Source organism: Panthera onca, chromosome A1 (genome assembly GCF_046562875.1).
Source record: "Panthera onca isolate mPanOnc1 chromosome A1, mPanOnc1 haplotype 2, whole genome shotgun sequence".
NCBI classification, from domain to species: Eukaryota; Metazoa; Chordata; class Mammalia; order Carnivora; family Felidae; genus Panthera; species Panthera onca.
The window spans coordinates 52948183-53092361 of NC_138339.1; the positions used below are offsets into that span (position 1 = coordinate 52948183).

General features: G+C 35.6%; 1 protein-coding gene across 1 annotated transcript; it reads left to right on the forward strand.

Moving 5' to 3' along the window:
• The first annotated feature begins 7456 nt into the window (after positions 1-7456).
• Positions 7457-68653, forward strand: GABRA1 (gamma-aminobutyric acid type A receptor subunit alpha1). The gene is made up of 10 exons (XM_060634937.3): positions 7457-7927; positions 10255-10343; positions 13743-13855; positions 28297-28364; positions 35465-35685; positions 37912-37994; positions 44871-45014; positions 54282-54434; positions 59871-60073; positions 65764-68653. Exons 2-10 carry the CDS (start codon positions 10270-10272, stop codon positions 66073-66075), a joined length of 1371 nt encoding a protein of 456 aa, XP_060490920.1. The 5' UTR covers positions 7457-7927; positions 10255-10269; the 3' UTR covers positions 66076-68653.
• The last annotated feature ends 75526 nt before the right edge of the window (positions 68654-144179 follow it).

Here is a 144179-nt window from a genome sequence, read left to right on the forward strand (position 1 = left end):
TTAGCTACTAAATAGGAGATAATCTCTTTTATGGGGGGAGGGAGTGGCAACTTGGAGTCCATTCCCTCATCTCCTTAAGTGGAATTTAAGAATGGTCTTCTTTATGTTGAAATTCTAACACTGAAAGTGAATAGTGACAAACAGTGAGCCCACTCCATTGCTTTCAGAATCACACTTCACATCTTTTAAAGGCAATTATGTGCTGTCATCTTTATAAGCAGATGAAGTATGGAACAAGTAAATATATCTTCAGTTGTCATCTTGATCCTTTATGTTAAGTTGGTATTGGACTATATGGTTTCTGATATTGTATCTCTTTGCCCATCCAGAGCAATGCTTTCTGAGCTAAATCTCCAGTTCTCATGGGGGACAATCTACATTCCTGAGATTTGCATGGGCTGATTGTTTCACAAATGAAATTACTCAAGAGTAATTATCACTCACATTTAAAACCCTTTTGTTCCTCCCTACCCCTGCCCAAGATCATAGGTACATTTAAAATGGAAGTTGTGAAATTTCTTCCAAGAAAAACCATGGTGAATGCTATTGTAAGTGAAATTGGAAATGGGTTAGTTGACATTGTTTCATTGTAAATTATAGTAAAAAAAAAAAAAATTCTAATTGGTTCTATGTTCTACATTTAACGCAAGGCCAGTAGATAATTTGGGATATATTTGTGAACAATCATAATAAAAAATGCATCCATATCTACCAACTCATTTTTATTTCACTGCACAGAACACAATTATTGTAAACATCAAGAATTGGGAGTTACTGAACAGATGGGGCATTAGGGTCTTAATTCTTGATCTGTGTTCTAGTAAATCCTTCCATTTCATATCCTTTCCACAAATCCTGTGGCAATTCAGGGCATGATGAGTGATTTTTTTTTAAGGCTGCTTTAATGTTTATGTCACTTTTTGAGTTTTATGATTTCAAACAAATATGTGAATGCAACTGCCCAACAGGATAATGAAACCATATTAAAATCCTCAAATATTCTAAATTGGGTGTATCCTTACCATGTCAGAAGATCTTGCATAAACTAAATGCAGTTTCTTGGTACCAACAAGCTTATTTATTTATTTATTTTTATTATTTCTCACAAGTAATCTTTCTAAATTGATTCCCCAACTCAGATCTTTATTTTTCCTTTGTGCATGCTAAACCCTTAATAAATGATATTGATTAAATATCTATTCATTATGTTCACCTGAACAAAGAAAAATAAGGAAAAATAAGCATTCCGATGGGTTAAAGTTTACATGGAGATTATGTGTACATATACACACTTTAAGCTGATTATGTGTACATATACACACCCTGAATACCTTAATTTTACCATAAAAGTAGAGAATGCGTGTTTCCTCCATCAAGTCATCTATTTTAAAATATCTAATCTAGGGTGCCTGGGTGGTGCAGTCGGTTAAGCATCAGACACTTGGTTTTAGCTCAGGTCATGATCTCATGATTTGTGAATTTGAGCCCCAGGTCGAACTGTCAGTGCAGAGCCTGTTTGGGATTCTCTCTCTCCCTCTCTCTCTGCCCTTTCCCTGTGCGTGTGTTCCCACTCTCTCTCCTCTCAAAAATAAATAAACTTAAAGAAAATAACAATAAAATATCTAATCTAGAATTGTGACAACACTTTAATAGACTGTGCTCATGTTCTTACCCCCCTCCTGAATTACATTGCAATCTTCATGTGGCTAATGGAACCTGCAGAGTCTTCAAAGTTTTGAAAGTTATTGATATTTATTTGATATTTGAAAATAAATGATTTCTTTTAACTATCAGCTTATTATCATTCCTCTGAACCCTGAATAAATCTGCATTTTCCCACTTGGATTGATGGGTTTGACGTCTGTGAAAAGATTTTGAAAGAAAATGGGGGGATGAATCTGGGTTACACATGAGTTGCTGATAAACTGAAAACTGCCACAAAAGCAGATTGGATACTGTCCTGCTTATAAGACTCTTCAAAAGAGTCTGGTTTTTGTATCTATATTTTATTCCTAAAAGGTATTTGTTGGGTTTTTCTTAAATCTTATAGGACAGTGTTGTAAAATGTACCTTTGAAGGGGTCTATGGCTTAGTGTAGAAACTGTGATTGGCTCTATCTTGGAGCAGACTCTTCAAATCCTCCTGGTTTAGAGTATATGTAAAATATACAATGCCTAAGGCAGGTGCAGTGAGAAGCATTCTTTTTCTCAGAACACCCTAGAAATAAGAATATGGGCCTAAGGTTTAGCCTGGTGTGCAAGCTAGCTAGTCCATTAACTGGGAATTTTATGTTTCCATTAAGTCTAATGTGTAATGTAGGCAATATAATCATTATTGTGAGTTATGTGAATATGGTATACAGAATGTATAACAAGGGTAGAAAAGTAATGAATCTGTATTGGGGTGAAAGAGAAGGAAAGTGGCATTCATTGGATACCTACTAGGTGTTATGCAAGAGGACTATGTGAGTCACTTTTGTTTTCCTATATAATGCCTCAATCAACTAGTGAGGTAACATTACCTCATTTTAAAACTTCAGAAAATGAGGTTCAGAAAATTTCCACAATATACCAATGGTCACGTAGCTTTTAGATACCAGTGGCTTCAGATATCTATCCATGCGTGAGCAGTCACTGCCATGCTAACCTAAGTTCTACTTCTATAAAGATCACAGGAAGAATTACATAGTCTTTGTGACCTGTCAAACTGGTTGAGGCAAACAATCTTTAAATCCTTTTAGAGTGTTAAACAGTTGTGACTCAAATATGAGAAAATTTTTGTTTTGTTTTTATTATACGTACGTTGTCTCTCACTGTGTGGAGATGTCAAAGTAGCCTTCCAGCATGGGAGAAAGAATTTGTCTAAGTAACCCAGATGGTAAATGTATCTAGGTTAAGGTTCAAAAAGTGGTCTATTACTTAAATCACAGTTCTTCTTCCCACTGAGCTATTATTTCAATACCAATTATAAAAGAAGGTATAGTCCTCTAGGGGCTCCTGGGAGGATCAGTCAGTTAAGCACCAACTCTTGATTTCAGTTCAGGTCATGATCTCAAGTTTCGTGAGTTTGAGCCCTGCATCGGGCTCCACACCAACAGTGCAGAGCCTGCTTGGGATTTTATCTCTCCCTCTTATTCTGCCCCTCCCCTGCTTTCTCTCCCTCTCTAAAAAATAAGTAAACTTAAAAAAAAAAAAAGAAGTCATCGCTCTCTGAATGTGCTAGTATAGTTCATTAGCAAGATGGTCTGTATTATATACAGGGAAATTAGAAAAGGAGGACTAGCTTAGTGAGTGTAAAAATTTCATATGAATATCCGAGATTATATGCATAAATGCAGGTGTCATCATGTTTAACTGCAACCTGTACATTTACTGATACAGATTTATAACCATGCTTCATATATGTTACAGCATACTTTCAGTGTACATGTCTAAACCATGCAAAGACATTTAAAAAGACCACTTTATTCTAGATTGCAGTTGAAACTTATTTGATATTTCATTATTTTCACTTGTCTCTTCTTCTCCCTCGCCCCAAATTATTTTGTAAATGATAAAAAGCCACACTGAATTAATGAGAACACTCTTGCTATTTTTTTTTCTCATTTGGTTCACATTTAGTTGGAGAAAGTAAAAACATTTCTGTTGAAAAGAATCAGTACCACTTCTTCAATTAGGTCAGGGCTTCCTGCCATTTAAAATTGACAGAAAAAGCAAAATGTACCAGACTGCTACACTGGAAATAGAGCTATCAGGCCTCCCCAGGATCTGTGGTCCTAGGTTTGACCTCAAATCCCTTCGTCCCAGAACCAGTGACTGTTTGAGGGTCCCTTAAGGGAATGGCCTTGTAAGACAGAAGAGAAATATTAGGAACCTCTGAAACACTAAAGTAGGCTTGACGCTGTGTTGTAGTTTGATGCACTAGACCAGCAAAAGGAAGAATCTTGTCGTGAATAAATATTATTTTTTAAAGATTTATTTTTGAGAGAGAGTGTGTGTGCACACATGCAGGAGAGGCAGAGAGAGAGGCAGATAGAGGATCTGAAGTGGGCTCCGGGCTGACAGCAAAGAGCTTGATGTGGGGCTTGAATTCACATACTGTGAGATCACTTGAGCCCAAGTGGGATGCTTAGCTGACTGGGCCACCCAGGCGCACTGTGAATACATGTTTTTAAAAAATGTTCAAAGGAAGGTTTTATGTAACTGATAAGAAGATGGTTAAACATAGAGTAAGATGAATACAACAGATTTTAACATGAGCTTACAACCAGAGTAACAAAGGACATAAAGTACTGTGGAAGTGTGGTTAAGAAACTAAGCTTTGGAGTCAGAAGATCTGAAATGCATGAACATTCTCTACCCACATGACCTTTGGCAAATCTCTCACTCTCTCTAATCTATCATTTACTGAATGATTTGTAAAACAGGTGTATTAAAACTATCTCTCACAGACATGTTTTGGGAATAAGTTGTTAGGTTTATGCAAATTTGTTAGCACATTACTTGGCACCAAGTAAACCCTTTAAGAATATTAAATATCATGGTTATTACTATTTCAAGAATTTACTTCAATCAGGTGCATACACACTTTGAAGGGATTTATTCCCCTGGGTAGAAGAAAAAAAAAAAAAACAAGAGTGTCAACAATTATTTAAAATGTTCAAGGAACACCTGGGGTGGCTCAGTTAGTTGAGTGTCCTACTCTTAATTTTGGCTCAGGACATGATTCTAGGGTCTTGGGATCAAGCCCCCACAGGGGTGCTTCATGCTGAGCATAGAGCCTGCTTAAGATTCTCACTTTCCCTCTAACCCTCTCCCCTGCTCACACACTCTCCCTCTAGAATAAAAAAATAATAAATAAATAAAAGATCCAATATAACAGGACAATATAAAGTAAATTAATTCCTTACTATTGATTTCTTATATTCCTATATTTATTCCTTGGTTTTATGTTCATATGTTAAAGATATCTTGATGGGAAATAATAAACACTGATAATCTAGAGTTGCAATTGCTGTTTTTGGAGTAGTCAAATTTTCAACACTTAAATGGCTACAATTTATTTATTAAATTCATTTATTAAAAACATATATGCCCAAAAGCAAGTTATACAAATATCATCTAGTAAAAACTGCCCTGTGAATGTTGTATTTAAAAAAAAATTTAACATTTATTTATTATTGAGAGACAGAGAAACAGAGCATGGGCAGAGAGAGGGAAAGACACAGAATCTGAAGCAGGCTCCAGGTTCTGAGCTGTCAGCACAGAACCTGATGCGGGGCTTGAACTCACAAACTGCGAGATCATGACCTAAGCTGAAGTCAGACACTTAACTGACTGAGCCACCCAGGTGCCCCCATGTGAGTGTTGTATTTTAAATAGAAACTCATAGTATGGACATTTCCATTTCCATATGTGCTCTGTAATTTTAAGATAAACCCAATAATTACTTATAAATATTTATTTGTTTTAAAATGTATGGAAATGCTGCACAATTGTCACATAATACTTTCAGCCTGAAGAAAGATATCATTGGCATTGTTCTCAATGTGATTATTGTGCAAATGATAATGTTTCAGTAACTGTGCTTGAAAAAAAAACCATAAGCAGTAGAGTGATTGGTTGTGTGGCATTAGATATAGGATAGAAAGTCATTCCCATTTGCAAAACAGTGTAGAAGAGTAGAAGGAGCTGTGACAATTTTACCAGGAGGGGAAAAAAAAAAAGATGAAAAGATTACATTTCTGGGACTATCAGTCTTTGCTGAATCAAAACATAACCATGGAATTACATTATATATTGTCAGGTAAGAAAATAGTGTTTTCTAATTGTTAACCCAGGATTTCAAAATCTTAGTAAAGTGAGTTTTATTCTCACAACTGCTCAATCAATACATGATTAATGGATAAGCACATAAATAAATTTTAAAAAATTGAGTAATATCACATAGGGAAGCTATGATGAGCCTCAAAGGATATCTTTAAGAGTACATTGACCTTTGTTGTGTCTGAACAGAGGAGGCAACATAAAATGATCTTCAAATTTCTCTTCCTTAAAGATTTATTTCTAAAATCATTTCCCAGTAACATTTCCCGTTCAAAACTCAAGATAGCAAAGCCGGTTGCGGAAGGTGGTCTTCAATTTTATATTCCTGATCATCTCAATCACCTGTCTTAAGTTGTAACTATGTAAGCTGATTGTATTGCAGCACAGGGTCAAGGAACGTTTGTAGCATCATAAAGCCATGAGTGGTATAGACTGACCATTTAGGTTTTTTATTTCACTTGGCCAAGCTCCGCCCCTATCCAAAACGTCTCCCCTGCTAGAAGTCTTCTTGGACAAAATGATTAGGGAGCTCATCAAAGTTCAGACCTTACTCACCAGAAGCATTACATGGAGGCACCCCACCATTTCAGCACCTCCTACCTAGTTGTGTGCAAGTGCTGAAGGGACAGCTCCCAGAGTTTCAGATCATTTCAGAAAGCACTCCCAGGAAGACAGTACCCATCTCCTTTCTGCTACAAACACCCATTCACAAAATCCGAAGAGAGAACTACAGTCGCCCCTAGTTCCTTGAAGATTTAGTTAGACTGATGTTGGAACACACCCTCCTTCCCTAAGTGTATAATTACTCGTGGGTGGAGAGCCACCAGGGAGGGTAATAGAAGAGGGCAGAGGGAAAAAATTAATTAATTTTAAAAAAAAGTAGAAGACGGTTTTGTCCTGACTTCTGAAAATCTTGTTAATTTTCTCTCCTCCCCCTCTCCCATTTTCCCAATCCGGAGAATGATGGAGTTCGAGGCAAGGCAATGATTCCGGAAATGGAGATATGACTCTCAAACCTAGAAATGATCTGGGTGATTTATTTAAAGTTAAATACATCTCGCTCCGGGAACCCAGCACAATTCTTATTTAAAGGAGCTTGTGTTTTCTCCTACATAACGTAAACAGGCAAACAGTTGCCTCCAGAGGTTGAAAACCCGGTTCCGGAGCGCGTTTCTTGCTGTCTTCTAAGCTACAGACGAAGGTGGGGTGGACAGCGCTCACAACCTGTGAAAGTGCGAAAGCCTCGAGAAGCCCGGTGGCCAATTCCCTACTGGCCAGAACTCTTCCCCGCCATCCCTCATCATTCGTGACTCTGCAAGACACAGGGACTCAGACATGTGTGTGGGAGTGCGTGCGAGGGAGGCAGGCGAGAGGACAGCGGCTCTCCACATGTGCAACCCTGCAGCTAGCTCCCTGCACTCATTCATGTGCATGCAGTGGTTGAATCTTTGATCAAAGCTGGACTAGTTATACTTATCAGCTGTCTTTTTTTTTTTTTTTTTGATGGGCACACCTTAAAACAGTGTTCATGAATTGGAAGTGTGAAAAGGTACTGAGTGGAGTCCCTATGCCTCTCACCCTCGCTACCCTTTCCTCCCTCATCTCTACTCCCCACAAAAAAAGGGAAAGCTTGCAGCAGATTGTGGAAGGATTTGAGTCTGCAGCCAGAGAGAAGGGGATTAGGGCCAGAGCTATGCAAGTTAAATTGTGCTGCATATAAAAAATGGGCGGATTGGTCTCCAGATCCAGAGGCTGGTACCACCTTCCTTTCTAAAATAAAATCTCTCTGGCATGAAGTCACCGCCTATTTCACATCCGGTTTGCCCTGGGACGTATTACTACTGTCTTGGTAAAGAGAAATCTTTTGTTGTATAGCTGCAGATCGGATACTGGGAAGCAAATTTGGGTGTGAAATCTTCAGCAAAGGAGCACGCAGAGTCCATGATGGCTCAGACCGAGTGAGTGAGAGGCAGAGCGAGGACGCCCCTCCGCTCCCGGCGCGCCGGGACTCGCGGACTCGCGCTGGCTCCAGGTTCTCCGCGATTTTCTCTCGCACACTTTTCCCGGGTCTTGAGCGATCCTGTGCCCAGAGGGGGCCCGAGGTAAGTGCGGCTTCGGACCGCTACACGCACAGCCTTGAACGTGGCTTTTCCTAGCTGGAGAGACAGGAATGCTAGAGAAAAAAAAGAGAAAGAGGGAACAGGACAAGAGCCTGATCCCATAGCAGGTAGAAACAACGAATGTTTTTCTTTCAGGGTGAAAACCGCAGCGATATAGAAGCATTATTCCCCCCCCCCCCTCCCCGTACCTCTTGTCTTTCCTTCTTTTCTTAGGCAGATATGAATTTATTCCGCGGGGTGGGTGGTGACATGTTGTTTTGATTTTTTTTTTTTTTTTTTCAGGAGGGAGCTGGGATGAGGTGGGGAGGGGCTTTGGGGGGCATCGTTTAAAGTTAAGATGCTGGGACAGAAAACCTGTGTTAATGTTCCATCCTTGGGAAGGCACTTTCTCATTCTGGCTGCAAAAATGCCTCTTTTCTCCTTTCCAGTGGACGCTGCTAAAATGCCCTCTGGTGTAGGGGTCTCTCTGGTTCTGAACATAAAAAACTCAACTTATCATTTGATATGGGTGGTGCGGGATATAGGTGTTTGGAGGGTGTGTGTTTGGCAGGGGGGAGGTTGAAGGTGGAAAAGGGTAAGGAGGCAGCTTAGCATTTCTTTTCAACTATTATGTTTGTATTTGCAAGAAACTTTCTTACTCAACAACTCAAGTGCCATGATAGGTTTGTTTTTCTCTTTAAAATGCCAGAGGAGGACAAAAAGCTATGGTACCATGCCTTGGGATTTGTTTTGTTTCATTTACCCCTTCGGGAATCACCTTTTTTTTTTTTTTTTTTAATTTTACAAAGGCCAACAATTATTAATGGATAAGAGAAATTGTTTTTCCTTCATAACAAATGTTGAAGATTAATGCAAGAATGAATTATAACTGTGCAATTTAGATGCAATATTTTAACATAATGATATTTATCCAATAATTCTTGTCATCTGTGCCAAAATCAGTGACTAAATTAAGTAGAAACTATGAAGCTCACAGCTCTTATCTCTAGATCTAGACCATTTCACTCTAAACACATTAATTATGTTTCATTGCTTACATGCCTGTTTGTAATGGTTTTTACTGATATAAATGATCCCCAAGAGTGTGGGAAGCATTTGTGTAGATGTACTTAAAGGCATACCACATTAAACTATACAGTGCTTAATAAAAAACATGCTTTAAAAGACATGCAATGCATTAATCACTCACGGTACTAAGGAGTATAGATTCAGGGAAGGGCTAATAAATACCTCTAACATTTCTCATGTTATAGCTGCCATTAATTGTAGCAAATTAAATAAAGTGTTGCCACATCTGCTCTTACCCAGGTAGTACACTGATTTTTAAAAATCGTCTCCACAAATAGGTCCTAGTTTTTCAAAATTCTCTAAGCTTTCCATACTCCTCTTTTCCTCCAGCATCCCACTATCAAGTCTAAAATTCGACAATCAGATGGTGATTGATTGCACTTTACCTAAGAGGGAAAAAAAGATTCCCTTATTCATGCAAAGCAAAGCACTCTAGCTCCCATCTGTCTGAGATGAAACATTTTCTAGCAGCAACCTGGCAGAATTCAAGAGGGCTTAAAAGATATGTGTGGGCATGTTTGTATGCATTTATGTGAGTGTGGTTTGTGTGTATGAGAGAGATTAGCACATGGCTTGACTGTAAAGTGTGTCCTTTAGCCTCACAGAAGCATTAGTGAGCATACTTAACAAGGCAATCATAGGCAGAGAATATAAGCACGACTTCAGCATTCAACAGTGTGTTTCTTATGTTGTTGTTTTTTTTTAAGATAAATACAGTTGCTTCTGAAACCAAGGTAAATCCAGAATTCAAAGATGAAGTCAGTCATTGAAGCATATTAACCAACCCCATTCCAGCTCCTAAGCATGTTCTCCCCATTATAGACACCAGCTTACAAATTTCAATGCACAGTTCAGGCGTGGAAACTCAAATCAGAAAGGTCAATATTCTCAAATGATAAACAACAAGAAGAGAATAATTCAAGCTATATTAGAAATATAAAACCTGGAGGAAAAAAAAACTCACAGTTTTCATGTTGAGCAGTATTGTCACCTGAAAGGATTTCAACTTGTATTCTTTTACAGGAGAAATTAAGGCACTGATATATTTCTGAATGGAGAAATGGAAGGGAAAGTGGAGAATGGATGGTCCAGGTTTCCATTGCTTCCAATGAGGTGTCATATCCCAGTGAGGTCATTTCCTGACTTCAAAGCATTCATCTGAACTGCCTCAGTCAGCCCTAGTGGTTATAACCTGATGTTTCTTGCAAGAGACATTGATCTCTACTTGTTCTACTTTTCAGCTGCACAAGCCCGCGATGAAGAAAAGTCCGGGTCTCTCTGACTATCTTTGGGCCTGGACCCTCCTTCTGAGCACATTGACTGGAAGAAGGTGGGGGCACTTTATTTTAAATCTGCATGAGAATTTCTGTAACTTTTTGTTTATTCTTTCAGGGGGAAGAAAATTGTCCTTGGATGAATTCATGACTAAGGGAATCCAAAAAAACTTAACTGCAATAAAATTCCAACTAAGAATAAAGAAGAGCAGTATGAAAAAATAATCATCTTATTTGCGTGATAGTTAGAATACACTTAACACGCTTTTGTTAAAGGAATGTATTCATTCAACATTTAAAGCTTAAATTGAACTTTTTACTGTTCAGTTGTAACTGAACAAAATAAGTTGTTTCCTAATTCATAGAAAAAGTTACTCCAATTAATGTCTGTGTACTATGTGAGTTGATTTTCCAACAAGAAAATTTCTAGCCAGTTGTAAAGATCATAGAGTAACTTGTGACTATATGAAAGTGGGAAGTTTAAAATAATATTTGTAATTTGAAAGTCATACGTCTCTATAAATGCATGTGCATATTATTTTGAAACCATTATTTGTGTAATCGATTGAGGTAGAATATGCCAAACAACTATTTGAGAACATTAAGTAAAATTGAACTTTCCCATTTAAGCATAACTGCTATGGAGACGAGTTATGATAAAAATTTAATAATGTGCTTAACCATATTCAAAATATTTACTAGTGATCAAATCAAGCATATAAACACATTATAGAAGCAATGATATAAATGACCAAAGAACCAAGAAGAGCTAAAGATTTTTCTTTATCTGCTTTTGTATTTCTTGCGTAGTCTACTCCTATGGCCCATAAGAACGTTTTAGACGTATTATAAACACCTAAGGTTCTTCAAAATGTAATGGAAAGTGAACTCTCATGAATTAAGGCGGAGAGAAGCACTAGCTGGAAAGATATGAATTTAGGAGGATTTTTTGAGTTGGGAAGTTGTCTGTTTTTATTTTCTGCTATTGTGTATGGTAAATAATGACTTACCAGATAATAAAGAGATTCCCTATAACCAGATACTCTTAATCTGAGGAGTTAAATGTTATTCATTGCTTTTGAAAAATTATAAGAAGTGTTACTATTGTAATGACCTGTAGATGGAGTTAGTGCACAGCGTTTTATTATATAGTGGTTCATATGGAATCAAAATCAGGTACTGTAACTGACATTTCTTTTTGAATTATATTTTCAGTTTAGGAAACCTTACATTGGCATAAGTGTTTAAGAGCAATACATAATCTTGTTCTTTATCCTGGGGTTATTTTCTGACAATTACAACTGGACACGGTAAATTAGAAGTAGAGATAAAAGAATAACCTGATTAGAAAAATCCCATGAAATAAAGATTACTATTCCAGTTGGGATAGCAGAACTAGTTTTCTGGGAGGGAAGGAAAGTCTCTTTTGGCTTTTGTATGACAATGAATACAATTGCTGGAAATGGCATTTGTAAGATAAAACCAGAGATAAAAACATTTCCTGAATTTGATATAAGCTTAAACACAAAGAAAATGCAGGAAAAGGTAATAGACAACCGCATATTCTAGGAATCCTATCAACAATCTAATTGTGCTCTGTCACGTCACCCCATCTCATCTTTCCCCCTTCTTATTTCATGCTTTCTTCCTTAGACCCCTTGATCAGGCCTTCCTCACAACTTAAAGTGTACTAGCATTTCTTTTCCACCTTTATCAAGATGACCTTCCAATATCCTTGAAAGATGCATACATGGCAGTTCGTTTTGTGACGAGTTTTTATAAATAATTGCATTCAGACAACTATTTTTGCTTTATTGGTGTTATCTACTAATGAGACACCCTGGAAGACACAGAGCTCAGTAAAAATTTGATTTAAAAAACTAGTAAGATGTTTAATTTTGCCAAAGGAGAGTAAACTCTCAATCTATATGGTATAATGTTGAATTTAGGAGAATGAAAAATTGTTTCATAGAGGTACATTTCATATATTTAATATCATGAAGAGCTTTTAGTTTTAATAGCTTTATTAAATTCAAATTTTATCAGAAAAATGTCCATTGAATTTTGCCAATATAAAATTAAGTACCTTTTAAAAAATAGTCTTTGTTTTTGAAATGTTACTTTGATTATGTTTCTTGTTCTGGTCAAATAAGTGTATCCTGGTTTCAATTACTAATTTTTTACATTGAGCAGTAATATAAACAAACAAGAGTGAAGCCGAAAGCACATTAAGTTGAAAGTATGAAAGTGATATTTTTGTGGTGTTTCTTAGTTTACATTCTGAACTCGTTTTTCTTGTACTCAAGGTCAGAGCTATTATTGAAATATGTCAGTGAGTGTGATCCACCCTAAGATAGAAAACTCTTCTCTCAAAGGCTTTTGGAAGTGTCATCCTAATCATTACATAGAATATGAGTCAATGAGCAAAAATGATAATGTGATTAATATAAGAAATACACAATATTTGAACTGTGGTCACTATGTGGTTGAAACTCAAAGATTAATGATAAGGGGTAGGAACTATACTTGCAAATGAAAAGATTTAAATAGAAACAATTACTCCAGGATAGAAGAATAGAATTAAAGTTTTAGACTAAAAGTTGAAGAAAACTGAATTCGAGTTTAAGCTCTGCTCACAAATAGCTGTGTTTTCTTAAACAAAATCTAATCCCACGCTACAGTTTACTAAACCATAAATTAAGAATATTGGAACATGTCTTTTTCAAGGTATCTTTTATTTTTAAGACAGAAATGATACAAATTCAATTAGAGTTTTAAATAGACACGTCACAAAAATTGGTTCATAAACCTTAGGGGAATGGAAATTACACACTGACTTGAAACTATAATTATCCTAAGAAACAAGTTTTAACTATTTGTCTCATCTAAATACCCTGAGAGAATATCAGAAGGACAAATATATATATATATATATATATATAAATATATAAAGTGGATTGAAGGAAGGTTATGTTGGTAGGTGAAATCTTAGACTAATGCTGCATGTTAATTAAATGAAAACAAAACTATTAATTTGATAGCTCATAAATACATTTTTTTTTAATTTTAGAAGAGGTTTGCCAGATTTTTTTTCTCTCCCTAGCATGCATTAACATTCTTGCTTGCCCAGAGAAAACATGCATTATAGCATTGTATATGTGCTGAAATTTATACATGTAAAGAGACAAAACACATTTACTGTTATTTTGCTTACATAGAAGAAATAATAGAATAAAGAACTTACCATCTGTGAGAACAAATATGAGAAAATGGTAAAAATTAAAATCTTACTTTTTTTTTTTTTTTTTTTTTTTTTTACTTTACCAAAAGGAATTTTCAAATTAAGATTCAATAGAAAAGAAGGTAGGAATATCCAGGGAAGGGTTTATTTGGAAAAAGGTTTTAATAGAAATGTATAATTTAGATTAATACCTGAATTTATGCTTTTTTTTCAGCTATGGACAACCCTCATTACAAGATGAACTTAAAGACAATACTACAGTCTTCACCAGGATTTTGGACCGACTCCTCGATGGTTATGACAATCGTCTGCGACCAGGATTGGGAGGTGGGTCACATTATTGTGTTTTTATTTTAGAGAACAGTATTAAATATTTACTAATGAAACCTTGCTTTCCTTCTAAATGATAGAGTAATAAGAATGGCAGTATGTAGTTTAATGGACTAATCCTATTTTTAATAGATGGCTCATTGTTAACTCAATTTACTAAGGTAGTTCTGTGCACATACCTATATGTAGTAAAAGGCAGATACAAACTTCTCATAATTACATTAAAAATGTTACATTTGCTTGTCAATCATAATGTTTTCTGTGCAATGACTTGATTATCCAGGGGAAACATGAAGATAATTTTCTCCCTTCCAGCCCAAAGGCTACATCTACTTCATTTGGCATTGCTATGTTTGCATTGAATTCAAGTAGATTATCTCTGAGCCTAATGCTCTAAACATTTATTTTGGAATATTACATATTGATCCACTATTTTGCATTAGATTAGCACCAACTCTAGGATAAAAGGTGAATGTGATAGATGGTAATTTTTTTAACCATGCATTTGAACTTAAATCTCAATTTTCTGTAGTAAAAATATATTTTTCTTTCTTTACCAATTAATTGGTTACATTAATGAGTTTCTACTTAGGAAGAAAATAGCACTTAATAATACAATATTTATAAAAATAAGAGTAAATAGTGTTAGCTATTACACACTTTTTTTAATAACCTTTGAATAAGATAATTAACCAATCTTATTTAAACAACGACTAATGAAACAAAACAAAATATTGATCTAAGAGTAAAACAAGGGAAGCAAGGAAATAAATTATTGTTTAAAGTCACATAGGAAACGAAGGTGAGGATCTATGATTTCCAGCTATAGCTAATGCTACACTTTCTCTGAAGCATTTGTTAGCAACTATTTAACAGGAATATTTAAATTACAATTAAGTGGCAATATTAAGAAAGTCAGCTCTTCTTTACTTAGATAGCAAACATATACAAATAATAAGCTTAAGAATCCAAATTTTGATTTTAAAACTGAATGGTAGACTGCACTTACAGTCTATTTTTTTTTAATATTTTGAATAGTGTAATCACATAGATGGGGATCATGGGTCTGTTTTGAGGCTGCCAAATGCCCTTAGTGTCTCAGAGGTTTAAGAGGAACTGCTGTGTCAAAGACACAACTCAAATATATCTCAGAGGTCTTACCAGGTGTTTTTTCTTGTCAATTAAAACGTTCATTCTTACACATGCTGTACAAATTCCTTCAGGTGTGAATTCCACCTAGTTTTCCTTTTCTACATTCTTAGAAAAAAAATCTTAAGGAACAAATGTATTGTTAAGAAAATGGAGTGCATAACCGTGTATGTGATGTATTGCAGTAATGTTTGTGTATATCTAAACATCTCAATTGGCTTCAGGAAAATTGTCCTTAAATCATAAAATTTGAAATAAATTACAAAGACTGCAGGTAGGGGATGAATGTACAAAAAGAAAAACAGGATAGTGATATAACTTTTAGAAAAAAGACTTTCTAAAGTACTAATGGGCATGCATCTGATTCGTTTACTTCCTGCTCCATGACACCAGTCCTTACTAAATCAGCAGAATTTTATAATGCATCTAGAAAACGTTGTTTTCATTCTGGCTTAGGAAATCCCATGTAATACTTCAACATATGAATATGAGTATCCTCTGTCAGCTTGGTGTGCATAATTTTCAGTTTGTGAAAGGATTTTTAAATATATACACACACACCTTTAATGATCAGCTGTGTGGTTGTATAATACACACATACACACACACACACACACACACACACACACACACACACACCTTTAATGATCAGCTGTGTGGTTGTATTGTTGTTTGGAGTGTAAGTAATAGACCCTGACTGCTCATTGACATTTAATTATATATCTTAACTATTATAGACATGTGTATGTTAACTCTTTAATCAAATATAGTGTAAGCAGGAAGCATTTATCTACTTCTTATATGCATACCTGGGTCTTGGAGAGACACAGAACTCGAAGACATATAAGGTAGACTAAGAATAAGTTGAAAAGCTAATTTTCAAGAACTGAGATAATGGTAGATTTGTTAACAGAAACAACTACATTGATTCACACTGCAACATTACTACTTTGTTACAATTTACTTTTAATACTGATTTAATGCCTCCTAATAACAAAAATAGACATGTATTTAAAGAACAGGAATAGTAGTTAGCCAAATGTAGTCGAGGTATATTCTTTTTAATTGAAATGGATAAAATGTGCTATGATAATAGAGAATTCAAGGACTCAAGAAAATTTAAAAGAATGGATGTGCTTTAATATTTGCTAAGATGACTTTTCTGGTATTTATTATTCCTGGAAACAGTGATTTTAAGGATATGATAGACCAAACAATTTGAAAAGTGGCTCAAATTTTTGCTTCTGTTTCTATTTTATGTATCATCCTGGAATGTACTGTAATTAAATCTGATAAACTTGAGAGTTATGAGGAAACTTTAATACTGACTCACTTAATTTTTGTTAATTTTCTTGGAGTGCAGTTTTTAGCCATAAGTGATATACTGGTATGTGTTTATTACATGTATCTCCTGAGTCATCAATATTTTTAAGTACATTTTGAAAATGTCTGTCTTTAGAAAACTACACCTTAAAATATTAAACATAGTTTTTAGATATTTTCGAAGACACAATCAGCTACAGAATTAGAAAAACATTACCCCCATGATTTCTGGATGCTATAAGCTGAAATTATTGAATGCATTTTCTCTGTAGTTATTTTAATTTCATTTCTTTACCATAGATTTGTGCGAAGTATAACATAAATTCCAGTAGATCTCCATTGCAAAAGTGTACTTTTGTTGTTGTTATTGTCACATGATCCATTTGCTTCTTTATCTACCCATTTTCACTGATGAAAAGTCCATGTAGACGAAATACTTGAAAGATTATCATTAGCTTCTAAGAGAGTAAAAGCTTCCTCTTAATAGCTTTGTGATCACAATTGAGGTAATCTCTAGCAAGAGAAATGGGCCCACTCTCTTCTCTATTAGGACAAAAGTCTGGTTTTATAAGAAGAGTAACATATGCAGAAGGCAGGGATGTTTTATTCTGAGTATCTTCCAAAGGTATAGAAATGTAATAAACTGAGACTCGAGACAAATGTAAGAAACTCTTGTATGTGCAAATTCATCACGACCTGTTTTTCAGAAAAACACACTGCCATCCGAAGGTATAGCAATACTCTTTGGAGACACACACAGTGGATCTAATAACTAAGCAACAAAATATGAAGCTTGGTTCATCTAGATGATAGAAACCAGTTTGCAGATATTGTTACACTATTTAAAAAGTCTACCTTTTCAGAGCCCAGAGAGCAATCCTGGGAAAATGATAGGATCACATAAAGAAATATACCCTGGAAGGGATATTCATTCTTTCTTTCTTACTCTTTCTTTCTTATTCTTTCTTTCTTTCTTTCTTTCTTTCTTTCTTTCTTTCTTTCTTTCTTTCTTTTTGTAATAGAAGAAATAAAAAGGAATACAATGATACAATGTGTGGAATTCTAATGATAGAATGTACTTTAGTCAGGAACAAAAGAGAACAATAAGTTTGCCATGTTTATATTTTATTTTTTAAACAAATTTTTAACGTTTATTTATTTTTTGAGAGACAGAGACACAGCATGAGCAAGGGAGGGGCAGAGACAGAGGGAGACACAGAATCTGAAGCAGCCTCCAGGCTTCGAGCTGTTAGCACACAGCCCGACATGGAGTTCCAACCTAGGAACTGTGAGATCATGACCTTAGCCAGAAGTCTGATGCTCATCCTACTGAGCCACCCAGGCACCCTTGGCCATGTTCATATTTTAAATACAAAGTTAATGAAGAAACCTTTAAATAGACTCAATTTGAAATAATCAGTAGCCAGAAAATACAAAACAAAACTGTCAGAAATTGTGGGATTCATTCTTATTTACAAATCTCTTTTTTTGAGGGCAAGGTATAGAGGGCTGTTTCTTCTTTGAACTAGGGACTAAAGCATGTTTTGGAAAGGCTCTTGCCCAAAGCCTGGTCATTACAGAATACAATCGTTGGGGGAGGGGAGAAGGTAAAAGCCAGAAAGAATGGCAAGATGAGAAACAAAAGGTTAGATAAGAAAGGTGAGCAAATTGGGCATTGAAAATAAGGAGAGGAGGGGAGCCTGGGTGGCTCAGTCAGTTAAGCATCCCATGCTTGACTTCAGCTCAGGTCATGATCTCATGGTTGTGGGATGGAGCCCCACATAGGAGCTGAGCGTGGAGCCTACTTAAGATTTTCTTTCTTTCTCTCTCTCTCCTCTGCCCCTCCCTGCCTCTCATAAATAAATAAATAAATAAGTAAGTAAATAAAATGAAAATAAGAAGAGGGAAGTGAGAGGGATAGAGAAGGTAAAGGAGAAGAACACAGAGAAGATGGTAAAAGAGAGGAATCTGTGTTATGAAGATTGGTAGGCTCACATGTTCCTTGATTAATCGAGATTCCTCTTCTCTCTTTAAATCAGGACCAAACCAAACACATTCTGAGTTCACCTTCTGAAGGTTTCTCCTTATTGGCTATGATTAAAATATATTAATGAAACCTGAATTTTCTCCAGCTTCCTAAAGCGTTAAATGATGCAGCCCCTGAATTGCAACTGTCTGAGTTAACATTTGGCCACTATCACATTGGTTCCCCCCTGCACTCTTGGTGGGGGACAAAAACAACCCATAAACATAGATCCCAAACTCAATTCTGAAGGGAGGTTTCAGTGTTTAAGGATAGGTAATGCCCTTCCAGTGACATCCTTTCCTTTTGCACAGCCTTCTATATAGGCTACATTTTATCAATAATAGGACAAAATCCCAGGGTGAGCAGGGCTGATGTTTGCAGTTTATTGTCTGGAACATAACACCAGGCTGAGGGGCTGCCCTTCTTCCTGTTCACAGGCTTCTTAAGCATCTTGCTTACAAAAGACCTTTTCTTCTATAAACAATTTTATTTCACTCCTTGGAAAACTGATTAAGGTAAAACCGTTTCTTTAAGTTTATTTATTTATTTATTTTGAGAGAAAGAAAGCATAAGCACAAGCAGAGGAAGGTCAGAGTGAGAGGGGGAGAGAGAGAATCTCAAGCATGCTCTGTGCCGTCAGTGCAGAGCCAAAGCTCGGGGCTCCATCCCAAGAACCGTGAGATCATGACCTGAACTAAATAAACTCCAGAGCAGGCCCGCTTAAGTGCTCAACTGACTGAGCCATCCAGGTGCCCCAGGGTAAAACCATTTTTAATGGAACTCTAAAAGGATAGTGCCAAAGGAATGATATCTTTCTTGGTTGAAGCACATTTTGAAAGGATTACAGAACATTTTTGACTCTCTCCCTCCCTGTAACAGTAGTTTCTAGAAATAATATAATTTCTTAATTTTGCCTTAGGTTTAACCTCAATGAATAACATCTAGGGTGATGGATGCCTCTCAAAGACTTCATCATTAAGCCAAAAAGATGAAGATGGTAAAGGAAAGAGAGTGAATGCATACTCATCACGTGACAAACCTAGGTGGATGGGAGAAGTAGAGAGCTAGATGAGTAGATAATGTACTTTACTTATCCCTTCTACACCCTTAAGAGATATTTAGTTAAGATTTTCTCCTTTTTCCATAAGTCTTATAGATTTGGGGTTTTTATTTATTTACTTCTCTCATATTTTACTTGAATATATCATTTAGATGAATATTTGGAACTGGAATATAATTGGGGTTTTTCTCTCAAGGTAATCTTTTTTAAAAGTACTAACATAATATTTAACAACCAATCTTATGCTTCAAAGCAAACTTTCTCCTTAACTTTCTAATTTTCCCAATTTTGGATTTGTTATGCTATATAAGACCTTTTAGACTTCTTTTAGCCCAATTATTGCAAGAGATCTCAGCTTTAAGATGCAAACGTCTCCGACTAAGGAAGGTGACTGGCTTGGATATGTGCACAGCTGGCAAAATGGTGTTAACTCCTTGGAGAATTAGTTTAGGTTCTTTGGTTACGGTTCTTTCTACATCAAAATAAGTAAAGGTGGAAAACTAAGTGCTCCGGAAAAAAAGCAAATCGACTTTTGTGAAATTTTGTGTAACTTTGTAAAGTTTAGGTGATTGGGGGTAGAGAAAGCAGTATGGTTTACCTCTTTGTCAAAATTCAACTTTGTATTATTTGTATTATTATTTGTATCCTGTGTGATGATGATATCAGAAGCAACCATTTTATTCATGTTCAACAGAAGCTAACACATACATTTTATATTTATATTAAACAGCCAGAATTGCAAAAATTAAGAGGCTGAGATATTAAGAGGACAATGTGGTGGCTTTTGACAGAATAGAAAGATTCTAAGTTACTGACAATATCCAAAACAATTTAAAAGGTTAGATTCATCCAGTACTTTTTGTTGGTGGTAGTGGTGTTATATTTACGTTGCCAGATAATGGTCTTTGGTATTGTCTTTTGAAATTGGACTCTGGGATCCTTTTCTCTGAATTTGCTGTAGTTTTATCGGGTGCTTTTAATGTGAGGTATGAAACCGATGCTCAGACTTTGGCATAATGCAATCCATTTCCCCAGAAATACTGTATCCAGACATTCCATAATTCAGTTGAATTTTTGAGAAAAAGCAGTTACCAAAAACCCAAGAGGAATTGTTAAAATGAACAGAGAACACCTTTTAACCTTTCCTGGCTGAGATCTCCAGTCAGTTCCTGAAGCCAGCTTGTCTAATGAATCCAACCTAGATACCCAAAGGAATGTTGTAGCATGTTTAGAAACTTTCTACTCTCATCTTTTCCTATTGTATATAAATCATCTTCTGATCAGTGCCAAGAAGTTCCTGAGATGAAATGTAGCTACTGAGATTATGCTCAAGTTATAAAGATCAAGTTATTAGTGAACAGCTGCAGTTTATTTTTTGTGCAGTTACTTTTGAAATTTTTATAGTTTTTATTTCTCATCTTGATTCTACAACCAATGTAGAATATTTTTAAAAATGTTTTCTGTAGATGATTGTGCTTTTTTTCAGGTAGAATCTGAACTCGTTCTTTGAAAAATAATGTTGTAGTGTTTCTGAGATGAGAAACTCTGCCATTTTGGAAAATTTAAGAGAAAACAAAATCCTAAGTGGATGTCATATTCCTCCAAGAGTGCTATAGTTTCGTCTCATGTAACTAAAATGCTATCATGCGAACAGGAAGTATGATGCCTCAAAGCTATTACAGGTTATACAGTCTTGTTCAAGACTTAATATAGACCAAAAGAAACCCATTTCTCCAGCACAACCATCATATTCTTCTCTAAAGGTTACCCTCTCCCAGTAAAAACTGCCTATAATATAAGGAAGAAAGGAGGGAAATTCTCAATGGAAATGAGATTAATCCCTGCCACAATAAAATTTATTTATTTATTTATTTTTGTCCTGGAAGATACCTGTATCATTTGAGTACTTTGAATCTGAAAACACGAAAGGATTAGGGATTGATTAGATATCTTGAAATGTGAGTTTCTACCCCATATCCAGATATAGTGGCTGTAGGCAGCCACAATTAAGTAGCTCTACATATCAGCTAGGGAAAGTTGCCAACTATTCTAAAGAATTTAGGGAATGAAAATGAAGGATAGGGAGCAAAAATGTTGCCCCAGGCATATTGGCAAGGAGTTGAAACATTGTCCATTCCAAGAGTACACACTTATGTTTATGTAGGGAGCCCAGAATATTTTCAATTTCCAAACAGGACTATTTCCAAGTGGGGTTTTAAGATATACTTTATTATGATGACTAATGTTAGTCCATTTAGTCTCCATATAGTGACTGCCTCTCTGAATTAATAGACAAAAAGTAACTCAAAGGAGGAGGTAACTCATAAGTTATAAGTCCACAGAACAGGGCCTAGTGAATATTACTCTGAGTTCTTCAGCAGACAGCATTTCCAGGAAAAATATGGCCAGTACCATATTAAATAAATTATTGGGATAGGCATTCCTAATAAACCACCACCTGTAATTCTTCACTGTTGATTCCCTCTTCCATTTTCTTTATTACACTCTTATAATGCATTATTCACACAGCATCAGCTTTCTTCTTAAATTGCAAGTAACATCATTTCACCTCATTACCCAAAGGCTTCTTATTGAATTAGAATAAAGGTCAACTGCTTGGTAAAATGCACAAATCTCTTTAGGTGTGGCCCCACTTGCATCCAGAGTGTCATCTTTTACCATGACCATCAGCATCACCAGACTCCAGATATATTATTGGATTTTCTGTTTCTTAAACATCACACATTTATTCTCACCTTAGATCTTGTTCTTTCTGAAAACTCCTCCTTTAATTGTCTTTCCCTTTCTGCTCATCCTTGAATATTTCTCATTATTGAGGTCTCAGTTCAAAGTTATCTCTTCAAAAGTCATTCTTTCAGAGCATGTATAATGATCTGAAATTAATTAGTATAATTTGTGTATGTGTTTGTATATAACTACGATCTACCAATCTACATTTCTAATCTATCATCTATTTATCCCATCTATGTTTCTAATCTATCTAAAATGTTTTCCCCAAGACTAAAAGATAAACTACAGAATAGGAACACTTACACTTTTTTTTCATAATATTACTATAACTTGGGACAGTGCCTGCCTGACATTTAGAAAATGCTCAATAAACATTTTCTGGTTAAATTAATGTACCCAACAAACGCATCTCAAAGTGTTTTTGGCATCAAATATTATTCCACCCTTACTCCAGTGTGATATAGTCAACTGTACAGGTATTATTTCTTCACTGAAAAGGCAAGAAAACAGGCTCAGAGAGATTAAAGTATTGTACCTGCAATCACACAGCTTGTTCTCCAGGAGAATCAGAGTAAAAATCTGAGTGTTTTGACTTTTAATCCAATGTGCTTACTTCTTACTATACCACACTGCTTTTCTCATTTCTGCTTCAAGCACTAATCATCTTTTCGAATTATCACTTAAAAACATCTGTTATTTCAATACTTATCAGCAGGATATCAACATTGTAAGAAATCCCTGGTAAAAACAAATTTACTGCTGTCTAGCAGCTATAGAGTATATAATATAGTGTGTGTGTGTGTGTGTGTGTGTGTGTGTGTGTGTATGTGTATGTATATATATATTTCTGTGTGTGTGTGTATATATATATAAAGCATATAAATGTATATAAATCATATATATAAAGCACATAAAATATATATATGTATGTAAAGTGTATCTTTGAAGGTTATGCTTCTTTAAAGACTGATTTTGATTGGTTTACTTATCATTATAAATTTTATTTATGTTGATATACTATTTTAAGATATCCCCAGGGCACCTGGGTGGCTCAGTTGATGAAGCATCTGACTCTTTTTTTTAATTTTTACTTTTTTTTTAATGTTTATTTATTTTTGAGAGAGAGAGACAGAATGTGAGCAGGGGTTGGGGGGAGGGACAAAGAGATGGGGAGACACAGAACTTGAAGTGGGCTCTAGGCTCCATGCTGTCAGCACAGAGCCCAACGCGGGGCTTGATCTCAGGAACTGTAAGATCATGACCTGAGCCAAAGTTGGACACTTAACCGACTGAACCACCCTGGTGCCCCAACACCTGACTCTTGATTTCAGCTCTTGATTTCATGATTTCACATTCATGGTATCGAGCCCCGTGTCATGATTTCTCATTCATGAGATCGAGCCCCGTGTCAGGCTCTGCACTGACAGGGCTGAGCCTGCTTGGGATTCTCTGTCTCCCCCTCTCTCTGCCCCTCTCCTGCTCACAAGCACATGTTCTCTCTTTCTCTATCTTTCAAAATAAATAAACATTAAAAAAAGTATCCCCAACCACTGTATTCATCATCATCATCATCATCATCATCATCATCTCATTTTACATGATTCCACATTTATCCCTTTGACACTTGAACATACATATAAATTTACACAAATTTTAAAGACTGTTGATCTTTTTTTTTACAGTGGACAGAGATAGATTACTGTGAAGAATATACTTTAAAAAATTTATTTGCTAATTAATCTGCTCTTTGAACGTTTCCTCCAGCTGAGTTATTTTAATTGATTTCCATTTTCAGACAATTTCCTAGTTACATAAGGGGTCCATTCATGTTTAACTTTGGCTAGCTGTAAAATCATTCCAGCTGAACTTTATTAGAAGTTCCTGACTCATGTTGTGTGCTCTTAAGTAGAATATTGGAAACATAAAAATATCTTCACTTTTCCTCATGAGATCCATAGAAAGGCCTTGAGTATTTTCTAGATGTTTCTAATAATACTTTAAGAGTCCAGTGCAATGTCATATATATATATATATGTGTATGTATATATATATATATATATATACACATATATATATAAAACAGGCAAGTTAACCATGTCACTTTTTACAGTTTGGGTAAAGTACATTCATAACAGTCCTCATTCTTGAACCTTTGCACTCTGAATTATAAATCTTCTGTCTTAAAGAACAATGACTTCACTTATCACTAAGGAAATTGCTGGTGAGCTGGAGTGAAAGACATACTTTTGTTCAAAGGAACCTATTTCTTGTCACTGAAATTGTACTCAACTGAACGAGAATGTGGTTTGAGGATAATCATTAGGTATGTATTTGAAAAGGAAAAACGAAGGAAAGGAATACATAAGATGTTAGCAGTGGATTTATGTAAATGGTAGTATTCTAGGGAGTTTAATTTTTTTTATGTTTTTTTTGAAATTTCCAAACATACTATGAAGATTTAAAAAATTAAATAAACAACATGATGCATTCTATTGGCTTCATGTTTACCCAAAAGCTTTTGTAACATTTTAGAGCAGCATTCCTAGATAAGTTTGGGAAATACGGGGCTAAACAAGGTTGATCGCATTTATTTAAAACATGACATCTTAGAGACATTGGCACGCTAATATTCATAATGAATCTTCCAGAGGCATGCATAATAAACAGTGGAAACTGGACAATCACAAACAGCCAATGAGAAATCAAAGAAAACTGTTTGGGTATGCGGTAAGGAAAATATTTTAGAGGGGAAAATACAGAAGGTGTTGTTTCCTTTCTCTAGTTAATCTTATCCCAAGGTCCAGATGGCTTCCTGGATTTCACTGCTTTGTGCTTGGTGCCATCACCCACCTCTTCCATTCAGTAGTTGAGTGGTCCCTGCAGGCCCCTCCCCCACCCCCAGGCAACTTCAGTTTGGGGACTTGGAAATTTTGCTACCTTAACCTTAAGGTTTGTGACTATGTTTGGAGGAGAAACAGGATGAACAGAGAGCAAAAATCAGAAACTCTTTAAAGATATCTGTATGGTTAGAGTGCAGGGTGAGGTCATTTGAGGGATTCATGAGGTAAGGGCTCTTGGTCAGGGTACATACCTGGGAATATTACAGTGGTGACTTTTGGGAAATATCAGAGGGAGGTAGCTAGTGCAAAATAAGGTGAAGCACTTGAAGATGATGAACTGGTATGGTAAGTATACTTAGGGGTAGGGATAGATAAAAGATTAAAGAAATATACTTTCAAAGTGTGATTATAGTCATTTGTGTGAACTGCTTTGCATTTATGCCTAACCTCTATATGGCACACTAACAATTATGTGTGGCAATAAATGTATGTAAACTTAACCATGTTTTACATTCTATTTTATTGTTACAGTAATCTTTATAAATAGGCTGTTTGGTCTTTATAATTTGTTAGTTATATAGCATCGTCATTTACTAACAATCTAAAACAGCAAGGGGAAATGGCCCATATATTTAGAAAGTGGATATCTCACTTCTTTGCAGTGCTTTATCATGCTAGATTAAACAGATTGGTTGCTCCTAAAACATCTGCTAAGTCAATTTTTGTAAAGCTACTAGCTACCTTGGGGAGTTACCATGAAGTGCAGAAATTATGCCCTGCCTGCACCCAAGAAATAGATAATGGTGATAAAGGAGTTCAAAAAACTACCCCACACTGCCAAGCAGTTGCAAGTGTGCAGACAGGGATTCATATATATTTCCTAAATGAACATGCATTTAATAGTGGATCCCTGCCACAAAAATAAAAATGAAAGAATGGGCATCATTTTAATTCTGCAGATGTCTCTCAGATCTATAAGGTATTCACTGTAAGTCTTAAAGTTTATAATCTGCAGAGAATCAAAACTCAGCCTTAGAAACAAAATTAGGTTGAGCCATACAGTTAGAAAAATAAATAAAATAACAGGATGATCCAACTATTTCAAGACTTATGTAGAAAGAAAATACAGACATTAATTTTTTCTCTTATCACACAATTTGGAGTGCTTTTAATTGCAAGAAATTAATCTGTAAATAATAAAGAAAATTATTTCCTATAAGGAGCATACCTGGTATTCAAAGAATTAGGATGCAAATATGCCCAACTCTATATTATCTGTTGTCTTTCTTTTTGTATTGTTTTCATGACAGTAAGTGCATATTTTGTCATATCAAAGAAAGTCCAAGTGATGGTTCCTTTGCTTCAACTAGAAAGGAAAATGCTGAAAGAGAAAGGCCAAAAATGAGCTCAATTAATAAAATAAATTCTAGTTTTTGTGAATAGATAGCATACATTTTTCTTTTTATTATTGTTTTAATTCGAAGTCAGGCCATGACATTCTAATAAAGTATGAGCTCTAGATGGAGTCTTAAGAAATAGCAGATGTTTAGGCTAAGGAAAAGAATTAGTCTAGTAAAAAATACTTTTGGAGGGGCGCCTGAGTGGCTCAGTCGGTTAAGCGTCCGACTTTGGCTCAGGTCATCATCTCATGGTTCGTGAGTCCAAGCCCTGTGTGGGGCTCTGGGCTGACAGCTCAGAGCCTGGAACCCGCTTCAGATTCTGTGTCTCCTTCTGTCTGCCCCTCCACCGATTGCAGTCTGTATCTCGCATTGTCTCAAAATAAATAAACATTTAAAAAAAATTAAGAAAAAAATACTTATGGAAAGAGAGTGCAATAAAAAGAAAGAGGTGTGCACTGGGAAAATAACTGCAGAAGGGGAGAGGATGGGGGCAGGTAGAAGAGGCAAATGGTTATTGCAGCTTAGACGTTGCTGATGGCTGTGAAGGAACAGTGAAGGACAAGTGAAACACTTGCTGTAGAATGTTAACACTGATGTTGGAAATAAGTTCTAAATACATAGCTCTATTTTCTTTGTCTCAAACTATGTCCTCCATTTTGAAGTTTTTAAAGGGTAAATCCCAGATAATTCTTACATCAAGGGGTTCATTTAAGCATTTTGGAGCCAACGAAATTGTTAGCCAAAAAAAAAAAAAAAAAAAAAAAAAGAATAGAAAGGAAAAAAAAAAAAGAAATATTGGATTGGTTGTTGAAGGGATTATCTGTACCTCCAATTTAGATTATAATTTGTGGTACACATTATGTGTAGTATATAATAAGACCTTCTTGAGAGAAATTTATACTGAAAGTATTTACTGTTTGCAAGTGACTTGCTCAAAGATAAAATTCTTGATTTTCAAAAGAATTCATTATTGCATATATCAGATCACCTTCTTAATGTGCTACCTTTGAGATATAAATGTCCTGATAAATAAAATGAGTAGCTTAAGATACTGGGCCATTAGTTCTCAGAGCTACAGTTGAAAATGACAAAGCCACCCTTTTCATTCTCACCTCAAACAAATTGTGTCCTTATATGAAAGCAACATTTTTCAATTTTTGGAGGGAGGGGGTACTATTTCCTTCAAAATTTCTGTGTTGAGTTGTCACCTAACTACAATAAATATGTTTTGTTGGTTGATATATATGCCTCAGAGATTAATAAAATAAAACCACATTGAACTTGAAATGGAATCTATTAAAGGAACTTTTTCTGTGCCAATATATGTCCTTCTTATCCTCAAAATTGAAAATATTTGTATAGGTTGTCAGATTTTTCCCAGGGAGTAATTTGGATAGTTCAGTTATGATTTAGTGCCAGCAAGCAGTCATTTGTAAAACATACCCTTGAGTCTTTAAAGAGTTAATAAAGTTTGCTGCAGTATACTATATACTTCCCAAGAGTATCCTAAATACCTGGAGGATCTGGTGAGCTCTAAGAATGTTTAAGCTGAAATCATACCCATATGCTAATGTTGTTATGACAATGTGAAATGGCTTGGTATCATTTAGGAAAGTGTGTCCATTATTGAAGAATTCATTAAGCAGCCACTGACTCCTCCATGGAGTCTGCCTCCCAAAGTGGCATATTTGGGCTGCATTCTCCATTGAAAAATATTAACTGTGAAATTTCATGTGTAAGCAGCAAATTATCAGGACTACACAGTGGACCAATTTTAGAAATAGCTAATCAAAGCCAATAAATTTCCCATTTGGGTGTGAGTATGTGGTGGTGAGATCTAATAAGGACTATTGATGGACATTCACTGTCCTCATTTCCTGCTTCATCAGAGCGTGTAACTGAAGTGAAGACTGACATCTTCGTCACCAGTTTCGGCCCTGTTTCAGACCATGATATGGTAAGTGACACTACATTTTTGGTTTTCTTGGTATATTTTCTAAATTTAACTTTGGAAAGAAAAGTACAGACCAAGTATGTCGAAAATAACTTCAAATAGCTTGGCTGTATCTTTGTGTCTTTCCATAAGTGTAATATGTAATATATACTTACATATAATGTATAATATTAGCATAATAGGAATATATTAGACAGAGAAATAATTAAAATAAAACACACTGGAGGGAAATGTTTAGCTTCACTGCAAAAGACATTCATTAAATTATTACCAAGAAGGAAAATAAAACTAATACATACCTGTTCTTTCTTTTCCCAACCCAATAAATTAACATGGATATCTCTTCTGTCTGATGGGAATTGGTAAATCAGTAGAGCTCTCAGGATGTTATGTAATATTTGTGAACTATAGAAGCCAAAAAAATCATAAAGAAGTCATGAAGACATATTGTTATGAATTTTTCAAAGATCTATTTGTTGAATATCATTTTTGAAATGCCTTTTTGTTGACACCATCTTTACATAAGAGTTCTCTCATTTCAGAGTAGTTCAGATGATTCAGAATAAAAATTACAGAAAGTATCAATTTATTCAGAATAAAAATTACAGAAAGTATCAATTTAGACCAGCATTTCCCAAAGTGTGGAAGCTCACAGTTTGGCAGGGTAAAAGCTCTGATAAATCCCGAGGTAAGGAAACCTGTTTAACTACATTTAAGCTAGTGTTTTTCCAATCATATTTGCCTGAAACCTTTTATATGATACCTGTTGACATTCTGTAGACCTAGTATTCTGTGAGTCAAACACTGGGGAGTGCTGGCTCAGGATAATTACATATGTTAGATCTTAACACAGGTTGAGAAATGTACCAACTATGGCAATTAGAGTCAGCAGAACATAAGAGAGACAGCGGAGTAGTAGATAAGAATACAGATTTCTGAACCAGAACGCTGCCTGGGTTTATAATTCCAGCTTCTGCACTTATATTTTATATTGTTGTATTCTTGGAAGTTCCTTAATATCTCTTTGCCTCAGTTTCTTTACATGTAAGATGGTAGTAATGATAATACCTCATGGGGTTATCACAAATATTAAATGAATTCATACATGACAAGCACTTAAAAAAATCTTGCCTATAGGAAGCACTCAACAAATGTCAGCCATTATTACTATGCAAGAAATAGAGATATAAAAGTATCCAAAATTGTGGATTTATTCCTTTGGCAACTTATTACAGTGGTTGGTTTGTAGACCACTTTATTGAAATGTTGTGTTCTACAATAGTTTTTTGCTAGACTGATCACTCTCTGAGAACGTCTTGTGATTCTCCCATGTTGGAATTCTGTCTTACAACACTATTCTCTTATGCTACTACTCTAATTAAGAACATGTAAAAGATCCCAGTCAGATTTAAGGTCAGATTTAAACTTCCCTGCCTGTATTTCATACAGTCCATAGATGATGCTACTACTCATCCTCACTTGTTCCTAATGTTGACTATTTACTTTAGTTATTTGCTTACATACTACTTTCTGTGAGGCAACACCACAGGGGGGTGAGTGAACTTGCCTAGGATTCAGGCTGGCTGAATTCAAATCTTACCACTACCAATATAACCTTGGTAAGTGAGTAAGCCTCAAAGTACTAAAATGGGTATACTATTGTAATTGCCCATCCTTATAAGATAGTTAGGAATTTTAAATGACCTATATAAAGTGTTCATAGACAGTGCTCAATAAATAATAGTTACTATTTTTGCCTCTGAACTCCTTATCATGCCATGTACCCTTCATGGAAATTCCCTCTATTTTGTACCCATCTAAATCCTATGTTTCTATAAAGGCCCAAATCAAAACCTAAAAGATTAATGAAAACTTTTTTTTACCAATCCAATAATGGATTAAGTTTCCCTTTCTGCATTCTAGTCACATTTACTGATGGTAAAATAACAACTTAGCTCTTGGTCTCATTTATAACAATACTTTGTAAAGTTATTTCTCTTATATAAATGTCTTATTTTCTTCAAGTGATGCCAAGAAATATAAAGACACATTTGTTTCATATCCCTCACAGTATCAGTGCATCGCTGGGCTGCAGTATGTGTTGACTTACTACTTATTTAGTGATAGGTTTAGGAGTCTATATTGTCTTTAAAAAAATACAGTCTTATGGGACTCAATAAATAATGCCCTCTTTCCTATGTGAGTTCTGAGCCTTTTTAGAAATAAGGTAATAGAGTAAGGGGTTTGGAAAATGAGAATACCATCTTTATTACTAATGATGGTGGTACTGCAGGAGTGGCTTATAACTGCAGAAAAGTAGGTTTGCAGATAGTAAACAACAGAATCAGCTAGATTACCACCTAGTTAACAGGCAACACTTTGGCCTCCCTCTGTTAAGGCATAGACTGTCTATGTAAAACTTCTAGCATAGAGAAACAGCCGAATTTATGAGTCTTATGGACAGCGCAGAGCAGGAAGAGGCTGAGATAGACAAGATTGATTTCTCCTTCCAAATTTACCCATCAAATTAAATTATTCTTCCTCCTCCCCTCCCTAAATAGAAGGGTATGAGGGAATGGGGAGCATTCAGAAGATTTTGCACTGCTGAAGCTCTCTTCTCATCAGTGGAAACATTGAGAGGGGATGAAGCATTACAAACATCACACACTAATAATGATATTATTCCTCCTCCTCCTCTTCATTATTATCATTATCATCATCATAATGAAAAATGAATATTCTCTATCTCTGGCATCTTTCATAATGCCTCACATAGAGTAGATGCCCAATAGGAGTTGTTAAGGGACAGTGTTCAAGTAAAGGTATATGCAATCAAAAACTTCTCTTGAAAATATTTGATATACTTTTGAGTCATCGGTTTAGATTGTGATTTAAGGAACCACAGTTGTTTGTTCGTTTGTTTGTTTGCCTGTTTGTTTTTGTCTTGGACTAAAGGTGCATGCATTAACCCTATGATTATCATGAGTTACTTTTCATACATGGCCTTTGTCATATATCAGATAGGAAGAAGGAACAGAGTGTCTAAGCCAGTTATACTTCTTATTGCCTAAAATTCCAGAACCAGACGATGTTTGAATTGTTCTGTCAAAGGACAAAATTAGTCAGGTCTACAACTGATATGCTAAGTGGCTAGTGGAAATTATACCTGGCCAATTCATTTGGGAAGATTACTTATTTAAACCACATTATGGGAGGGGCGCCTTGGTGGCTCAGTCAGTTAAGCGTGACTCTTGACTTCGGCTCAGGTCATGATAACACAGTTCAGTTCGTGGGATCGAGCCCCGAACTGGGCTCTGCACTGATAGTGCTGAGCCTACTTGGGATTCTCTCTCTCTCTTCTCTCTCTGCCCCTCTTTTGCTCTCTCTCTCTCTCTTTCAAAATAATTAAATAGACAAACAAACAAACAAAACTTTAAACCACATTATGGGTGAATTATGCATAAAGAGCAGTAAAGTATGATTTAGAGGCTATTACTATTAGAAGGCCAAATGAAAAGGCTATTTTTCAAGACCAGAAAACTTCATAGTTTTTAAAATGAGAATTACTAAAATATGTAATTAATAATAAACACTATTGAATGTTTATAATATGTGAGGCACCATGCTAACAGTTTTATAGATCATATTTCATCTAGTAACTCATACTGTGTATTTTACCTACGTATTATTATTATTATTATCCACATTTTCCAGAGGAGGAAAGTGACCTATCTAGGTAGCAACTTGAACCCAGGCTCTGTGTCCCTAGAGAATCTGCTGCTCCCAAGGCATCTGACTTCATCTGGAATAGAAAACAAAATTAGGACAACTCCTTAGCTTTATTTTAAAAACCATTAATTGGCAATCAAACAGCACATTCCCAGGGCACTAGGTTCTGACAGAAATATCTAGGCAGCACAATCACAGAGCCCTGTTTTCCATGGTGCTTAAAATGTACGAAGTCAGAGCACACACAGATGGTAATAGCTGGTGTGAGTGGGAACACTTCCACACAATATTTATTTAGAAACATATCGGATGTTTTATCCCAGTCTTCAGAATAAGACTCAAATTCTACAGGGACCACTGTATTGGACAGGGTCACTTGGAGAGACTTTTCACTTGGATGGTGGGGGCTGGAACACCGGACCTTGAACAGATTCTTCACCAGAGCTTCCTCTTTGTTCAGACAGTCTTCTCTAGAGTCTTTTCTTGTGCCTTCTGATTTTTCTTTGCTTAGTTATGACCACCTCACTTTCCTCAGGTTTCCTATCCTGCTACCTGTCCAAACAAATAGCACTTTTTCATTCCCAGTGACATTGAACTCTAGTCTAAATCTGTGTTGATTAGAAACAAACAAAAAAAAATTGGGAGACAAATAACTTCTAATGTTTACTGAGAACTTCCTATGTTTCAGACATTCTTGCAAGCTATTCACTTGCATTAACTCGCTTCTCACAATAGGCCAGTGAAATCAGTACTGCCATGATCCCCACTTTCTAGGTCAAAAACTGGAGTTTAGAAAGACAAGAAATGACCTAAAGTCATATATCTGGAAGACAGACAATTCAGTTCTAATTAGCAAGTTTGGAACTTATATCCATAACCATCATGCTATGTAGGGGTCTATTTCCTCTCTCTTGTTTCAGCTTCCTGAAGAAAGCGCTGGCCCATCCTGGCCTAATGAACTCTGACCCTGAGGGTTAGGTCATGCCAAGAGCCACCTGCCGCTCCCATGGCAACATTGCAGGGCCTTTCATAGAAAATGAGAAACCAAATATTTACACTCTTGATTAGATGGGTTTTGATCACTATCAAGTGCTTTTATTTCAGTTTTCATTTCTACTTCGAACTGAAGGGAACGTGGGAATCAAAGCTTATCCAGTTAATTTTCTGTGTGTGTGTGCCTGTTTGTGCCACCAGTACGGTATTTGAAGGGAGAATTTCATAAATGAATTTGGGCATTTCAATGTCTGCCATTAGCACAGGTAAGTAAAGCTGGTTGTAAACATGACAAATATGTAAAAAAAGCAATTTGGCAAGTTTTGACATAATTTTTTGGAATCATTGGCTTTGGGATAGAGCTTGTTAAAGATTTGATAATAAATACATTTTAAGGTTTTTAAAATATTTAACATTTCATTTTCAAAGATCTCCTTGGAGTGAGTAAACAAGCAAAGTTGTTGGATTCATGGGAATATGGTCAGTCTAGGCATCCTTGAAATCTTGATTTACAAGTGACTATTCCCTCTACTGTTTGACAGGGTAAAGTAGTTCAGTTGGACAGAAAATAGAGCTTATGTGGCTGATTCCTGAGTAATAGAAATATCATCATTATCATATCCCTATCTCATAAGCCTGTCTGTTGTCCAGAGAAGAGAACAAACACAGCTCAGGGTAAATCCTTCCATTTGCTTTCAGGGTAAGCACTGCTACTCTGTATCACTTCCCCACGTAGCCCATAGGCTCCCTCCCCATTTCTCTCCTCATGGAAAATGCCTTTCCAAGCCCATCGCACTACATGAGTTTCCCTTACAGCATCCAAATCTAAACAGCTTCTCCCTCTGCTAAATTAAAAGATGCTTAACAAATGTTTCTTGGTGAGTAAATTCCTATGTCATGTATCTCAGTGCTTTTTCACCTCACACTTCCGGACACAGGAAAACCTAAGCAAAAATCAAGGTATTTTCTCTTGCCCACAAAAATAAACTGGCATTATGTCACACTTCCTTGTCGCTGTCTCAATCAGCATTTAACACTATGCCTGACGTACTGTAAACTATGCAGTAATAATTGTTAGCTACTTGATCAGTAAGAGCTCAGCAATGCCAAACATGTGGCCGAAGCATAAACCTTTACTCAGTCTTTACCCAATCTTACTTAAACCCTGAGAAAGAGACAGGTGGTTAAATTCATGCACAAAATGTCTATACACAGACATTATATATTCTGCATGTTTTAAGATTATATGTATAAGATTAAAAACAACAACAACAACAACAACAGCTTTCTGATGCATTGAGGTTTAGGGGATTAAGAAAATGTACCATGATGTTTTCAAGTTAGTCTTTCTTCCAGTTTGGAGCAAGCTAAGATTAATGGAGAATGTGGTAATCTTTATTTCAAACCATTAAGTTCGAAATTTAGTGTCAGTGTAGCAAGTGCTGCAAGGAAGATGGATATTACCCTTTTCAATTTTAGGAGCTGGTAAGTCACATTGCTTGTTTTCAGATTAGCAGATGTTTGTCTCTGGGTATTGCCATAAGGAATGCTGTGTTTATTCAAATAAATAGATTCCCTGGCTGTGAATGATGATGAGCTTCACACATTTCTCATGTGTCTTATACACACATAATCTCACAAACACACACTCACACACACCCGCATATTCTGTATTTTTTTTTTTTTTGGCAAAGATCCCAATTAACAGTGAAACAGATTCTTTATTCTCATAATGTTCTTTGTTGTGGAGAATTGAAAGTCTCTGCACATTATATGTGAAAAAGAAAAAATTTTACTTAGCCAAAAAGGATATGGGATTCTCACACTCTTATTAGAAGCCGGAACAAGAGAGAGGAAAACACAGCCATAGAAGCCACAGTGGATGATTTGAGATTGACTGAGATTTTCAGAAACTATGGAAGCACCGCCCCCACCCCCCCCACCCCCACCCCCACTCCAAATACTATGCTGGGTCTTCATAACTGGAATTAACCTAATTTAAATATTTTCCTGTATGTAGTAAGCTCTAACATGAATTTTATTTTTTATGTGTACTGTGTTCTGTTTTTTTTGAGTGCTGGTGTGGTGGAGCTGTAGGGAGTAGGACATGATTTTCCTCTCACATATCTCAGGAAATAATCAGTGGAAATTTTTTGACCAAGAAATATTTCAGGCATTTTAAGTGTTTTAAAAAATGATTATGCCAGCCAATGATTCACCTGCCACCAATATGTACAGGCTACCACAAGTTTACTTCTGGAAACATCACCTAGCTCATATTTTGCTTCTAAAGTTACAGAAATTATGCATGGTCTGTGTAAGCTATTTGCATTGCAAAATATAGCTCAGTGTACTCTTTGCCATTTTCCAAAATTACCTAGGAATATACAATAGATGTATTTTTCCGTCAAAGCTGGAAGGATGAAAGATTAAAATTTAAAGGACCCATGACAGTTCTCCGGTTAAATAACCTAATGGCAAGTAAGATCTGGACTCCAGATACCTTTTTTCACAATGGAAAGAAGTCAGTGGCACACAACATGACCATGCCCAACAAACTCCTGAGGATCACAGAGGATGGTACCTTGTTGTATACCATGAGGTAAGGATGACTGTGTTCTGTTTGGGTCTCTTTCTGAACTTTCTCTTCCATATATATGTGATCATGAAGCCAGTGGGCCATGGTAGAGTGTCTCGTTTCCTGTCTGCCCTATTCTACAACTTTAATAAATACTCTGTTGTGAGAAATAAATTGACTGAAATATTATGCAAGTATTGAGGTGTTAAGTAAAATGATTAGATAAAATGGGAAAAAATTTATAATGTGTACTAAGTGATATATCTCTCCAACATACTCTAATTCAGTATAAGGAAATTCTTCTCCTACTATTAACCCCATATATTCCTGCATCCCAGTAAAGTCTAGATTAAATTCTAGAAGCTATCTCAAAATATATATCTGAAAGTTTTTCTACTTAAAAAAAGAGCGGGGGGGGGGAGGGAATAAAAGGAAGGGGAAAAATTAGGACAGCACAAGGGCCTTAAAAACTATAGATTCATGTGAAGGTATACATTTAGAAGAATTTATAATGATACTATTAGTTATATATATTTCTGCTTTGTAAACATTTCCCTCATTTTGAGATTACTGAAAATCCAGCAGCTGGATACCATTCATTCATTCATGATTGAATGAAGGAAACATGAATCAAAAAAGTTGTGAATATTTTTAAAGAAAAAATATTTAGAATACTGCTAATTCATGAGAAATTAAAAATTGTCCAGAACTCATTCTTAAGGGAAGCAGTGATTTCATACCCAAGTGACTTGTTAGAATGTTGTTTTTGTATATCTGAACAGTACTTGGTAACTCAGACTGTCCAATTATTCCTTTGTCATGAAAAGGTAATGGAGGCAAAATCCTGGACTTGATGGAGTTTGTTTAGCATGGGAATAGAGTGATATTTTGCTTTTGAAGAAAGCTGCCAGAATTCCTACCTTTTTATACAAAAATATCCAAATGGAAAAGAAAGAAAAATAAAATGCTTCAAGAGCCATTTTAGATGTTGGATTCAACTAGTAAACGTATAATAGGACTTAAAGAATGAAAAAAAAATCTCACAAAAAAAAAAAAAAAGAAAAGAAAAGAAAAGAAAGAAAGAAAATAGAAGATCAGTGGACAGATGTGTTGAGACCTTTCCAGATCATCCGATAGGATCTATTTATAATTGAAACTTGAAATATTCTCCCCTTGTAAAATATCTTGTTTTTGAGCCTAAGTTCAGTATTTATTCCTCCAAGTTGGCACTCTTTTAGGGCAGGACTTGCATATCTGATAAGTTTACCAATTAATGCTTTCTGATGTATTCAGTGTTCTTCATCAATAACTAGACTGTATCTCCCATCTCATAAATTTCTCACCACCTTTGCTAATATGTTATCACTTTCCTTAATATTTTATTTTTAAAATGTGAGTTTAATCATTAATTTACCCATTTCATATTTGCTTCAGTCAGTATTATAATCACTTAATGAGTTTACTGGCTATAAAGCCATCCTGACCACATTTCTTGAGCTACTTAATAATATGGGTAAATATATTTTATAAAAACCATAAATCCCTTCATAATTCCCACCAAACAAGATCAAACATATTTCAGTGAAATTTTTTCTTTACCCTTTTTCAAACATAAATAGAACTCATATTCTCTGAAGATAGGAACTAAAGAGAAGCACAGCAGAGTCCTGGCTTCCATTAGTCAGTAGATTTGTAAAGAAAATGAAATGGTTAGAATATAGTGAGATCACATGCAAAATCTCAAGGAGACTCTATGTTATTGTCAATCTCACAAAGCCTGCAGACATTTCCTCCTTTACCTACGCCTTTGTTGGTTTATGCATTTGGTGCTTTTTTGGGAAGGAGATGGAAGGAGATAGGGAGAGCTGCACTGAGGAGAGAAAGCATTCTCTTCTCTTCCTCACCACCCATGTCTTCTCCACCAAGTCTTATACCAGCATTTATTTGCTTACATTTAATTTTAGTCTCCAAATATTTGCTGGGTTTAATGGATGAGGTGATGATCCTTGTCTTGGGAAACAGTAACAATTCTTGCTCATCATACAAAATCCGGTGTCATCCAGTCATTGTTGTAAATAATTCCTTTTAGATCTTTTGATTAATAGCTCAGAATAGTGCTGCAGTTTGTGTGGGCCTCTCTTGCTTTGTTAATATATTTGCTATAGTTAGTAACACACCATTTGTACTTATCAGAAAGTATCTAATCTATAGGGCTCTTGTTTATTTCTGCTGTTTTCTTTAATTGATAAGGCTGACAGTGAGAGCTGAGTGTCCAATGCATTTAGAGGACTTCCCTATGGATGCCCATGCCTGCCCACTAAAATTTGGAAGCTGTGAGTAAATTTCTTTTAATTTTTCTTTATTCTTATGAGAGACCTACATCCTTAGTAAAGAAAGCTGCGGTTAATAATGTCTGTTAGAAATGTAAAGAGCATGAAGAAAGTTTAAATAGCTATTTGCTGCAAGTACTTTCTATAAGTAATAATCTTTTATTTCATTTTTAATGTTATTTCAGGAAGACATTATTCCCTATCTCCTCAATGAGAAAGAATGGATTTAATTAATTAGAAAAATTCTACTTTTGTTAAAGTTGTATTAATAGAAAAACAAGTGGAGTATGGATGTTTTTACCCCATATATAATATCTTCTTTCCAATAAATGGAGAGCATTATGTTTATTTTGCATCATTGATGACATTTGTTTAACCTTAGGAATATTGCAAGTTGTGGGGCACCTGGGTGGCTCAGTTCGTTAAGCGTTCGACTTCAGCTTGGGTCATGATCTCACAGTTTGTGAGTTTGAGCCCTGCATTGGGTTCCGTGCTGACAGTTCAGAGCCTGGAGACTGCTTTGGATTCTGTGTCTCTATGTCTCTGCCCCTCCTCTGCTTGCTCGGTCTCTCTCTCTCTCTCTCAAAAATAAACATTAAAAAATTTTAAAAAGAATATTGCACATTGTTTATCAGATAGAAATATTGGTAGGTGGCAGCAACAGATGGTACTCTTTTCTTAATAATGAAGCCTACACCAAAAAAAATATATATTGCCAGAAAAGAACTTACCCTAATCATAGTCTTTAGAAGACTTCTAGGTCTGTTTGGATATACCATGAAATCCATGTGTCTATTAATGCTTTTGGAGGTATCCTAGATACCTTTATGATAATTGTCTGGGCTTCTGCTATTTGAAAATATGCAGGCACACATCAGAGGAGCCAAGAGAACCTTGGCCAATGGAATCAGGTTCTCTGGTCCTCCTTTATCCTTCTGCTTTGAATAGCACACACGCAGAAAGTGAGTGAGACCAGTGTATTCCTGGTTTCCTGCAGGAGAGTTACTTACAAATACTGAGTCAACTGCTGGACTACCTAACCAGCTTTCTGTTCCCACTAGACAGACAGTCTAAGCAACTATTTTGGTGAAGATATGATTCATAGAAAAAAAAAATAGGGGTAGTGTAGGAAGACAGCAAGCAAAGAAAATAGCAAAGGGCCTTCAGGCTCCTAGCAGCACTCCTCATGGAGAGACAAGTGTCTCTATTTATAAATCTAATTCCCTACTGAAACCCAAGGACAAACTACTTAAAAAATTGCCAGCCAAACAGGCCTTTGGTGGTAACTTTCCCCTCCCCACTCTTTCCCCAATTTAATGTATATTCTATGTTATGGACTAATATGTTTTCTCTTGGTTACCACTTTCATTTTTAACAATAATATGATGTATTATGTGTTACTTGTATCTCAGGTAGTATATTAAACATTTGAATATGTATCAGTTCATCTAATCCACAAAATAATCTTATAGTTAGGAAAATCATTCATTATAGTTTGCCTGGGACTATACTTATTTTATGCCTAATATCATGGCATAACTACTAATAGTGCCCCCTTTTACCTTCAGAAATACCTTGTCTTGGACAACAAATTACTTGTTTAGTATATTAGTCAGGAATGTTTTCAAGCAGTTTCAAGTATAGCTGAAAAAAAATAGCTTATATTTTTATATGAGATGAATTAAGGTAAATGATTGTTGGTTGATTATTGGTTAGTCAGCATCTCAACAAGGATGATGTTTTAAGATGCCCTTAGACGTTCTTCCTGATCACAAAATGGCTGCTGCAACTCTAGTCATTGCATCTGCTTTAAAAACAAAGAACAGTAGACAAAGAAGAAAGAACTAGCACCTGTATCAAAAAGATAAAAGCTTTCCCTAAAATCTTAGCAGGCATTTACTCACATCTCATTAATCAAAGATGTGTCCCATTGCCCATGCTAACTGCAAATTAGGCTGGGAAGAAATATTCTTAAGTAGGCACATTGTCAGCCTACTTAAGAAGAAAATAGGAGGTATTTTAGGAAGGGGGAAATGGATAGTGAGTAGAAAACAAATAGTGTCTTGTGTAAGAAAAATAAAAATCTGTTTTCCACCTCAGAGCATTTTTACATACTCTTTTCTCTATTTGGGTTACTCTTCCCTTGGTTCTTAATGGGACTGGCTTCTTTTATTTTTCCACTTCTCAGTATAAATGACATTTCCTAGGGCCTTCCCTAATGACCTTATCTAAATTTACATACAGTCCTGCCAGTCTTCTTGATTACAATACATGTTTAATTTAGATGTATTACAGCAATAATTATTAGTTTTATTTATTGGTTGACATTTTTATTGTCTGGGGACTGTAAACTCCATGAGAGCACAGTCTATTTTTTTTCAGCATTTCCTAGCACAGAGCCTGATATAATGGAGACATTCAGTAAATATTTATTGAATGGATAAAAATTATAACAATCAGGTTTAAAATGCCCCTTCAATGTTTAAGTCTCAGAAAAGATAGCCAATTTAAGGCCTGTGGGGAATTAAAGAAACAGAAAAGACTTGACACTGAAAGGTAAGCATTGGAGCTCAGTGGGAGAGCACCATGACTAATTACCGTTGCCTGCCATTGGCTTGAGAAGCCGCAGTGGTTGATTTATTGTATGGTTAGTTCTCTGACCTGGCCTAGTCAGCACACTTCTGAAATGAAGAAACTGAGGCAAAAGTGTGCTAAAATTCCTTTGACCCAGTTTTTGAAGCAAATGTCTTGCCAAAATGTCAGAGAAGAGAATAAGCAAGAGATAAGATAGAGGATTTTGTAATAATTTAGTAGAACACTAAGTAATCTATGTTTATGAAGCATCCAGGGCAACCTCATCCATATGTTGATAAGAACTAAACTCAGAAAAGCAGATGTTTTTCCTTACCACTCTCCATTAGACCCTGATTGTCAGTGTTACATCACATTTTTTTCTTATTGGGGATAGAGCCCTCTTCATAAGGCCAGATAACCAGAAGACAACAGGCATGCTCCAGCTGACGTCTTTTAACTGCATTTTGAGGAAAATACAAAAGGGGCTTTGATACTAAAAGAAGAGATTCAGGGGTGGCTGGGTGGCTTAGTCGGTTGAGCTTCTGACTTCAGCTCAGGTCATGATCTCATGGTTGATGAGCTCGAGCCCCACGTCAGGCTTTGCATTGTCAGCTCAGAGCCCAGTTTGGATCCTCTGCCCCCGCCCCCCCCCCGCCCTTCCACTGCTTGCACTCTCTCTCTCAAATATAAATAAACCTTTAAAAAATTAAAATAAGAGATTCAGGTTATATTCTGAAAAGAATATCTAAGCAAGTGCTAGATCTAGAAAGGACTTGATAAGTGATGGTTCCCTGACTATCAAGCACAGTGCTTTGTAAATAAGGAGAGAGGGATAAGTAGAAATGTAAGTGAATTCTGAACAATAAATAACTTTAGAAATTATTCAGTGCACCTGCTTCATACAAATGGAGAGATGAAGGCTCCTAAATGTAAAGTGATAGTGTCTATAAGTAGCTGCTCTTCTGATACCAAGTCTATGCTTCCAGTGCTGTAGCCCCAGAAAGTTCTTTCATAGCCCCAACCAAAACTTTTTGTCGTATATTTTAAATTTTTCTTAGGTAATCTGCTCATTTATTTGAAATTGGAGCTTAACATTTTGACTAAATAGCTGAAGGTTCTCTTTAAGCTTCTTTTCTCTTTGCTGAATAGTCTCAAAGGAAGGAAGTTTTCATAGACCTACTTTCTACTAGATACTGAAATGAAGAAATAAGGTACATTACCTATTATGATGCCTTGTGTATATCTGTCTTTTACATCTTAAAATGCCATTTTTTAAATTTTTATTTAAATTCCAGTTAGTTAGCATACAGTGTAATGTATTCAGGTGTACAATATAGTCATTCCACACTTCCATAAAACACTCGGTGCTCCTCACAGTGGCCTCCTTAATCCCCATCACCCATTTCACCATGTGGATCTACTCTGCATTTTGGGAGATTTCCACTGAGAGACATGAACAATACGTAATCTCCACTTTCACAACAATGTCATGTTTATTGTAGATTTTGTGCACAATGGAGTTTCTAAGAAGTTGCAAGAATCAGACATGGAATTATATGACATGAGAAGTCAATGGTAACAGATCTTTTCCTCTAAAATTATATTAGCAGACCATTGGCAACACATCATGAGGTACAAAAAAATAGGGAGTCCAGGCACTGTTGCTAATGCTAGTGTAATACGGTAGCAAGAGTTTTGTTTTGTTTTTTTTTATTAGTTATGAAATGACACAAAGTGTAGAATTGGTTTCATCCCTAATTACTTGACCAACAAGTATCCTTACTTGGATTTTAAGCATCTAATATACAGTTTTTGCCTAGAAAATCTTTATCAATAGCACTGGAGTAGAATGGATGTCATCCTATGCTCTTACTTCGGTTTTCCCACTATACAGCTATGCACCCTTAAACAAGTCATTCACAGTTTCTGTGCTTCGGTCTATCATCTATAAAATGAGATAAGCTATATCACCTCTAAAGTCCTTCCATATTAACAATCAATGATTCTTTGTTATCATAAACTTGATATGTCTTCTTAGATAAGGCCCATTAAAAAATTTTATCACGATCAGAAAAATATTTTACTGAATATAGGTACCTACAAATTGTAAGCAATATGGTTCTCAAACTAATGTGCTCTGCACTCTTTGAGGGATTTTATAAAAATAAATCATGTTTCAGATGCTATTAACAAATGCAATCCTCCTCTCTAACAAATGCAATGCTAAAATGATTCAAAACATTTTTAAGTCAATGAGATGTGTTAACTCATTGGTAGGAATTATTTCACAATGCATATGTATATCAAATCCTCATGTTGTACACTTTAAATGTCTTACATTTTTGTCAATTATACCTTAATAAAGCTGTGAATAAATACACACACACATATATACATACATACATACATACATACATACAAGACTAGTGCCATGAAAAAAGTCAATGAGGACAGCCACAATTAAAAAAGAAAAATCAGAACAAATTCCAAAACTATTCATTTATCAGTCTTACATATTTATGAAAGAAGCAATAACCACTAAATTAATTTCTAGTATATTCTCTCAAACTCCTGGAAAATTTGATAAAAAATATACTTGAACTTGACTATCAATCTGTCCAGAAGTAATGCTGGAGCAGATGGGGTACCCATGTAAAATTAGGAGAATACTAATACTAATATTGACTGCACCTTCTGCAAAACTCATCCCAGAGACAGAAAAAAGCTTTTGTTCAGAGAATGAGGGGCACGGCTCACATCTTTTTTATGGCAGCTTCACGTGTGTGTAAAAATGCAATGATCACTTCATATCTCATAATATTTGAGTTTGGACAAATAAAGATTTGAAAAAAAACACACCCAAGTTTGGTTACCTTGGGATGGGAGGGGATGGGTAAAGCAGGGATGCATTATGACTTTTATGGGCTCTGGGCACTTTTGCCTTTTTTGAACAATTCCTCAAAAAATGTATATTAAAACTATACTTTGATTTATAATTTTATATTTTTAACTTTTATAATTGAGGACTATATTTGTATAAAGATTAATAAAACCCAAATGGGATCACTTTTTTTCTGATTTTAAAAGAAATTAAAACATTATTTGTCCACCTAAAGGTATTGTGGACCCTGGGCATTTTGTCTACCGTGCCTAATGCAGAAATTGGGTAAGGGATAAAGCTTTTACAGTAAAGCCAACTTTTGCCAACATATCTGCCTCTCAATCACCCTGGAAACTTTGCTTTTGCTAATCTAATAGTCTTTTAACTTTTAATATCACTCTGCATCTCAAGAGAGGAAAGTGTGTACTATCTTTCCACCCTATGTATAGTGGGTGTCCTGTGACCACCAGAAAAACTATGGAATCTCTTCTTCTTCTCACTTATTTTGTACAATTCTTCCCCCACATTTCCTGAGTAATGAATCAGGATTTTGACCTAGTTTCTCATATAGAAGGATGACTAGGTTAAAACTGATATGGTAAATGAAAACAATTAAGAAGTGTAATGAGCTAAATGGTGTCACTCATCAACATCATCATTGTCATAGTAAATATCTATTAAAAGGAGAATTAATTAAAAAAGAAGTAAAATCAGACTTCCTTTAGAAACAGATGTTCCGTAAAATTTCCAGTGTTACTTTTTACATTTATTATGACCTTCTGCTGGCCAGACATAATCTGGACCCAGGCTACTACCTCTAGCCTTATGTCATCTCTTATGGACTTCAGTTCTGCCCATATTGGTATTCCTGTTCTTATTCAAATATATCACACTTTTACCTGCACCAGAGGGAAAAAAAATTTGTTCATTTATCTATCAAACTCTTCCCCAAGACTTATATAGCCTACTCTCATTTCTGTCATGCATATAATTGTCATTTCCACAATGACCCTCTCTGAGTCTTTCACCTAAAATAAGTGCATTCTCTACCCTCTTACCCATTGTGAATGGTTTTATTGCATTTAACACTACTTGAAGTTATATGTTTATTAGCTTATCTGTTTTTGTCCCCATTACTGTCACAGCGGTAGGGAACCTTGTTAGTTATGTTCAGTAGCATATTTTCAGTAAGGCACTTTGTCTTTTGTAGATGCTTAATAACCATTTGTTGTAAGAGTGAACAGATGACTGAACAAATCGGAAAATGTGTTTTAGTGTTCTAAACTATGGGATATGGGCTCTCCTTTCCTGGCCTGCCCTCTGCAACCATGCAATAGAAAATATGAAACTGATAGGACTCACCAAATAATTAGGAGAATGAAAGTAGCATAACACATGGGCCATGTACCCTTCTTTCCTTTCAGATGCCTATACCAGAGCAGAAGTTGTTTATGAGTGGACCAGAGAGCCAGCACGCTCAGTGGTTGTAGCAGAAGATGGATCACGCCTAAATCAGTATGACCTTCTTGGGCAAACAGTAGATTCTGGAATTGTTCAATCTAGTACAGGTAAGTGCCATTTGATTAATTTGATTATTCCAGATATTTCAGAAGAAATATAAGCAGTTTTTGTGAGAATGTGAGAATTCAGTAAGGTCTTCAATAACACATATGGAAACAAGAAATTCTGCTAAACCAGGACCAATTAAGCGAGTTTATAGTATACACTCTACAGAGTTTTGCCCTTGGATTCAGCATTTAACGTCTTTTGGCCTCTGTTTCTTTGTTGGCAAAATAAGGTACTGGTTCTATGTGATCAGGGTAGCAGAGTATTTAGGAATGTGAACTTCTGGGGAAGAATGTATGGATTAAATTCTTACTCCTACCTTACCTGATGATTGTGGAAGAAATAAATTAAATCCATAAAGAGTGCTTATGATATTTTCTGGCACATAAAAAAATCTTTTTTTTAAATTTTTTTAATGTTTACTTATTTTTTGAGAGACAGAGAGAGACAGAGCATGAGTGGGGGAGGGGCAGAAAGAGAGGGAGACCCAGAATCTGAAGCAGGCTCCAGACCCTGAGCTGTCAGCACATAGCCCGATACGGGGCTCAAACTCACAAACCACAAGATCATGACCTGAGCTGACGTCAGACTCTTAACCAACTGAGCCACCCAGGTGCCCCATGAAAAAATTCTTAATAAATGTTAGCTATTAATATCATCTAGGCCTAATTTATTGCCATGATTCAATGAATCTCGGTGCATTTGTAGCAGTGACCTCTACACATATGATACCAAAAATCAATTTCTTCAACATAAACCTATCCATTCATGTCTCCAGCGATGGATCTTCCACAGCTAAATTCCACAGAAACATAATTACATTACTGACCACTTCACTTTGGAATTAAAAGTAGGTGAGGTACCATTCTTCTTAGTGTTGTAACTGCTTTACCAACAGAATACTGAGAACTAGATCGGATAACTATTAAGCAGCTGGACCCAAAACTTTAAACTTTTAAAGTTGCTTCAAGAAATTAAGAGTTTAGTTATATAAATATCCATTTTATGACTAAATGTAATGTGATCATCAGGCTGGAAAATTATAAAGTTTGGATTTTAACCCTCCCTCAATCCTAATACTTTTAGTTATGCTCAACTATTGAAGACTTAACAAGTTTATAGTTGTCTTTAAAATTTTAAATTAGTTCATTCACTTTGATTTGTAATTTCTAAAAAATGCGATTTGGTAATACGTAAGGGTAGAAGTGCTGATTTTCTAAGAAAAATTTCTTCCTTATGTTTCAGGCTTTATATTAGGACCCTGATAATTCTAACATGTTCATGTAATAGGTCAATATATCTTATTCTGGTTATTGGAAAATTCCTCCTTAATGGTATCTGCCTTTTGCTTACTTTATAGAAACCATGGCTAATCTGTAAATTCAAATGTTTATGTTTCTTGTTTTGAAAAATGGAGAAAATTGCTCCTCAGTTTTGCCAACATTAAAAATACATGTGGCATAGTATAAAGTTTTCAACTTTGCAGTGAGAAATATGTAGACTCAAATCTTGGTCCTGCCACATAGAAGCCTGGTGACTTTGGGAAAGTCCTGTATCCAATTAGAAACTCTGGTGTCTTCTAAGAAGTGGTGATTCTATAATTTTGCATTAAAGATGAGATAATATAAAACATTGAACAGAGTGTTACATATAGTAAATACTCAAAATGGTATGTAGCAGTTATCGCTATAGTCTTGAAGATATTCAATAACATGGAAAATAGTGAAAATGTTTTTTTCTTCACAAGTGAGAAAACATATTAAAATGAGCAGTGTTTACTTTTAAAAATCGAATGCTATTTGGATATTGTGGCAGGCACTGGAGAGTCGATGACAGACAAGGCAGAGATCTTGCTGTCATGGAATGTGAAATCTAAAGGAAGACAAACATATAAACTATAATTATCAAAATGGGTGGTAAGTGCTGTGATTAACATTTTGTGAGGGCAGGGACCATATCTGTCTTCTGTATCCCTATTATTTACTATAGTAACTAAAACAGAGGAGACACTAAATATTTTGAATTAATGAATAAAAAAAGAAATGTATCCAGCCTAGAATAATCAAGGAAGAGTAACTGCAGGGGTTGACTTTCATGTTGTTAATTTGTATTTATTGGAAACCAAATAATCAGTATTTTAAGCCCAGAACATTGAAAATAATAATCATAGGACTTTCCCTCTAGAAATTCTCCATCTAATATCAGTAGAATGGAGGATGAGGGATGTGAATGAAACAATAATTCAAATTCAGTGGCATGCAGGTATTCAATAGTAAAAGTATACACAAGCCATGAGGATTACTCACGGGAAGGTGTGCCTCCACTCTACTTCTAGTGCTAGTGACCTTGACATGTCTCTGCATTCCCTCTTTATGACCAGTTTCCATGTCTTCAAAGTGAGAGGCTTAGTCTGATGAACTCGGAGACTTCTCTGGCCTCATCAGGCTTTAGCCTATATACGTTCTAGTTATTCAGAAATAATACACAGGCACAAATTGGGGCTAGGGGATGAGAGGCAGTGGCCTAATCTACCACCACCATGCTGGCTGGACCTCATAAGTTGAGTACATTAAAAGTACTCATCTGTGCTAGAACAGCAAGTTTATCTGTACAAATAAAAGTTTTTTCTTACCATTCCCGTAATGGATATTGTTTGGGGGATGGGAGAAAGGGAGGCGAGGAAAATAGTGAGCAAATTCTCCAATGTAGGAGCTCAGTTTGGTGTACATTTTCATCTCCACGATAAGACACTGAACTATACTTCTTCTGGGTCCCCTTTAGCTCATCAAAAACCCACCCTTATAGATTTCTGTGGGGGAAGAAACAAAGATCTTTTCTAAGGTCTTCCATCCCATATTTCAAATATCCTTGTGGAGCCCTAAAAACAGTAAGTTAAAATGGCACTGAGTGCTGTTACCTCCCTTTTTCTGCCAGAAGACTAGGAATGATAGCAAGAAGGAGCACACACATTGAGAATGATTAGATAAAAACCATCTTCTACCTTAAATTTCTCTGTGGGGAGAGAAGCAATATAGATCACCTCTTAGAAGGGGTTGCCCTACTTGCCTGAGCCAACTCACATGTGAACACCAGTGGTCTTTTTCAGTGGTCTTTTTCTGTGACCTAGGAGGGGGGAAATAAGAGGTTCAGTTCAATCCCTGGATTTTTAAATTCAGTACAAACCCACTAAAGCACAATCTTTTTTTCTGGAGTCTGCCATAAAATTTTGGAGAAGTAAGTAAGTTGGAGATTTAGTTTGAAGTACAGCTAGTCACCTGGCAGAGAAAAACCTTAAAGGCACACTAAATGATGAGACCAGTCAGCTCTCAAATCTAATACAATCCTATGTTATTAATTTATTTATTAACTAATTCCTTCAGCCATTTGCTCACTTACTGTGTTTGACATTGTAATTGGGCCTGGAAAAGATAGATGAAGGACACATAATTCCTGCCTTCAAGAAGCTCATAGTTGATTGATACAAGTAGCTAACCTGCACTTGGCATTGTTCAAATCATCACAACAATCCTGGGATATAGGTATTATTCTTACTATAACCATTATACAGATGGGACATAATTGAATCCAGGGAGATTTAACTATTCTTCTTAGGTCATACAGCAAGGCATTGGCAGAGCTGGGATTTGAACCTGGGTAGTCTAGCTGCAGAGTGCTCTCAACCACATGACTAGAAACAGGAAATGTAGACATGTGTGAAATCCTATAATGTGGTGCATCATGGATTTAAGAGTGTGGGCTCTGGAATTATGCTGTGAAGTTTTGAATGCTGGTTTTACCACTTATTAACTTCCTGACCTTTGGCAAGACATTTCTCTGTTCATTTTTCTCTTGTGCTATTTGGAGATAATAAGAGGATCTACTTCATGAGCTACTGTGAGATTGAAATGAGAAAATGCACGTGACCTCCTTAGCAGAGCACCTGACATGTAAAAACGATGTAATAAATATTAGATATTACTATCAATAATAGTGATAGAGTTAGTGCAAGAGAGCCACATGGCAAGAAGAAGAGGCCATTTCTGCTTGACATATCAGAGAAAGCAGTTTGGAACTAGACCACAGACATGGCCCCCATCTCATTCTACTATACCACATTATGTTTCCTAAATAATTCTTTAAGGAGAGCCCATGCAAAAATCATAGTAGTCATTAAGAGGCATGGAAATATGACTTATACAGGGAAGTATAATAATTAAATAAGTATAATAATTAGTCATTAGGTGTAATGAAAATATGGCCAGAAAACAATAACAAAATAATATGTAATACATTTTTTAAGTACACAGTGATGACTAAAGCCTTCATATTTACCTAAGTTACTAGATGGATTTGATCAGAGGAAATTTAGGTGAGCTTTGCTGAGTATGAATATTTCTTCTTTGTGAATGACTATCTTTTATCCTTAGAACATCAGACCAAAAGAAATTGTGACATCCTTAAAATCTTCTCTGGATGACTTTATTTAAGGATGACCCTGCAGGGTCAAAATGAATGAGGAAACAACCATTTTCCCAGACCGGAGGCAGCAGTGTTGTTAAACATTCATCCAAGGAGCCTCAAGTCTCTCATTTATGAAACCTAGTACATGATCTCCAGAGAAATCATTGTAGCCATAAAATGTAAAGCCTGGCAGTTGGGGGTGGGGAGAAAAGACTCTATAGTCATCTGATCAACCTATTCTTATCTCAGATGAAGAGATGGGTCTAGAGAGGCTAAGTGGCCTAGAACTCTAACCATTTTTTTTCTTATTTCTATTTCATAACCCTTTGAGCAGATATTAAAATATGAATTCTTCCCTCGATATTTTTCATTCCTCGTTCCCATTAAAAAGGTATCATAGAAACTTAGGAAACACATAACTTAGAAAACACAAATTTCAGAGTACTTGGAAGGAAAAGATCAACTTTATACGGACCTAATGTTCACTACAACTTTGTTGAAGTGAATGGTTGCTTTCTAGATATGGAAAGAATACCTTTCTATCCTTTTGTCTACACGCTATAAATATGCATGTGACTCAATTTTTTTTAATAACTTCCATATCTACCATTTCATTTTATCCTCACAGCATCCGAGGAAATAATTAAGTAAAGCACTATCATTTTAATTGAACAAATGAGGAAACTGAAGTCAAATAAAGTTAAGCAAGGAATTTGCTCTTCAAGTAAATGGAAGCCAGTTCTAAACAAACCCTCAAAGCTGCTTTCTGACTTAGATCCCTGTTTCTTTTCCTTCCTTCTCCTTAATTTTGTATGGTAATGTATCAGAAATATTGTCACATCTAATTTACAAGCTTCCCTGAGGGTTACATGATATGCAAGGATATTTGAATTACAATTCTTCTAGATTATTGAATTAGAGGAAAAGAATTTGACATGCTTAGTGCATAAGCACTTGATGTCTAGAGATATTCTTTAGGAATATCTCTATTCAATTTAGGAGACTGATTTTTTTTGTTGTGTTTTTCTTTTATTTTTAAACTATTACAACATGATTCTGATTTTGCTGCCTTTTCTTTTCCTTACTTAAATGTTTTGTGCCAAAGCTTCTTAGATTTTGTTTAATTTAAGAAAATGATTTCAGAAGATTTGAAATCCTCTTTTCTCTATTTTGTTAGTGACAAAATGGTTTATATAACAAATATGTTGAATAATAGTTCCTCCAAAATAATATCATTTTCAGAACCTTCCTAAAATGTTCATTGTGAACAACAGAAGATGATAATGGAATATGTATAGATATTCATCTTTCTGACATTCTGGAATTTTTTCTTTGGGCTGGTAAAATTTTGTAAACCTCAGTTGAATGAATGGTTAGAATAATAATGCGTACTCCTGAGAGGATAAAATGTAACATGGCCATGTCCATAAGATGACATTTTAGTAGCCCGGGGAAAATTGTTTTTTTGCATCTTTCTCAAATTTGAATCATTTAATTCTTTTGGGTGACCTTGGAGGTCACCTAATGTATCTATAGAAAATTAAAAGAAATTAGTAAGCATATTTCCCTCCCAAAGAGAGATTCTGATGGATGTTGATTTGAGTGAGTGCCCTTAAATCTCAGTGTGTCCCTTTTCACCATACACAGATATTTGAATACTTAAAATATGTAAAACCATGCTATATTCAAAGAACTATCCTTTTCCAATTAATTTTAAGTTTGATGAGAGGGATATAAGCATATAAATTAGATAAACTAAAAAGTATAAGATATTATTATAAATGTAAACAAGCTATAAATAAATTTGAAATTACTTACAAGGGATCAGTAAATCATTACTGATAACAATTAAAACAACTAACATTACTGATAACAATTAAAATTGTTATCATTATTAACAATTATCAGTGAAAGCTTATTTGCACTTGTGAATTATTTCCTACTGTGAAGAATAAATGCATTTATTTTACTAATACTTTTACCAATTCTGATTGGAGGGAACAGATAAGAAAATGGGAAAAGGAACTAAAATTTATTTTAAAACTCTTACACAACATGATTTAAATAGACTCCCTATTCTTCATTCTCCCCACAATATACTTCTCACTATTTTATAGATTAGGAAACAGAGGATCAGAGACTGAGTTGCCCAAGGCTAACAGTAAGAATATAAGATGTCTAAGTTTTGAGCTCAAATCCATTTGCTTCCAAAGCTAATAAACTTTCCTTTACGGTACATTTCCTCCTATTCTGCTATGGATTCATCCCAACCCATAGGTGAACAAAATATTCAGCAGTAATAGGTGTCATGTAGAGAATTTTGTATCAGTATCTCAATATACCGAGTTGTGAGAATGAGTGCTGAGCTATGAGACGTAATGCTAAAATGCATTTTTAGAGCTGTGACAGAGAGAGTCTTAAATACAGCTTAGGGAGTTTGCTTGTCACTATGTAACACTGGAGACAATGTTGATTGTGACACTGGGGAAGAGTGGAGTATTTGCTAGTGGCATCTAGTGGGTACAGGTCAGGCTGAATATACAGCAACATATAGGACAGCCCTCACAATAAATAATTATCTGTTCAGAAATGTCAATAGTGCTGAGGTTGAGAAACCTTAATGTAGACAATGGGAATCCATTAAGGTATTTTAAGATTTTACATATCCTTTTTTTATTATTATTTTAGAGAGAGAGAGAGAGAGAGAACAAGGAGGAGAGGAGGCAGAGGGAAAGAGAGAATCTTAAGCAGGCTCCATGTTCAGCGCAGAGCCTGACGCGGGGCTTGATGCCACAACTATGAGATCATGACCTGAGCTGGAATCAAGAGTAGGATGCTCAACTAACTGAGCCACCCAGGTGCACCTACATATGCTTTAAAAAGATTACTCTGCATCAAAGTTTAGGGAAAACTGGAGAGAGGGAGTGGCTAGAGATGAGCAAGACAATTAACGGATCTACAAAGGCATTAAGAGCAGTGACCACCAGATGAACGATAGACTGGGAGATACTGCACAGGAGAAATTAAAATTGTGATGATCAACTTATTCCTTTCTTTCTCCCTCTGAAGCCCTACTTCACATCCGTGGATCAATTCCAGGGTTTTAGCCTGAGTGAGTAGAAAGATGAGAGTACCATGAATTTAAAGATGGACTCTAAGTGGAAATTCAACACAGCTGTATGCTGGTCATTATTTTTTATGGGAAAGGTTAACTAATGTCTGTTTTTGAATGTATTTGGTTGGTGATGTCAATAAAAAATCAGAATGTCTGAGATGTCTTGTAGATATTTGGGAATACAGGTTGATTTTAAAAACGATGTTACTTAGAGCTCTAGATTTGGCAGCCCTCTAGGTACAAATGACACTAGGGTCAGGGGTGAGAAAGGAAATCCTGGCTAGAGTCAAGAAAAAAAGGGGAAGAAAGCTGAAAGCCAAACTACACTCAGAACCTCTATAATTATTTTCCAGAAAGATGAAGTTTAGGATACTAAGAGATCATGAACAGTTTTAGCCTCATTAAGGGCTGAAGCTGGATGGCCACAGACTGAAACATATATAACAGGTTGCATAGGAGGAAGTTTGGAGTTGAAGGGAAGGAGAAAGATGGAGAAATGTGAAAACCAAAGGAAGTGATAGTGTAAGAATACACCTAGTTCTCTTCTACCCACTGACAGATAGCTTAGTATATATATATTCAGAATGGATTCTAAAGGTTTATAATTGAGAAAATATAACATCAATTAAAAAAATAAACTCCTACAATTTGGTTTGTATGTCTATCACTTTCGACCTCTAAATGAAATCAGATTTTGATACATACCAAAACCATGAATTGTGCCTACCTAGTCTACTATTTCCTAGCCTAGGCTAGGAATTGGGACAAGTTCAAAAGTTGTATTGGAATGGATTTTCCTGGGCCTCCCTGAAGAATGGTTTGTGGCGGCACCTGGGTGGCTCAGTCGGTAAGTGTCCGACTTTGGCTCAGGTCATAATCTCACAGTTCATGGGTTTGAGCCCCACTTCGGGCTCTGTACTGACAGCTCAGAGCCCGGAGCCTGCTTTGGATTCTGTGTTCCTCTCTCTCTGCTCCTTCCCGACTTGTGCTCTGTCTCTCTCTCTCTTTAAAAAATAAACATTAAAAAAAATTTTTTTTTTTTTAAAGAATCGTTTGTGTATCTAGGTAGGACCTGAAGAACTGAATGTCAAAACATTTCCAGGTGATTCTGATGAATGTATTCCTCAAAATAAATTTTGAGAAACCCTGGGAATAGAACCCAGGGGATAGTTCACTCTCCTATTTCAAAGATCAGGCTTAAGCTAAATAACTTACTGAAGGTGACAGAGCTGCTGAAAGGAATTGTTGGTGTTGCGAGGAACTCCCCCAAGTTGGACACCAAAGCTTCTTCATTAGACAGCCTGAATGTCTTCCATAGTGGTAAACTGGGGATCTGATCTGTTCTAACCCATTAGTATGTGTCATCGGGGACTCACACATTGCCTTCATGGTCATTAAAGCCAATCTGTAAATAGATGCTCAGATATGTCTGAAATGTGTGATGTACCATGATAAGGTTCTGACAATATCTATGACATTTCTGGCACCCCAGTCTCATCCTCAGACCCGTCTTGGTGTGTTTTTGTAATATCTCTTTCCTTTCCTGGATAAAAGCTTTTCTCTTTGGGAACCAAATGTCACCTGGAGACAGGATAGGTCTAAAGAACAGGCTTTTGCTGCTGCTGGAAAAATTTAAAGATAACTTCTTTTCAAGGTCAAATTGTTTCACCTTACTGTCTGTTTTACCCTCTAGGAGAATATGTTGTAATGACCACTCATTTCCACCTGAAGAGAAAGATTGGCTATTTCGTTATTCAAACATACCTGCCATGCATAATGACGGTTATTCTCTCCCAAGTCTCTTTCTGGCTCAACAGAGAGTCTGTACCAGCAAGGACTGTCTTTGGTGAGTGCCGATTAACATTTGCATGCCGATTAACATGGAGGGCAAGTTATATCATATTGGTGACGTTGCTGATGGAATGAAAAAGTAATTATACATTAAAATCTGAAGTTAGCACAACAGAAAGGTTCAAAGAGTTACCATTCTCATTATGGTATGATTTTTAAAAACTTTTTTTTTTTTTCAACTTTTTTTTTTTTTTTTTTAATTTATTTTTGGGACAGAGAGAGACAGAGCATGAACGGGGGAGGGGCAGAGAGAGAGGGAGACACAGAATCAGAAACAGGCTTCAGGCTCCGAGCCATCAGCCCAGAGCCCGACGCGGGGCTCGAACTCAGGGACCGCGAGATCGTGACCTGGCTGAAGTCGGACGCTTAACCGACTGCGCCACCCAGGCGCCCCAAAAACTTTTTATCTACATAGCAAAAGTTGTTTCTAGTGCATGTAGTTAGATGGAACTAACGAACATTTGATGTGATGTTTTGGGAGAGTTGAGGAATGAAGCAAACATAAAATACATGGTGATAGATGAAAAACAAATATTAATATTGAAATCATATATTTAGAATGTATAATCATGTATCAGTGTATTTTTGGAGAATCTGAGAAAATATCAGCAGAATTACTTCCTTACATATATGAAGGCAAGGATTCTTTAGGTAGGGAGAGCTCATGAATGACCATCATCAGTATATGAATACCTCATTTTACCTCATGTGTGTGCTTCTGAAGACTTCCAAATACACTTTTGTTTTTTCCTATCAAGATGTTTTAAATGTTCTATATGTTATGAGTTAAGGAAATCTAATTGCAATATTGTTTAAATTGTAACAAACTTTTTACTTATTGGAAAAATCACCCCCTAACTTATAATTTTAGAAGCTTGTATTTCATATAAAGAGGGATTTCCTGCCTGTATTGTAGTACACTATATTAATTTTACTTTTAAGACTGATGAAAACAAAATATTCCATTACAAAAAATGAATTCATTGATTGATTCATACATTGATTCAGCGAACATTTCTTTGAAACCTACTGTGAGCTCCTACTATGTTGTAGGCATAGAATGCTACAGTGAACCAAACATAAACCGCTCCCCTTATGAAGATTATATTCTGGAGCTTAAAATTTGAGTCACATTGAAAATCATAGATAATATTTATTGAATGTTCTTATATCAGGTTATATTATATAAACCTATATTCTCTTATTTAATGCTAAAAAATTCTATGTACTGTTATTATCCCTGTGTTATAGAAGAGAAAGCTAAAGAATAAGAAATTGGGTAACCTGCCCAAGAATAGCACCTTCTGAAGCTATTAGGTGAAGGTGTCTGTAGTAAGACCCAGACTCTCTCTTCGCTGTAGAGTTGGTGCCCTTAATGACCATTCCAAACCAAAATCAATATGCTATATAGATGCAATGATGAGACATGAAATCAGGTGGTTGTGGGATTCATTTGGAAATAACAATCACATATTTATTGGTGAAATGTGAAATTATCAAGGTTTATTCTAAAACATCAACTAGGCACATGCTATATTTAAGCCTCTTCACCAGAGAATAAAAAACCTTAAGAAGCTTATAATCTAAATTGAGGATTATTCATGTGCCGAGATCCCTATGGCATCAATCTTCAATAACAGGCAAGGCATGAAAAATCTGTTATCTCATAAAAAAACAAGACTTTGCTACGAGTGCCCAGGAAAGAGTCTTTTCTTTTGAACTTAGCAAAGTGCTTCCAGGTTGGAAATGACCAAATCTTTGCTCTGAGTGTAGTCTAGGAACATAGCTGTATTAAGGTCTGGGATGGGGGCGCCTGGGTGGTTCAGTTGGTTGAGCATCTGACTCTTCGTTTCAGCTCAAGTCGTAATCTTGAAGTTTGTGGGCTCGAGCCCGGCGCCCCCACGTCGGGCTCTGTGTTGACAGTGCAGAGCCTGCTTAGGGTTCTCTCTCTCCCCCTTTTGCCACCTGCCCCCACATCTCTAAAAATAAATAAATAAACATTAAAAAAGATCCCAGATGATTCAAGCTACAGAGCACAAAAGTAGCTCATTTCAAATTCTTTCTTTAATTACCATTTGTTAATATTAACTAGTGTTGAAGCCACTTACTAGAACTGAGGATTGAACTCTTGTCAAGGTGCTTACTTCTATATGTATATTTAATTTGAGCCCTTTATTCACTGGAAATTGAAAAAAAGAGGGAGTAGAGAAAATATTTTAATATTTGTGTTTATTTTTGTAGAATGAACCCAGAAGTGCAGTGAAAAGTTATTTTTATTTATTTATTTATTTTTTTAATGCTCACTCTCCCTCCTTCTCACCCTAATAAATTCTATCCTCCTTTTTGGACATTCTCTAAAGCATTTTGGAATCTTTTATAAGTCAAAACCCTTGCTCTTCACATTTCCAACAATGTGATATCTCAGCCAACTCATGCCCTTCTGGTGAACATAACTACGTATTTGTAAACTCAGCTGTGGCAAGTATTTCTGTGTATCAAGTCATATATTTGTAACATTTTAAGTTCAATACAATCACTAGTACAATTTCTCAAGACCTTTAGCCTTTTAACATTTACTTAGTACACATGTTTCCATTGTTTTTAGTCTCAATTCAGCACATTCCTCTGTGCTGTGTCAGATGCCTGACAGGGTCACGGATATTTAAAGAAAAAATATACAAAGGAAAAAGAAAAAAAAAAGTTGTTCTTTCTAACAGGTTAGTATAAGGTTGAAGAATGCAGCAAAGCCAAAAAGCCTGTTTCATGCCTTAAGACATCATTTTGATGGTCCATGCTGTCATTTAGAGGCAGTGTGGTCCTGTAATTTTGTTGCCACATAGATCCAAGTTTTAGATCCAATCTTCATTTTTCAAAGATTCAGTTGCCTGTAAAATGAGAGTACAATTAATGTAAAATAGTGCTTTTTAAAATATTGAGAAAAATAAAATATATGCATTGTCAGATTGAGTTCTTGGAACTTTTAATAGGTGCTCAACACAGTTTTTTTTCCTTTCTCTGCCCCTGTAGCAAGTGTTGGAAGACCACACACACACACACACACACACACACACCTCTGTTTATGCTAGTCTTCACTCTTAATTTACCGATACATTTAGTTTAAGAACACCCATTCCCAAATTATTTCTGACAGTTGTCTACATGAACCAAAATTAAAAAAAAAAAAAAATGAAATTCACTGCAGCAGAGATTTACTAACAAGGACCAAAGTTGTCAATAATAATAGTCATTGGGGCACCTGGGTGGCTCAGTCGGTTAAGGATCTGGCTTCAGCTCAAGTCATGATCTAGCGGTTCATGAGTTCAAGTCCCATGTCAGGCTCTGTGCTGACAGCTCAGAGCCTGGAGCATGCTTTGGATTCTGTGTCTCCCTCTCTTGGCCCTCCCTCTACTCATGCTTTCTGTCTCTCAAAAATAAATAAGCATTAAAATTAAAAAAAAAAAAAAGTTCAGGATTGTGAGGCAGTTTTCCCAAGGTCATTCAACAATTACAGAGTTGGGATTTGAACTGGGTTGTTCAGTTCCTCAAATACTGACATTTAATTCCTTTGCTTTTAGCTCAAGTTAATATTGATATGTAAATTTAAGAACTGTTTACCGGCCAATATTTCTTAAACCATTTGTTGGTTATATAATACAGATAATTCCCCAGAACTTTCTGTAACACCTCCAAAATTTAGAGTAAGTCTACTCACTATATCTGTGACCATGTATCAAAAAAATATGATTTAATAAAAGTCTCAATGTTTCTTTTTAATCTTATCACTCCCTAACATAGTTACAAAGATCATCTACCTTAAAATTCATGGAAAACTAGGAAATATTGGATGGCTTTAAGCAGCTTAGAAAAATTAGTCACCTACCAGCTGTGTGACACTGCTGATTCTCTAAATATTAATCCAAAAGGGTAATCATAGATATGAGTTTTAGACATGAGATGACAGTATCTTCCATGGAAATAATTTACCATCTTTAAAATTCTTTTACCCATTATTACATTTAATCCTCAAGTAATCTTGTGGAAAATTGTACAGAAGTTTCTCTGATAATTTTACAATTATAGATAGTTGAGAGAATGAAATCTAAATCACCCCTTTTACAGATGTGGAGACTGAGGTCCCTACAAGTAAATTTGCCTACTTGAGGCCATAGAGCTAGTAAGTGGTAAGGTTGGGACTAGTCACTGGAAGAGGTTAGAAGTCTTTCCATCCCATGCAGCCTGAGCCACCTCTATGGGACTACTGTGAGTTTTTTAATACATTTTCAAATGGCTTAAGAGGTACGTTACAATGCTTCTGTTATAGGGTTTTGCATATAGTAGGTTGATTGTATCAATTTATTAAATGAACATTGATGGATATCATTCACATACCAACTCATAATTGTCTAAATAAGCTAAAAACAACTGGCTTGAAAACTGCTTTGAATATAGGTAGCATTAATCACTAGGAATGGATTCACAGAATCAGGCAAATGAGGCAGCATTAACAAAAAAAGGGGAAAGATTGTGGACATTTGAATCAGACAAACTTGTGTTCGTATTTTTGTCTTGCCACTTCTGAGCTGTATAACCTCAAGCAAATGACATACAACTTATTTCAGGAATTTCTTCAAAAGAGGAGCTGTTTTATTTTATTATATTAATGTTTATTTATTTATTTTTGAGAGAGTGAGTGGGGAAGGGGCAGAGAGAAAGGGAGACAGAGAATCCCAAGTAGATTCCACACTGTAAGCACAGAGCCCAATGCAGAGCTTGAAATCACGAACTGTTTGATCATGACCTGAACCAAAATCAAGAGTAGGAGGCTCAACCAACTGAGCTACCCAGGTGCCCCAAAGAGGAGCTATTTTAGAATTAGGGGGAAAATAGTATAAAAGCAGAAAAGTTAACAATGTAGCAAAATATTATCCTAAAATAATTCAATTATCTATCAATTATTGATTAACAAGAAGCTACTAGCTTCTTGGTTTATACATTTAGGATATGCAGATAGAATATTAAACAGAGATGAGGATACAACAATTTCTTGTGGATCAGAGACAATGAAGATCTATGCTTTCTGTTTGAAAGCGTTGGGGACAGTGAGACAGTATTGTTTCCTTCCCTGCCAGGACACCTTGTTCAAGGTGCCCGTTTAAGGGAATTCATGATTTTATTAACAGCTTCTCAGTAGCAGAGCAGTTTATCTCTCCAAGAGATCCCCCTCAATACTGCCATACCATGAACTATACACTACACTGGGGTTGTATTAAAACTCATTTATCCCAAACCAACATGGGATGATTAAAAAACAACAACAACAACCCACTGTATCTATGGCACTGTTGGTTACCTTTTGCACAAGTAGGTTGGCCTCCAGTGATCAAATTTTGCAGTATGAACCTACAAATTCACTTAATTTGTCTCTTTACAGGGGTAACAACTGTGCTCACCATGACAACTTTGAGTATCAGTGCCAGAAATTCTCTTCCGAAGGTGGCTTATGCAACTGCTATGGATTGGTTCATTGCAGTGTGCTATGCCTTTGTGTTCTCAGCTCTGATCGAGTTTGCCACAGTAAATTATTTCACCAAGAGAGGTTATGCATGGGATGGCAAAAGTGTGGTTCCAGAAAAGGTAAATGCTTTAAGATCCTGTGTAATGCATCACTGGTATGTCTTCTTAGCCCTGTGAGATGGCATGTTCAGACTTTGGGAAATGGCTGAAGAATGCAGAGACAGGGTGATGAGGATTCTTTGTTTCTTATATCATCAATGACTATGTGCTATGGTAATTTTGGTAGTGCTAAAGAGAGGGGTTGTTTGAGTGGGCAGATGGGCAGAGCAGAGTAGAGTAAGGAGATCATAGAGAGATGAAGGAGAACATTTCTACTCAAGTATGCTTTCCTGTGCCTTCCATCGATTTGAGAACAGCTTTAATCAACCTGACATTAGGAGCAAATAAAGCTATGCCATTATAATTTTTAGAATTTGAAAATCATAGCCTTTTGGTCGTTTTCTGAGCCTAATCACCTTGGTCATAAATATTATGACTATAATGCCTCAGTGGAATTGAGTTTGTGAGATGCATTATCTCTAATTTTCAGTAAAGCAAGGGGCAATAAATATATTTCTTTCCCCAAATTAGAGTTTTGCTTTAAGGATCATAGACAGAAATCACAGAAAAATTCTTCTTTGTAGAAAATTATCAAGTACAGCTCATTACTGTTTTTCTAAATTAGAACCTATTCTAGAGTGTATTTTAAAGCACATGAAAGGAGGATATTTCTACTTCTGTGGCTTGAAAGTAAAGTATGTCAAAATGCAGGTGAACCTTCAGATGGTAGAAAGAAGGTCAAAGTCAGAGACACAGAGATTGTAAGACATCTAGAAGTAATTTAGAAGAATTCACTCTATAGTAGTTTTCCCAAAATTCTGTTCCTCAGAGTACTAATCTCATGAGATAGTCCCTAAAAATAAAGTTGTGTGGTTGAATATACTTATATAATGGTGTATACTATATCACAGAGTCAGAATAAATTCAAGAATCTGAAAGGGTCTATAGTAAAGAAATTAATGGTGTTTTCCTCATAGCTCTACAGGTGTACTAGAAAAAGGAATGCTTTGTGGTGGAAACATCTACCGTATTTAAATGAATTTATAGTGTTACTGATTATAAGATGAGTCATTAATATATGCATATGAAAGAAAATATACCGCCAAGTAAAAGCCCTTTTAGATCTACCCCAGATGAATCAGCTGAACACCCCCATGCTCTCCTACACAGGTAAAAGCGAAGGAAGGCTCTGTGTAGAATGCATTGTGGCAGCCAACAGTACCTGAACCACACCCTCAAAATTTGCCTTCCCTTGAAACATGCTTGGCAAGTATTAAAAAAAAAATCTCTGAATTTTCAAACCAAGAACCTTGGCTCGGGTTCAGTAGAGAGAGGAGATAAGACAAAGGGATTGTGTTTACTAGTTGGAGAGAGGAATGAAAAGAGTAAAGACAGAGTAATTGTCAAATACTTTAGCCACTGATGGCTTCCATTTGTCCTAGAAAAGAAGAGCAGCCCAAAGGAGAGAGAGCCAAACATAGAGATGGGTAATCATAAGACACTACCAGTCATAAGACATAGCCCAGAGTCATAGATGTGAACAATTTTTATTTTTTATTTTATTTTTTTTTTTTTAATTTTTTTTAATGTTTATTTATTTTTGAGACAGAGAGAGTCAGAGCATGAATGGGGGAGGGGCAGAGAGAGAGGGAGACACAGAATCGGAAGCAGGCTCCAGGCTCTGAGCCATCAGCCCAGAGCCTGACGCGGGGCTCGAACTCACGAACCGTGAGATCGTGACCTGAGCTGAAGTCGGACGCTCAACCGACCGAGCCACCCAGGCGCCCCGATGTGAACAATTTTTAAATGCACATCTTAGAATCACTGGAATAGTCTACTAAAGTTCTTCAGAATTAATGATATGCAAACGTGGGTGATATGCAACTGAAGTGATGTGCAAACATTGGAAAAAATTGCTTTTCTGTCTTAATACTTTGCTGCATGAGAGCAGTGTCTTTCTGATTCTGGCTCATCAGTATTGGTTGTTAGTGATTTGTTACATGAATTTGGTCTGGAAAACATAGAATTTAGGTTGCAGCATTGGTTGAGCTCACAGGTAAGTTTATATTTATCTCTGTCTGATGCTGTATTAGGTTTCCAAGTCCTGTGTCTTAATGAAAATATTCTAATCTCTATCAGTCTATAGTCTATGTTATTCAGTATACAAATGTAGATATAGGTATAGTCATTTCTTACCTATATATATATACACAGATATATATTTATCAGCGAGTCATCTATATCTATCATCCTAAGAAGAAAGACAATATTTTCTGTAAATTATCTATGCCTCTGTAAAAATCTTCCCCAGGGATTTGACAGTTTGATTTGCTTATTATAGGGAGTGTGATCACAATGTGACCCAGGTCTCATTTTGACATTCAGAGAGGATGAATAAAATATTTTTTATATGACCAGATGAGTGTATTCTATGATCAGGAGAGTTAAATTTCAGTCTCTAACATGATATAACTTGAAAATAAAAAGAAAATTTCCATTAAGTCATCACATTATCAAGTCAACATTCAGTAGCCGGCTTAAGATCCATTCTCATATACTAAATTGCTGAAAGAAACACCAGCTTCTTAGAGAATATGGGGAGCTTAACGTTCTTAAAAATTAAAAAAAAAAATGTTAAGTGCTCTTTCCTGATAAGCCAACCAGATATTTCTCAATATGTTATTCAACTTGATGTTGCAAATAAAAGCACTTAACTTGATAAATTTTAGTATTCTAGTGCTGGAGTACTATAATAATTTGGCACTGGGAGAAATGAAATCTATTAATAATATAAACTCTCCTCCAAGAATTATTCTTGTTGCTGATTACCCATTTCAGCTTATCTAATAGGGTGTCTGTCATTCAACAAATTTTGGTTAGATTGGAACCCATTGACTCTCTTCAACATCAGAGTACATATACATTTTATCTAAAGGACATGCATGCTTGTATTCTGTAATATTAGAATTCTTATTTTTTAAGAAATGGACTATTACAAGTTCAGTTTGGCTGTTTAACTGTGTTGAAACAAACCATATCTTTTTTTTATTCTAGTACAGTGACAAAAAATGTTACATTACTTCAGGCCTACGACATAGTGATTCAGCAACTCTACACCTTAATGCTATGCTCACCACATGTGTAGCTACCATGTCACCATACAATGCCATTATCATACCATTCACTATATTCCCTATGCTGTGCGTTTATTCTCATGACTCATTCCATAACTAGAAGCCTGTATCTCCCACTCCCCTTTCCCCATTTTGCCTTCCCCCCTCTGTATTTGCCTACCCTGCTCTGTATTTGTGGGTCTGTTTCTGCTTTGTGTTTATTTATTCATTTGTTTTGGTTTTTTGGATTCCACATATAAGTGAAATCATGTGGTATTTGTCTTTCTCTGTGTAACTTACTAAACCATATCTATTTTTGACCTGTAGTCATTTTGACAGTGAAAGAGAGAATTACTTTTACTTGCCTCAGTTTTGTACAAATAATTATGGAACTTTCTGTCATTCTTCATAAAGCTTAACCAAATCTGTCTTCACTATAAAATAGGAGTACAGTTAGAGTGAGTGGCCTTACTTTTTATGATGTAATACTAGAAAAAAACAATTTCTGGGCTTTCTGTTGTTGTCTTAATGTAATGTTTACAGATTTGAAGGAGGGGAAAAGGTAGCAGAGACATCACAGGGCTGGATAATAAAGAAATTAACCTGTTAACATTAACTAGTATTTCTTGCGAAGAGCATCAGGTCTTTTGGTAGTAAAATTTTATTCTGATTCAATAATAAAAATGTGGATTATTCAGAGAACATTGAGTCTGGTTGGCTAAGTTTAGCTGTTCATCAGTATTCTCTATACCTTTTTGGAACATCAGTAACCAGACTCCACTTCTGGTTTTCTGATTCAAAATATGAGATTGTGCCCAAGATATTTGCCTTTTAAAAATGTTTAACTAGTGATTTAGTGTGCACAAAAGAATGAGAACTACTCTTCTTAACTACTGCTATCCAACAGAAACATGTGAGCCACAAATGTGAATGATGTATATAATTTAAAATTTTCTATTAGCTTTTTTCAAAAGTACAAATCAGGGAAATTAATTTTTTTTTGTTTTCTTTTTCAAGTTTTGATTTAATTTCCAGTTAGTTAACATATAGTGTAATATTAGTTTTAGGTGCAGAATTTAGTGATTTAGTAATATGCTTTTACCAATATATCCAAAATAGCATCTTTATAATGTGTAAACAATAAAAATCATTATTAAAGAGATATATTGCATTCTTTTCCTTTTTTATACTAGGCCTTCAAAATCCTGTGCGCATTTTTATACTTATACACATCTCAGAGTAGCGATGTTTCTTTTTTTTTTTTTTTAACGTTTATTTATTTTTGAGACAGAGAGAGACAGAGCATGAACGGGGGAGGGGCAGAGAGAGAGGGAGACACAGAATCTGAAACAGGCTCCAGGCTCTGAGCTGTCAGCACAGAGACCGACGCAGGGCTCGAACTCACGGAGTGCAAGATCATGACCTGAGCCGAAGTCAGCTGCTCAACCGACTGAGCCACCCAGGCGCCCCCAGAGTAGCGATGTTTCAAGTGTTCAATAGTCACAAGTGGCTAATGACAGTATATCAGACCACATAGCTGTGAACAATGATCCACTTCATTTTTTGGAAATGTCTATATGATAGAAACCCCAAGAAATGCTGCAGTTGTGCAGGTAACATTGACAAGCCGCTGACATTGAACAAGAAATTGGCTTCAAGATACCATGAATAACTGTTTTATCATTTGCCCACTTGCAACCTGGGGAGAAGGAGCAAATAGTTGTCTCAGCAACTCATCGCTGCAAAACAAACCACTTCAAAACTTAGTGACCTACAGCAACCTCCAGGCATGTGGGGCTGGGAGCAACCTGGTGGTACTTCTATTAGGATATGGGCTCACCAACATGGTTGCAGTAAACTGGAGACTCCATCAGGAGCAGAGGATCCACAATGGCCTCTCACTCGTCTGGAGCCTGACACTGGGACTGGGCTTCTCACTGTACATGGTCTCTGGTCACTCAGTTTTCTAGTCCAAGCTAATTCATGAGGCAGTAATGTTTTCAGAGGGTAAATGCTGAGGCTGCAAAGCTTCTTGAGGATAGGCTCCTAACATGGCATCACATCACTCTACCTCTTGATAGGGAAGCCTGGAAAATACTGTGTCTGCATTTTTCCCCCAGCTTTATTGAGATATGTGACACATGATATTGTGTAAGTTTGAGGTATACCATGTAGTTGATATGATTGATGATACATTCATATATTATGAAGTCATTACTACCCTACCCTACCCTACTACTGTCTCCATCCCATCACAAAGTTACCATTTCTTTTTTCTTTTTTTTTTTTGTAGTGAGAACATTTAAGACTTAGCCTTAGCAACATTCAAGTATATGATATGTATTTAGTATATCACAGTATATGATATGTATAAGTATATGTATGTCTCTAGGTATAGTCACCATCCTGTACAGTAGATGCCCAAACTTGTCAATCTTATAACTGGGCATTTGTGTCTGCATTTTTAATTTGTCTCAATAAAGCAGGTATACATTCCATTTCTTACATGTTAATCAAAGTATAGATTTTGCTCAGCAACTTATAAACTTCCTTCCCACAGTTTACTGAACAAAATGCTTTTACTCTTTCCTTCGACAGCCAAAGAAAGTGAAGGATCCTCTCATTAAGAAAAACAACACTTATGCTCCAACAGCAACCAGCTATACCCCGAATTTGGCCAGGGGTGACCCCGGCTTAGCCACGATTGCTAAAAGTGCAACCATAGAACCCAAAGAAGTCAAGCCGGAAACAAAACCACCAGAACCCAAGAAAACCTTTAACAGTGTCAGCAAAATTGACCGACTGTCAAGAATAGCCTTCCCGCTGCTATTCGGAATCTTTAACTTGGTCTACTGGGCTACATATTTAAACAGAGAGCCTCAGCTGAAAGCCCCCACCCCACATCAATAAGTCCTTCTATTCACATTCCGTTGTTCAGTCTTCTGCACTGGGAATTGCTTTCTGTTCTCAACGCGGTGATTCCCATCTGCTTTCTTGCCTCTGTCTTAAAGAATTTGAAGGTTTCCTTATTTCCATAATTCATACGAGAACAACAGACCCCTGTCCAGCAGTCCAGAGCAAAGCAGAACATACAGCTGAGAGACAGGATTCTGAGAGAGGAAGCGAGAGAGAAAAATCACGACAGAAGGAGACAGAATGAAACAGAGAGGAAAGGTGGGGAAGGAGGTCCAAGCTATGAGGGAAAGTAGAAGGAAAATAAAACTTAAGTCTGTAACTCCAGGTCATTTGTAGATATTTATTTCCAAATATTCTAAAAAAAAGATACTGTATATGTCAAAAATATTTTTATGTGGAGGTGTTTCAAAGAATACATTATAAATGTTTAATGACAACAATTTTAAAAATCTATGTCTTTATTGCACAAACTACAGTGTGCTTACATTTTGTTTTGTTTTTTGAACGGATGTATAGCTTTAACACTTTGTTTCCAAAGCTAAAGATCCCAATTTTTTTCCTCCTTTTAAAAATGGCTAGTGCATTATATTGCTGTTAAATGCTATTTTAGAATCCATGGAGATTGCATAAGCAAACGTACAGTTCCTTAAGCATTTAATCCAAAAAAGAGAAATGCTTTAAATAGGCTACTTCATCATCATCTGAGCTTTTACCACTTGCTTCGATGAGAAATCATTTTAACAGAGACATACACTCAATAAAAACTAAAAAAAAAATATTAATAAAAATGAAATAAAACAATTAAAAATATTCCCTTTGCCACCTTGTCTATATCCAGATAGCACATGGGTCCAATAATCACTTGATACTCATTATGAAGATGTTTTTAGAGAGGCAAACCTATTTTGCAAGCTCTAGAATTGTTGAATGTATTATTTTATATAACAGTACATTAAAAGCTTTAGATTGAAATTTATGATTAGTAAACAAATATAGACTATATAAACAAATTATATATGTAAATATACAGCATGAGATTGTACATTTTTTACTTTTTTAAAGTTGTGTTCTTAAAATATTGTGTAGGACTCACCGCTCTTAGCTGTTAGAATGTTGTTAAGTGCTATATGGAAATACCTTTAGAGCCTGCATTAAAAACAGAACAGCCTGTGGGAATCAGATGGAATTTAAAATATAAAGTCTACTTATGTAGAGAAAGCTTGTAATTTCGAACTATTATCTGGGATACAGTAGTAAATCAGCTGCTATCTGCTCAAGTCATGCCACATTTCCCTATTTTAGGCTCTTATAAAATAGAAAGAAAATGGAAAAGCATTAGTTGGAGCTAGAAGATCAACTGTATATTATCACTATATTTGCTGATACCAATTATTTCAATAAGTGTTGTACCATATGTAGCATTAAATATAAAAATACATGAAAGAATGTACAGGAAATAGCTTTTATTGAGTAACATTATTACATTTCATTTATACTGTAGCAATATATTTGTAGGTATACTATGTAAGGGCTTTAACTATAGGAGGTCCATTAATACTCCCTATAAAAATTCTGGTCTGTTTCATTACTTCCCAGAAGTTTTAGAGATGAATATTTATGCAGAAGGTATTTTTGAAGTCTCCTTTTGTCTAACAGAATTTCAGAGATGTTTAAAATTAGCATCCAGAATCCACAGGTCATAGTCTAACCACACTTAAAATGCTACGACATATAAACCTATCAGCATAATTGCCAAATAAGTCCATTGGGATCCATATCCAACTTTTGAGCAATGTTTCTTTCAAAAAGCTGCTATCCAATGATGTAGGAAAAAACACAGTTTGTGTTTTCCTAAGCAAACTCTGGTTTTCTTTTTAAATGTGCTTTATTGTTTGATTTGGTCCTGCCGAAATTCAATGAGCTAGGCCAATAAAGACTGAACCAAGGACGTTTCATCCTCTGGTATCATGTGTAGATATCATGTATAGAAAATAAAAAATATATATATATATATATATATGGCTCTAACATCCGTGTTGCTGTTTATATCTGTTATTTTTCGGCGTTAATGTGTTTATTAAGAGCATTTTATCTTCCAGACTCCTCACGCCTAACATTTGGTCTGTATTTTACTCATTAGATGTGAATATTTCTTATTAGTCTGCTTTCTGCTATGCAATGATTGCATTTCTATCATTTCTTAGTTTGTTAGTGTGTGTGGATAGTATTCTATTGTATAAATTGACTGCACAATTTATCAAAGATAAATTATTCTATGTAGCTTTTCTACAGTGCTTTGCTAAACCATGTAATACTAGTTAAGTCTTCCTTGAAAATAAAGATACACTCTTATAGAGGACAGTTCCTGTTTATTCCCAGGAACATTTTTTAAAAGATGACGCTGAATGTTTATTGCACCTCAGTGCAGTGAAGTGGCAATAAAACCTAACATGAATCGAGGTTGTTTATGGCAGATGCATGTATTGCTTTACAGAGTTTAGCAAAAGCTCTTAATTTTATGTCATACTGTATTCTATTATAACAATAAAGCTAACATTATTCAATAACAAAATGGAATGCTTGACTCTCTTTTCATATTATCAATAGGACCTACCAATGACTCGTTTTAAACATTTTCACATAGGACACCTAAAAGTGCCAAGTGCTAGCAAGAATCTCGGGTACAGAGAAGAATTTTGAACATGTATAAATAGTATGACTCTAAACTGTGGTTTTAATTGAATCACTTTTACAAAGAGGAGTTATGAAACACCCGGTATCTGATGCTGCCAGTAGCACGTCAACTTAAAATTTATAAAACATAAATAGAACAGAATCAAAACGCTGAACTGATAATGCAGTATCGACTGTCAATACAGCACATTTGTTTTCTGATCTACTTCGTAGAGACTGGTTTCATTTTTGGAGGGAGGAATCTGAGCACTGTATTTTAAGTCTCCCCTGGAGCTATAACATTCCTCAATGTTTCTATAACCACAAAGTCAGATTAAAGTACAAAATACTTATAACTACTTGAAAGACAATAGAAAAATTATTTCAGTGTAAGGCATAAAACTGTGCTTGGCTTCCACAGATAAGACTGTGTGAGGCACAATCTTTCTGTGTCAGATGGTGGCCAGGCAAAAACAAAATAAATTGTATTTTTACAAATAATCTTCCTATAAAATGATTCAGGGTTTAGCAAAATTAATCATTTAAAAATCCTCCAAATTACTTATTCAATCCAAATATACTAGGAAAATTATTACATTCATTGATTTATTGGCTCTCACAAAAATGAATGTAGTGAATGATGATAATTTTGGCTATCAAAATATATGCATGTCAGGGCTCACCATAATAATTATCTAAGGTATCAAAATAAGAATGAATTTGGCATGGTAGTTGGCCATCTGTTTGAATTTCATTATATCTGTTTGTTAATACCTTCTGTTGGAGTTTTCTAAAATCTATCCAACTCTGATGACCAACAAGAACAATCATCTGACTCATTACATTATAACCACATTTCAGTCAAATAAACTCCAAATATTAATTTAATTAAACTAAGTTCTCTAACATTTGCTGCATCTCTAACCTGTGTTAAGTATTGTGCTACATGATAGGATGGAGACATCAATATTTCATGGCCTTTTTCCTTTAGGAAATCGAAATTATGATAGGGGAGGAAGAGAATCAGGCGAAAATAATAATATAAATACTGTAAGAAAAGTAGAGGAAGCTAAGAGACAAACGGCAGGGCTAATTTGGCACTCTTCATAAGGTACATAGTTTTATCTAGAGGAACTAATAATATCCAAGATAAAACTTAAAATGTCAGAGGAATTGAAGTGGTCCTGGACAGTTTGTCAGTGGACTGGGGGTATAATGCCAACACTATGCGTTGTTAGCCATTTAACCACCATCTAACATTTGAGACCTCTTACAAACCTTCAGAAACTGTGGTAGGTACTGAGATTACAGAAATGAAGATGACTGTGTGATCTTGGAAAGTTCATAATTCATAGAGAATCCAAGGGAACCCAAAGTTACAACACTTTAAACAAGATGTACATCTACCAATAAATGTACAAGGTATGGGGCATTTATACTCAGGAAATGGTATGAGGGAAGGCTTCAAATAAATGTGTTAGCTGAGCTAGTTTTTAAAAGATGATTCAATATTTATCAGGTGCTCTATTGCTGAGGATGGCCGATGGTGATGAGGGGCAGGCCTTTCATTCAAAGATGGTAGTAACACATTAAAACTTAACTCAGAGAGTTACAAAGTCTATTGCCAGGGAACTAACACATATGAGTGAAGTAGACCAAATATGACACTAAAGGAAGCACCAGGTACCGTGAGAAACAGACCCCATTCCCAGTGTATTTAGCCTCAGCCCCAGTTATTTTGTGCCATGTGGAGAAAGAGTCCATGTATTGTAACATTACTCCAATGTTACAAAAAAACATTCAGTACTGAAATTCTTTTTAACTCTAATTTTGAAACTACTACATTTATTAAATATATGAGCCAGTTGAATTTGGCTAATTCAACTGATCTCTGTTTTTCAGAAAATCTATGCAGATTCATGCATTCATTTGGTGGTCATTAATTGAACAGCCTATACTATGTTTGGTGTGAGAATTATTTCACAAAGGGCAGGTGATCCTCCTCATTATTAGTGAGCAAGCTTTAAAACTATATTTGAAAGAATACTAACTACCTACATCTTCTGAAGTCATATTGTTTTTCAACAAAATATTTGTGGTGTAAAGAGAAATCGATATCTTCATGGGGCTGAAAAACAGTAAGGTTCTTTTTGGTTTTCGTTGGTAATTTACCTTTCTCTATAATGTAGCAAATTTTATTATGGAAGGTATGATTTCTTCATTAATAGTTCATCAAAGTATAATCCTGGATATTATTTTCTTTGATTCTTACCATAAACAGTGTAGTTATAAAAAAAGAAATTCATACAGGTCTGTTGATTTGCCTAAAACACTGTGTAAGTAATATTGCCTTCATTATAAAGCTGATACTTTCAAAACTCATCTTTTAAAAACACATTTACACTGGATCTCCTTGACTAAAGGTCTGTTTGAAAAATTAATATCTTATAATATATTACAAACACCATGAATAGTCATTTCATATCAAAAGGAAAGGTAATTTTAGGTAAGCTAGATATGATTAGGGTGGCTCATATTGGACACTTTGGAATCCATCATGGCATAAAGAGCCATTGAAATTAGAGACCTCACGTTAAAGATTGACATGGCCCATTGGGCAGTTCCTGCTGAGCCTTATTTATGCAAGAAACAAGAATAATAATAATTAATGTGAACATTGCTAGAATAGCTGAGGAAGGACCCAAGCAAATCAACTTTCCCAAGACAAATGAAACTTGCCAGGTTTTCTAAAACAATAATTTCAGAATTCTAGACATCAACCAAAGTCACACAACAAAGTAAGGAATATTTAATCAAGACATAAACAAAAGCATAATAGGGCTGAAACTTTTTTAAGAGCGTGTATAATGCCATGTTTTAACCCAGAATTATACTCATGATCTCTTTGTCTACATTTCTGCAATAATGCTACCAGAGAAGGACAAGCTGGTTAATAAACACCTTCCCACCTGCAGAGGTTCTCACTTAATATAGGGCAAAGCATGCAAAAGTTCTAAACCCATGGATACTGTTAAAAACAGTAGCAATATTATAAGCAAATGGGTAAGAAGACTAATACTGAAGGTAGCCAGAAGTTACAATCCTGGTTAAAGAAAACAAAAGACTGGAAGAAGAACCAGAAATGGAAATTTAATGGGAAGATGAGGATAATAAGGCATCCACAGTGAGCTGACTTCAAAGCAATATAATCAGTGTGTTTGAAGAATAAAAAGCTATGTTCATGTAATAAAATTGTTACGAAAATGATACATTACGTAGAGAATCTCAATGAAGAGATGGAAATCATTAAAAAGGTAAATCTAAAAGGAAAATCTAGACTTGGAAATAGGAATAGCGGGAGTGGTACAGTTACCAGAGGAGCTCAAAAACAAATCTGAGCTATTATTTTATTATTTGCATGTGGTACCCATATTATAGCCTGTGTTTATGGGTTCATTGGTTTTAGTCCAGAAACTAAAGTACTAGACTAGTTTCTGTTACTCCAGAAACTAAAGTAACAATACCTGGGGGTAAGGAAGGAGGAAACACTGAGCATTTAAACAATAAAGCATAGGTTTACCAGGGAAAGAATATACATTTTACTGTAAATGAGAAGGACTTCAAAATTTTATTGAAATAAATCTTAGAGATTTTTGTCTCAGGTGTAAAACTGCTAACTATAATAAATTCCACCTATACATGGAAAAGTCAGTACAAGTAAAATGAAGAAATAAAATTCAATGAACCTGTTAAAATAAAGGGTTTTTTTCTCAATAATAAAATTCAAGTATTTTTGAAAATTAAATTACTTTGTCCTTTAAAGAGAAAACTCAATTTCAGACATTATAAATGAGATGATATTATCTTCTCTTCGTTGTAGTACAGCTGTTTGTAGATCATTCAGTAACATTTGCTCCTGCTGTTTGTAGCTGTCTCCACTTCCCCATTAGCTATAGTTTTCAACTAAGAGCAGGGAAATGTCTGTGGCTATTATAATTACTATAAATTTTTATAATCTTGAAAGATGAAGTATAATTTACCCTCAGAATGATCTAGTTTTAGAGGGTGGCAAATGTGCACACAACGACACACTGCCTAGATATTCCCAACACTCAAGTTTGTGAAACCACATTGCTGAATATAATTAGAAATTTCTGGCATCACAATAATCTCAGGGTGAGGGGTTGAATGAGGGTCTCTTCAAAATATTGTTGAGCACTTCTCTTTAAAAAAATTTATTCAAGTACTTGGGGCATGTGGGTGGCTCAGTTGGTTAAGCATCAGACTCTTGACTTCAGCTCAAGTCATGATCTCCCTGTTGGTGACATTGAGCCCTGAATCGGGCTCTGTGCTGACAGTGTGGAACCTGCTTAGGACTCTCTCCTTCTCTCTCTCTCTCTCTCTTTCTCTCTCTGTCCCTCCCCCCATTCTTTCTCTACCAAAATAGATAAATAAACATTAAAAAAAGTTACTCAAGTACTAAAAGGTTAAACATTTGAATTTGGTTTTATTAAAATTGGTCACTCTCTGTTCTTCAGCAGTCCTATTTCTGCACAGATTACCACTGGGAGTTGATGAGTTGACATGTGGAAACTGAATCCACATATTTGGAGGTCAGCTGTCCACATAAGTTCTGCTTCTTCCCTTCATAGCCACTGCAAAAATAGAAGAAACAGAAATAATATACCAAAACTGTTTTTAAATTCAAGCATTAGGTAGTAGCCAGTAAAGAAGTACTCTCAGGAGCATGCTTTATTCAAAAACAATTTCCTTGAGTAAGGGGGATTATTTAAAGGTAAGATTAAAGTGCTATGTGGCCCAAAGAAGAGATACTTTCTTTTCAACAAGTTTTGGCCAGTGCCCCAAGTAAAAGTTAAATCTTGATGTTTGATCATATCTGTATATTCATCTTTGAGAGACAGAGAGAGAGAGAGTTTGAATGGGTAAAGGGCAGAGAGAGAGGGAGACACAGAATCTGAAGTAGGCTCCAGATTCTGAGCTGTCAGCACAGAGCCCAATGTGGGGCTTGAACCCATGAACTGTGAGATCATGACCTGAGCCGAAGTTGGATGCTTAACTGACTGAGCCACCCAGGCACTGCCAAAATATGGAGGTCTTAATGAATAAGCTCCCTATTGAAGGCAGATTCAAGACTAGAGTACGCATTTCTTTTTGTTTGTTTGTTTGTTTACTTTTCTTTAATGTTTATTTTTGAGAGAGAGAGAGACAGAGCATGATCAGGGGAGGGGCAGAGAGAGAGGAAGACACAGAATCTGAAGTAGGCTCCAGATTCTGAGCTGTCAACACAGAGCCCAAGGTGGGGCTCGAACCCATGAACTGTGAGATCATGACCTGAGCCGAAGTTGGATGCTCAACCAACTGAACCACCAAAGTGCCCCTACATTTCTTGAATTCTAATAAGAAAACAAAAATATAAACTTGTTCTTCTGTGTTGGACTTTCCACTGCACTACTGTCTTAATCTTTACCTATTACACTTTAAGAGAAGAGAGATATTTAACTGAAATCATACCAAAAGAATGTTTAGTCCAATCAAGATTTTGAATGCTATGGGTATTCAGAGAAACTCATCATTAAGCAGGTACGTGTCTGGAGTTGTTATGTGACAGGAACTGCTCTCTTTACACACTGGGTCACAAGTGTTCCCCCAGAACACTTCTGCTTTAACAGAAGTGCATGGCATGCACAGTAATAGAGTAAAGAGGATTTTATATGAACATATATGAGGGGAACTGTAATGAGTTGAATGATGAACTCAAAAAAGATATAGCTACGTCCTAATCCCTGGAACCTGTGAGTATGACCTTATTTGGAAAAAGGATTTTTGCAGATGTAATTAAGTTAAGGATCTCAAGATGAGGTCATTCTGGATTATCTGGTCCTAGATTCAATTATTTATAGTCTTAATTTTTTTATTGTTTATTTATTTTTGAGAGAGAGATAGAGAACGAGCAGGGAGGGACAGAGAGAGAGGGAGATACAGAATCTGAAGCAGGATCCAGGCTTGAGCTGTCAGTACAGAGCCTGATGTCGGTCTCGAACTCGCAAACTGGGAGATCATGACCTGAGTCAGTCAGATGCTTAACCTATTGAGCCACCCAGGAGACCCAAAGGAACATCTTTTTAAATATTTAATTTATTTTTTTATTTTACATTCAAGTTAGTTAGCATATAGTGCAAAAATGATTTCAGGAGTAGATTCCTTAATGCCCCTTACCCATTTAGCCCATCCCCCCTTCCAGAACTCCTCCTGTGACCCTCTGTTTGTTCTCCATATTTAAGAGTCCCTTATGTTTTTGTACACCTCCCTGTTTTTATATTATTTTTGCTTCCCTTCCCTTATGTTCAACTGTTTTGTATCTTAAAGTCCTCATACGAGTGAAGTCATGATATTTATCTTTCTTTGACTGACTAAATTTGCTTAGCATAATTAACCCTCTAGTTCCATCCACATAGTTGCAAATGGCAAGATTTCATTCTTTTTGGATTGCCAAGTAATACTCCATTGTATATATATATCACATCTTCTTTATCTATTCATCCATTGATGGACATTTGGGCTCTTTCCATTCTTTGGCTATTGTTGATAGTGCTGCTATAAACATTGGGGTGCATGTGCCCCTTTGAAACAGCATACCTGTATCCCTTGGATAAATACCTAGTAGTGCAATTGCTGGGTTGTAGGATAGTTCTATTTTTAATTTTTTGGGGAACTTCCATACTGTTTTCCAGAGTGGCTGCAGCAGCTTGCATTTCTACCAGCAGTGCAAAAGAGATCCTCTTTCTTCCTTCTTGCTGATTTGGATGCATTTTATTTCTTTGTGTTGTCTGATTGCTGAGGCTAGGATTTCTAATACTGTGTTGAATAACAGTGGCAGGAATGGACATCTCTGTCATGTTTGTGACTTTAGGGGGAAAGCTCTCAGTTTTTCTCTGTTGAGGAAGATAATATCATTGGTTCTTTCATATATGGCTTTTATGATATCGAGGTATGATCCTTCTATTCCTACTTTCTTTTTTTAAATTTTTTAAAACATTTATTTATTTTTAAGAAGAGAGAGACAGAGCAGGGGGTGGGGGAGGAGAGAGAAAGAGGGAGACACAGAATCTGAAACAGACTCCAGGTTCTGAGCTGTCAGCACAGAGCCCGACACGGGGCTCAAACTCATGGACCGTGAGATCATGACCTGAGCCGAAGTCGGATGCTTAACCGACTGAGCCACCCAGGCGCCCCTATTCCTACTTTCTTGATTGAGGGTTTTTACCAAGAGAGGATGCTATATTTTGTCAAATGCTTTCTCTGCATCTGTTGAGAGGATCATGTGGTTTTTGTCTTTTTTTTTATTGATGTGATTAATCACATTAATTATTTGTGGGTATTGAACCAGGCCTGCATACCAGATATAAATCCCACTTGGTCGTGGTGAATAATTGTTTTAATGTATTATTGCATCTGTTTGGCTAACATCTTGTTGAGGATTTTTGCATCCATGTTCATCAGGGAATTTGGTCTATAGTTCTTTTCAGTGGGGTCTTTGTCTGGTTTGGAATCAAGGTAATGCTGGCTTCATAGACAGAGTTTGGAAGTTTTCCTTCCATTTCTATTTTTTGGAACACCTTCAAGAGAATAGGTGTTTACTCTTCCTTAAATGTTTGGTAGAATTTCCCTGGAAAGCCATCTGGCCCTGGACTCTTGTTTTTTGAGAGATTTTCAATTCCTTTGATTTCTTTACTGGTTATGGGTCTGTTCAAATTTTCTGTTTCTTCCTGTTTCAGTTTTGGTAGTTTATATGTTTCTAGGAATTTGTCCATTTCTTCCAGATTGCAATTGGCATATAATTGCTCATAATATTCTCTTATTATTTTGTATTAGTTTGTATTTCTGCTGTGTTGTTTGTGATCTCTCCTCTTTCTTGATTTTAGTTATTTGGGTCCTTTCCTTTTTCTTTTTGATCAAACTTGCTAGGGGTTTATCAATTTTGTTAATTCTTTCAAAGAACTATCTTCTGGTTTCATTGATCTGTTCTACTGTTTTGTTTTGTTTTGGTTTGGTTTGGTTTGGTTTGGTTTGGTTTGGTTTGGTTTTGATAGCATTGATTTCTGCTCTATTATTTCCTGTCTTCTGCTGGTTTTAGGTTTTATTTGCTGCTCTTTTCCCAGATCTTAAAGGTGTAAGGTTAGGTTGTATATCTGAGACCTTTCTTCCTTCTATAGAAAGGCCTTGATTGCTATATACTTCCCTCTTATGACCACCTTTGCTCCGTCCCAGAGGTTTTGGGCCATGGTGTTATTTTCATTGGCTTTCATGTAGTTTTTAATTTCCTCTTTAACTTCTTGGTTAGACCATTCATTCTTTAGTAGGATGTTCTTTGGTCTCCAAGTATTTGTTACCTTTCCAAAATTTTTCTTGTGGTTGATTTTGAGTTTCATAGCATTCTGTTTTGAAAATATGCATGGTATGATCTCAATCTTTTTATACTTGTTGAGGGCTGATTTGTGTCCCACTGGAGAAGAATGTATATTCTGCTGCTTAAGGATGAAATGTTCTGAATATATCTGTTAAGTCCATCTGGTCCAGTGTCATTCAAAGCCAGTGTTTCCCTATTGATTTTCTGTTTAGATGATCTGTCCATTGTTGTAAGTGGGGTGTTGAAGTCCCCTACTATATGGTATTATTATCAATGTGTCTCTTTATGTTTGTGATTAATTGATTTATATATTTGGGTGCTTTCACATTTACAGCATAAATGTTTACAATTGTTAGGTCTTCTTGGTGGATAGACCCCTTGATTATGATATAATGCCCTACTTCATCTCTTGGTTACAGTCTTTATTTTAAAGTCTAGATTGTCTGATGTAAGTATGGCTACTCTGGCTTTCTTTTGTCGACCATTAGCATGATAGATGGTACCCCATCCTCTTACTTTCAATCCAAAGGTGTCTTTAGGTCTAAAGTGGGCTCCAGCATGTAGATGGATCTCGCTTTCTTATCCGTTCTGTTATCCTATGTCGTTTGATTGGAGCATTTAGTCCATTGAAGTTTAGAGTGAGTACTGAAAGATATGAGTTTATTGCCATTATGTTTCTTGTAGAGTTGGAGTTTCTGGCGGTGTTCTCTGGTCCTTTCTAGTCTTTATTGCTTTTGGTCTTTTTTTTTCTTTCATCTTTTCTTCCCTCAGAGAGTCCCCCTTAAAATTTCTTGCAGGGCTGGTTTAGTGGTCATGAACTCCTTTAATTTTTGTTTGTCTGGGAAACTTTTAATCTCTCCTTCTATTTTGAATGACAGCCTTGCTGGATAAAGAATTCTTGGCTGCATATTTTTTTGATTCAGCACATTGAATATATCCTGCCACTCCTTTCTGTACTGCCAAGTTTCTGTGGATAGGTCTGCTGCAAACATGATCTGTCTTCCCTTGTAGGTTAAGGACTTTTTTTTCCCTTGCTGGTTTCATGATTCTTTCCTTGCCTGAGTGTTTTGTGCATTTAACTATGATATGCCTTGTTGATGGTTGGTTTTTGTTGAACCTTATGGGAATCCTCTGTCCTTCCTGGATTTTGATGTCTGTGTCTTTCCCCAGGTTAGGAAAGTTTTCTGCTATGATTTGCTCACATAACCCTTTTACCCCTTTTTCTCTCTCTTCATCTTCTGGGACCCCTATGATACTGATGTTGTTCTTTTTTAATGAGTCACTGATTTCTCTAATTCTGAAATCATGCTCTTTTGCCTTAGTCTCCCTCTTTTTTCTCGCTTCATTATTCTCCATAAGTTTGTCCTCTCCATTGATTCGCTGCTCTGCCTCATCCATCCTTGTCACCATGGCATCCTTTTGAGATTGCCGCTCACTTATAGCATTTTTAATTTCATCCTGACTAGCTTTTACTTCTTTTATCTCTGCAGAGAGGGATTCTAATATATTTTTGACCCCAGCTAGTGTTCTTATTATTGTGATTCTAAATTCTGGTTCAGACATCTTGCTTGTATCTGTGTTGATTAAGTCCCTGGCTGTCATTTTTTCTGCTCTTTCTTTTGGGGTGAATTCCTTTGTTTCATCATTTCAAAAGAAGAAAAGGAATTAATGAGGTAAAAAAATAAAAAATTAAAAATTAAAAACAACACACACACACACACACACAAATCAAACAAATGATGCTAGATCCTAGGTGTGTTTTGGTCTGGTTATTGAAATGAGCTTGATAGATTAGAGAAAAAAAGAGGGAAAAAAAGGAAAAACAAGAAAAACAAGAGGGAAACATTTGAAAATTTGAGAAATTAAATACAATGAAATAGAAAAAATAAATGATGGAAGTAAAATAGTATTGGAAAAATGTACAAAAAAGTAAAAAATATAGTAGAAAAAATAAAGAAAAATATTTTTAATAAAAATGGAAAATAAAAATAAATTTTTTTCACTTTCTGTATTCAAGAAAAAGACAAGAAATGAAAGAGAAAAAAAAGAAAATTGAAGAGATGGACTAGTGAACATACTGAAATATGACTGAAATTGCATTGTTTTCCCCTAGAAGTCAAACTATGAACCACTTTATAGTCCATAAACTAAGCAGGCAGAGAGATTTGCCGTGTTCCTGAAGAACGAAGTGGGCCCAGTTGGGTGGGGCTTAGTGTAACAGCTCCGTTCTCCACTAGATGGCACTGCTTGGCCTACTGGGGTGGCTTTTGTGGCACTTGTAGATGTGTATGTGCATGTGTGGAAGAGGTGAAAATGGCATCACCCAGCTGCCCAGTCTCTAGTATTGGAACTCTGTGCTCTCCGTGACCAAGAATGGTGCACCCAACCTTTGTCTCCGGGGATTTGACACCGTCTGTGACCAAGCCGTCAGGTTTCCAGGTAACACCTCCTTCCTGAGTTTTTTCTCAGATGTGGCTGTGTTTCCAGACCCCTCACTTCTGAGGGACTGTGGCTTTGACCTGCTCAAATCATCTGGGGGAGGATCTCACTGAGCAATTGCCGGCCACACCCAGGAACATTTGCCAGACAATGCTGCTGCTGCCAATGCCTAGAGGCTGCGGCTGGGTGCCAGCCCAACCCAGAAAAAATTCACGTGATTGTGTAGCAGCAGTGTTTCAGGGATTATGGAAAATCACAACACACATCTGGCACCAGGCTTCACCCTTAACAAACTTGTTCCAGCACCAGCGAATATGGTTGTTTTCTGGGGTCTGCTGGGATCTGGTGGCTGCACAGCCTCTACCAAATGTCCTTCCAGCAGTGAAACCACTTCTGCCCATGTGGCCAAGGACCTTCTGGACCCCACTCTTCTCCTGGGGATTCTCCCTTCCCACCAGAGCACCGCCAGGTATTGAGCTGCTGAGTTTCAGACTCTGTGCTCCCCCTGTTTATAGAGTCTTAATGGAATTTAAACCCTCTCCTTTCTCCTTTCTTCCTTTTTAGTTCAGTCCCTGTGGCTGTTTCCACTTTCCCACTTTCTCTCCAGCTGCTTTTGGTGGGGGTGCTTTTCCCATACTCTCCTCCCATCTTCATCCTCTCTCCACAAGGAAAAACAGCTCCCTGCCCTCCACAGCTTTTCTCTCCCTCAGTTCACCTCTCCACACCAGATAACTGCTGAGTTCTGTGGTTCAGGTGGTGTAGAATGTTGTGTTAATCCTAAAATCAGTTTTCTAGGTGTGCAGGATGGTTTAGTGTTGAGCTGGCTGTATTTCATGGACACGAGACACTAATAAAACTTCCATGCTGTTCCGCCATCTTGGCTCCTCCCACTAAGCAACATTTTTAAAAACAGATTTGTCATTAAGCTCCTTTTCATGTGTTGGTGATCTAAATAGTGAACAGACAGAGAGCTTCCTTATATCAAGCAAGAGTCAATGCTTCCAATATAAGAAATTTTCCCAGTTATCTATGATACAAAGGAATGAATTTTTTTTTTAAGTTCATTTATTTTGAGAGAGACAGAGCATGGTGGGAGGTGGGGAGGAGACAGAGACAGAAAGGGAGAATCTTAAGGAGACACCTTGCAGACAGGGCAGAGCCTGACATGGGGCTTGAACTCGCAAAACCATGAGACCATGACCTGAGTCTAAATTAAGAGTCAGATGCTCAGCCAACTGAGCTACCTATGAGCTGCAGGATGGAGTCTTGACGTTTGACTACTGTTGACTATGACTCATAGCATATTTCTAAGATTTTATCACAGTAATATACAAGGGTTTAATGATCTATTTAATGGTGTATAGTAGCTCTTCCATATGCCACCATTTGAAGTCAAATAATTATTTCTCATATATCCAAAAGCACACAAGCAAGTATTATTTACCCCCACATCAGGCTCACTGCTGTCACCTGTCAGTGCAGAGCCCACGTAGGATCCCCTGTACCCTCTCTCTACCCCTCCCCTGCTTGTGCTCTCTCAAAAATAAATAAACATTTTAAAATTTCCAATATACAGAAGTACCATTAAGTTGTAAGAAAAAAATGAAGAAAAAAAGCCCCAAAAGATTATAAATAAACTTGAATGGGTTATTTTTAAACACTTAAATACCAGAAATTAGATCCACTTACTTTAAGAATGAAAATTTAGTATGTGAAACTTGAAAGCTACATCCTGGCCAATAGCCTTATTTCATAGACAAAGTCACTAAAACATAGAGACATGAACTACCCAATTTGCACAGTTTATAGCAGGCATGGTATCAGAAATGTTAGTTCAACTCCCTAGCCAATACTATTTCCAAGATGCCCTATTTTCATGTTCCTATCTAAACAATTGCAGTATCAATGTTACTTAGACAACTGAAAGTTTATTGCAGGCATTGGTTTAGGGAGAAGAAGTTAGAGAAGTGTCAACAAATTTCATTTAATTACAACAAAATTCACATGTGAATAGTGGCCCAAATTATATTTAGTAATCATGGATATCTGGAAATTATTTTGATGGGTTAGAAAATAATATGGTGTCTTAATAAGCAGTATTTTCTAATAGATGGCATTAGGATATTGCTAATTCTCTTACTGACCCGTTGAAAGCACACAGAAGGGTTTCTAGTCAACACAGGTCTTATCTCATAATGCCTACCAGGCTATTATGGGAGTATTTATTTGAACTACACATCCTTGTCAAGTCATATAGAGGTTTATGATTCTTTTATACATTCTGTCAAAAGTAAGTTACAATGCTAGCAATATCCTTAACAAGAAATAATTACTCAGACTATACTTGTAAGAACATAAATACTACATTCATTAGTAAAAACTACTATGCCATTTTACTTGTGAAAAGTCAGTCTACTAGAGCAGAGGGCAGGATGGATCAAAAAAATAATTTATTTTCTTTTAGAAAAGGTGATGGTCTAGGTAAGCTTCTGAAACAGCCTTGCAAATAGTTAAGTTTTATGTAACCACAACCAAACTTCCTCTCTTTTTTACAAACAAAACAAAACAAAACAAACAAACAAAAAACCCTAACTGGAGATTTACACACAAAATAATGAAATCATTTATGGCATTGAGTGTGGAGATGATTTAACAGGTATATACTTATCTCCAAACTCATCAAGTTGTATACATTAAACATGCACAGCATTTTGTATGTCAATCATACCTTGATAAAGTGAAATCATTAAGATAATAAATACAATGAAGAACATAAACCTACAGAGATAACACCTTGGTTGATCTCTGTGAGAGGTCAACATATGTTCTGAGACATAAGTGACAAGAAGCCAGAAACTGATCATCTACCGAAGCCAAACAGAAAGCTGTATGGCTGGGATACACTGGTAAAAATTCTAGAGGATAAATAAAGTATACATGCTGAAGTGTTATGGGTAAGAGTTGTAGGAGATGTTGGACAGGTATGCAGGGACCATACCTTGGAGGGTGTTGTAGACCATTAATAAGAGGTTGGAGTTAATTTTAAGTTTATGAGAAGCTATTGTAGTTATTCAAATGATAGCGGTCAGTCTGCTTTGTCTGAATTAAAAATTCATGTCCTTTCAACTATAACAATATTATACCTCCACATCTTTTTCTTAAGACTGCCAGAGAAAAAGCATATAGAGTTGATTAGATAGAGATAGCATATAGAGTTGATGTAGAGATCAGGTCAAAATCTCGTGGTTCCATGAGCTGGAGCCCTGCATCGGACTCTGCGTTAACAGTGTGAAGCCCACTTTGGATCCTCTGTCTCCCTTTGTCTGCCCTTCCCCTGCTTGCATATGCATTCCCTTTCTTTGAAAAACAAATGTACATTAAAAAATTAAAAAAAAAGAAATAGATAAGAATTGCTTCAGGAAAAAAAATCATTATCACACACCACATAGATTTTAGGGGAAAAAAGATTAAAAAAGGAAAGAAAGAAAAGAAACCATGTTTCTCCAGATGAGAAGTTTAGAAAACCGAGCAATGAGATTATTAGGCCTTTATATTGTTTACAGATTTAAAGAGTATGTCTTCTGCTTGGGTATGTATTAATATGTGCATTTTATTTATGTTTTTATTGATCAAGTAAGAAAGGAAATATGAAAAATAGTAGGTACAGGTTGGAATTTGTTGTAAAGTTAGACATGTAAAGAAAGCCTGCTACTAGTAAATGAGAAAGGGCCAGTTGAATAATGAGCAGTAGATGAAGCTGAGGTTTGGATGGAAGAATTAGACATCTACAATTATTTTTAAGAATTTAAAAAATTAGAGGGTGCCTGGGTGGCTCAGTTTGTTAAGTATCCAACTTTGGCTCAGGTCATGATCTCATGGTTTGTGAGTTCGAGCCTCACGTTGGACTCACTGCTGTCAGTGCAGAGCCTGCTTTGGATACTCTGCCCCCTCTCTTTGCCCTTCTCCCACTTGTGCTCTCTCTCTGTCTCTCTCTCTCTCAAAAATAAACAAATATAAAATATAAAAGAATTAAAAAAAAGTTTTTGTATATACATTTTTCCAGTTTTAAGGAGATATTAAAATCTGCCAATAGTAGACCTGCATCCTAAAAGGAAGCAATGGACTAAAGGTGTCTGTGCCCCTTCCAGATTGGGCATGGACCTTCCAGTTCTTTATAATCTCACCACCCTCTACTATGCTGTGTCTAACCAGCATGCACACCTGACTTCACTCATTGATATTATTCTCAATGTTGTAGGCATTTGGAGACTCCTAGTCTATAATATTGTGAAATCTCAGTGGAAAGTGAGCTGTCAGACTCTCTGATGCAGTGTGTGTGTGTGTGTGTGTGTGTGTGTAATGTGTGTATCTGTTTGTACCTCTCTCTCAGTAGATAGATAAATAAAGAAAGAAAAGGATCTAACAATATACACACATATATACATACATAGTTGTTATCTCTTCACATATTTCCTCCTATTTGCAGAATCTGATATAAAGAATGTGTAATGCATAACACAGATGATGACCACATTTTTTTTTTTTGGTCTAGAATTATAACAAGGTTTAAAACAACCTTCTCAAGAGCTAATGACTTCTTACAGTGCCAATGACACCTACATTTTTTAAAATAAAGAAAGGGCAAATTCTCTATATTGGCATCTCTGGCTTTCAGGTACCTGTTTGCTTTTGTTGTTGCCAAAGGTTATTGGGACAAAGCAGAAATGACAGATTGTCTGGAGACCATAAGGCTGGTAGCAGCCCACGGCAGTCCAGACAGCACCAGGGAGCAAACCTTCAACAGACTGCCAGGCCCTGTGCTCATTCTTTCATCAGGACTGCTGAAGGATGCAGGTGGCCTGGAGATCAGGACACCCTCATATAATGCAGGAGAAATAGTGGATATTTCCTTCCACCTGTTCCATTTGGCTCTTCTTCATTTGATACAAATATCCTCAGGAGCAAAAAGGACCTGCTTTTAAGGAGAGGTCAAATATCCTCCCTTTTTATCCATAAGAATAAAAAAATAAAGGCAAACCTACGGAAAAAAAAAACTGTAACAATGAAAATAGCTTATTTGGCAGAAAAGGGCAGGGATAACCACAAGGTCAAAGATTTCTACTGATAGAATGTGTCATTTTAACCTTTCCCTGCTCTCAAGAGGAATATCTCCTGCATGGGCTTGGTCAATTTCCTGGACCAAAAATATAACCTCCCTGGGAATATTTGCCCTACAGTATATATCTCAACCCCTCCAAAGTCTTCTCCAACCTCTGTGGTGGAACTTTTGTTTTAGATCGATTTCTAAATCTTATTTACTCCCATTGAATGGCAGGTTTTCCCTTCCTTATTCTCCTTATTCTCTTCACTGGCAACCCAGCCTCCATTTGACTTGCCCAGCACTTGCAGCCTCAGGCTCTGTCTGACCCTGGGACTTACTGGCCAAGTGACCCTCAATGGAAGCATCCAACGTGTAAAGTCAGCATTTATCCAAAGGTGAAACTACCGTGCTGTTGAATCACCCACAAACTTAGCCCCGATTGACTCCAAAGCCTGTGCTCTTCACTTCAGCAGAATTTCACTAAAACCGCATGAAAAATAATGAATGAATGGGAGCGACAAAATGCACTGTGAGTTCGGAGGTGAGTGTATCAGTTTGAGTTCAGAAAATTAGGGAAGAATGTAACTTCAACCACCCCAAATGGATAGTGTCTGAATAAACAGACTGGAGGTAGGGGACATCACAAGAGGGGTAATACAAGACAAAGGTGTCAATCCAGCAACATCTGAGGCATGTTATAAGAGCAATGAGAAAACGAGCTGTTTAAGCCTTTTTCTTTTTTAAAAATTTTATTTATTTATTTATTTTAGTTTTGAGAGAGAGAGCAAGACAGAGCGTGATGGGGGGAGGGCCAGTGAGAGGGAGACACAGAATTGGAAGCAGGCTCCAGGCTCTGAGCTGTCAGCACAGAGCCCAATGCGGAGCTTGAACCACGAACCCTGACAACATGACCTGAGCTGAAGTCGGACACCCAACTGACTAAGCCACCCAGGAGCCCCTAAGCTATTTTCTTTTTAAATGGGAGAACAATAATGGAAGCTTGTATTGTAAGACCATGTTCTCAAATCACGTGTCTTGATGTTTGATTTATTTTCATTCATGAAGGGATCTAATAAAGTGCAGTGCTTATGAGTATAGATTCTACTTTAGAAAGATCAAAATTCATATTTCCTCTGGCACTCTCTGTGTGAACAAGGGTAAATTCCATATCCTCTCTAGGCCTTATTTTTGTGATTTATAGTGAGAATAATATTATTTAGCTACCAGTTGACTAGAAAAATCAAATGAGATGATGCAAAGAAAAACTAAGTACAATGCCTAGCACATAGATTTTTTCAGGAATTATAGTAATATATATTATATTAATAATACATATTATATTAATTATTCAATCATCCAATACCCTTTTTGGAGCATCTATTAGGCTTCATTTGCTGTACTGGGCACTAAGTGTAGAAGGATGAGTGAAATTGATTTTCTGTTCTCACTTTATTATCTATGGAAGAAGGTGGGAATTTAACCAATAGTTTCAATACCATAGCATACATGTGATTAAGTTAAGTACAAAACCCTGGGTCTCCTGCCGAGGAGTAAGCAGCCACTTGGTCTGATTCTTACCTGATTCACACTTGGGAGGTCAGGTAAGATTTCCAAGATTTAGAAGTGATGAGCTAATAAGATCCAGGAAGGATCTTCCAAGCTGAGGCAACAGCAGGTGCAGAGGCCTCACAGAGTTCAGAGAAGCCCCACCAAACAGTTCACCTGGAGCATACCCAGCCAGGACAGATGGGGCTGGAGGGTTTCCCAAGGATCTGACTTTTTTTTTTTAATTTGAGAGAGAGAGAGAGAGAGAGAGAGAGCACAAGCAGGGGAGAGGGGCAAAGGGAGAGAGAGAATTTTAAGCAGGCCCCATGCTCAGTGTGGATCCCAATGCGGGCTTGATCCCACAACCCTGAGGTCATGACCCGAGCTGAAATCGAGTTGGGCCCTCAATAGACTGAGCTACCCAGACGTCCCGCAAGGCTCTGCCTTTTATTCACACTAATGCAAGTGCAGATGGTGGAGGATGTTACCTCCCGCGTGAAAATCACAAAGAGAAAGAGGAGGGAGGTGAGTGTTTCATTTAGTTTGCTATAACAGCTAAAGGCATGGACTTTAGAAATACTGAGGTTTTGGGGAGCCTGGGTGGCTCAGTCAGTTAAATGTCCAACTTCAGCTCAGGTCATGATCTCAGGTCTCCTGGATTCAAGCCCCTTGTCGGGCTCTGTGCTGACAGCTCAGAGCCTGGAGCCTGCTTCAAATTCTGTGTCTCCCTGTCTATCTCTATCCCTCCCCTACTTGTGTTCTGTCTCTCTCTATGAAAAGTAAATAAACATTAAAAGCAATAGAAATACTGAGGTTTTGTATTTTTGTACTTGGCTGTTACTGTTGTTAACTCTGGGCACCTACTGCTGCAAACCTCATTTTCCTTATCCATAAGATGGGGACAATTCTCGTAGAGTTACTATTGGTGATTAACTGAGGTATTGTGTGTAAGCAATTAGCTCAGCGGCTAGCATATAACAAAGACTCTGTGTTTGCTAGCTCTGCTGATCACTGATTATTTTATTAATGGTAATAACTTTGAGTTAAGAGTGTTGGGCACAGTTCCAAAGCCGTGCCTGCTGCTGTCACCACCTCTGCTTGTGTAAATAAAATATAATAATTCATAAAATTTATTTTGAAAAAAGAAGAACTTAACCTTAAAAATAGAACACCAGATTGCAAAAGAGATGGAATTATAGACAACCTTGCTTAAAAGATCATGCATAAGTCTTTGGTTTCTCTTCCATGTTTCCTTCTTCTCTAGACCTCTATCACCCAGTTCTCCTCTCCACTTTCTTCCATGATCCATGTCCTGCCCACAATTCTCTAGACTGTCTTCATCCCTATACTGTATGAAGTAGAGGAAAAGGTCATATAAAGAAGTCACAATGATGGTGGGGAGCACCTGGGTGGCTCAGTCTGTTAAGCGTCTGACTCTTAATTTCAGCTCAGGTCATGATCTCACAGTTCCTGAGATTGAGTCTTGCATCAGTATCCATGCTGACAGTGTGGAGTCTGATTGAGATTCTCTCTCTCCCTCTCTCTCTCTCTCTCTCTCTCTCCCCCATTAGCTCACTCCTTCTGTCTCAAAATAAGTAAATAAACTTAAAAAAAGAAGTCACAATGGAATGGGTAGCTCTTTATGACAAGGGACCCTACTCCCTTAAACAGCTAATTTTATCAAAGCTTGAAAACTGACACAAAGTTTCTTTAAGAAATTTGGAAGTTGAGTGATTTAAATGTTATGTTTGAACTAAAATATCACAATAGAAATATCAGATCACACTTAATTTCTTACTATGGGACAAGTATTGTCTAACAACTTTGCATACAGCATGATGTGATTCAACCATTAACTCTGTTTTACTTAAAAATGGAGGCACTAAAGTAAATTGGGGAACTCATCACAACTAATAAATGACTTTTATTAATTCGGAGTCTTTGATAACAAACAACTCTTAAATTCAATTATGTAAACTGAAACCTCCAAACCAGAAAATAGAAAAAAATAAGTTTTTTGCTAATCAGTGGGTAGGCATTCTTGGGCAAGCCCTCTTCTCTCTACTGATTAACTTCCAAATCTGTAATGTGAATATATACATTTGAGACATCTTAACAATTTTATGTTTCTATAATTTTATATGAGCCCTCAATAGATTCCTCAAACTGACATTTTCTACATCTCCCTGAGAAATTCCTGGAACCATTTAATTCTAAAGGGCAAGTAGAGAATAATGGATTATACCAGCCTATGAATGGAAAATACCTATCACTCCTGTTCAAACTTTCTCATTCCTCTTCCCAAGGCAGATATTGCTAATCAATCACCGTACTCATTCATGACAAGCAAGACTAGATGAGGCCTCATTATCCCACTAAAAATCAGACTGATATGTGAGATAAAACTTATCTGTCAACATATCTACATTGCGCTGAAATGCTACCTTACAGAAAGCTGTAGATTTCACAAGCACCATTTTCAATGCAGGGTCACAATGCTAGGGCCAAAATGTTCTTCCCATGTCCTTCTCACATCCTTCCCCAGGAACCTGACCTAGTACAGAAATTCTCTCTCTCTCTCTCTCTCTCTCTCTCTCTCTCTCTCTCTCTCTCTCTCTCTCTCTCTCTCTCTCTCTCTCTCCAGTCAGAAAACTTGCTGCCTGGACCTTGATTATATTCAGTTAGAAGCATGATAATAAGTTTTTCTTATGTTCATCCATTCACTCATTATTCAACAAATATTTACTAATTTGTTTTTATGTACTACACACTCATCTAGGCACTATGAATAAAATATGAAGAAGATAGACACAGATTCTCCACTTATTGGAAACTTCCTCTTTCACAACAGATAATCAACAACTGAAAAGCATAATAAATGGGTTCCAGAAGCATAGAGTAGAAACATCTAGGATATAAAAGAAGTCTTGCTGGACAAAATGCAAGTTGAGTTCCAGAGGATATGTAGGAATTAGATTAGTACAGATAAGAGGAATTGAGTTTCCACAAAACAAAAGGGGAGGCCTGGGGAGCAACTATCTAGAGTCAGATGAAAAACAACTGGAGCACTTTGTAAAAACAATGGGAAAATGGGAATAAGTTTCAGATGCAAGGTGGAACATTGTAAGAGATGGGGTTGAAGGTCTATGAAGGGTCTATTAATAAATGCTCTTGAAAGCAATCAAAACCAACAGTGGATAACTTTTTAGAAAGTAAGGGAACTCATTGAACTGGTTAAATCACATAATTGTTGGAGGAGCTGTTTAGCTAGATCTCAAGAAGTACAGGAATTAAGAGATTCCCAGGGAACTCAGTGGCAGGAACTCATGGAATTTTCTTTAAGGCACAGCCACTGCATTAACTCAGCTCCAACCACCTCAGGTCCTTTCATGCACTCAACTGTGAATTCAGTTCTTGGGAGATTTTGATTGGTCTAGCCTGGGTCATGTACTTACTCCTTAAAGAGACACTTTAGTTGGCAGTTCTAACAGAATACTGTGCAGTGGGAGGTGGTGTCTTCCAAAACAAGTATGCATGGTTGGGTGGTACCATGCTGGCAAAAGGAGCTGTAATGGATAAAAGGCAACAAACTCAAGAGATGCCTTCTATACTAGGATGCACACTGTATCAAGTATGAATGCTAAACTGAGGACAAGGGGGTGACACTGAAGAGTTAATACAGGAGAATAATATGAGCAGGACTGTATTCAAGGACAAGCATAAAGAAGAATGGAGTAGGGGTTGACCATCCTGGGGGCTACAGGCACCTGGGTATGAGATGATGTATGGATATTTGTACAAAGAAAGAGGTGGGAAGGACAGAGAGAAGAAATTTAGTTTAAGAGACATTAATCCTGTAGAACGAAAAGGGCGAGAGGATATAATATGTATCAGCAGCTAGCATATTTCCAGGAACAAAGCAGGAGCTTAGAAAATATCTACTGATGCAACTTCAATGCAGAACTCTGTGGCTTAGGAGGTGCTTAGTAAATTTGTGCATTTGTACACATTCTATGCATCACAATATCTACATTTTCCCAACATATTCTTAATTTCTCACATCACTTACAATAATTATTTTTAATCCTACTATTTTATAGTTTTGCTGCCTAATGATAAGTAAATACACACTTGTTCATGGGGAGAATGCAATCATCTCATTTGAATGAGAATCTCATCTGGGAAGAAAAAGGAACATATAGGAAAAAATAGTGTTCCTAACCTGCAGGCATTGCTTAAAATGCAAGAAAGTAGAAAGCCGTAGTAAGAGGACATGTAAGACTAATTGTGATAAATATCCTAGAAATTTAGATTCGTTAATGGTGATGGCTTTTAAAAAGCTCTAATTTCAGCTTTTCTCTCTTCCACAACTATAACAAACACAGCAACATTCTTTACCCATTTCTAAGAAAACAGAAATAACAGACTCTGCACGTGGAATTTAACAGCAATTAATTGGAAGATATGGATGTTAATGTTTTGATATAATCTTATATGAATTCATTAAATAATTTTACTTGTTAAATTGGTATAATGGCATCCCAAATTGCAGATAATTTTGTTTCTCGAACAGAGAGAGATGAGCAAGGGAAAAAGAAAATCACCAAAGTTCCAAAACAAAACAATAGAAAACCATTCTAGACAGAAGTTGCTGTAGCAAACTGACTCCGGTAGGGATTTGGGAGTTACTGATGAAAATCTATACTCATCACTCTATGCACCACTGTCACAAAAAGAGGAAAATGAGAAAGCAGAACCAAGGCTCAAGAGAGTTAGAATTGAAATATAAATTAAATGTAATCATTCCATGTATTACCACCTCTGCTCTTGCACAGCTCAAAAACCCATTTCGGTATAAACACAGTGCCATGCGGTTCCATCTGTAACAAGTTGACCTCAAAGGGGAAAAAATGATCTGTTCTCACAACTGAGGCTTACTCTTGATTAAGGGAATATGATTGTAAGGGCAGTTTGGGCACACTGTTGCAATTCAAATGAACACTTCAAGTTTAAAAGAATCTCATTGATCAGTCTGCCAGTAAACCTCTCCTTTTCTTCCTTAGTCTCTCCTCTTCTCTTTTTTTTTTATTATTGAGCTATATGTTATAATATATTATAAAATGCTACCATTCTGTGCTCTGCTCTCAATCTACTGAGTATTGAGGCTAACAAAATGATTAAAACCTAAGAAAAAGATAAGACAGCTATCAGCAGAAATAAATACAAGAAGGCAGGAAACTATTATTCCCTGCAAAAGGCTGAAAAAAATACTGACAGACTAGAATTTAGTGTGCACCTAAATTATCATTTTGAAGTGAGAGAAAAATTAAAGACATTCAGACTTATAAAGAATGTGGGAGTTTACCACCAAATTAACTTTACTAAAGTAGTGATTAATCATTGTAATCCAGAATCTAGAAGGAAAGTATACAATACAAGGAATGAACAAACATAAACTCCTAAACTCCATATATTTAATTCAATTTACTTTCATTAGCAAAACTAAGTTCAATGAACTCCTAATTGTTTACAAATAATATTTTTAAATTTATTTTGTAAAAGAACAATAGTCAGCTTCTGGCTATAATGGAGTAACTGAGATGAAAGTTACCTTCTCATTGCAAACAATTGGAAAACTGGGGTAACACAAAAACCCACAGTATTCAGACATTGTAGCCCAGACAAAAAGGACTATGATCACAGAGAAAAGAGAAGCAAATGATCATCCCAGATTTTGGTCTAGGTGCAATATCCTAATGTCTCAGCATGGGTGATGCAGGTGGAGTTAGCATGGTGGTCTCACTGAGTTGAAATGATGCTTAACATCATTAATCATCAGGGAAATGCATATTAAGACCACAACAAACACCAACCATTACACACCCACCAAAGTGAGTAAATTTAAAAATGTTGAATGGGGGGCCTGAGTGGCTCAGTCAGTTAAGTGCCGACTCTGTTTCAGCTCAGGTCATGCTCTCACAGCTCATGAGATCAAGTCCAACATCAGGCTCTCCACTGACAGTGTGAGACCTGCTTGGGATTCTCTTTCTCCCTGTCTCTCTGCCCCTCCTTCACTCACATTCTCTCTATATATCTGTCCCTCTTTCTCAAAATAAATAAATAAATTTTAAAATGTTTTTTAAAAAATAATAAAAATATTGAAGAATGTGGACTCACCATATGACCTAGCAATTGCCCTCCTAGGTATTTGCCCAAGAGAAATGAAAACATGTCCACGTAAAGACTTGTACATGATACTTATAGAAGCTTTATTTGTAAGCATAAAAAAGAGAAAAAACTCAAATGTCATTCAACAAGAGGACGAATAGTTGTAATCTATTTATTCAATACAGCATTATTTATAAGTAAATGGAACAAAGTACTAATGTACATAACATCATGAATTAAAGTCAAAAATATGCTGAGTGAAAAAAGCCAGACAGAAGAGACTGAGTACCATGTGATTTCATTTACATACAATTCTAGAAAAGAAAATCTAATTAAGAGTGACAGAAAGCAGGTTAGTATTTTGCCTGGGTCCAAGCCAATGAGAGATTGATAAAAAATAAGCTTCATTGAGATTAAATAGGCAAATTATTTCACAATTTGTTGAGACCACATACTGCTGTTGTTTTTAAGCTATACCTTAATATAGTTAATTAAAATGTAAAAATGAAAAATCTAGAGAAACATTATATAGCGAATATGCATATGAAGAGATATTCAACTTTACTGGGGTTTAGGGGAAATGCAATAATATGCCATAATCAAATTTGCAAAAATTAAAACGTCTGAAAATACCAACTGTGGACAAGGATGTGGAGAATCATGAAATCTCGTACATAGGATGTGGGAATGTCAACTGATACAACAGCTGCTGACAGTATCTGGTAGATTTAGGGTATGCTGACCCCAGTGAGGTGTGTGCACAATGACACTTGCAGTCAGATAGCCCGGGTTCAAATCCTTCTTACCTAATTATTATAAACTTTTGATTCCTTCTTTGTAAAGTGAGGATAATGAATAAATCTACTTCATAAAAACATTAGCATTAGATCAGTTAATAGATGTAATATACGTAAAGCCTTAGAACAATGCCTGGTTTGATCTGGGAAAGTTATGCAGGGAATTTTAATTCTTTCAACATTTAGTTTTGCTTTTTTCTTTGAAATATCTTTGAAGCCAATTGGATAATGTCACATTTTGTAAACCATGTGCTGAGTCACAGATGTTTATGTTATTTTGTTTCAATGGTTCAATATACTGGAGTTTTATCTTAAAATCGTAATTCTTCATGTCTTTATAAAAAGTAAGAATGCAAAGGATAAGCATATAAACTTTACAGTTTTTCTTACAGTGGAGCTAATTCATTTGCTCATGTTGGCCAGCCCCAGCAACACTCATGTTGATAGTTCCACCTGTAAAGTAACAAGACTTGTTAGCAGCATAGGTTTCAAGCATAGTTCACATTTACAGACTCACTTTCCATCCATGTACACATATGCTTGTAGTTTTACCAGATATAAATTTACATTCTAAATATTCTACATATTTCTGAACATTTTCCAGAAATCAGTAGATAAAATTATGAAATGACAACACTTTCCTTAGAGGAAGATTGAGTTGTCAGACTGAATGATCTGGGAATTAATAAAATAAGATTAAAAGTTGTTCTTTGGGAAAGAGACAGAGAGAGACAGTGAGCAAAAAGAAGGTAGGAAAGAGAAAGAATAGAATGAAACTAATAAAATATTAGTTCATAATAAAAGGCTTTTCTAATACAGACTCTCATGAAGCTGAGGTTCAGAGTATTTAGATCCATCACTGAAATAAGCAATGGATGCAGCAAGAAACAAGGACAAATATTTATCAAATAGATTTAAAATAAAAAATATGTTTGTTGATATTTCCTAAAATAAAACAGATTAAATGCTTTTTAGTTACTAAGATGTCATTTTCTTTATTTTTTAACACACAATTAAGTACAGTGTTTTTTTTCCCCTAAATGGTGGTATTAGAGGCGATATTTATCATTTTTGAGCTTTGTGTTCTCATATAACAATATTGCTTTTGGAAAAGTTTATTGCTAAAAATTTATCTGAGTATCTCAGAAAAGCCACAAAGCTTAGGATCTTAGATTAGATTTTATTGTCATGACATACTCCACATCTAGGAACAGCCCAGTGCCTGAAATTAGCCTATTGCTAAATTGAATAAAAGGGTACAACCCTAATGTGAATATACAGATTTAACTTGTTTTTCTGAGTAGCTACAACATATAATCAATCACAATTGTAAAACACGGTGCTTAAGAATGTGAGTTTTATAATTTGCATTTTTGAATACATATTTTCCTAACTGGGTGACCTAGGGGGAATTACTACTTAGTTTCCTCATTTTCTGGGGTGGCTGAGTGGCTCTGTCGGTTGAGCGTCTGACTCTTGATTTCAGCTCAGGTCATGATCCCAGGGTCGTGGGATGGAGCCTGGTGTCAGGCTTTGTGCTGAGTGTGGAGCCAGCTTGGGATTCTCTCTCTATCTCTTTCTCTCTTTCTCTATCTCTCTCTGTCCCTCTCTCCCACTCACACTCTCCTTCTCTCTCTCAAGAAAAAATTTCCTAATCTTTTAAAGGAAGATATTAAAAGTTCTTAGTCTTGGGGCAGCTGGGTGGCTCAATTGGTTGAGCATCAGACTCTTGATTTTGGCTCAGGTCAATATCCCAGGGTCGTGGGATGGAACCTCGCATCAGGCTCCACACTGAGTGTAGAGGACTCTCTCTCTCTCTCTCTTTCTGCCTCACTCCTTACCCCCCGATATTATTGTATTTGGAGGTGAGGCCTTTGAGAGATAGTTAGGTTTAGATGACATCATGAAAGCAGGGTCCTCTGAATAAGATTAGTGTTTTTATAAGGAGAGGAAGAGACCAGAGCTTGATGTCTCTCTCTCTCTACTACCTGAAGACACAGAGAAAAGATAACCGTCTACAGTCCAGGAACAGGGCCTTCATCCAGATTCCTACAGTGCTGGCACCCTGATCTTGGACTTCCCAGCATTCAGAACTATGAGAAATAAACATCTGTTGGTTAAACCATCCTGACCATAGTATTTTGTTATAGCACCCTACACAGACTAAGACGCATAGAAAACCAGTATATAATGAGTAGTTACTAAATAAATGTTAGTTTAAATTATGTAGCCTTTTGTTTATTGATGGGTATGTAATTTGCATTCAAGTTTTTCATTTAGGCACATCACTGATATGTTGAAGAGGAAGGAAACACAGAAATTTAAAACTAAAAGTCAGTCTGAGGGGTGCCTGGGTGGCTCAGTCAGTTAAGTGGCTGACTTCTGCTCAGGTCATGATCTTGTGGTTCATGAGTTCTAGCCCCGTGTCAGGCTCTGTGCAAACAGCTCAGAGCCTGGAGCCTGCTTCGGATTCTGTGTCTCCTTCTCTCTCTGCCCCTCCCCCCCCCCTCTCTCTCTCTCAAAAATAATAAATAAATATTAAGAAAATACTTAAAGTCAGCCTGAAACCAATCTGTTATAATCATTTCCCCTCCTTCATTTTTGCAACTTACAGCACAATTATGGCCTCACATTTCCCAGCTACACAAGTAGTCAGTGAATAGGATCAGGATGGAATTCAGGGCTTCTTGTTCAAAGTCAACACTTTTTCCACAACACTTCTCTTACGTATCATTACATACCATTTAAAATAAATCATAGACCCTAACACCTTTCTAAGAATGTGGTTCAGAGTGATAAATAAGAAATTAAAATTCAACCCCTACCTCCAGCCCACCCCAGGTAGCATACTGGAAAATTTTTCTCTAGAGAAATTCAGTTGTTCCAATACAAAGTCAAATATCTAGAGACACTATGAATTGTTTTCTACAAAATTTTTGACTGAGGACCATTTATTTCTTTTTATTTTTTGTTTGTTTTATTTGTTTATTTTTTGGCATTGAAAGACAGTTGAGAACATCAGGGTGAAACCTGTTCCATTTGGACATTTCTTATTCCTTATTTCTGCTGGGCTAAGTCTTTCAACTCTTCCACCTGTTGGTCTGCTAACTTTCCACCATCCCTATGCCTGTTCAGTTCAAGAAGTCATCATTCCTCATCCACAATATCCTGATAGCCTCCCTACCTGAGCTTCCAGCCTCTGAGATGGTCCATCTCTAGGGACTTTGCATACTGTAGCTACTGATTCCTTCAAAACTTGAATTTGCCTTTGCAATTATGATGTATTGATTCTAAAACACCCAAAAGACTTATTCTAAGTCCAATATCATTTGTCTCTGCTTGATTGCTTTCTTTTGCTTCATTTCCTTTCCTTATTTGAAAAATGTAATGCATGTTTATTGCAGAAAATATAGAAAGCAGACTATCAAAAGGAAGAATATAAAATTTTATACTCTCACCATTCAGACCAAGATCATTTTGAACACTTATGCATGCATTTTTCTGGTAAAGCCAGGTTTTGACTTTGCCTTTCTATCTACACTAATTCAGTCATAAAGACATTGTTTACTGGGAAGACATTTTCATCTCATCATTCATTTGCTTTTTGTTCTGAAAATAGCATGGACGTGTCAAGTATGGAATTCAAAGTGGTCAGAAATGTATTTTAAAAACTATCACAGTTATAATACCTGTCCATCTTAAATCAAAGCTCAGTACTGAAATAGTGCGATAATTTGCTCAAAAATTTATAAATTAGCTATGAAATAAAATCGAAATCATAAATCTTTCACTCAGTTCAAAAGCCATATAACTACATAAGACTACCAGCCTAAAATAAAATAAAGAGCAGCTAGCACTGCAGGCAGTTCAAATTTGATACAAATGAGCAAATTTCAATACCATTTAGAAGTTACACTAACAGCAAAAATTAACTTTGTAGAAACATTCAATAGGGACTAAAACTTAGTTTGCAAAATTATTTGGTAAAATTTTTATTGTCTAAAATTGGTACAAGAATTGATTCTTACTGACAAAACTTACATCTGAAAACATGGCTTTTCTGTGGCTTGCTTCCTTATCAGATGATTGTCCTATCAATTTAACTTTTTAGAATATATGACACAAAGAACTGAAAAGAAACAAAACCAAAGAAATTATAGTTAGCAAGATTCAAAATAAATAAAAATTCGGTAAATTAGGTAAATCTTCACTGTAAAATGTATCAGAAAATAACTATTCCTCTTAACAATTATGCCTAAATTGTCCTGTAGAATTACATTTGCTCAATTGTGTTAATATCAGAAAACACCTTTTGCTAAAAATTCATCAATATTGGTATAATTTGGTTAACTTGTTCTCTAATAAACTGAGTCTTAAACGGTTCTGGGTCAAAAGAACAGGAATAAAATGATGGGGTCACATTTCATATGCCTCTTATTCCCCACTCGTGCTAGATTGAAAGCACTATACTATACATTTTACTTGGTCTCTAATTTTCTTTAATTAAGAATTGGAAATAGTTAAAAATCATTAAATATAATTACACATATAATTTATTTTGTATCTAATCTTACTTATTCTAGACTGAGGCATTTTTACACCAAATAATGTCAGATTTTGCATCTTAAAAAAGAAGAATCCCTAATAGTTTAAGACAGAAACACTTACTAACACTGTTGAAACTTTATGTGTCCTTCTGTGCTCACATTCTCTTAATTTGTTATAGACGAAAGCTCCATCATACTCATGATACATTTCTTCTATTTGTAACTATTCAAGTCTCCAAACAGACCTGAGCTTAAGCCTGTCTCTGCCATTTATTAATAGCAGGATCTTTTTAAGTTAATGAATCCTTATAGCTCAAAGCACAATTTTTCACTGAAGGAATAATCTTACCATATCTTTTGTGTTGTTGTGTGGACGGAGGATCATTCATAAAAACACTTAGCACCGTTCTTGGTGCATGGTGCATATGCAATGAATAAAGAGTTATTATTATGGTCATTATCTTTAGTAAGATTAAGATTAATTCCTAAATTCATACAGTGTCCTCCGTTTGTGGTGGCTTTCTCCAAGAGACTTAAGAAGAAAGCAGTTGAAGGGTTGGGATTAAATATTAAACTTAAAGTAAAAGTCACACTTTACCAAAGACGCATAAAACTGCCATGTAACTTTTGAATTATTTGTATAATAATACAATAATATTTGTAATATATTTCATATTTTTTCAAAATGTGTAAGTAACTAACTGCATTTAAGGCAGTACATAAAAATGTCTTCTAAAAGACAATGGTAAAAATGAAATAAAATACAACCTTCAATATCAGCATGGTCTCTATACCACTTTAAGACAGTTGATGAAATTCTTTTTGCATGTTGGTACTATAACCTGTACTCAGAAGAATGAATGACATACTACCAACATTGGCAGGATATCCATCCTATATTTGAAGTGCTAAATGTATTTCTGTTCATTTGTTTGTTTGCTTTTACACACACTTCTTGGTAATAAATCTAATTACATTTAACCATGCCTGCATTTATGCAGATTCACACTAAAGGGTCACCTTAATAAAAAAAAAAAAATCACTCATATTTTTAAGCCTGGATTATGAACAGTGAAAAATAACACTTTAAAGATTTCCAAATGCAGAATATGTAAACAATTCAGGAATTATTACCACATAATCTAAAATAAACTATGTTTAGTATCAAGTGAAAAAAGAGGGATGGCAGAATACAGTGTTAAATCAGTATGGCAAGAAAAATATTATCTTCTGTGGTAACTGTACTTCCCATGCAAAGACATAATGTTAAAATATATTCTATCAGCAATTTATGTTAAAACACATATATTATTTATACATATGTAATGAAGTAGAAATTGCTGTTTAACTTCCAATTTGCTTATCTTGGATTGTTCAAAGAAAAATATCATCAGTCTTCAGCATTATCTTCTAATACCTGAAAATTGGGTACCTGTAAAAGATATCAATGATATGTACATATCTCATCAAATACACCTTTCATATAAAGGTGTAGATATAATCAGTGCTACTGATCAACGCTTATCTCTAACTTGGTGCAAGATCAAAGAACTGGGAAAATAAAAATAACAAGAAGTGGAACACTTTTTTTTCACCCAGCTGTCTTTATAAATAACTAGTATACATGGTACATTTAGGCCTAATATACTTAGTATTGCAATATTTTATTCTTAATCTAATTTTCAAGGAATGACAACATGGATATTGGTGAAAATGTTTATACAATTGCATTCTCAACCTCTTCATTTTGCAGGTTTATTGATTCCAAGAGTTTCAGTTTAAAAATCACTTAATGTAAAGTACACTTTGCAACATTAAGTGATTTGTACATCACTTAATATATACATTAAGTATATATATAAACACACACACAAGAATTTTTTGCAGCATAGTTTATAATCACAAAATATTATAAAACTCTGAATGTCCACCAATATGCAACTGAGTAAATAAATTATGATACACTACTATAATTAAAGAATATGTAGTCATTAAAAGAATAAAACATATCTATATGACATTGATGCGAGACAATCTCAAAGATATATTTTTAAGTGATATTAACTAAGTTGTGTAAAAATAAGTGGAGTTGAATACCACTTAAATTAACAAGTAAATGTACACACACACACACACACTTATATTGTAGATTAATTGATGGCAAAAAAATCTCTAGAAAGCAGAATTATTGGCAGTGGGGTGGGAAACTTAGTTTTACTTTATATGCTTCTGTACATTTTTATCTATATGAAAAGTACATATTCTTTTTAGGAAAAGAATATCTGGCTAAAATATTAAGTCTTTTGAGGAACTATAATACCTGAACAAGTTACTGGTTCAATCATGTTTGTAACTAAATTCTAAGCTGAACATCCCAAATAACTTCTACCAAAGACAAAGAAGATATATAACATATATAACACTATATTGTGTAATTGAAATTTGCTAAGAGAGTAGAACTAAATGTTTTCACTAAAAAGTGAAAAATATAAATATGTGAGATAATGGACTGTTGATTAACTCAGTGGGGGGAAACCCCTCACAATGTGTGCGTGTGTGTGTGTGTGTGTGTGTGTGTGGGTGTGTGTGTGTGATATCATCACATTGTGTTCTACAATCCTACAATTTTATTTGTCAGTTATACCTCAACAAAGAAAAATACATTTTAAAAAATATTTAAAGGAAGATCTATAACATTACATATAGAAAGAGAAGCATTCCTATAATCTTGATAAAGAAGCTAGTGATTGAGATGAAGTTAGGAAATTAGCAATGCTAGTTATACAATAGTGAAATATTGTTGATGTTTTAGTGATAACTTTGATTATTCATATTGAAAGGCTACCATATGCAATACCTTCATTATATATGAGGCAGCAAGGATGCAGCCAAAAAGCTCCAATATGCTGACATGACCCGATTTACTGAAGGTCACTCAACCAATCTGTGTTAAAATCAGAAATGAACTACAGCTCGTAATGGAGCCCTCATTTCACTAGCCAGCACTGTCTGATAGAAGTGGGTGGCATTCATCATGGTGACACATTACCTGTAGCTGAGCCAATGAAGTGGGACAACCATAATAAAAGAAAATTAGTGAAAAAAAATAGAGAAAGAAAGTCTATTCAAGTTAAAGATTATTCCCCTTCTACAGTAATTTCAGATTTCCTGGTATACTTATCTCATCACATTGACCTATTACAATAAATAGGAACAAGATGGAAATGCAGAATTTGGGATTAAAAAAAAGCATCTGGAGTGACATACGAGTTTAGACTCATCACTTCCCATTTAATTCTCTGACTGAATTTGTGGTCAACACTAACCAAATGCAAACATATTTTATAGAGCCACTTTCTCAGCTCCCTATTGTTTGCTCTCCTTAGTTATTATGACTAAAATGCATTTCAGAAGCAGAAATGTATAAAATGTATTCAAATGTGACTTATTGTCCTCTAAATATGCCTCATCCCTTCACCTATGACATTATTTATCTGCAAAAATCAAATTCAAGTTTATTAAATAGATGTATGTTTCACAGTTCACAATATTTAAATAAGTTCGGACAGTAATTGCATTTCTCAACAGTCTCCTGGGATGAAATAAAATACTATTTTTTTCTGACCTTCAACTGTAGGAAAATGACTTCATTATCACTTTCCTATGTTTGCAATAGACTGTCTCTATAGTCATTTATTTTGATGTTACATAATCTGAAATATTTTTACAAATAAATGAAAAACATTTTCTTTTGATAGATACCTTTCTATAATCTCTCACTTGGGACAAAATATAAATACACACACACACACACACACACACACACACACACACACACACATTCCCCAGAATGAAAAAGTTAAATTAAAATAAATATTTGAAGATAAAGAAAAAATTCTTCTTAATTTTCTCTTTTTACAGGTTAATTCTCTTCAACATTTGGTAGCTCATCTACAGATATATTACCTTTATCAAATCATCTTGGAATGCAATATCCATTATCCAAAGCAAAGAATTGTTTTTTCCCTCATGCTGACCTTATCCTTTCATTTATTATTACAAGGGAGATCACAACTATTTTTTAGGTACTTTTTACTACTGGGTAGTATTGAATTAAAATTGCAACATCTGGGGCACTTGGGTGGCTTAGTTGGTTAAGCGTTCGACTTCAGCTTAGGTCGTGATCTCACAGCTCATGAGTTAGAGCCCTGCGTTGGGCTCTGTGCTACAGCTCAGAGCCTGGAGCCTGCTTTGGATTCTGTGTCTCCCTCTCTTTCTCTGCCCCTCCCCGACTCATGCTCTGTCTCTGTCTCTCTCTCAAAAATACATAAACGTTAAAAAAATTGCTACATCTTTCTACATTTATTTCAATTGGTAACTAACTTATTCTTATAAATTTCCTTTTGGGAAGCAAGCATACATTTCTATTGTCACAATATTTTTCTTCTTCAAATGGACAATTATTTTAACCTCTCAAGGACTTCTTTGTATCTGATACTGTAATTGATCTTTTTTGTTTCTTTACAATATCTGTCACCTCCAAATTAGGCAAGCTATCAGTGTTCTTATCAAAGTCATTAATAAAATTTTGAATGTGGTAGAGTCAAAGAAAATGTCATAACGTTCCAACTTGACATTGACATATAGCATCACTTTTAGGTTGTGATTCCACCCCTCTCCATTATTAACCATGATATATTTTTGTGCCTGATCCAATAACATTTCTTAAAACTCTGTCAAATGCTCTACTGAAATGCAGAAGCACTCTAACTTTCAGTCTGTAAAACCTCGATTTTGGGAGAGGTACAACAAATAGAACATTCACTTAGATTACAATAAATAGCTTAACATGCATGGCTATCCCAATAAAATTATCACTAATTCTAAACAATATTATAAAAAATGATACTGTATATCATTATCCTCTTTAGAACCTCTTCACTCTTACTTTTCTGCATCATTTACTTGTGTCCTTATTTCTATGCCTCATTTCCTTCCCACCAGAATTTTGGATCTCATGGCTTAGTTAAATTTTAAAAAATAGCAATTCCAGTAGTAATAGTTGCTAGCTTTTTAATTTTCTAAGTAAAGAGAATACAAATAAACTAATTCATTTGTTGTTTTCATTTAAGGAATAATTTTTATCATTAAAATAAGAGCATAATCTCAAAAATTAAAAAAAAATAATAATTACACGTATCTTTCTGAAAATTGACCACATTTCACTGGCTGAGAAAATATTTCTATACACCATCTTTTAAAGACCACTGATCTAGGGACTTCTGGCTGGCTCAGTTGGTTGAGCGTCTGACTTCAGCTCAGGTCATGATCTCTCTGTTCTTGAGTTCGAGCCCCACATTGGGCTCACTGCTGTCATTGCTGAGCCTGCTTTGGATCCTCTCTCTGCCCCTCCTCTGCTTGCACTCTCTCAAAAAGAAATAAACATCTAAAAAAAATAATAATAAAAACCACTGGTCTAGAGTTTGTTCTCAGTAGACCAAAAAAGAAACATTCCATTTACTCAATAAACATACAGAAAAATGTATTATGTGTCAGAAATTGTGATAAGTGCCTCAGGGATGGAACAGTTTGTAAGATATGCTTAATTGAGGAGAAACAACAGGCCAGCAAACAGGTAATCAGCTACAATACAGACTGGTGGTAAGTGTTATGACAGGGTCAGCTTAGGGTGCAAAGAAAACATGGAGTGAGGGCTACCATATTGATCTAAAATGAGCTAAAGAAGGCTTCCCAGAAAAAGTGAGGGTTAAGTTAAAAGGTAAGTAATTGACAATGATAATAACTATGATTATGATGATATTAAAGAGCAGTAAGGAAAAAGACACAGAGAGAAGGTTGTTCAGATATCAGAAACAAGTAATGAGGCCAGGCGTTGAGAACAAAATTGAAATTTTAAAGTAACTAAAAGTAGTTTAGCATAAAGCACAAGAAGACAAGGATAAGATTGAGGAGTTGTGATAACAGAGACATTTAGATTAGTGAAGATAACAGTGTCTACTTTCTATTGAGTTTCTACTTGGTGCTTTAGTGCCATGTATTTAAATTAATTTTGTTCTTACATTTATTATATTTGACCAGCACCTGTAAATCACTTATATTTACCAGACTTTCTTCTAAGGAAGAGAAAGGAGACTAATTTAACCCTCAAAATATCTATTTATGTGTATTATTTTCTCCATAATATTAATGGGAAAACCAAAGTATAGAGATGCTACATAACTTGTTAAGTGATACAACTGATAAGTAGCAGAACTTGGCTTCAAATCCAGTCTAGCTCCAGAACGTATGCTCTCAAATACTACATTATGCAAAAGAAATGCATAGTATCTCCATTTTGAAGTTGAGGAACTCATTTAAAAGATTGGTCCAAGATTTCTGGGACCAGAATTTATGTGTATTCTACTTCAACTTCATGTTCTGCAACAATAAGAGCATAGCTCTGAACATTCTGGAGCCAGACTGCCAGTGTTCATATCTTTACTATTTATTAACAACTGTTTGTTAACTGTATTATTTTAGAAAACTTTTCTTGCTTTCCTATGCATCAGTTTCTTCATCTGTAAAAAATTCAATTGTAAAATATATGCCACACAAGGTTGTAGGTAAGAATTAAAGAACTATTATTTCTAAAATACTTTAGAAGTGAGCATAATTGACAATGCCCTATAAGAATCATTTATTACTAGAAAGTTTTACATGGCCTCCTGGTAAGTAAAAGCAGGCTCTAAAAACATTTGTCATGATCACGGAGCACCTGGGTGGCTCAGTCGGTTAAGTGTCTGACTTTGGCTCAGGTCATGATCTCATAGTTTGTGGGTTTGAGCCCTGCATCGGGCTCTGTGCTGTCAGCTCAGAGCCTGGAGCCCGCTTCGGATTCTGTGTCTCTTTCTCTGTCTGCCCCTCCCCCGTTTGTGCTCTGTCTCTCTCTGTCTCTCAAAAATAAATAAATGTAGAAAAAAAAAACCTGTTAAAACATTTGTCATGATCAAATAGAATTTCACAGATGTGTGTTCAAAGAAAATATTTTGTTTTATAAAAACACACCTAACCTGATTAAATGAGCAAACTGATCATGTAACTTTCTAGGGCACAATTGGCCCATTAATAGTTTTAATAGTAAATTCATCATTCATCTTAAATGTTTTGTTTTTCTTGTTATTGAAAGTTTAGATTTACGACTTTTGGGCATCAGTTTTAGCTAATGGGAAAATTAAAGATATTCTTTGGTTCTGTTGCTGAGCCTTTTCAAGAATCAGCTTTCCTTTCAAGAAGAAGCCAGTAAGACCAATCAGGATGGTATGATCTGTCAGCTGAATGTACCATTTGTTGATTTCAACAGTAAGATGCCTACAATTGACATTTTAGTCTTCCTTTTAAGGCTCTTTAAAAAATTAAATACAACAGAAAAATTGGCTGAAGTTTAGTGGGAAATAAAGAGATGAATTACTTATAATGAAAATGAAATTTTCAAGTATAATTTATTCTCTAAGCCAACCTGTAACATCATAAACTTGTCTTCGCACATTTTGCAATTTATTTAAAAAATTCTTGAGTGTCCACTGTACTCAGGCATTTGGAAAAATCTGCTGAATAAGGTATGTCATATTGTGTCACATTATGTATCACATTGTGGTTCAGGTACATGTTAGAAACCAACCATACACAGAATAACAAGAAATGATCTCTGCCCTGAAGGAACAGTTGGTTTCTGTTATCTTATAATTCTAAAATTCAAATGACTACCACATCTAATATTCAGCATTTATATTTACTCAATCAACAATAGTCAGAACATTTCTTGGTTGCTACCCAGTTAGTTTCTAATTAATATTTGGCTTCTCCTAAAAGGGAGCATAGTAAGATATATTCATTGACATTTTGTTCTTGGAGAAGATTTCTCTTTCAAATTAACAAGTAGATATTTAGAAACTCAGTATCAGTACTTTAGCCTTTCTTAAATCCAGAATCAAGAATTATTACCCACTATCAATACAATTCTTGGTTAAAGAGGAATTATTGCCTCCACTTTTGTATGGGTAAGTGTTTTGTACTTAAGAAGAAAACCTTGTTCTGAATTAGAACCAATCAGATAAGTCCTTTTCAAGGTGAAGTGTAGCTAAATGTGAGCATATTCTATCCCCAGTGTTCAATAGAATTTCCCAGATAAAGTCCTTGTTCCTAAATGATAGTGGTACTTTTGATTTCTGCACTAACTTTTTTTTCCTGTACATAAAAAATTAAACAGTTATTAGGATATTTGACTAAAATGCTTATTTTTCCATCAGGTAGAATATAAATGATTGTTATTTATTTATTTATTTATTTATTTAGAGAGGGAGGGAGGGGCAGAGAGAGAATCCCACAGGGCTCAATCTCACAAACCACAAGATCATGACCTGAGTGGAAATCAAGACTTTGAGCCACCCAGGTGCCCATTTTTTTAATGTCTTTTTACTCTCATTTGACAGGAACTGCCATTTAAGAATATTTCATAGTATTGTAGTTAACCCTTCTTTTTATTTCCCCCCAAAAATTTGCTTAGTAAGTATGTCAAGATGACATTTGCTTTCAAAAGGAGAAACACAAAAGCATCTGAATGAATTATGGGATAAATAATCATTACCTATAAAGATGGGAGACTAGATATGCCATTTCACTAATTATAAATAACATCCCTGATGCTAATCTAGAAGCGAAATGGTTCATCAACTTAAATTAAGACTGGGTTTGCCCCTCTACAGAGTTAGTAAGTGGAAACATGCATGCTGCATTTGACCTGCAGTAAAACAGGAGATCCTGAAATTTTATTATGATCCCTACATCAAATTTAACAAGGCAGTCTTTTAGATATATCAAATGTATGTACTCCCTGAATACAGATTTTTTTTAACTTTGAAAAGAAATATTTTATGCATGAATTGCTATGAGATGACTTAGCTGAGAAAAATACTATGATTACTTTAAGATGACATTCAATTGATTCCCTTTCTGTTAAAAGCAACTGTGTTTCTATATCCAGAGAAATAACTGGATAGTCTTCCTCATAATTAGAACTGGAACTTTTTTCTCTAATATTATGAAAGAAATGTTGATCGTGCGCTGAACCATTCCACTATCTGCAAATAGGAAGAGTGGTGAGTTTTTACTACTCACTTTGACCTTCATCCAGTTACCTCCATTAGGAGGAGCTCCAGCTGGGCATTATTTGGCCCAGCTGGGTTTAACTTGGCAAGCTTCAGAAGGTAGTCATTTTAACAGTGCTACAAAACAGTGAATTTTAAAAACCAGAACACATGCATTTTCTGTGCTTTCCCTCTCCATGTAAAAGCAAAGCATTGTGGGTTTTTTTCCTACTAGTCTAATCTTAGAGTCTACACACTAACTTTGGTTTTGTTGATACATGTAAAAGGCTGCTTCAAGAACATTGGCTCAACAACTGAGTCCATTTTTCTGAAGCACTTAGAGATGGTGTTAGAATAATCACAGACAAAAGAAATGGTAGAAACCTGAGAAGCCAATTAAGCAGGGAACAACTTACTCAAATTCTTACTCAAGTATAATTTAATAATTGATTTCTGATTTTCATAGTATACAATAATAACTACTATATTTTGAACACTTACCATCGACTGGAACTGTTGTAAGAATTTTCTCTAACTTATCTGATTTATTTCTAAATAACTTGTGATACAACTAAAACAGAAAGTTTGATAACCTGCCCAGGTTACACAGCTAGTAAAGGGAGAAACCCAGCTTTCATCAAATGGCACTATTTATTATTCAAAAATGTTTACAAAGATTTTTTTTTGCCCAGATTTCTCCTACCATGTCATTTTTTCTCCATTCTAATAATCAAATAAGGAAACACAAAATGAAATTGGAAAAATTAGCTTGTTACTTTTGCTTTTATTTTTGACACTAAGAGGTATCTGATTTCAGCTTTTTTTCCCAGTGAAATGATCTCATCCTTTAATATCCCATGCTGGCCAGGAGCAAATTTTTAGGGTCCCTAAGTTAAGTTTCAAAATTCCTAAAAGTGGGTTTTCAAGTCCATAGGATAATAGCACCTAATTAATTAAATCTGTTTTTCAGGTACAGACCCATGAGAAGAGATTCCAATAAAAACAAACAAATAAACCCATAAACCCATTCTTACTGTATAATTAAATCATACAGGATACTATTCCTGTCAATTTCCATGTAAGTTGGAAGACAAATTCCCAAGCTTGGCACAGCCTGTCCTAAAACCCACGCTGAGGCAGGCCCAGTGATGATAGAAGATAGGTGAAGGCCCTCCCTAAAAGAGAAAGAAACACCTGGGTGAGGAAATAGATTCAAGATCACACAAGATCAGAACACAGTCTGCAGAATAATCAACAGAAAGGTCCTCAAAACTGGTCAGAACAGGGGCGCCTGGGTGGCTTGGTCGGTTGAGCATCCGACTTCAGCTCAGGTCATGATCTCACGGTCTGTGAGTTCGAGCCCCGCGTCGGGCTCTGTCTGTGCTGACAGCCAGAGCCCGGAGCCTGCTTCGGATTCTATGTCTCCCTCTCTCTCTGTTCCTCCCCTGTTCATGCTCTGTCTCTCTCTGTCTCAAAATAAATAAATAAATGTTAAAAAAAAATAAATAAAAATAAAAAAACTGGTCAGAACAATAAATGACATTCTTGAAAGAGTAATGTTTCTGACATATCTTAGATGCTTGGAGTAAAGGGAATGAACAAAACAAGTAGTGGAAAACAAAGTTCCTACAGAACAAGATAAAGTACAAGCCTCAGCAAAGAGTTCAGCTCTTGTGTATATGAAGTTAAACTATAGGCCCCTGAAACATAGAACTCACATAGTTCTACTAATCCCATAATGGGCATACATGCCATTATAATCTTTAAAATGGAAAGAAAAAATAAGAAACAAATGCCTCCTCTCCCTTCAGAGGGTCGAAATGTTTTCCTCTTTGCCTTTGGTCTGTGCCAGACATTTGCTGTAATTAAACTATACAATGGTAAGTGTCTTAATTATCTTATAGGTCAGTCTTAAGTCTTTATCTGTCATTTTAGCTTATGCTCTTTACATTGCGTACCACAAATACACCCTTTACTTCATTGGTGTTCTTTCAATTTATGAGCAAACACATGAAGACACTCAAAAAATATATGCTATATGCTGTGTTATAAATTTAGAAACAAAAAGCTCCTATAAAACAAAACCGAATCACAAAATCAACATACCAAATATTTTCTACCAAAAGAAATATTGCCTATTAAAGATACTGAGCTTTACTACACAGCAGATCAGGGCACTTCTGGAATAAGAAACCTAGTTAATCACCCTTTGACTTCCTATCTACATGTACTTGTTTGTTTTTCTAATGCAAGAAACTCCAAACTAACCAGATGTCATCCCTCTCTTTATAACACTCCAAAAGGTAACCGTTGATGGACAGGCTTTTTTGTTGTTGTTTTGTTTTTGTTTTTGTTTATTGTTTTTTCCTATGGAAAAACACACATGCTCTTCTCTTAGCCTGAACCACTTTCTCTAATTTCTCCATATGGAAAACTTTACTTACTTTCAATATCAGTCCAGTTATCACTTCCACTCCTCTACTATTGCCAAAATTTGTCAAATGACCTTCCATGTACTTCTGTGGTACCCTGTAATTCTCCACATAGTTCTTATTACATTGCACTGCAATAGCCTTTTCTCCATCTTTCCCCACTAGACTATGAACCTCTTAATGGTTGAGGCCAGTCTTTCTATTTACAATTTTGATCCTGATGTTTTGTAGGAACATTAAATTTTGTTTGGAGTAACTAATGATGTCCTGAATGAGTAAATGGCTATACATTTAAAGATTGAGTGATTATTGAATATCAGGTATTGGGAAGCCCAAGTTTCAAATGTCTAGGGGATGTTTGGTTAAAAGTGAGTGTATAATAAATTTAAGTGAAGATGGAAGAGTTACTGAACTGGAAAAATAGTGTATTAAGAGATTTGCTCCATATCACTGGAAATTTACTTGAAGCTAAAAAACACTGTAGATAAGTTAGTATTAATTAAACTACTTTCTGGTACACTAGACTTTAATTACATTTTTTCTTGTCTGATAATTTATCCTCTTCTATCATCTTTTTCTCACCCCAATTTTTTGCTGACCTAGTAACCATAACATAGTCCTCAATAACTTACAGAGTGTCTTGTGATGTTAACTTTGAATTTAACAAGGTTGTGCTACTGAACATCTTTAATTAAATATTACTCACTTTAGTGGTTGAATGGACATGTATAGAAAAATAAAACATCTGGGAGGAAAATATAGACCTTTTGAATGAATTAAAATGAAGCGCACATGAGAAGATAACTGTATCCAAACCCCAACACTTCCATTCCTCCATGCAAATATACCACCACAATCCACAATTTTGGAAAAAGCAATCCTTTGTTGCATTTGCTAGAAAGTTTTTTCTAGAAAACCTTACAGGATGTCTTCCTTATGGGGATTACACGAGTTATAATAGCATGCCCTATACCCCAAATATTGTCAGTTTGCACCGTAAATATCCCAGCATTTTTCATCTACTACCTGTACCTTAATTCTCTTTTAAATTTTATTTTGAAATAAGTATAGATGCATGGAAAATTGATAGATAATACAGCGAGGTCCTGCGTGCCTATCACCCATTTTCCCTAATAGGTAGTACAATATTAAAACCAGGAGTTTGACATAACTATAATGTGTGTATACATCTCTATGTCATTTGTGATTTATGTAACCACCAGCACAATCAAGACACAGAAATATTTCAGCCCCACAAAGATCTCCCTGCTACTAAGCTTCTACAGTTAAACCCACCCCTACCACTCCATATCCCCAAACTATGGTTATATAATTTTGGAATTTGGTGAATATTATATAAATGAAATCATAGGGTATTTGACCTTTCGAGGTTGTCTTTTTTTTCACACAGCACAATGAAATAATTTGTTCTTTTGTCTTGTTGAGTTATATTCCGAGTAATGGGTGTACCACAGTTTGTTTAAATATTCACCAGTGGAAGGTATTTTTGTTATTTTCAGGTTTTTACTACTATACAAAACTGCTAAGACCATCTTACACAAGTTCTTGAGTAGATACAAGTTTTCATTTTCCTGGTATAAATGCCTAGGAGTGTTGTGTTGAAGGAAACGATCCAGAGATTGTGATTTTCATTTGACCTCAGAGCTCCACCCAGGCAACTGGAAGCTCCTGGTCTCCTCTGTGTCCTTGGAGGGAACTTACATCCACCATTCCCACAGCTGAAGCCATTTCAAGGATGCAGCTTTGAAAGAGTGAGGCAAGTTGAGATCACCTGGAATGAATATGTAATTAAACCTCATTAGGGCCTCTATATATACTTCAAGATTCTCACAAGGAAGTGTGGAGATTTAGTTGTCTTGTGGCTCCCTGGGACAAATCTCATATGTAAGTTCCCTTGCTTATTAAACCTGTCACCTACCCATTCAGAGTGATCTACCTCTTTCTCTGGTCTCTCCCTGCCCTCTGTTCTGAAGTTAATTTTAGATTTCATTCAGGAAATTCCCAAGGTTGTTGACCAATGACTGCAACCAGGAGACCATGGAAATGGGGCTTGGGAAAAAGCCAAACTTGAGAGAAATTTTAAGTTGGCCACTGGCCACTGAGCTCTGGGAAACGGGGGTAGGGGGAATGGCTGTTAGATGCTTATATACCTGCTGCCTGGTGAGTACAGGGATGCCTCCAAATGCCAGCTAGGTTAATGTATTTGTTTAAGGAACTGCTCATAGAGCTGTGATAAGGAAAAACAATAAAGGCATTTTTGAAGAGATCGTATCCAAGTTTAGATCCGAAAGATTAAAAAGAGATAGTCATTTGTAGATTTGAACATGACTGTGAATTGTAGGAATAGATCAGTTTGAATGTAATCATGTTTTAAGTAGAAAGAATAGCAGGTCAGTTGGGTGGCTCAGTCAGTTAAGCGTTTGACTCCTGATTTCGGCTCAGGTCATGATCTCATGGTTCATGGGACTGAGTCCCACTTTAGCCTCTGTGCCAACAGCATGGCACCTGATTGAGATTCTTTCTCTCTCTGCTCCTCCCCTGCTCACTCTTTTTCCCAATAAATAAATATACTTGAAAAAAACAACAACAACAACAACCAGAGTTAAGTTGGAAGATGGGGGCAAGCTGGAAATCTTGGAACTTTTGAGGAAAAGAGAGGAGGCCAGTGCTCCAGGACAATATTGCATGAGTGTTAATGTGGTATGGAATGGTGCTGGAAAAGGAAATGGAGTCAGATCTTACACAAGAAGCAGTGGAAAGCCATTGACAATTTTGAAGGTAGGGTGATAAAATATACTTTGCATTATAAAAGACCCATTCTTCTCTATGGATAATAGACTGAGAAAAAGATTGAAATAAAGTATCAGAGTGATTGCAAGAGGCTCTCAAGGTGAGAAAAGATGCTTTGGTCATAAAGGATTACAGATTTAAAGACTCAGATGGTAAATATCTAGAAAACTTGGAGATACTTTGGGTAGATGGATATGGTAGGAGGAAGAATCAGTATTGCAATATATACTTTTTCATGTTTTGATATATCTTCTATGTGACAGTATTTATAAATCTACATTTGTATAACCTACAGTTGAGTAGATGGCAGGCCGTGTGGACAGGAGCATCAGTTTGGGACTCAGTTCATCTGATTTAAATTCCTATCTATAGTACTTACTGCTCACTGGAAATTAGAAGATGGGCTTAATTTCCTCCCTGGGAAAATGGCAGTGCTAAAACCACAATACTGTCATGTGGGTTGTTGGGAGGCTTAACTAGGAATACAATTGCAGTGTCTGCAACAGAGATTGGCGTTGTGTATCCAAGTGAAGGGCAGTAGAATGTAGTGGAAGCATTTATTGAACACATGGGGAATAACCATCAATTGTACCTGTGCAAAGTTAGGAATGGGTTTGTAAAAAAGTATTACTTTTGTTGAGGCTTGGAATATCAGAAAACCTTGGCCAGGTGAACACAGCAGATAAGGGAGAAGTGAAATCTACTGATTTAATTGGAGAGAAGAAAACTAATCTTGCAAATAAACATTCATCTCAGGGAGAAAGGTCTGTAGTCTCTAGGACACTGTTGTTATTTTGCAATAATATAAATCAAACTAACAGTAGTTTCTTTTCTAAAAACATTTTGAATCCACTTACTGGATTATTAAATCATTGAGATGGTGCATTTTGTGAGGATTTTATGTTGATAGTGATGATAGGATCTTATAAATCAGTCTGTGAGGCCACCCATGTGTAAGGCTTATCCTGCACAACATAGATCTACCCCATGAAGTGGGAAAGTGTCTGTCAAAGATCCCTGTAAGGCAAACCTCTTTTGGCTGGTATTGAATAGTCCTGACCCCTTTCTGCCAGGATGTTTGTAAGTCAGGTAGCCACTCTTTTCATTCAGGCTCTTCCAATTCATTTTATCCTCTAGGTCTTTGGAATGCTCATTTTAATCCCAGTTCTTTTTAAATGACTTACATTTAGTTTTTAAGTGAGGTTGCTGGAGTTCATTTAATAATGGAAGACATGGAAGGAACATAGATAATTCCTCACTAACAGCAGTTCAATACCAGGACTTTAATAATAATCTGGAGCATAAACAAACAATTATTAATGCCCTTTGTGCTATCTTCACATAACCATAGATTATTTAGAAGTGTGCTTGATTTCCAGATATATGGAGACCTTGACATACAACTAGTTATTAATAATTTCTAACTTAGTACCCTTTTGACAAGAAAATATGGTGTACTTATTTTTACCCTTAAAATACATTGAGACTTGTTTTATTGCCCACTGTATGGTTTATGTTGGTAAATATTGCCTATGTATTTGAAAGACGTGTATCCTACAGTTGTTCAGTGTGTTCTAAAATGTCAATTAGAAGTTGCTTGAAGCTGGTTTTTATATCTTCAGTATTCTTGTGGATATTTGATATGTATATATTTTATCATATACTGAAAGATGCTATTAAAATCTCCATGACTGTCTATTTTTCTATTTTCTCCTCTAGTTTTCCATCATTATACATTGAATCCCATTAAGCACATGCATATTCAGCCTTATCTTCTATATGAATGGATCCTTTATATCATGAAATGCCAGTTTTATTTCTGATAATATTCTTTATCACAAAATCTTTCATTTCATTAATATTACACAGTCAAGGCCACTCATGCTGTACAATATCTTTTAATGTTGCTGTTTGTATTAGATTAGTGGCTCACAGAGATTAATTTGAGATCTTATTCCACGAGAAGGTGAAAAAATGCAAAAAACTGAGTTGCTCATTTACCTCCACTTTGATTATTAATTCATTTATTCAACTGAAACACCAAAGAGCACATATTCTGTGCCAGGCTTTCTTCTGCATGCTGGGAACACAGCAACGAAAAGACAAACCAATATCCATGCCCCCACCAACCCTGAGTTTATATTCATTCACTTTTCATTCATAATTTATCCATTAGAATTCTGTTAAATCCTAGCATATCATTCATCTCTAGAATTTAAGGAAAATATATTCTGTTGATAATAAAGTCATTGTATATCTACTTATATTCAGAGTTTAAGTACCTGGATATTTACAAGTGATAGCATAAAATTAAACATTTGTACTTTCCAATTTGTGAAAATGAATGACTTTGGAAGCCCATTTACTGCTAAATATCTAAGTACAGCTTTCTAAGAGTCAGAAGGAAATGCTAGAAGAAGGATTATAATGAAATTAAAACATAATTAATGGCTTTAGTAGTTATTTACACATGTCAGAAAACAGAATACATTGGAAGATAGGCCTGTAGAAAATGTCAAACTTGAAGCCCAGAAAGGAAAAAAAAAAAAGGGAAATAAAAGAAAGAGTAAATATGTTTTGGAACAAAGAAAAAAATATCTCTCTTGTGCTTTTTTAACATTAAAATACACATAAATTCCAGAAACTTTCAAATTGGAAACTCAGAGTGGATGGCTCTAGATAAGATTTAAAGAGTTACTATTTTCCAAAACTAGTGAGGTAAATCTCACAGTCAAGTGTTTCTAGATATGCTAAGTAAAATAAAACCAAAGAAACAAGTCTTGGACATATTGTGTTAAAATTCTTAATCTAAAGAGAAAATATTAAAAAGAGAGGAGGGGAAAAAGGACATAATATATTCAGGGGAGCAGCCCACAGCAGCATTTTGAAAGTGGGGAAGGCAGAAAAAAATTAAAGGTCATCTTTAAAGCACTGAAAGATGGAGAATTGCTTAATTATTATAATATCAGATAAAGTAGAATTTAAGAAATTTTACAAGTATAAGGAACTATCCATACTGGGAAAAAAAGGTGTGATTTCAACAGGGAAATACAGCAGTGCAAGAATCCCAAGCATGCTCTGCACTGTCAGAACAGAGCCAGTCGCAGGACTCAGTCTCATGACCTGTGAGATCATGACTTGAGCTGAAATCAAGAGGTGGACACTTAACCACCCAGGTGCCACAGTCATGTAATCTGAAGACACCTATCAGTAAACTGCTGTCGTGAACACTGATGTGCTAATAGATCCTGATGTGCTAGTAGCACTGATGTGCTAACAGATCCTCATCTGTTTTCTGGGAAAATACCCAGAAGCAGGATTGCTGGATCATATCATAGTTCTATTTTTTTTTTCTCTGTTGAATAAACTCCATAATTCCATACTGTTTTCCACAGTGGCTGTACCGTTTTACATTTCCCCTAATAGTGTACAAAAGTTCCAGTTGATCCACATCCTGACCAATACCTGTTGTTTTTGTTTTTTGATAATACCCATTCTAATAGGTGGGAGGTAATATTTCATCATGGGTTGGATTGCTATTTGCCTGGAAATTAGTAACATTGAGGATCATTCCAGATAGTTTTTGGCCATTTGTGGGTCTTCTTTGAAGAAATGTCTATTCCAGTCTTGAGCTCATTTTTTAAATTTGGATTATCAGGGTTTTCTGTCTGTTTTTGTTACTGAGTTTTAGGAGTTCTTTAGGTATTTTGGAAATTAACACCTTACCCAATATATATTTTGCACATATTTTCTTCCAACCCATAGGGTGCATTTTCACACTATCGTTGATTGTTTGCATGTAGAAGCTTTGTAATTTGATGTAGTCCCATTTGTCTATTTTGGTTTTTTTTTTTGGTCCTATCCATAAAATCATTGCTAAGACCAGTGTCCTGGAACTTTCCCCCTATGTTTTCCTCTAGGAGTTCTACATTCAGGTCTGAAATCTGCCTTGAATCCATTTTGAGTTGATTTTGGTGTACAGTATAAGATAGGGTTCCAATTTATTTCTTGTGCATGTGGCTATTCAGTTGTTGCCATTTTCTCAACACCATTTTCAAAGAGATTCTCCTTTCACCATTGTGTGTTTCAGGCAACCATAACTGTTAGTTACTTCTAGGATCTCTATTCTGTTGGGTTTCTCTTTGTGCCAGCACCATACTGTTGTTGTTATTATTGTTTTGTAAAATATTTTGAAATCAGGAAATGTGATGCCTCTGGCTTTGTTCTTTGTAAAAATTGTCTTGGCTTTTTAGAGTCCTCTGTGGTTCCATATGAATTTTAGAATTTTTTTTTATTTGTCTGCAAAAAAATGTCATTGAGATACTAACAGAGATTGTAGTGATAATAGCACTGTAATGTTCACTGCAGTATAATTCACAATAGCCAAAATGTGAAAACCACCTAAATATCCATCAACAGATGTTGTATATATATGCAGTGGAATATTCAACCTTGAAAAAGAAGAAATACCTGACATAAAGTGAAAACTTGGGTGAAGCTTGAAGACATTATGCTAACTGAAATAAGCCATTCAAAGAAGGACAGATACTGCATGATTCCACTTACATGCAAGGTGTCTAAAATAGTCAGGGTCATAGAAAATAAGTAGAATCATGGTTGATGGGCTGGGAGGAGTAGAAAGTAGGGAATTGCTAATCAATGGAAATAGAATTTCAATTATGCAAGATGAAAAGTTCCAGAGATCTGCACAACAGTTTGTCTATTAATAATATTTTGTTATACACTTAAAACTGTAGGAAGGTATATCTAATGTTAAGTGTTCTTAGTACAAAAAAGTCACCGTAACTAAAATGGTAACTAGATCAATGGACAATCATAAATGAAAATAACTCTTTTCTTTCTGTAACTAAAGGAAAATAAGCAAACAAAAAATCAGTAAGAATAGATGAAGAAATTGGATTTATGACAAATAGGGTGTTCTACTAACACAACAAAGAATAAATACTGTGTGTTAGTGCATCTAGAACATTGACTAAAATATTACAATACCGGGCAATGAAGAATAGATTGTCTACCCATAGAGAAATTGAGGTATAATCAACAGGAAATTACTCCCTATGCTTGGGAAATAAGAAATACCATTCTATGTAATCTAAACTAAATTATAATGTAAAGGCAACATACTAAAATCCAAGGAATGGAATTACATATGTAATGGAAATTTCTAGCTCTATCTGTAGAGTATATAAGCATACAAATAGATTCTCTTCTAAGACTGCTCTAATAGGTTACTGTAATGAAACCGTTTGGACTTTTGGTAATCAAAGGAATTTTGGTTCACCTGTCAAAGCTATCCACAATTTTCTTAAGTTTATTGTATTTTAAATTATTTTCTTAAAATGTATCTCATTTTAAGATACATAACTGAGATCTTATTTTGATTTTGTTTTCATTGTTGAAAATATCTCCTTACTATCAAGTTTGACCTTATAAGAATAGGGTACCTTTTATTCAAGGCTACCAAATAAGTACATATCAGTAGAAAAGAGAAACTCATGTAAGGCAAAATGTATACATAGATTTTAATAAGTGAAATGCTCATTTTATTAACAAAAAAGCATTGAAATGCAGAAATTAAGTTGTACATCAGAAAAAACATACAATACATTTAGTGAAGATAAGCTTTTGGTTAGCTATATTAAGGCATCTTTTTTTTTTTTTTTTTTTACTGAGAACATTAGTTCTTGTGTTCTCTTAACAGAAAAAAACTTAACTTTTTTTTTTACAAGAAAACAAACCTACACCTTTATTTACTTTTCAGTTAGTTTAAATCTTTGAGGGGTACAGCATCACATGGATTCTGTGGCCAATGGCTTTAGCAGGAAGGGTGCTTTGGAATTTGGCAGAAATCCCACTACTATTTCCATGAGCATGAGTTACTTTTCCCCAGATTACTCTGGCTTTGTTCGGTTTGTCACCAGGAGTCACTGTGTTATTCTTTGCTTTCTACACATACGCACATATCTTGCCTACATAAAATTCAGTTTCATCTCGAGCATAAGCACCTTCAATTTTCAGAGGAGCTGTGTGCTCCCTCTTGTTCCAGAGACCCTGCTTATAGCAAAAATGACTTTGGACCATTGCCTTCCAGACATATTTGTTGTTTTTAGAAGTCTTGTTCCTGGCAGGCCTCCACAAGTTCCAAGATGGCAGAAAGAGAAATGCCAACAAAGTTTTAATAATTTTCCTTTTCTTCAATAAGTCAAAATTGTTAGGAAATCAAAAAGACTTCACTGAAATACGAATTGGGAGATCTGTATCCTATATAGGCCATGCTATTAACTAACATTAAAACTTTTTTCAGAATTGTCTTAAATTTGCTGTTTAGAATCCCTCTAAATTAAGATTTCATGAGCCTTGATTTTTGACACAATGGTATCAAAGGCAACTGATGCAAAGTGAGGGACTTTGCCATCTTCCAACTTAACTCACCCAGTTGGTAAGACAAGTGTGGCATCATATTAGGGATGTAAAATTACTCCAAAACTTTTAGTACTACCTAAAATTTCCTAAGAACAGAAAAGCATTCATTAGAAATCTACTCTTTAAACACACACACACACACACACACACACACAATCTTACATTCGTGAGTTTATGAAGCAATATTTGATAAACAACTTTGCCACCTAAAATAGGGCTTTTTAGCCACAATGTCCTTTTATTTTCTATATCTTTAAAAAAAACATAATGTAAAAATGGCAGAGAATAGCTCTGTGCTATCTTACAACATTCTTCTTTGATATACAGGGAAAACTTTGGTTGGATATAAGAAAATAAAATTTATCCATAAAGATGTAAAAATAAAATTATCTACCTCTGGCATGCTGAACTAAATGAACTGTAATTCATTGGACTTTAGAGATCGGGCAATAAAAATGCATTAATTCAAAAGTGGAAATGAAAAATTTATCTTGCCACCCTCCTTATCAAAATCAGGAAACTTACTTTAATCATTCCTGAAAAAAAATGGCAGCAAGGAAATTAATCCAAATAAAATAGTGAGAGAACTTCTACCCTATGTACTTATTAAGCATCAGAAAATAAGTTAGAGAATATATGATTTTAACCTAAGTATTGAATCAAATATTCTATCACCATGGGTGTAGCCAAATGGCAAAAGTGACTATTTTCAGTGAATGCCTTATTTCAGAATGGACATAAAGTTTTAGAATCCATGTATAGTTCCAAAACCATTACTTAAATTCATTTCTAAGATGAATGTAATTTCTGAAAATCCTACTTTGTTGAATGAAAAATACTGATAAGTAGAAAGATAAATTGTATTCTGACATTTTCTGTACATACTCATTACCCTATACAATTTATAGCTATCATCAAAATAAGAATAGCTATAATGACTATTAATATAGCTTTGAGGGAAAAGTATTTCTTCTCTGTATAATACTGTCAAAAATCTCAGAACTTGCCTAACAAAAAATCAAGTCCTCATACCTTCTTAAACATTTATCAAAATAGAAAAGTGTTAATATTACATTAAAATGTTGAGTTGAAGTTTGAATATTTTAAAAATCAGCTTTATTATGGTAGAATTTATATATAGAAAAATTTACCAATGTAAGTTGAATATTTCATTGAGTATATATATATATATACACACATACACACAGATGTGTGAGACAGAAAAAGACTATAGCTATCGTAATACTCAAGAAAACTCCAAGTTATCTGCTTGCTTCTCTTTAGTCCATCCTTTCTTCCTATTTCATGCCTCAGAAAATGACTGATTTTGATTTTTGTCATGAATCATTTAATACCCAATACTTTCACAGTCATTTTGAAAAGATGCTAAATTGCTATGTATTATACAAGAGTCATTATGATACTTTTCTGTTCCTAGCAAACACCAGCTAGGCAAAAGCAACTCTCTTAAATGTTAAAAATAAGAGTGTCTCCACTTAAGAAGAAGGCAGTGCAATGTCCTAGTTAAGAGGACAGGTTCTTGAACACGTCTGGATTCAGGGTTCACTCCTTTTACTTAAGAGCTGAATATTTGGTCAATAACTCAGTTTCACTGTGCCTACATGGATAAACTAGAAAAGTAATAGTACCCACTTCATAGGGTAATGATTATATAACTTAATGTATGCTATATACATCAAGTTTAACACAGCCTTTTTTACATGCATTGTTCACCATTAGCAGTTATTAATTAGATATAGACTTGGTTCTAAAAATGTGTATACTTTGTGCAAATTGAGTCTACTTTAAGAGTCTAATATTAGAGAATTCAGATATTAAAGCAAAATAAAAATAAATCTATAAAACAAGTACTTTTTTCTATGTCTTTAAATTGCTTTCCATTCTATTAGGTTATATTTTAACTAAAAGAAAATGTGTATCCAGAGAATTGAAGAATTTAATCTTGCTGGATTCAAATGGAACCACTTTCTACTGGTTGAACTCAGTGATATTTTTCTGGCTTGCTTCTGGACAATTCTTAGTCCTGCTCTCTGACATATTCTTAGCCTGGAAATCTGACCTCCCCCCACCCCATTAGTCTACCAATAAGTTAGACTTTCTTATATTCACAATGGAGATACTAAAGCTGTAGTCTAGTCATCTCCTGAAGATATTCAGAGGCTTTTTTGAAAGAACGCGTATCTGTTTGTACTGCACATTCCTTGTAAAGAAGTAATGTTGTTCTTCATATTCATAAATATGTAACCAAATCAGAAATATAGATGGCACATAAGTCTTAATCCTTTTATCTAAAGCTTATGCTCACAGGACTCCTTTTCTTTAGGAATTTGCCTTATGTCCTATAAAGTTTTTAATACCAATGTTTCAAAAGCCTCCTTTAATCAGATTTTCTATGGCCTTTATCCTTACTAAAATGTTGACTGTCTTAAATTGTTCCAGAGTCTAGCTTTGTCACTCAGACCTTAGACTATGAAATAGGTTTAATTATAGTTAAAGAATCCATAATCTGTCTAAGCTTTGTTAAATTCTTTGCTTTGGTATTACAAATGGAAAGTCGATTTATGATAATGAGCTAAACAGATTATAGATTCTTCTAATATTTTTCACTTTTGACTCTTATTTGGGCTCTGGAAATCATTTTAGTTATGAATACTTTTTAGAGAAGTAACTTTATTAATACATATTACGTTGTAATTATTTAAAAAAATTAATACCAGCTTTGATCTTTGTATCATCTGAGATAATAATAGAAGCATAAGTCTCTTATCTTCTTGATTGTTAAAGATATTACAAAGCATAACTAAAAATAACTCCATACAGTCAAGTTTGACCTTTTAAGATTCAAAAAGGTTTTAGGCCATTTTTTTTTCCTGTTTGTAGAAGTAATGGTTTTTTAAAGAAATGGAAGGATATTAAGATTTAATTTGTAATAGATCTCAGCATAAACTTTCCCGTGTGTAAATTTATTTTTTAAATGTTTGAAAGAAAGCACAAAAGGGGGAGGGGCAGGGAGAGGGAGAGAGAGACTATCAAGCAGGCTCTGTACTGTGAACATAGAGCCTGACTCAGGGCTGGAACACATGAACCATGAGATCCTGACCTGAGCTGATATCAAGAGTCAAATGCTTAATTGACTGAGTCAACCAGGTGCCTCTAAACTTTACTGTGTTTATATTTAGATTTCATTTTTTTGTCTTTTCCAATTGAGTCAATTTTTGATTTCTGTATAATTGTTATACATTCATTTTCCAAGGTCAAGTAACTGTTACATATTCTAGTAGATAAATAAACTAAATTACCCTAAAAAGAACATATACTTAAAATGAAACAAAATGTTTATGTATTTCTAAAAAGCTAATCACATAAACATAAATCAGACTTCACATAAGAGATGACATTCAATATATCAAGTGAACATAAACCTTCAGTTAGCTGACTAGGCATATCAATTTTTCTGGTAATGCTGATGCTTCTTTAACCTTAATAAAGAATTAATAGTATTTCACTTTGTCCTTCCTAGATGAGCAATCGATCAACCTCACAGATGTTTCTAATTCATCAGGAAAGCAATGAACTCTCACTCTGAGTAAGTCCATGGCCTGTAAAGGACATAAGGCCAATGTGGTATTTGAAAGCAATAAAGAAAAGTTACATTTTGAATAATTTATCCAAGACACAGTTTGTGAAAAACTGTATCTTTTCAAATTTTGCCAAAACAGAATATAGAGCCAGAAAAGATCTTGTTTAGTTTAGCTTTTTTTCCTGGCAAATCTATAGAAATAAAAAATGTGTTTTAGTATATGTCTATTACTAGACTATGCAAAAGGTGCTGGATAGTTTTTTATCAGGTGTGGAAGAATATTTGAAATGATTTGCCTTGAATGCACATCTTTCTTAACTGATAAGTAAAAGTCTTTGGTGGTTGAATTCCTGTTCTCTTGTCAAACATTCATGGACTTTATATAAAACACAGTCTTGGGAAACTACGTGGATTTGAATCACAGTACCACCACTATAAGACCCTAGGAAAAACTTTTAATTATAATGAGCCCCAAGTTCATTTGTCAAATCAGGACAGTAAGTTCTGTGCCTCACATGGCTGTTACATGATTAAATGATATCATGCACTTGAAGTGGCCAGCAGAGTATATGGCACATAGAAAGTGTCTAATTCACATTAGTTAGCTATTATCAGTGTCATTATTATTTGTAGGCAATTATTATACATGTTAGTGCTCCTTGACTATAATAAAATATGAAATTAAGCTTCTGGATACTAGTGTGGATAGAAGTTATTTAATACTCCCTACCCCCAACCCCCACCACCAGGTCAGCTTGTATTACTAGTTCATCCATCAAATGTACTCTTAGAAATAACAATCATCCACTGTTCCCCATCAATCAACAAATCCTTATTACCAGGCATCATCTATTTAGGGTCTACTATATACTATATGAAGGGCCACTGGGAGATACTTTAGGAGTATATGGCAGGGATGGTCTATGGTCTTTCTTGGATTTTTTGGCTGAATTAGAGCAGACTAATTCACAGGAGTCATTCATGAATAATAAAATGAACTGTAAAATTACAGGCTACATATCAAGGCAAAAAGTGTTGACCCTGTAATACATTTATAAAGAGTCTTCAAGATTCAAGTAACAATATATAACTCAAATTAGATGAAATATAAACATGAACTTACTGGCTTGTATAAATGAAAGACTTCGGGCAGATATTGGGTCAGGATCCAGGAAATTAAATAATTGCATCAATCCTCAGTTTGTCTCTACTTCTCTATTACATTTTGGTCTGTGTTGGGTTCATTTTCATAGGGCTCTCCCTGTAAACTGGTGAAATTGGTGTTGGCATCTCCTGACTCACAGAACCGAAATATGCCAAAGTCCAAGAATATATCATGAAGTCTATTCTCTCTGGTATCCATTTTTCAGCCAGCTTTGCTGAAATTATGTTGGATACTTCCAAGCTATTTCCACTAGGTGGCCTCTGACAGTCCAAAGTTATATCCTCACTGTCCAAGGACAGGAAGGAGTTAGAGATTCTTTTAATCATCTCAACAAAATCCCATGAGTGCATCACCTACATCACTAGTTCTGGTTTGTCTACTTACCCATTTCTGAACAAATCACTCTTTGTGTATGACAGAGGGCAGAGGGAGAGGGTTTCCATGCTTTAAATGGCTGAAGTCTGAGCCATACAATTACTCCTAAAGCCAGACGTGAATTTAAAACCACCAGAACCAAATTAAATGGATTTTAATATGGAAGGGTTTGTTCTCCAATGAGAACAATTAAGATGTTATTGAAAGAAGATTTTATGGATGCCTGGAACATTCCAAAATAGATGGCCATTAAATTGCTTAAGGCAGGTTGGATTCCTAATCACCAGTTCTTACTCTAGAAAACCCCAGCACTGCTTCCAAAATTCCTGTGCAATCTTCAGCAACAACTACTTAATTGGTAAGCTCTAAGTTGGTTTCCACTGTTTTCAAATACTTTAAACACTTAATATTTACCTCACAATATAGATATGTAAATTATCTCCTATTCAGATGCACAAACTGAAGCCTATCTGGGATTTGTGCAAGTCCCCAGGGCAAGTTAGGTAAAAAGCAAGTATATAAAAACATATCTGGTTTAGAATATATAAATTAGAGGGGCGCCTGGGTGGCTCGGTTGGTTAAGCCTCTGACTTCAGCTCAGGTCACGATCTCACGGTTCGTGTGTTCGAGCCCCGCGTCGGGCTCTGGGCTGATGGCTCAGCACCTGGAGCCTGCTTCCGATTCTGTGTCTCCCTCTCTCTCTGTCCCTCCCCCGTTCATGCTCTGTCTCTCTCTGTCTCAAAAACAAATAAACGTTAAAAAAAAATTTAAAAAAAAAAGAACATATAAATTAGAATGTATAAATAGAATTACCTTGTTATTTTAGGAGCATCACCTTGCATTCTCTTAAGTCAAGAGACATAAATTTCACTACCTATAAGAGAAAGGCAGGCAATATAAATTGATGGAGTAAGCAGGGTAGAGATGAACAAAGTCACAAATATGCATATCTTCTGGAGATGGGCAACTCCTACATAGTGACAGATAATAGTTGCCATATAAACATGTAGACTAAATATCTTTAGTCTTTGGATCTTTCAAAGATTAAAGAAAGGGTAAATATTTGAATGCTGTATGCAATTTCCTTTAAGTCCTAGCATCTTGGAGGCTACATAAAATATTTCTCATGCTATACATGTATGGTGTTTTAAACAGTGCAATACCCTTACTCTTACTCAATGTCACTACTGCAGAATTAACTGTGTTTACTTCTCCTTTCTCAACCTGCTGTTCCTAGAATGAATCACTTCATGGGAACACTGTGCTCTTCCTCAGATAAATGAGCTGCATATTCTATCTTGCTCTACATTTCTCTGAGCACTCTTCTTCCTTTGTGGCATTATTATTAAACCTCCATAAATTGTGAAACAAGATGGAGGAAGAGGCAAGTTGTATAGAAAAAAGTTGGAGGCAAATGAGATAGTCGGTCTAGCTAACTTGGGGATGAAAAGAGAGCAGTAATTTAAGAAATATTTCAGAGATAGAATTGAAAAGGATTTCCTTTCTTTGGATGGCTGAGAGAAGGGAAGAGTTAAGATTCTCCTGATTTTTATTAAAGAAGAAATTGAGATCAAGAGGGCTTGTTTAAATCCACAAGTGATAGCAGAGATAGACATAAAAACCACCCAGATGTGACTTCCAGCTGTCAGTTGCTTATCTCTTGAAAAGTTTCAATAGGTTCTCCCACTTCCTGTGTCTTTCTCATCCTGTGTGTGTGTGTTTGTGTGTGTGTGTGTGTGTGTGTGTGTGTGTGTGTGAGTGACCCAGTGAGATGACAGCATGTCACAGATAAGCTCCTTGTTTTTGTGCATGATCATAAGAAAATATGAAACTGGGGAATAGGGTGTTGGGCATGAAACAATAAGTAATACGATAAAAACAAAATACTCATTGGAATTTCAGTCATCAAACTCCTTGCTATTCAGACTTTAAAACATTTCCTTTAAGGAAAGATCTGAATGAGTACCTATTTCTCTTTCCCTATAACCACCTTAAAAAATAGCATGCCTGTGATATTGTATCAAAAATGTATCATTTCTTTCACTTGAACAAATAAGTTTCTGCCTATCACTTTGTTCTAATTCCCCTAAATTTGCCCTCATTTATCACTTTGTCCAGGCATATTAGCCTCTTTTTCCCGCCTGTTCCTTGAACATGCCAAGATCTTTTCCATGTGTTCTTCCTTATGCCTGGAATATTTTTGCCCCAGATTCTCACGTGCCTGCCTGTCTTTCTCTTTTTAGAAACAGTTTAAATGTCCATTACTACTCAATCTGAAGTTACACCCTCAGTTAACTATTGTCTCATACCACCATCCTAAAACATATTTGTTTAGTGCTTTTTTTCATTATTTGCTTCTTCCACTAGAATGCAAGCTCCATTTGAAGAGTCCTTATTTGTCAATATCACCATTGCATCCCAGATCTGGAAGAGTAATTGACACATTGAAGATTTCGAGGTCTCTGAGAGGCCATATCTTTTCCACATGTGTTCCAGAAAATGAAAAGAAACAGAGATGGGCAGACAGAACAAGAGGGCCAGATGGAGGTCAAAGCATTATCTACATTACTAGCTGTAATGTATTGACATTACTCAACAAATAGCAGACTCTCCCTTTCTATATCAGGCAATTCCCGTCTAGGACAGCTTGATGCAAAAGAATATGCCCCTGGAACATCAGATAAGATTCCTGGTTTACAAGGGAAAAAGAAGCTGCATTGAACCTGATCAGTTTATTCTTCTCAGTTATTCTAATCCTCTAAGGTCACTTTTCCCTCCCAGAGAATCAGTATGTGAAGAGGCAGGGAGAAGCCAATATTTACATTAACTGATGTCCTTTGACACAGAAATACCTAAAGTGAGAGACAAGCATGTCTTCCTAAATACTAACAAGTAAATATTCTTGGAATGAATAATGTTCTTTAGCTCTAACTATAGGTGTGAAAAGGAGATGCTGTGGGTTTGAAAGGGATTTTCCCAAATTTATTAAAGCAGGTGTCCTATTTTCTACTAGAGTATTTTCATACAACATTGTAAAAAAGTATTTCTAAGTTTGGAGCTTCTTGGTGGCATGTGAAGGCCACAGGAACTAATGATGAAGGGTAAACACAAGAAGACAAATAAGCCCTGAAATTTCAGCAGAGGAAATGAGACCAGTGTTTATATTCTGAGCACCCAACAGCTTGGGCCCTAAGAACTGGTTTCCTCTGCTCATCGGCTGCTCATTTTCAGTGAGTCTCCACTACTAAAAGAAGACAAACCATCGGCGGAAACTAATCTGTCCTCATTCAATTAAACTGCGAGGCAATTACTTTTTTCCCCTAAGAGAGTGCAATTAGTCCCCTTTGAAAATTTATTCCAGCTCCAGGAGAAAAACAGAACCTCTGAAAATGTATGTCAAAAGCAAAAATAGGAAGAAAGGCTCCTCACCCTTCTTCTCCGTCTGCAGCTTGAGTTTTCCCTCTTTGGGGCCCAGCCTCTGTTTGTTTGATCTTTGGTGCCTCTCTTACCTGATTTTCTTCATGACCTTTTCTCCTAGTACAAAGAGGCACAGGGATAGGATCTGAGAACGCATAGAAGCAGCATGATATACCAGTAGATCAGTTGGATTTGGAGATGGAGCTGTTTTCTGCTCTGTGACTCTGGGCAACCTAGCTTCCCTCTCTGGGCTTTAGTTCCCTTATTTTTAATTCGAGGCATTCATATTCACATGGGTGTAAAATAGAACACTTTTTAAAATTCTTTTCCAGTAAACTCTTAAAATCAATAAAAATTTGTAGTTGTTTTAGTTGAAGTATCAAGGGGTACAGGAGTACATAGAAGAGTAAAAGTCAAGGATGTTCCTTCTTAGCAAACTCAGGATCCCTCTTAGGCCCTTAGGAATATGTGGAAGAGACCACTGAACTAGACAATCTGACATTCCCTCCACCTATAATAACTCTGAATCCTCCTAGTCTAGGAGCATGGTTTATAGATACTTGATAGACCTAAGTTTGTATCATAAAAGGATCTTCTTGACCCTTGGAAATTTAATCTATAAAGAGAGTTTACTCTTTTGCAAAATAGAGGAAAATTGATTTTTAAAGAAATGTTATCATACTTTTCTGAAACATTCTTAACTTTACAAAGTCTTAGCATTCTTTCTGAAAAAGTAGATAAAAATCTTTCAATCACTGTAACTAATCCACACTGTTCTGGAACATAGACATAATTACCATTCCTCTTGTCACTGAACTTCAGAGTGTTACCATCCCCCCCACACACTGGCTGCAAATAATACTGAAATGAATACCCATGCATATGTCTCCTTCCATGCATTCAAAAGAATATATAGATTATGAATCTAGACTGGAATCAGATATTTAATATTTTCCATTCTGGTAGATAACATCTGATAATTGCCCAAAGGTTGTGGGGTTTTTTGTTGTTGTTTTTGTTTTTGCCAATTTATGATCCCAGTAATCTTGAACTTTATTACCCTTTTTTCTATAACTATATCAATATTTGGATGCATCCTACCCTTAAATTTAATAATTTTAGTAATTTTTTGCATTAATTTTCACTATTGCTGAGCTAATACAGAATCTGAAACATTAGGTACTTTAACACATATTTATTAAGCTGGACAGATTTGTTATTTTTTCACTAGACATGAGAATAACAAAGTATTGTATAATTAGTATTTTTTCTTGACATGTTAAGAATTAATGTTAAGAACTTTAGATTACAGGTAAATTAGGTGTAATGCTAATAAAAGGGGAGTTCGGGAAGCCAGGTCTAATATGAGAAATAATTACATATGGAAAAGAACAATTACTTTGAACCTGGGCAGACTGAGTTTGAATCTCAGTTCTCCCCCCGCCACCATTATGTATGTTACTATGGGAATTTTACTCTACACACTATGCATCCATTTGTAATTTGTAGAGTAGAGGTTGCACAGCCAATTTCTCAGGACTATGAAAAATGATCCACATATAATGTAAGATGGCCAATTTGGTCCATAGTAGCTATCAGACATTACTGGTTAGGTCCATATAAAATGCCAGTCTGGTGATCTACCCTACAAGCTTTATGTTTTCCAAGACTCCATGAACTAGATACCAATATAATTTTCATTTGGCAGAAATAGGACTCAAATTCAGGTTTTTTTTGAACTTCTGGAATATACAAATCAAGGAGGATACATTATTTTTAGGAGAGAAATATTTCTATTTTCGGCTCACCACTTGCCCAGCAGTAGTGGAGAAGACCAGATCTATGACAATTGCTTAATAACTTTTATAGGAAACTTGGGCTCTGATTGCAGGATGAATTGGGGTCTGGAGTTTAAACAAGGACACTTAAAACTTCAGCATTTGTTTATCCATCATCTAGAAGAAAGACCCAGAAAGACTTGTGCGTTCGAGGATGGGGCAAAACAATTAGAGAAGGATTTGTTTAATTATTTTTACTTCCACAAATAAGACGCCAGCCATCTGGCATTTGGCAAGGGAAGAATTCATTCACTTGACTCTTGGGAAATGCTAGGGGCTTGAAAGAATATGTCAAAAGACGAAGACAGTATTAGGCATAAATATAATACTTGCTAACTCAGTTTGCTCACCCTTGCTCCTGCCAGCATTAGACATCATGTGTCTCACTACCCAAAATGCTGCAGTCACTTTCTAAATGGTCTTCCTCATGACATTGGCCTTTTCCCCAAAGAGTTTTATTTTATTTTTTGTCTGTCTTTCCCAAAGAATTTTAAAGCAAAACGAAAGAGAAAATTTTCCAAGACAGCCAAACATGATTGTAGTGCCGTGACCAACATTTCTTCATGTTTTCTAAATCACATTTACCTGCAGAGGCTCTAAGTCTTGGTGTACTTTTCTCTGGGCATGTAGCATGTCCATGACCATGGTGACTGCCTACCCCTTGCTGTGACTTTGTGGAAACTACCTGTGTCTTCTTGGAGAAGACAACAGGTATAAATAGCCCTGAGAAATTAATTGTCTGAGAGGACAAAGCTGTTCACCCATAGGTCTAGCTATAAATAAAAATTGCTCACTAAAAAGCAACGGAAGTCCTTGGGGTCAGAATAGGGATTTCCAGATTGATGTCTAACATCTGAAAAAGAAGGAATATGTGAGATGGTGGAGGAGGAGCAATAAGATGGGATGAAATTATAAAATCCCATGCCATTAAGTGAAATTAATTCCAATTCAGTTTGAATAGTGGGATTCAGAAGTAGTAACAATAGGAAATATTAGTCCTCTATAATGTTAACACTAATGAACATGTGTCTGTGTCCATGCTTGATTGATGTTTTAACTTAATGTCAGAGGTGGGTCAAACTTAACATGTCCAAAAGGTAACCTACCACCATTCACTTTAAACCTGTTCTCCCTCATGGGTTTCTCATTTCAGTAAATGGCACCATCATCCACTGAATGGCCCAAAGCAACTGATGTCCTACATCCAGTTAATCACTACTACATCTCCTTAATTCTCTTAATATGTCTCCTTCTTTACAACCCCAATATACCTGGCCAGTAAGGTCTAACAATCTGTCACTTGGACTCTTAATGTAAGACTCCAACTCGGCTTCCTCCTTCCACTCTTATTACCCAAACTAGCTCCTACTAATTTTTTTAAAAATGCTAATCTGACTGTCCATGGTATGCTCTCTGGGGAAAATACAAAGCTCCTATTTGTTATGTTTGCCAACTTCTTTGATGCAAATACTCCACTATGACCAATTTCAAGTTGCCAATATGATATCACTGAACACAGAGTTGGGGAAAAAGAATTAAAATCATCTTGGGAGTTTTCTCTCCCATTTGCAGAGATATTCTTCTCTTCCACTTATCCTTATTTTTTTAGGCAAAATAAAATTTACACATGTGCTAGCAGATCACGTCCTAATACAGAGAAAGCATGATGAAAGCATGTTTTACTATAGGCCATGCTCTAGGGCATGTTTTCCACAGTCTCTATGCTCTTGACATTTGGGGCCATAAATAATTTTTTGTTGTAAGAAGGCTGCTCTGTGAATTGTAAGGTAGTCAGCAGCATTGTGGGAATCTACTCATTAGATACCAATAGCACATCCTCTCCAACCCCATCTTTTCCTCCCCACCAACATGTGACAACCAAAAATGTCTCCAGACATGGTCAGATGTCTCCAGAAGGAAGGGATAAAGTTGTTCTTCATTGAGAGTCACTAATATGTGAAACAATTTCAGGTAATTACTATAGCCCCACATATGTGTACAAGCTGAAGGTTTCAACTCTTAAACTATCATCTGTCTTCTAGGTATCTAAAGTTCTATTTGTTTTTCTTAACTTTTTTTAAGTGAAAGTGAGGGGGTGGTGGTGTTTCTTTGTTCCATTGTTGTGTTTCGTGTGTTGCTCTATAGACAAAAGGAGGGACCTTATTGGCAAGGAATAATCTGGATATGGCTTGGAAAACTGCATATCCTTTCTGCTGAACCTATTAACATTGGCTAGCAGGTCTTACATGGATTATAACCTCCATATGGATGTTAGATGGCACTCATGTGTCTGTGGATGTGGCACAGCCCCCCATTGGCTCCTGGGCAATCAGTCATTGACAGCATGCTACTGGACAGTCTGTTCTTTTAGTTCAGGACCCCACAAAACTCTCTAACCTTACTATGATTCTTAAGCCTTAGGAATAAGGACAGTTTGTCTATTTTCTTGCAAATATATATATATATTTTTATGATATGAGCTTTCTCTTTGTTAGGGCTTAGCCCTCTGAATTCTAAATTAGCAAACTTATACAAACTAAAACCTTTTGCTTTCAAGGTTAAATCCTCTCCAAAATTTCAAGAATTTTTTTTTAACTTTTTTTTTCTATGCATTTGATGCATTACTCTGATCTATTTTAATGTGAATAACTACATAAAAAGCAGAGTGAGGGGGTGGACTGGAGGGGGACAGCAGAGAGGAAAGGATATCTCCAACAATTACAATATCAAAATATTATCCCACTACAAATTTAGATTATTTCAATGTATAATGAAAAGTGTAATATTCAAGTGTTCTAGGTCTGTGAAGCCATGGCTATATGGTTATGAAGCCATGACCCATATGAATTAGCCTCTAAGGACTGTTTACTATTTTACAGAATGATTTACAAACAAATATTGAAGAGGGATTCTCTTATTTCTTCACAAGTTGTGAAGAAAATGGTCTGATTAATGGCCTGATTAATAAATGCCTAGAGCAAGTTTTCTAATATATCCTTTTAATGTCCAAGCATTGAGGTACATACTTCCTTCTGAACTTGGTCCTTCTCCCATCCTCCTCTTCTCTAGATTGTTTAAGACCAAAATCACTTAACCCAAAAAAGCATGTAACCAAAATCACTTAACCCAAAAAAGGGACAACACTTTCTTACACTTTGAGGAAGAAAAAAAAAAGAAAGCTTTGCTGAAGTTGTAGTTGCTTTTAGGTACAGGCTGAAGGGAAAGGCTCAGAACACAAAAGTCCTAGCAATCTATGAAAGTGCTGTGAGAGCACAGAGAAAGGAAGATTTACATCTGTCCATGAGTGAGGGCTGGGCTGAGGGGTGGAGGGGGCAGGAAAGTATTTATGGAGGAAGTGACATTAAATGGAGTTTTGAAAAATTAATAGTTTGCCAGGAAAGAAGATGCACCCCAAAGGTGTGATTTTTTCCTTATCTCTTCTAATGTATACTTTTCCCCCCATGCATCTGTTACTTCATACAGTTTGTGGTTGTGTGTGATATCCGTACATAATCTCTTCAATCATATGATAGATTTCTTAAAGTAAAACTATGTATTACACTTATTATTCCTAACATCTTTTTGATGAATTATAGATACTTAGTAAAGGCTTTGACTATTGGTGAAAAGGTGATAAAAATTATATCATCCCTCTGTTTTCCTTCCCCTCCAAGAACCTAATTATTTTATGCTAAATATGGATTACACATGGCTACATGGAGGACTTCAACATCTTCAGCCTTTTCTTCTTCAGAAGGAAAGTGTGGTAACTGTAACTCACAGGATGCTTCTTAAGTGGAGCTTGGAATAGAAGTCTGGAGGAGGGAAATTCCACAAATGAACACAGATGTATTATTTGCAGATTAGCTAACATATGGCATGTTTAATTGCAGTTCTAAAACAACAGCAAGACTAAAACTGATGGTTCATTTTTAAAGCTTCAAGTTATAGTACCTTTTAAACATCATTTAAATGTCAGTGTTTTATCCAAATTACCTAAAGCATTTCTCATAGCTTAAAAGATTGAATTGGAAATTCCAAAAATGATTGAAGATTTAAGGAGAAAAAAGTCTTTAAAAATAGGCTGACTTTTCATTCATATGGTAAATCATAATTTCTTTTTCCTCTTTCTCTTCCTTCACTTTGAGCAAAACCACAAGATTTGGAATAAAAGCACATTAAAACATAATAATTGTACTCTTCCTTTCCATTTATCTTGAACAATGAAAAGCACAGAAGATACAGTCAGGTTGATAATAAGAAACTGTTCTTCTGAATGATTATTTTATGTTTATTTTGTTGATGATTAAGTGATACATAATATTCTTAGTTTGCCTTTTTCTTCAAAAATCATTTTGGGGTAAAAGTTGCAAATCAAAATAGTGCAAAACCAGAAACAAGTGAAAATTTTGCATTTTATCTGTAAAATTTTAAAAAATCTCACAAATTCGTAATATTATTTTATGGTATCTATAAGCTTTCTAAAATTGTTGTGTGACCAGAGATTGATAATACTTGATTTTCAATATAACCTATATAACTTGATTTATTTTTAAGTTTTATTGTGATATATTTTTACTAGATAAAATACATCAAACATGAATATGTAATTACATAATTTGTGTTTAATTGAAAAGTTAAAATGCACGAAACCACTGTCAAGAAATATAATATTGGAATAATATTTCTTGGAAGATTCCAGTGCCTTCCCTTAGTCAAATCATCCTTCTATCCCTAGAGGTAATCATTCCCCTGACTTCTATAAACACATATTATCAGGACTTTATTAGTTTGCTACTTAAAATGCAGTATATTTTGTGGTTGCTTCTTTTTCAAATTGTTTTTCTGAATCTATTAACATCAGGTAATTTTCTAGTCTAATCTCTTAATTGGATGGATTACATTAATTTCCTAAAGTTAATGACCTCCTTCCTTTCAGGGATACCCATAACTTCCTTATTATTCATTTTAAGTTATTGGTTTTCATTTGCTATTATTTTGCAAGAATATTATGACATTAATGAAGAGGATTAGAGGGTGTCTGGGTGGCTGAGTTGGTTAAGTGTCTGACTGTTGATTTTGGCTCAGGTCATGACCTCACAGATCATGAGATCAAGCCCCGAGCCAGGCTCCATGTTGACAGCATAGAACCTGCTTGGGATTTTGGGATTCTCTCTCTCCCTCTCTCTCTGTCCCTCCCCCACTCATGCAGGCACACACACACACTCTCTCTCTCTCAAAAATAAGTAAACTTTAGGGGTGCCTGGGTGGCTCAGTCAGGTGAGCGTTCGGCTTTGGCTCAGGTCATGATCTCACCGTTTGTGAGATCGAGCCCTGCGTTGGGCTCAGAGCCAGGAGCCTGCTTCAGATTCTGTGTCCCCCTCTCTCTCCGCCCCACCCCTGCTTGTGCTCTGTCTCTGTCTTTCAAAAATGAATAAATATTAAAAAAAATAAAAATAAATAAACTTTAAAATAATGGAAGAAACAATATATATATGTATATGTGTATACACACACACACACACACACACATATATGTGCATACATACACACAGAACTATAGGTGGTCAAATGCTGTCTAAATTATTTCTATGTAAAAATAAGTTTTATCATTTTTCTATAGAAAATAATTTAAAAAGTCATGTTCTACCCTTCATCACCTTACTTTAAAAAATGTTTATTAAACATATTATTTGGGAATAAGTGTGGCTGTGCATATTACTCCATTTAATACTTCAAAACATCTGTAATTTTTACTCAGATTTGCCCTTGTAATTAAGTATAATGTTTTAAAATATATTCTGTAGCCTACTGTCCTTTATTCCAGAAAATATTAAGAGCATCATTTGGTGTAAAGTTAATAGGTATATGAAATACACTGCTCCAAATGTGAGCTTTTGATTTTGCAGCCATTTTATTCTCAAAAGGACATGATGAACTGTTACGCAGTTCATTGTTACTGTATTGACTTGTGTACATACACCTACCAGATGGTACCTTGTTCCTAGCATTTTCTCAAGAGGGAGCAAAATTCACTTAACCTGTCATTATTTCATCTCCAAAAAAAGCTTCTAATTTTAGTAGTCCACTATCAGGATGGGTCTAAGTTAAGGCAAGGTGACTATGACCTGACATTAATGCCTCAAGGTGCAGTGGGCTAGAAGAAGTGTCCACAAGAGCTTGAAATGCTAGAAGAATTTGTATAAAAATTATTTCAGATCTTTTACTTTGTCTAAAGCTAAACAGAATTGTACATGCTAATTTGTAAGTGTAATTGTCTCCATTTCTGGGTGTCATTTCTTATTTCTGAAAGTCATCTTCTGACATTGAAGCATCAAACACTGATTGTGTTTGTTTGTTTGCTTGCTTTTACTAGCATCTTTGATTTGTATGTATGTTCCAAATTTTAAAGAGTAATAAATGCTCACTGCAGGAAGCTCAAGAAACAGAAAAAAACACAGAAATTTAATTTTTCAAAAATCACTTCTAATTCACCATTCATAGAGAATAATTTTTAGCATTTTGATGTTTTCATTTTCAAATGTATGAGTAAACAAGTTATATATATAGTGTATGTACTCATTAAACTGTTGATAGACGTTTGTGCTATTTTTTTTGTTAGTTTATTTAGAGAGCAAGAGAGAGAGAGAGAGAGTGAGTTGGGGAGGGGCAGACAGAGAGAGAGAGAGAGAGAGAGAGAGAATCCCAGGCAGGCTCCACTGTCAGTTTGGAGCCCAATGTGGGGCTCAAACCCAGAACTATGAGATCATGACCTGAACTGAAACCAAGAGTTGGATGCTTAATTGACTGAGACAACCAGGCTCCCTATGTGAGGTATTTTTAAAAAATACAGTTGACACACGATGTTACCTTAGTTTCAGGTGTACAATCTAATGATTCAGCTTCTCTATACTCGATGCTATCCTCACTACAAGTACCACCTGTTACCATACAACATATTCTAATATTATTGACTGTGTTCCCTATGCTGCACCTTTTATTCTTATGACTTATTCATTCCATAATTGAAAGCCTATACTTCCCACTCCCCTTTACCCATTTTGCCCATCTACCTCTCTTCGGGCACTCATCAGTTCTCTGAATTTATAAGTCTGATTCTACTTCTTTTGTTTGTTTGTTCATTCGTGTTGCTTGATTCCACATATGAGTAGAATCATATAGCCATTTGTCTTCCTGAGTCTGACTTATTTCACTTAGTATAATACCCACTAGGTACATCCATGTTGTCACAAATGGTGCAAACTCATCTTTTTTATGACTGTATGATACTCCATTGTGTTATATACATGGCATCTTCCTTATCCATTTGTCTGATCATCAAAGAAATGTAAATCAAAACTATCGTGAGATATCACCTTATACCTGTCAGAATGGTTAAAATCAAACAGACAAGAAGTAACAATTAGTTTCTAATTGCTGGAATTTTTATTGGAATTGTATCTGCAGATTAAATTGGGATAAATTGATGTTTTAATAATACTGATTCCAATCCCAAATGGGAATGATTCTCCATTTATTTAGATCTTTGATTTCTTTTATATATGTGTTGTAGTCTTCTACATATATTGTATGATTTATAACTTGGTACTTTTTTCTCTTGTTATTATAAATGGTATTGACTTTTTAATTTAAAAATTCCAGTGTTCACTGCTGGCATAAAGAAAAGCAATTGACTTTTGTATATTAGCCATATATATACAGCAATCTTATACATGTTTTTTGTTTTCATGACATTTGTTTTTAGTTTTTGTCTTGTTTAGTTTTTGATGATTCTTTGAGAGTTTCTAAGTAGACACTCATGTCATCTATGAATAGAGTTTGATTTATTCCTTTCCAGTATGTATACCTTTAAAAATTTTTTTTTAAAGTTTATTTTGAGAGAGAGAGCATAAACAAGAGGAGGGGCAGGGAGAGAGAGAATCCCAAGCAGGCTCCATGCCATCTGTGCAGAGTCCGATGTGGGGCTCAAACTCACAAACCATGAGATCATGACCTGAGCTGAAACCAAGAGCCAGACACTTAACCAACTGAGCCACCCAGACATCCCAAGTATACCTTTAATATAATGGAAAAAGTAGACCAAATGCAATAATAGATGTGTGATACAAGTAGAGAGATGGAAATTCTAAAAGAAGTCAAAGGGAAATGCTATGAATAAAAAACAAACAAACAAACAAAAAGTGTAAGAGCAAGAAATAATACTTTTGATGGGCCCATTGGTAGTCAACATAGCCAAGGGAAAAAAAATCAGTGTTAATGTTATTCCTTTATTAGCTCTTCATTAACACTTTATTTTTTTATTCATTTTATCCTTTTGGTGGTTACCATATAAATTAAAACGCACATCCTAAATTTATTACACTGTTGATTGAATTCATTCATTACCACTTCTCAGGGAATAAAAGAAACTTGTAACACTTCATTTTCATTTCACACCTCCAATCTTTGGTGTTAAATATGATTTTTCAGTATATCTTTCACAAGACATTATTTTTCTTTTATTAAGTAGCTACTATTCATCTTCATTTATATTTATTATCATGTTTACCTTTCTAGTATTTTTTCCCCTAAAATTCTAGGCTTCCATTTGGGATCATTTTCCTTTTAACCTGAAGAGGTCCCTTTGCTAATTTTTGTACATTAGCCCTGATGGCAATAAATTCATCAAATAGCAGTGTTGCTTTTTTTTTTTTATCTTAAAAAAGAAACATTTCTCTCATTTTAATTACTGAAGGATATTTTACCTGAACAGAGTTCTAAGTTGGCAGTATTGTTATTTTAACACTCAAAGATTCTTTGTACTTTCAAAGACTTTCTTAAAAAGTTTGCAGTCAGTCTTACTTCTTTCTGTTGTTTATGTACTTTTATGTGGTTATATTTGAGATGTCTACTTTCTTTTTTAATTTTTTAAGTTTATTTTTTGAGAAAGAGACAGGTTCAGGGTGAGAGAGAATCCCAAGCAGGGACTGCACTGTCAGCATGGAGCTTGATGTGCCCAAACCCACAAACTGCAAGATCATGATCTGAGCCAAAAACAAGAGTTGGATGGTTAACTGACTGAGCCCAGATGCCCCTGAGATGTTTACTTTCTAACTATCACTTAGTTAGGTGTCATTTCTTTGTATTTATTTTGTATGGGATTTGCTGAATTTCTTGAATCTGTGGGTTATTTTCATCATATTAAGAAAATTATTGAACAATATTTCTTCAAATATTTACACTCTAGTAGTTCTCTTTTTAAAGGAACACTGACTGAAAGACACTACGTAATATGTGCCTTACATGTTTCTTAGATACTGTTTAAATTTTTTCTTTCTGTTTGTACTCCAGTTTGGATCTTTTCTATTAATTTGTGTGATTTTTTAACAATGTTTTAAATGTTTTTATTTATTTTTGAGAGAGAGACAGAGCATGAACAGGGAGGAGCAGAGAGAGAAGGGAAACACAGAATTTGAAGCAGGCTCCAGGCTCTGAGCTGTCAGCCAGAGCCTGATGCAGGGCTTGAACTCACAAACCACGAGATTATGACCTGAGCCAAAGTCGGATGCTTAACCCACTAAGCCACCCAGGCGCCCCTTAATTTGTCTTTTAATTCACAAATTGGGCTTTATTCTGTGTCCAGTTTGCTCTTAAAAACCAACTGAAGAATTCTTAGAATTCTTAGTTTGCAGTCTTAGGATATCTATTTAATGGTTTTAAATGAATTCTGTATCTGTTGAAATTCTGTATTTTTTAATCCATTTTTTTATCCTTTTCTCAGGTGTCTTTATCATATGATTATAGTTCTACTGATGACTTTGTCTATAGTTCCTATCTCAGTCATCACTGATTTTGCTATGACTGAATCTTTTTTCCTCTTGATTACTTGTCACTCTCTTCCATATATATATATGTGTGTGTGTGTGTGTGTGTGTGTGTGTGTGTGTGTGTGTGTATGTATATATCATATACATATGCATTGGACACCATGGAAGATACGTGGTTGATATATATTACTTTCTTCTAAAGAGTATTTAATTAAAATATGTCAGGCAGATAGATTACATGCAGATTAACTTGACAGTGTTAAACTTTGAGGCTTTTGAGAGATGACTCAATTTCATTTTTTCCCTTAAACTTAGGGGACAATTCAGGGGTGTCTCAGTCGATTAAGTGTTGGACCTCGGGTCAGGTCATGATCTCACCTTTCCTGCGTTCCAGCCCCATGTGGGCTCTGTGCTGTCAGCCCAGAGCCTGGAGCCTTCTCCTGATTCTGTGCTTCCTGGTCTTTCTGCCCCTCCCACTCACATTCTGTCTCTCTCTCTCTCTCTCTCTCTCTCTCTCAAAAATAAACATTAAAAAAATTAAAAACAACAACAAGAATAAACTTAGGGCACAATCCTTATTCCTAGGCCATGCCCTTCCTGGGTTTCTCAGTAGCTGGGCTCAACTAAAAGTTCTTTCTCCCGATATTGTAATAACTCTGAAAGACTTGTCCACATCTCCAGCCTCTAAGTGGTTCTCACTTCTAGGCCTCCTCAAATCTACTGCTATGTATGTATAGCATAGGGGTTGGTAAAGAAGCCAAGAATAGTTGTTTATATAGGATTCTAAAGCTCCTTCCCTCCTTCTTTCTCTGTATGGCCAGATTTCCCAAACCCCAGCTCTGAGGGCAGCCCTCAACTCCAACTCTGTGTCCTCTGCTGGTTGAGACCACTACTCTGCTTGGAACCTATGTTCCTGTGCCACATTTTAGAACAAGGATTGACAAATATTTCAATAGTAAAAGACAGGGAGTCTATTTGCTGACCCTGTTGTTACAACATTCTCTCAGGGGAAAAGCCAAGGTAACAGTGGAGTTTAACATCTATGTATCCCTTCTCTCAATAATGGCACCTGCTATCCAGAGTATACCAAACAGCTGACAACTGATTTTTTTTTAAATACTCTCACCAGCTTTTACAGTTTATATATTTTTAATAGTGGGATGGTCTGATGACAGCTACTCCAGCTTTGTCAGAACCAATAGTCTTCTCTTAATCTTATTTCCATATGAAGCTTATAGTCTAAATATTAAAAAAAAATTGGGGGTGCCTGGGTGGATCAGTCAGTTAAACACCTGACTCTTGATTTCTGCTCAGGTCATAATCTCATGGTCTTAGGATGGAGCTCCGTGTTGGGCCCAGTACTGAGCATGGAGTCTTCTTGGGATTCTCTGTCTGCCCATACCTCTCTCTCTCTTTTTCTCAAAATAAATAAACTTTAATAAACAAACAAATCTTCCTTAAACCACAGTGCTAAATTTCCTCTGCTGACCTCAAAGAAAGATGTGAGGCATAACGTTAAGAAGGGAAAGGGGTGGAAATGAAGGCAAAAGTAAGAGATAGTGGGGGAATCTTTACATATTGTTTCACTTCATCCAAAGAAGTTATATAATCTCTCTGCCTTAAAAAAAAAAATAAAGGTTTACAACAATAGCAAGTCTTTTTGTTTAGAGCTTTTTAATTTACGGTGAGTCTTTTCTCATTTGATTAGCAAAAAACTTAGATATTTTCTGATCAGAGATATATTGTTCTGACAAAATTATATATTTAAATAATTTGAAGCTTGCTTGATGTTTGAAATTCTCTGAACTATTCCCTATGTCCATTAGCATGTATAATTGAGAGATACTCATTTGGTAGAGGCTATTACCTTCTCCTGATCGTTTCTGTAAGAGTATCTGTATTTAAGAATACATAACAAAGATGCCTTCTGGGAGTGTTGTGTTCTAGTAATAATGTTATAATAATGTTAAGTGTTAAGTAATAATGGTACTTGAGAAGAAAAGTTACTTAATAGAGTTTTTAATTTAAATATCTTAGTATACAAGTTATTTTCTTTCAGGAAGGTGTTTTCCAAGCCCAAAGCAAATAAGTAATATTTCTTCCTAAGTAGCTAGAAAGAATTGGGGGAAAAGCCCATAAAAGTCAACCAAATGCAAAAGTTAAGTGTCAAGGTCATGTAGGCATTCAAATTCTGACTTAATTCGGTTCACATCCTTTTTCTCCACTCTGAAGTCATGTTTGTGGATGTTAAATACAAATGACTTGTTTTATTTTTACCAGCATTGCATTTGTAAAATCACAAACCAATTTCAAGTAAATGTCCTTGATTTATCATTTAGCTCCGGTGAGCTCAATCCAATATGAAATAAAGAAAGAATATCAAGCTAGCACAAAGAGACATCTCTTGCTGTAACTGCCTGAGGTACATTCATGCAGAAGAAAGCTTTGAAATGTCTCCAAAATAGAGTTGGTTAAATTGCCTCTTAAAAGAAAGTATTTAAAGTCTACCTAAGTATAGTGTCAACTCCTTACATGTGGTATAACTGATGTGCCCATTCTAGATATAAACTCTGACATGTAGAATTAAAGATTAAAGGACACTGAGGAAAATTCAATTTGACAAATGTTGTAATCGATGACCTATGGATATATGAACTCACTTTGTACAGGAGGAACCCCACAGATTCCTAATAAAAATTCTCAGAGCTACCACTTATTGAGTACTTAATAAAATATCAAACACTGCATAAATTATCTATTTTAAATCTTCCAATATCTGGTAATGTTTTATCCCCATTGTGAAGCAAATGAAACTGTGACCCAAGATGGTTATGTGATTTATCACAGTTCCAAGCTAGTCCAGAGCAATGAACTAGTCTAAAAAAGCAGTGTTTACCCCACATCCCTCTGGATTCAAGGGTAGGGATCTCAAAACCTTGCCATTTTGCTTCTGAGCTAACTTCACTGTTATGCAAATTTAGTTCAAATGGTTTTTTTGGCTAGACAATTAAGTCACAGAGAGCAAGACCACTTCTAATCTACCTCCACTTGGATGTGATGTTTGATGTGGAAAACAAAGGCAAAAGAAACAAATTTCTTTGCTACTTACAGCCCATTGACAAGTACTTGATACAGGCAGAGTGACATTCCTCTGAGAGCTCAAGCTGCTTCAGTGATGCAGCTAAGGGCAAAAGGCAATCTTAGCTGACCACAGCCCCCCCCCCCCCCATCCTGTAAATCTACTTTAACATATAAAAATTCCTTTGAAATGTCCTTTATCTCTACCTCTTGCCCCCAAGGTAAATGTTGACAATCCTACTCCAAGCTTATAGCCCACTGATCTACATTCAAAGGGTCTCATGACTAAGGGTTTACTAGAGAGTAGTAAACGACCTTTGCTAACAACAGCTAGCCCCTGCAAGATCTTGGAAACCTTACTTTCAAAATTCCTTACAAACCTGCTATCCCTAATTCCCTACCAACCTGGAGGTATATAATCAGTCACCTGTCACAATCTCATTGTAGCTCTTTCTGCACACGGGTTCTATCCCCATGCTTTAATAAAAGCCACCTTTTTGCCCTGAAGATGTCTCAAGAATTCTTTCTTGGCCATTGGCTCCAAACCCCAACACAACATTTCCACATCAATATTCATTTTCATTATTTCATTCACTCATTTGTTAACTCATTTAACAAATATTTACTGAATGCAGATCTCCTGGCCATTAGAAATGTACAAGACAGACAAAATACCTCTCTTAGGGAAATCACATTCTAGTAAAGAAGACTGACAATAAGGATAATAAGAAAAATAATTACGATAATTTTTAATAGTGGAGTGCCTGTGTGGCTCAGTTAAGTGTCTGACTTCGGCTCAGGTCATAATCTCATGGCTCGAGAGTTTGAGCCCCATGTCAGGCTCTGTGCTGACAGCTCAGTGACACAGCTCTGTCTCAGTGAGACAGTCCTGTGTCTCCCTTCTGCTATTCTCCTGCTCTCTCTCAAGAATAAATAAACATAAAAAAGGATAATTTCTAATAGTGATAAGTTCTATGAAAATTATGAAATATGCTACAAATGGAATGAAATTTAGATAGCGTGGTCAGTGAGGCCTTTCTAGTCAAAGTAACATTGCAGTTGATAAAATGTATAACTCACCTGCATTTTAAAGCCTAAATTTCATACCTGTCAAGCCTTGGGTTTGCTTAATTCAAATTGAGATTTGCTCTTCATTTCTGTATTACTGCTTCAGGGGAAGAGTCTTTGAGCTCCTCAAAAGGAGATGCATCCTTCTATTGCTATTTTTTTTTATTATAGATACTGCTTTACAGTAAGAATATTTGCTTGCAAAGGATAATTGTCTCCTGTGATAGCATAACTTCAAAGTAAAAGTGATTACTTTTTCCACTGCTATTCCTTACCATTTCAAAGAGCCTCTGTTGCCATTGTTAGTCTTGTTGAACATGGTTCTAATAAAGGAAAGTGATCTGCTTAGTGGAAGAGGTATGTCAATTCATGAGATGATGGTGAGTCTCTTTTTTTCCCTATTGTGTTAGGAAAAACGTTAATCAACCAGGCAGATGGGAGAAACGTCTTCAGAATACCCACTAGTCATGTAGGCACTATTGTTTACTTGGTTTTCTTCATTTAAATAATCATTAACAGCTTGTATGAACCAAACACTTTCCTAAAGTTTACCTTATAATGAAAAAGCATTCATACCAAAACTAGACAGACACACACAAAATGCATCTCACAATGGCAATACATTGCTATATTTATATACTATTTATTTATATACCTAAAATTTATATTATTTATTAGACCTTTACTAAGGTAACCTCAAATTAAGTTTTTATTTGTAATGTTTCCAGGTAGTACCTGATAGCATCATATAAAAACTTTTGTGAATCGAGGCAGTTACAACCTTGCCTTACACAAGGGAAAATGTGCCACTGACAAGAAAGGCTTTGGGAACATTCCTAGTTTGGAGGACAAAACACCCAAAACCTATTAAAATTCTGAAATATCATTGCAAATTGTGATCATGTGTTATTTTACTATGGTCAAACTATGATTAAAATGATATTTATATTCTTACTACCAAAAAGATAATGCACATTTTTGTTTCTGATCAATTGAGGTGATATAATCTCTTAAGGCAAGAATAGCACCACTGGCTCTCTTTGCTTCCTTTAATTATTTAATTATTTATTATTCCTTAGCTTGGACAAGGTGTAACTACAGATTTAGTGCAAAGAATTTCACTTCACTAGTGCTTAGGCCTTATTGGGGAAGCATAGCCAAACCTTTATTCTCTATGGCATGTGTACATGGCTTTGAAATA

Bases quoted from the DNA above. Each gene is read 5' to 3' on its own strand.
- GABRA1 (XM_060634937.3), top strand. From the start codon at position 10,270: ATGAAGAAAAGTCCGGGTCTCTCTGACTATCTTTGGGCCTGGACCCTC. The intron at 10,344-13,742 runs GTGGGGGCACTT...CTTTTTTTTCAG, and splicing joins AGCACATTGACTGGAAGAAG to CTATGGACAACCCTCATTAC. The intron at 13,856-28,296 runs GTGGGTCACATT...CTGCTTCATCAG, and splicing joins TCTGCGACCAGGATTGGGAG to AGCGTGTAACTGAAGTGAAG.